The 144,179-nt window shown below is 42.9% G+C and overlaps 1 protein-coding gene, 1 long non-coding RNA gene and 1 pseudogene across 3 annotated transcripts; 1 reads left to right on the top strand and 2 right to left on the bottom strand.

Moving 5' to 3' along the window:
- Positions 1-12,916: 12,916 nt before the first annotated feature.
- On the bottom strand, positions 12,917-20,469 carry LOC311105528 (ankyrin repeat and protein kinase domain-containing protein 1-like; the record flags this gene model as incomplete). Its single annotated transcript, XM_084147706.1, has 8 exons — positions 12,917-14,187; positions 14,627-14,657; positions 15,225-15,337; positions 17,354-17,509; positions 17,692-17,750; positions 19,392-19,543; positions 19,730-20,012; positions 20,285-20,469. 8 exons carry the CDS (start codon positions 20,467-20,469, stop codon positions 12,917-12,919), a joined length of 2,250 nt encoding a protein of 749 aa, XP_084003832.1.
- A 17,804-nt stretch (positions 20,470-38,273) lies between these two features.
- Positions 38,274-101,697, bottom strand: LOC311105723 (tetratricopeptide repeat protein 12-like; annotated as a pseudogene). The gene is made up of 18 exons: positions 101,646-101,697; positions 88,773-88,939; positions 88,487-88,517; positions 72,063-72,140; positions 71,818-71,939; positions 71,656-71,715; positions 71,149-71,199; positions 70,712-70,772; positions 68,026-68,214; positions 66,341-66,410; positions 65,820-65,908; positions 61,786-61,790; positions 61,329-61,397; positions 60,626-60,727; positions 43,746-43,811; positions 40,920-41,116; positions 38,983-39,198; positions 38,274-38,454 (listed from the first exon to the last, which is right to left on the bottom strand). The product of its transcript is annotated as a tetratricopeptide repeat protein 12-like (transcript).
- A 17,237-nt stretch (positions 101,698-118,934) lies between these two features.
- LOC311105510 lies at positions 118,935-119,694 on the top strand. The gene is made up of 2 exons (XR_014610271.1): positions 118,935-119,090; positions 119,261-119,694. It is a non-coding gene; the product is annotated as an uncharacterized lncRNA (long non-coding RNA).
- Positions 119,695-144,179: the final 24,485 nt, after the last annotated feature.

Here is a 144,179-nt window from a genome sequence, read left to right as displayed (position 1 = left end):
CCAGAAGAGGATTGGGAGAATGTCATATGGTCAGATGAAACCAAAATAGAACTTTTTTGGTAAAAACTCAACTCGTCGTGTTTGGAGGACAAAGAATGCTGAGTTGCATCCAAAGAACACCATACCTACTGTGAAGCATGGGGGTGGAAACATCATGCTTTGGGGCTGTTTTTCTGCAAAGGGACCAGGACGACTGATCCGTGTAAAGGAAAGAATGAATGGGGCCATGTATTGTGAGATTTTGAGTGAAAACCTCCTTCCATCAGCAAGGGCATTGAAGATGAAACGTGGCTGGGTCTTTCAGCATGACAATGATCCCAAACACACCGCCCGGGCAACGAAGGAGTGGCTTCGTAAGAAGCATTTCAAGGTCCTGGAGTGGCCTAGCCAGTCTCCAGATCTCAACCCCATAGAAAATCTTTGGAGGGAGTTGAAAGTCTGTGTTGCCCAGCGACAGCCCCAAAACATCACTGCTCTAGAGGAGATCTGCATGGAGGAATGGGCCAAAATACCAGCAACAGTGTGTGAAAACCTTGTGAAGACTTATAGAAAACTTTTGACCTGTGTCATTGCCAACAAAGGGTATATAACAAAGTATTGAGAAACTTTTGTTATTGACCAAATACTTATTTTCCACCATAATTTGCAAATAAATTCATTAAAAATCCTACAATGTGATTTTCTGGATTTCTTTCCCTCATTTTGTCTGTCATAGTTGACATGTACCTATGATGAAAATTACAGGCCTCTCTCATCTTTTTAAGTGGGAAAACTTGCACAATTGGTGGCTGACTAAATACTTTTTTTCCCCACTGTACTTAAAAGGAAACATTTTCTTCAATCCACACAATTATTTTCACCTGGCACTTCTCGCTCTTTCCATTTCACTAATGGCTGTGGAGTCAGGACGGAGTCGTTTGTAATCAGTTATCCCTACCAGGCACTGTATCAATCTAAAGCTTGGTACAATTTATCGCATTTGAGGCTGGGGATTGCAAGAGGAGCTGTGGAGCCTGTTGTCAATTGTGTTTGGAGTGTGGTGGAAGATTGGAGAGCTCTGAGAGCTCCCACGGCGTCGCGGCCATAATCACATGCTTGAAACAAGCCGAAAACCATCTCCTCCCTCCTCCGGGGTTAGGGTGATGGCGAGAATAAGGCTGCCACAGCTGAGCCACTGGCAGATGTTGTGTTTGTTTTTCTAATGTGTTAATAAGACTTCTAGCCGGGCCCCAGCCAGACACTATGCCCTCTGCCTATTCACTAGAGCCGGCTGGTTGATTCCCTTTATGCATTCATTTTTCACACATATAAATCAATACTGTCAAGTACCTGGTCTGGGCTGTGTACGAGGTGCAGCCTCTGTTGTTTACTGAGGCTGGGGATAAAAGCTCTGCCACAGTCTGCCATCCCCTGGAAATAGCTATATTTAAGTGGCACCAGCTGCGACAAGTGTGTCATCTCCATCCCAGATTTTCGCTCTTATTCCAATAATTTCCCTAGAGATCTGATCATGTTTGCGGAATCTTATTACAATTCTACATCATCAGTGACTGTGAGATAAATAAAAAGGTGGAAACATTCCAAATATCTGATGAATATTTCAAATTTTAATCCACTTCAGACATTCAATTATTCACTGCAACGGGAATTGTCTTTTGGACTGATCACAATTGATTAATTAACATATAGTTCATTATCATGTCTTGCTCAGTCACAATCACAAATGTGTTTCTGAGAAAGAATTGATGGTTTCACTTTCACATGAGGAAATCTTTTGAAGTCACTTTTTTGTTCCTTGAAAGGCCTCAAAACCGCTATTCCATCTTCCACATCAATCAAAACAATTTTGAGGACAATCAATGGTAGCTAACTAATATTGAGGACGATCAATCATATCTAAGGGGATGTCTGAGTATGTCTGAAAGTTTCAGGCTGCTCCAGCATCCAAAAGCCTTCCATAACCCATAATTTGCACTTATAGGCCTATAGCTATCTAGTTATCTATGTATTGATTCATTTTACAGTTACATTACACTATAGGCCTACAGTAAAATAGCTGGGCAAAGCAATCCGGCAAGTTCATCGGATCTTATCGTAAAAATTTTCCATTCCTCCTGCAAAATACTATTTTGTAACTTGCTGAATGATTTCTGGGAATTACATGACAATTTCTAAAAAAAAGCTATTGTTGGAGAAGTAGAATGGAAGGTCTTTGGGGTTAATATGAAGTGAGGGAAAAAAGTATTTGATCTCCTGCTGATTTTGTACGTTTGCCCACTGACAAAGAAATGATCAGTCTATAATTTTAATGGTAGGTTTATTTGAACAGTGAGAGACAGAATAACAACAAAAAAATCCAGAAAAACGCATGTTAAAAATGTATAAATGTATTTGCATTTTAATGAGGGAAATAAGTATTTGACCCCCTCTCAATCAGAAAGATTTCTGGCTCCCAGGTGTCTTTTATAGAAGTAACGAGCTGAGATTAGGAGCACACTCTTAAAGGGAGTGCTCCTAATCTCAGCTTGTTACCTGTATAACAGACACCTGTCCACAGAAGCAATCAATCAATCAGATTCCAAACTCTCCACCATGGCCAAGAACAAAGAGCTCTCCAAGGATGTCAGGGACAAGATTGTAGACCTACACAAGGCTGGAATGGGCTACAAGACCATCGCCAAGCAGCTTGGTGAGAATGTGACAACAGTTGGTGCGATTATTCGCAAATGGAAGAAACACAAAATAACTGTCAATCTCCCTCGGCCTGGGGCTCCATGCAAGATCTCACCTCGTGGAGTTGCAATGATAATGAGAACGGTGAGGAATCAGCCAAGAACTACACGGGAGGATCTTGTCAATGATTTCAAGGCAGCTGGGACCATAGTCACCAAGAAAACAATTGGTAACACACTACGTCGCGAAGGACTGAAATGGACGCAATGCAATGGACGCAATGCAATACAACATTAATCTTAGTTCAGTTGTAATTTAGTCCCCCAACAAACAGACCTACATACTTACAGTGAGGGGAAAAAGTATTTGATCCCCTGCTGATTTTGTACGTTTGCCCACTGACAAATAAATGATCAGTCTATAATTTTAATGGTAGGTTTATTTGAACAGTGAGAGACAGAATATCAACAAAAAAATCCAGAAAAACGCACGTCAAAAATGTTATAAATTGATTTGCATTTTAATGAGGGAAATAAGTATTTGACCCCTCTGCAAAACATGACTTAGTACTTGGTGGCAAAACCCTTGTTAGCAATCACAGAGGTCAGACGTTTCTTGTAGTTGGCCACCAGGTTTGCACACATCTCAGGAGGGATTTTGTCCCACTCCTCTTTGCAGATCTTCTCAAAGTCATTAAGGTTTCGAGGCTGACGTTTGGCAACTCGAACCTTCAGCTCCCTCCACAGATTTTCTATGGGATTAAGGTCTGGAGACTGGCTAGGCCACTCCAGGACCTTAATGTGCTTCTTCTTGAGCCACTCCTTTGTTGCCTTGGCCGTGTGTTTTGGGTCATTGTCATGCTGGAATACCCATCCATGACCCATTTTCAATGCCCTGGCTGAGGGAAGGAGGTTCTCACCCAAGATTTGACGGTACATGGCCCCGTCCATCGTCCCTTTGATGCGGTGAAGTTGTCCTGTCCCCTTAGCAGAAAAACACCCCCAAAGCATAATGTTTCCACCTCCATGTTTGACGGTGGGGATGGTGTTCTTGGGGTCATAGGCAGCATTCCTCCTCCTCCAAACACGGCGAGTTGAGTTGATGCCAAAGAGCTCGATTTTGGTCTCATCTGACCACAACACTTTCACCCAGTTCTCCTCTGAATCATTCAGATGTTCATTGGCAAACATCAGACGGGCCTGTATATGTGCTTTCTTTAGCAGGGGGACCATGTGGGCACTGCAGGATTTCAGTCCTTCACGGCATAGTGTGTTACCAATAGTTTTCTTGGTGACTATGGTCCCAGCTGCCTTGAGATCATTGACAAGATCCTCCCGTGTAGTTCTGGGCTGATTCACCGTTCTCATGATCATTGCAACTCCACGAGGTGAGATCTTGCATGGAGCCCCAGGCCGAGGAAGATTGACAGTTATTTTGTGTTTCTTCCATTTACGAATAATCGCACCAACTGTTGTCACCTTCTCACCAAGCTGCTTGGTGATGGTCTTATAGCCCATTCCAGCCTTGTGTAGTTCTACAATCTTGTCCCTGACATCCTTGGAGAGCTCTTTGGTCTTGGCCATGGTGGAGAGTTTGGAATCTGATTGATTGATTGCTTCTGTGGACATGTGTCTTTTATACAGGTAATAAACTGAGATTAGGAGCACTCCCTTTAAGAGTGTGCTCCTAATCTCAGCTCGTTACCTGTATAAAAGACACCTGGGAACCAGAAATCTTTCTGTTTGAGAGGGGGTCAAATACTTATTTCCCTCATTAAAATGCAAATCAATTTATAACATTGCTGACATTTTGACATTTTCGTCTGTGGATCTATAGGGGCGATAACCAAATTGAAGTGGGTCTAGGGTGACAGATAAAGTAGAGGTGATATGATCCTTGACTAGTCTCTCAAAGCACTTCATGATGACAGAGGTGAGTGCTACGGGGCGATAGTCATTTAGTTCAGTTACCTTTGCTTTCTTGGGTACAGGAACAATGGTAGACATCTTGAACCATGTGGGGACAGCAGACTGGGATAGGGAGAGATTGAATATGTCCGTAAACACACCAGCCAGCTGGTCTGCGCATGCTCTGAGGACGCGGCTAGGGTTGCCGTCTGGGCCGGCAGCCTTGTGGGGGTTAACATGCTTAAATGTCTTACACACGTCAGCCACGGAGAAGGAGAGCCCACAGTCCTTGGTAGTGGGCCGCGTTGGTGGCACTGTTTTATTCTCAAAGCGGGCAAAGAAGGTGTTTAGCTTGTCCGGAAGCAATACGTCGGTGTCGGCGACGTGGCTGGTTTTCCTTTCGTAGTCCGTGATTGTCTGTAAACCCTGCCACATACGTCTCATGTCTGAGCCGTTGAATTGCGACTCCACTTTGTCTCTATACTGATGTTTTGCCTGTTTAATTGCCTTGCGGAGTGAGTAGCTACACTGTTTGTATTCTGCCATATTCCCAGTCACCTTGCCATGGTTAAATGCGGTGGATCGCGCTTTCAGTTTTGCGTGAATGCTGCCATCTTTCCACGGTTTCTGGATAGGGTAGGTTTTAATAGTCACAACATCTCCTATACACTTCCTGATAAAATCACAGTTTCAGTGTATTCATCTAAATTATTTTCGCAAGCTACCCGGAACAAATCCCAGTCCGCGTGATCAAAACAATTGAAGCATGGATTCCGATTGGTCAGACCAGTGTTGAATAGTCCTTAGCACGGGTACTTCCTGTTTGAGTTTCTGCCTATAGGAAGGGAGGATCAAAATGGAGTCGTGGTCAGATTAACCGAAAGGAGGGCGGGGGAGGGCCTTATAACCATCCCGGAAGTTTGAATAGCAATGGCCGAGAATTTTAGCAGCCCGTGTACAACAGTTGATATGTTGATAGAACTTAGGCAGCCTAGTCCTCAATTTTGCTTTGTTAAAATCCCCGGCTACAATAAATGCAGCCTCAGGATATGTGGTTTCGAGTTTGCATAAAGTCCAGTGAAGTTCTTTGAGGGCCATCGTGGTATCGGCTTGAGGGGGGATATACACGGCCGTGACTATAACCAAAGAAAATTATCTTGGGAGATAATACGGTCAGCATTTGATTGTGAGATATTCTAGGTCGGGTGAACAAAAGGACTTGAGTTCCTGTATGTTATTACAATTACACCATGAGTTGTTAATCATGAAACACACACCTCCACCCTTCTGCTTCCCGGAGAGATTTATTTCTGTCTGCGCGATGAACTGAGTACCCATCTGGCTGGACCGATTTCGACAGAATATCCCAAGAGAGCCATGTTTCCATGAAACAAACGATGTTACAGGCCCTGATGTCTCTCTGGAAAGAAATCCTTGCCCTGAGCTCTTCGACCTTGTTATCCAAAGACCTTGTTATCCATACTTGGAAGTGGTGGGTGGTGTGTCCAAAGTCGAACCAGCAGGCCGCTCCGAGTGCCTCTCCTCCACCGGCGGGTCAGCTGCTGGAATCAGTTCAATTGCCCTGGGGTGAGCAAACACTGTATATACTGAGGCTATATACAGGGGGTACTGGTACCGAGGTTAGTCGAGGTAATTTGTACATGTAGGTAGGGGTAAAGTGACTATCGCGCCTTCTTCATGGCTGTGCGCTTGTGTGTGGGTATTATATGTACTCTGTGGTGTATTTGTGGGATTAGAAGGTTCAGGTTGTCATAACAGGTAAAGTACACATTAATTATGTTATTTTCTTTATTATAATCTGGGATGGCACCCCTATGGTAAACCCCAGTCAGTGAGCTTGACCTACACTGAGTGTACAAAACATCAGGAACACCTGCTCTTTCCATGACATAGACAGACCAGGTGAATACAGGTGAACGCTATGATCCCTTATTGATGTCACCTGTTAAATCCACTTCAACCAGTGTAGATGAAGGGAAGGAGACAGGTTACATTTTTAAGCCTTGAGACAATTGAGACATGGATTGTGTATGTGTGCCATTCAGAGGGTGAATGGGAAAGACAAAATATTTAAGTCCCTTTGAACAGGGTATGGTAGTAGGTGCCAGGAGCACCGGTTTGAGTGTGTCAAGAACTGCAACGCTGCTGGGTTTTTCACACTCAACAGTTTCCCGTGTGTATCAAGAATGGTTAACCACCCAAAGGATATCCAACCAACTTGACACAACTGTGGGAAACATTGGAGTCAACATGGGCCAGCATCCTTTCGACACCTTGTAGACCATGCCCCAACATATTGAGGCTGTTTTGAGGGCAAAAGGGAGTGAAACTCAATATTAGGAAGGAGTTCCTAATGTTTTGTACACTCAGTGTATAGCTGATCTGTTTTTGTAAACTCAACCAAGTTAACCCAGATGGTACACTTTTTGGCGGAAAGTGCCAGCAGCAACACTGAATGGAGAATTATTTGTAACACGCATTTGTTGTTACATCTCTGTAATGACAGACTGCAATTACTACCAGTTACGTGTTGTTATTACAGTGTAACTATGAGTTATTACAATTAACTACAATACTAATTACACATGTAATTACACTGTAATAAGGAGACCTTAAAATTAAGTGTTACCGGATTTTTCTATTCCGTTTAGATTTTCTAGTTGAAATGAACTAGCCCAAATCTTTGCTGCTGCAAACCTCACAACTGTAATGATATTACCTACTGCTGACAATTAGGTTTACAATTGACAACTGATTGTTAAAAGGCAGCCCAACCTAATTTTTTCCCATCCTAATTGATTTGCCATTGATTTCTGGAGCCTCTAATCTTCAGCTTCCTATTCTCCATTCCTAATGCTTCTCACATGTGCAAGTAAGAATTAAAACACATTCATATTTGAGTTGGTTACAAACATTTCCACATGACAGTCAGCAGAAAAACTCCCCTTCAACTAGTTACCAGGATGTATTGCCTCTACTATAAACATGTCTTAAGTTGTCATGCCATCTTCCCATATAGTACTCTAGTGTGACATCAAAGAGCTCCAAGTTCTATACAGTCCTGTGAAATCCACAAGCCTTCCAGATCCAGACTACAAGGAATGTCTGATTGCCATCGCGCGAGGACCCACTCAATGTGTGTGAATTGTGACGGGACTGTGAGAGGAAGATTTGTAGAAGGGTTGTGGATGTGATTTTTAAAGGGAATTGGCCGGCCGTGAGGACAACCATCCCATTCATCTCCCATTATGGTGCTATCTGCGCTGAAGCCTGAAGGACAAAGAGGAGAGACAGAGGAAATGAAACAGATACACATCTGTGTGTTGTTTAAATGTTCAGAAGAGACTTGACAGAGACAGAGAAAGGAGTTTCACTTCAATATAGCCTATGTACTTCACTGTACAACAAACATGTAATTATAGGCCATTTGCTGGATAAAATGTTGACCAATGTCAGTGGGAAAACATAAAGAGTCACGCGTTGCCTTGTACAGTATGTGCATGTGTGCATGCGTTACGTCCATATGTGTGCACACGTGTGAGTGTGCGTGCATGTCTGACATGTTACGTTCCCCAATAAGAAACCAAAAATCATCACTCAACAGAAAAAGGGAACTAACAAATGAGCCACTGACAACCAGAACGAAACAGGTGATGTTTTCAAATGGGTTCTGAAAGGCATCCATGGGGGACCTACTGAGTGCTGGCCAAGCAACTCCAGCTGGGTCTTAAAATATCTTCTTCCAATTGAAGCACTGGGCCAGCAGCCCTTAAATATCAGCTGTGTTAGCACAGGGGAAACACCTTCTGACTAAAGAGGACAACAGGTGTAACACATCCTGGTCAATGAGGATGATTCCAACAGGTGGCAGTGTTTCCGTTTTTTTTGGGGGGGGCTTACCAAGCGAGGAGTTTTTGTATAGAGGTCAATGAGAGAGTGTCGAATTTGGTTAACAAAAAATGTAATGGCTTTTTTGCTACGTCTGACTTATTCAATCGAATAGAAGTTTCGTAATGATTAGGTTTTAAAGAGTGTACTGATATAAGTTGGACACGTGACATCTTTGAGAAAAAAAACACTAGTTACCACAGTCACAAAGGTAGAAACCCAGTCTATTTCTATAATGTATCTTCTTAAAATGTGATTTTAAACATAATCTTAACCTTAACCACACTTCTAACCCCTAACCTTAAATTAAAACCAAAAAGCTCATGTTTGTTTTCATGAATTTTTTATAGACAACTTTGTGGCTGTGGCAACTAGTGGAAACAGTTGACTGTCACACGTGTATCTGCCCTCTCATTGGTTAGAATGGTCCCACCTGCTCTTGCCTCCTCCCCACTGCCTTCCATTTTTTAAGACATTTATTTTCATTGTTAGAGCGGCCACGAGGGTATCTGGTCAATATAATGGCTAATCTGTGGCCACACCCAAAGAGAACCGACCTCGAAATTGAGAGAAAAACCCAAGTCTGTAATACACTTATCAGAGGAGATGATGGTAAACCCATGTGTTGGCTCTACTTTTACTGTACAGTAAGATGTCAAACGTATGCCAGAATGGACAGTAAAACAAACAACAGAAGAAAATAGAAACCGGAATGATAATGGAAACGTTGCCAATAGGCCTATTGTTTAGTAAGTTTCTATATGTTGGATCCATTTAAATGGCTTTCATATAATACATCCTAATGTCATGTTATGACTTGTATTATCTCTATCATAAATAGACATGGAAATAAAACTTCGGAATATAAGAGTGCAACATTTTTTTAAAAGAGTTTTTTTAACCTTTATTTTACCAGGTAAATTGACTGAGAACACGTTGTCATTTACAGCAACGACCTGGGGTATAGTTACAGGGGAGAGGAGGGGGGATGAATGAGCCAATTGGAAGCTATCCATGCGTGCACTTGTAAATACACCATTTAGCAATCAACTTACTGAAATGTAACAGTGCATAATAGCCTAATTGTCTTGGGCTGTAAAGCAATTCTATGTGAGGTATAAAAAAATAATTAAAAAATAAGCTTAATATAATATGAGAAAATAATGTTTGTTTCCCAGTGTTGAAAATTCAACTAGCATAGTTGCTAACTAAAATGCTATTTGATACCTAAAATTCGATTTGAATGTTTGTGGCTATTGAGCCTATGCTGAGAGAGCCAGTGAACCAAAGTGTCCCCTCCATCCACCTGCAAGTGGAAAGCAAATTCATATTTTATTAAGGTCCAAATTTTCACTTGTGTAGAAAGTCAGGGTAGGGATTCGTCAAAGGATCCAATTCTGGGGAGCTCTCCCCGCTATCACCACTGAATTTGAGTTTAATTGTTGCTATTCCACTAACATATCGTATAAGAGGAAATGGTCCTCAGTGCATGGTAGCCACTGCAGCTTTAGCTCATACAGTACATACACGTCTCTCGTCGCACAAAACAGGCCGACCTACTCAGAAAATGCCAGGAAATAGTAAATATCATGACTTTAGATTGATAAGGGGTATAATTGGATGGGTAAAACCATCACAAATATATAGTAGAGAGAGAGAGGAAGAGAAAGAGAGAGAAAGTAGGGGGCTGTGCACTGTGTTGAGGAGATAGCAGTAAGCTGAAATGTTAATCATCTTAAAGGGACATTTATGATGACAAGAAGACTAAGGGAAAGAAGAAGGCAATACGATACTGTATATGGAAAAGTAGCTTTGAGTAATGTGAGAATTAGGGGCTTGCTTGGTAGAATAATGAAGTTATGCAGTATCTATGCAAGTGGATGTCTTGTGAAAGTATTTCAAACTCAACAGCCTATAACATAGTTGTGGCTTTAACATGTGTCTATACTGACTGGTTTGAAGTCTGCTAGAAGACAGACTGAATGATAATTGCCCAAATAGTAACGTTAGCGGCAAAGGGATTAAACTCAGGGGTGTTTTTTTAGTACAGGTATACTGAGAGGCCGAGTGGTGGCTAACATGGCATGGAAAGACGTTTTCCATATCATCACCCTGGAGACTTGAGAGATCACTCACCGTCAATTACCTGGGCAAGACCAGAAGTGCCCTGGCAGAGGAGACTTTCTTGGGGGGCTGCTGAGGCGGCACACCTGGGTCAGGAGCTGGATCGGGGCTGCATTAGTCATGTTTGCAGTTGCTAAGCACCACAGGCCTCTGTGGATCATTTAACCTTAAGACAGGCTGTCTAAACTCAAAGATATCCCTCTAGCCCGCTGGGGAGTTAAATACACCACCGCTTAGATCTTTAGCTCTCGCAGCGTATGTTAATGTCTATGGTTTATTTATGTAAAAAAATAAATAAACATGCTCCTTTTTTTAGCATTTTGTTTTAGAGAATGGTTCATCATTTTGGTATCACAGAATTGTGCATGCATTCTCCACCATAGGTGACGATTCGTTAGCATAATGCCATTGTAATTGCAGTTTGGTCTACAATTAATATCCATAGACTGTGTAAACATATTGTATTCATAAATAATGCAATATTTTGTCTGAAAGTAGTAGACCTACAAGGAATGTCCCATGGAAATAGGATGACAGCAAGCATTCCTTCTTCTATCTAAACTCCTGTTGTTGACTAGCATCCCTTGCTGTGACGCAATGCCCTTAGCGGCTTGCACAATCGAACTGGCATTAGCTGCTGTTCCACGTCATCTCCTGACCTTCCTCAGAAATTGCGTTAGGCATTTGCAAACTGAATTATAGCATGATGGAAACCGTCAAATGTGTCACTGTGGGTGTAAAAGGTTGTGCCGGAGCCATTGATTCAGGCTAACTTTGATTAGATGGTTAAGATGAGTTCACATTTTCAGGGGGTCTGCTGTCAACATATGTAGATGGGAGTAGCACGCACTCTTTTATGAATGAGGAGTGTTTATCAAATCCTGCAGATCAGGGAGAATTGCACTGGTGTCAGAAAGAGATCATCATGCTGTTTGGGGAGAGAGAAATGCTGTCAAACCAGTTATCTTCTCAGGAAGAGGGTGGTAGTGAGAGTGATTAGAATGCTTCACATTGATGTCATTCCTCTCTGGTGAGATAAACATTGTGGGAAGGTTTAATAACATAGCACACAGGTTTCGCTTCACTTCCAGCTGTCAGTGAAGCATTAAGTACAGTACCAGTCAAAGGTTTGGACACACCTACTCATTCAAGGGTTTTTCTTTATTTTTACTATTTTCTACATTGTAGAATAATAGTGAAGACATCAAAACCATGAACTAACAGGTGTGCCTTCTTAAAAGTTCATTTGTGGAATTATTTTCCTTCTTAATGCGTTTGAGCCAATCAGTTGTGTTGTGACAAGGTAGAAGATTGCCCTATTTGGTAAAAGTCCATATTATGGCAAGAAAGCTCAAATAAGCAAAGAGAAACGACAGTACCTTCATTACTTTAAGACATGAAGGTCAGTCAATCTGGATTTTTTGGGGGGTTACTACATGATTCCATATGTGTTATTTCATGGTTTTGATGTCTTCACTATTATTCTACAATGTAGAAAATAGTAAAAATAAAGAAAAACCCTTGAATGAGTAGGTGTGTCCAAACTTTTGACAGGTACTGTAGGTCAAACAGATCTGAAATGGTATGAGTACTAGCTGACTGCGTTTGTTTTTCTGTGATAACGACTCATGGGTTATGTCACAGTACAGCCATGGCTACTATGCTAGAGTATTTCTAAAGGGAGTTAGTTTAGTCACCTGTGCCATGGCCATGAGAACAGAAGTATGTGTACATATAGTCCTCTTGGTTGGTCACCACAGTGCGGAGAATGATAAACCACTTTTTGCCAGCTAATGAAAAATGATTTCATAATCCACTCATGGTCAGAGTCATAATTACATATTTATAGATGTCGACAACATACAGTAAGGTCATCCTTGAGCACTGGAACAATAACTGAACCATTTAAATTAACATAACAATATAACTTTGAGCATTCAGAATAACATTCCGAACTACAGCATTGACACCGTAGAGACATAAATCAGTAGAGAGAATCAATCCACTCTTCCCAACAGTGATTGACTGTACTTCTTAGTCACTACGCCTGACATCAGTGTTACCCTGTCCAGAGTTATATTTCAACATAGCTTTCTAGTACCCTTTTTACACTATCTTGCCAACCCGAACAAAATTGTACTGACTCGGATAGTTTCTTCTCACATCATTATTTTTAGCACGGTTCCAGCAACAATGGTGGATATGTAACCAGGCCAGCTCAGTACATCTTTGTTTGACTCGGTTAAGATCAGTACAACTTGGTAGGGCTCGGCTCGGTTTGGCTCAGTAGTGTGAAAGGCTCACTAACTGTCCTCCAGTAGCTGCACTACCTCCTCTTTCTGACACTTCCTGGCCAGGGATTGGGCTGTGCAACCTGTCGAATCCTTCCTACTACTCTCTGCCCCATTCAATAACAGGGCATTGATAATGGGAATGCTGCCATTCTGGGCAGCCAGGTGTAACGGGGTGGCCTGGCTCTTGTTCTGAGCATTGACGTTGGCCCGATGCGAGATGAGCTGGAGCACACTGACGAAAAACCCGCCGTTACACGCCAAGTGGAGCGCCGTCCAGCCGCTATCCTCTGCCACGTTGGGATCGGCCTTGGCCTCCAGTAGCTTGGACACCACTTCCTCCTGCCCGTGGTGGCAGGCCAAGTGGAGGGGCGTCCAGCCGCCCTTCCCTGGCGGGTCCACAGAGCCCTGGTGGGCTTCCAGTTCCAGCAGGGTGGCCACGTGGCCCTTCAGCGCAGCCAAGTGCATGGGCGTCCAACCCTGGAGGGTCGTGGGGTCAGGATTCGCCCCGTTGCCCAACAGCAGCCTGCAGATGCCCGTATGTCCCTTGAGGGCGGCGAAGTGTAAAGGGGTGTAGTGCCGGCTGTCCAGGGAGTTGACATCAGCGCCAGCTGTTACCAGCTGCCTGGCCACCCTGTTGTGGCCCTCCTCGGCTGCCAGGTGTAGAGCGGTGGTCAGGGAGTGGTCCGTCCCGTTGGGGTCAACTCCCTTACTTAGCAGGAGCTTGGCGATGGCGAGGTGGCCGTATGCACTTGCCACGTGGAGCGCCGTCCTCCCAAGGAGCTCCTCGCGCTCGTCGGCGCTCCCCAGCCGCGTCAGGAAGAGACGCACAACGTCCTCGTGGCCGTTCTGAGCAGCCAGGTGAAGCGGCGTCCACCCGGCTTTCTCCTTAGCGCTAGGCTGGGCGCCACTGTCCAGTAGCAGACGGACCAATCTGTTGTCGCCGCTTTGAGCAGCGAAGTGCAGAGGAGTCCACTGGTCCCCATCTCCGAGTTTAACATCCGCCTCGTGCTCCATCAGTAAGGAGCATATCTCGTGGAACTTGTGGAGCGCAGCCACGATGAGAGGGGTGTATCCTCTGACGCTCTGTGAGTTTACCTCCGCACCAAGGCTCAAGACATGCTTCACACTCTCCGTGTCACCACTAACCACTGTGTAGTGGAGGAGAGTGTTGTTGTCTTTGAAGAGCATAGACACATGCTCCTTCCTAAGCGCCTGTCTGAAATTTTCAAAGTCTTTCCTTGATAGAAGATTGAGAATGTCATCGCTGGTGTTGCTCATGTCTGTGAATGTAGAAATGCAACATAAACCAGATAAGACACAGAGGCAGAGGTACTGACATTGCAAAAAAGTTGCAAATCATCTGATACAGTATAGCAATATGTCTGCTGCCACATTTGAGTATGGCGGTAGCCATGGTTTATTGAAGTGTGCATGAATTTGCATACAAGTACTTTATCTAAAGAGACAAGGCTTTCCTCCTATGCATTATTCATTTTGTACAGTTGTTGTTTCGTCCCACGTCTAAGAGCCAGAGCTAAATAAGCATTTTGTCACATGATCCATAGGGACAGCTTTTTGTCCATTTCTCTAATTAGTACCGCATTTCCTTCTCCAGTTCCATATGTGAAAAACACTTGGTAGAATTGCATTTTAAATGTCAGCCCTAGTGGCACTGCGACACATTGAACATGAGTTAACATGTTTTCCCTATGTACTCACCTGGAGGGTTGGCGAGTGAGCACGTGGATTTCTTAATGGAGATATAATGAAAATGAAGTGTTAATAGTAGTCATCATAAGAGCAGCACATCAACAAGTTAATGTTGTTATTAATGGAGTTGTTATTTATCACCTTGATATGTAACAGTTAGCTATTGATATTCAGCAAAATATTTACTGTCCCATATATTGGAGATGCATCAGATGAACATGTAATCGGCGCTAAGGAGAACTGTTTATAAGATGCATACATTATACAACCATACAGTTGGCATTATCAAGGTTTTCTTTTACATTCACATGGGAGAGCAAACCATGAGAGACAGGGAGAGAGAGAGAGAGAGAGAGAGAGAGAGAGAGAGAGAGAGAGAGAGAGAGAGAGAGAGAGAGAGAGAGAGAGAGAGAGAGAGAGAGAGAGAGAGAGAGAGAGAGAGAGAGAGAGAGAGAGAGAGAGAGAGAGAGAGAGAGAGAGAGAGAGAGAGAGAGAGAGAGAGAGAGAGAGAGAGAGAGAGAGCTTTGAATCTGTTATCTCAACATTGATGGTGGATTCTGGATCTGTTATCTCAACATTGATGGAGGATGCAGCACTGAGCACTTACTCTTCTGCAGCTGGGCGACAGCATGGTATAATCAGGTTTGTGTGTATTAACCCCGTTGCTACATCCACCTATTCCCAGGATGTCGCTCAGAGCTTCTGTTTTTCGAACAGTGTCTGGAAGTAAACAAACAGACAAAGAGGTTTGGTCATTGATAACATCATCTCAAATTCAGAGGGATTTGATTTATGCACTACATGCATCCGTCATACTCAAAATGTTAACTAGATGTGTACAAGTGTGAAGTTATTCATTTAGAATTCTGTTCAAACATTAGTGTTTTTGATCTTGGGAAAAACAGATTGTAAAAACCATGAGGACTAGTTTTATGAAAACTTTTCATAATGTACAATAACTGCTGTAGCCAACACAATATTCAAGGGAACTGAAGATGAAGAAAAATCCAACTGAAACAAACGCACCCTTTTGTTCATACAGATTTAAGGTGTCCATTTTATGACGTGAAGTAGAAGGCAAATAACCTATTCTTATGCTTAATAATGCTGTAATATGGAAAATATAGGCCTACTGGCTCAATAGAGGAGGGGATGATAATGCAGCTAATCAAATTGTGGTTGAAACAAAGTTTGATGCATAAATCAAATCCCACCGATATGCTTACACGACTGGACAATTGCTTAGTGATGTTGCTAATTTCGATGTGGTAGTGTATGCATACATATGGTGTTTATTAGTGTTCATTAACATGGCACTTTAATCCTTTGCCTTAATTGCTTGCCTAACTAAGTGACCTGCAGCTCCTGTAAATGATCCAATTGTATCCGAGTTTATTTTAGAATATTACAATAAGGCATCTCACATCAGTAAGCATTACACTGAGCAGAGCATGTGTTCTCTGAGTCTCTCTGAGTCTCCTCAAAGTCTAAGATCAGAAAGCTGACAGTCTACAAGCCCTGGACGGGATAATTATGATCTTTAACACAGATGCAGAGGTACTGATTGCTGTGCAATTCAGGTCAAAGTGATGTCTGAGTACTTGGTAAATAAACTACCGGTAATTTACCAAAGTTACCATATTTTTCTGTAATTTTGGTAATTAACAGGTAATCTATGGCAATCTATGGTAATTTTGGTCATTTATACTTGATTAACTTTTTAAAAAACGTATTCATATAAAGTATTCATTTTTCTAATATCTGTGTCCATATTGTCCATGAGTTTTTAGGGAATAGACCATATGGTTAAAGAGAAAATAGCCTAATTAATGAAAAAAGCATCTAATCAACAATGGCATTATTTTCAATTAACTCTGCAACTCTTCCAACTATTGACTTTTTTCACAACAACCAGTTTGGCCCCAAAACATTTACAACAAAGACATATTGACATAGTCAAATAAATAAAAGTGTGTAAAAATATAAAGGATATTTAATACTGAAACACACCAATGGTATTTACTAAGTTGATGGGTTAAATTTAGGCTAATGTTTTACAGCTTTGTCGTTCCATTTTCTACCTTAAAATCATCTTATTTAATTTTGTTTTATATTTCATATATATGAAAATGTAGATAAATAGGCAGAATCTACCGCACACCCAAAACCGAATAGTGAAGGTGCTGGAGGCAAAATACATAACTGAAGAAACAGGAAAAAGTATCCGCAAACTTCCAGTCACAAATTCATTTTAATAGAGACTAAGCTTTCGGTCAATCGACCTTCATCAGAGCATATCTCCACAAACAATGGTGGGACAGGTAAGGCCACACAGTGGGCCAGAGATAATTACAGACACCTGTGATAATCTGAAGTACCCAAAAAGCCTGATCCCAGATCTTTGCGTATGTCTGGCATTGATGACAATGACAATAGGAGTTGGTTGGAGGTAGGTAGCCCAGAAGCCGGGCGATGGAAAAGTGTGGACTGAATTGGCTACTGGAGGGCTGCTGGTGTCAGATTATTACCATTGTGCCATTGAGTAAACCCCCAAAATATCTCTCCATCTTGCACTGCACCGTGGCTGACCCTGTGCCTCTCAACGTGTGGGTGTGTCTGGGGTTGGGAAAAAGGCAGAAGACTAATTTCCTTTCTAACCAAATGAACAATAACCTATCTATTCTATTCTACAGTATTTTACAGCACAAACAGATCTGGAATCAGGTGAAGTGTTACCTGAGAAGTCCGGCCTCTCTCTGGGATCCTGATCCCAGCACTGTTGCATTATTGTGATCATCTGCTCACATTCGTGTGGCTTGTCATCAGGGATCTTTTCCACGCCTGGCCTTCTACCTGATGACACCTTCATCAGCACTGTTGTTGTACTGCTTCCTGTGTCACAGGAAGTTATATGTTCATTCAGATGAGAAATTATTTAAAAAATGAACTCAATGTAAAAGGTGATTATTAGCTTGTATAGTTTAACTACCTGAACTTTGTCAAACACTACTGTGTCTGTGATTCATTTAAAAATAAATCAGATTCACGAATCAGATTGCATTACCGCTACTCACGTTTCCCACCTTGATAAGGTTTCTTCTGGGTCAGGATTTCCCACATCACAATAGAGAAGCTATATTAAAACAAGGAACACGTAAGACCACTAATCGGACAGGATAATTTTTATGTGGTTCATTCCCCATGTGTCTAATGACACTGAAGAAAAATATAAACGCAACATGCAACAATTTCAAAGATTTTACTCAGTTACAGTTCACATAAGGAAATCAGTCAATTGAAATACATTCATTAGGCCCTAATCTACGGATTTCACATGACTGGGAATACAGATATGCATCTGTTGATCACAGATAACATTTTTTTGAAGGTATTGGCGTGGATCTGAAAACCAGTCAGTATCAGGTGTGACCACCATTTGCCTAATGCAGCGAAACACATCTCCTTTGCATAGTTGATCAGGATGTTGATTGTAGCCTGTGGAATGTTGTCCCACTCCTCTTCGATGGCTGTGCGAAGTTGCTGGATATTGGTGGAACTGGAACACGCTGTCGTACACGTCGATCAAGAGTATCCCAAACATGCTCAATGGGTGGCATGTCTGGTGAGCATGCAGGCCATGGAAGAACTGGGACATTTTCAGCTTCCAGGAATTGTGTACAGGTCTTTGCGACATGGGTGATGGCGGCGGATGAATGACATGACAATGGGCCTCAGGATCTAGTCACGGTATCTCTGTGCATTCAAATTCCCATCGATAAAATGCAACTGTGTTTGTTGTCCGTAGCTTATGCCTGCCCATACCATAACTTCACCGCCATCAGCAAACCACTCACCACACGACGCCATACACACTGTCTACCATCTGCCCGGTACAGTTGAAATCAAGATTAATCTGTGAAAAGCCCACTTCTCCAGCGTGCCAGTGGCCATCAAAGGTGAGCATTTGCCCATAGTTTCATCAGATGTCCGGGTGGCTCAGACGATCCTGCAGGTGAAGAAGCCGGATGTGGAGGTCCTGGACTGGCGTGGTTACACGGGGTCTGTGGTTGTGATGTCAGTTGGACGTACTGCCAATTTCTCTAAAATGATGTTGGAGGTGGCTTATGGTAGAGAAATAAACATTCAATTATCTGGCAACAGCTCTGGTGGACATTCCTGCAGTCAATATGCAAATTGCACGATCCCTCAACACTTGAGACATATGTGGCATTGTGTTGTGTGACAAAACTGCACATTTTAGAGTGGCCTTTTATTGTCCCCAGCACAAGGTGCACCTGTGTAATGATCATGCAGTTTAATCAGCTTCTTGATATGCCACACCTGCAGGTGGATGGATTATCTTGGCAAAGAAGAAATGCTCACTAACAGGGATGTAAACAAATTTGTGCACAAAATTTGAGAGAAATAAGCTTTTTGTGCGTATGGACATTTTCTGGGATCTTTTATTTCAGCGCATGAAACATGGGACCAACACTTTACATGTTGTGTTTATATTTTTGTTCAGTGTACATTAAATCTAAATTATATGATCAAAGATTATACCTCAATAGAAACGATATTGAAAAAATCTATGACTTTAGGAACGAAGACTGAATAAATTATTGATATATCTAGTTAGTAACTCATAATGTTTGTATTACTTCATACACTATGGAATCTGTCTGCAGAGAGAGGGAAAACTAGCCTATTGACACAGTTCTATAGTGGGCCTATGTATGAGTTTGTAGGAATTTGCCCTTGGCAACTACCTCACCTGTAAACATCGAACTTGGTTCCCGGATGCTCAGGGCACAGGGTGAAAGTCTCTGGAGGTATGTAGCAAATGTTTCCTCTCGCCGTCAAATTCTCAATGAATTCCTTCTTGCTCCCAGCCTCCTCCCACTTAATTAAGCCAAAATCTGAAATCTTTGGAGGGACATTTTCTTCAGACAGATAATCATTAGCATGTACCACTGAAATCTTATTGAAATATAACCCTACACTTTTTAATGTTTGCATGCCTAATTAAAAAGAATCAAGAGATCATTAAATGTTTTAAACAGTAATAGCTGCTTTAACAGCATATCAGTGTCTCTGAGGAGCTATCCTCACCTTGATGTGGAGGTGATCGTCTAGAAGGATGTTTGAAGGCTTGAGGTTCAGGTGGAGAAGAGGAGGGTTCATGCTGTGAAGGAAGTTCATGCCCATGGTGGCCTCGTGAATCATCTGGAACTTCTTGGGCCACATCAACACGTGGCTGGTGAGGAGACGATCCAGGGAGCCATTACTCATGTACTCCATCACCACAGCGGGAGGGTCATTACACACCCCGTAGATGGATACAATGTACTTGAATTGAACTTTCTCCATCTTGGATGCCTCCTCTATCATTCTCCTACAAAGAAAGAAAATACAAGTGTAAGGGGGAGTTGACAAATTTTTTCCACACCTGAGCAGCCTCAGCAAAAAGGTTTCTGTTGTCAGTTTCAACCTTTCTAATCGAACACATTTATTTCCCCAGTATTTCGACCACTACTGCAAACTGCTACTTATCCAAACACCCAAATGTGCTCTCTTTTAGTAATTGTTATTCTATTCAAAACGGACAATTAAATTATGTTCTAGAGTATATCTTCTAGGCCTGTAAAAAAGCCACATTAACCATACCTGTAGAAACTGGTGGCAGTGAGGGTGGTATCGAAGCTTTTTAGGGCACACTTTTCCCTCCAAAGCTTGAGTTTCACTCTGTAGACCTGGCCAAAGCTGCGTTCCGTCAACTTAATCCAGTCAGCCTCAAAGTCATCCTTCTTGAAGATCCTGAACTTCTCCAGGCCCTCGTCAACACGATCCATGGGGGCAGATCACCTCCTGTGTGTCTCTAATCTCACACAAACCCAGATGAATTTCTCCGTGGGGTCTCCTTTGTTCATGAAGTGTGTAGACAACTACTGAGGAGGCGAGGCAGCAAACAAGTGTCTAAGACTCCAATGTGGTGAACTGTGGGTCGTAGGAGGAGCCATTTCACTACTTGTTTGCATAGCAATGTAACATGACCGGTTTCCACTGCACTGCCTGCCAAGAAAATTGCGTAGGTTCCCATCAGAGAGCAGGAAGGAAACCTGAAAAACCAGGTAGCTCTGATACCTGGAATGCTGTAGTGTTTATACTCACTCAAGTGCTATGATGAGCTTTTGTGCATGAGTGTTTGACATCAGAGTATCAATCAATCACGATAGAGACATCCATAATGATATGTACCCATAAATGGATAATCATAGCCATTTCTTGGAGGGTATCCAAAGCAATCCATCCAAACAGATATTACTGTGTGATAAATGTATTGTCCAGTACTGTAGGTTTGGGGACTACAATCAGGCCGGATGACAAAAAATAAACTGTCTGAATTAAAACCCATAAGAGTCTAAGCTTTGTCTAAGCCAGGGGAGGGGGGGGGATACTACTAAGCTACAGTACATTCGGAAAGTATTAAGACCCCTTGACTTTTTCAACATTTTGTTACGTTACAGTCTTATTCTTAAATGGATTCAATAGTTATTTTCCCCTCATCAATCTACACACAATACCCCATAATGACAAAGCAAAAACTGTTTTTTGAATTGTTTGCAAATGTATTAAAAATTTAAAACGGAATACACATTTACATAAATATTCAGACCCTGTACTCAGTACATTGTTGAAGCACCTTTGGCAGCGATTACAGCCTCAAGTCTTCTTGGGTATGACGCTACAAGCTTGGTACACCTGTATTTGGGGAGTTTCACCCATTCTTCTCTGCAGATCCACTGAAGCTCTGTCAGGTTGGATGGGGAGCGTCGCTGCACAGCTATTTTCAGGTCTCTCCAGAGATGTTCGATCAGGTTCAAGTCCAGGCTCTGGCTGGGCCACTCAAGGACATTCAGAAACTTGTCCCGAAGCCACTCCTGCGTTGTCTTGGCTGTGTGCTTAGGGTCGTTGTCCTGTTGGACTGTGAACCTTTGCCCCAGTCTGAGGTCCTGAGTGCTCTGGATCAGGTTTTCATCAAGGATATCTCTGTACTTTGCTCCGTTCATCTTTCTCTCGATCCTGACTAGTCTCCCAGCCCCTGCCACTGAAAAACATCCCCACAGCATGATGCTGCCACCACCATGCTTCACCGTAAGGATGGTGCCAGGTTTCCTCCAGACGTGACGCTTGTCATTCAGGGCAAAGAGTTCAATCTTGGTTTCATCATTTACTGAGGAGGTGCTTCCGTCTGACCACTCTACCATAAAGGCCTGATAGGTGGAGTGCTCCAGAGATGGTTGTCCTTCTGAAAGGTTCTCCCATATCCACAGAGGAACTGGAGTTCTGTCAGAGTGACCATCAGGTTTTTGGTCACCTCCCTGACCAAGGCCCTTCTCCTCCGATTGCTCAGTTTGGCTGGGCGGCCAGCTCTAGGAAGAGTCTTGGTGGTTCCAAAATTCTTCCATTTAAGAATGATGGAGGCCACTGTGTTCTTGGGGAACTTCAATGCTGCAGAAATTTGTTGGTACCCTTCCCCAGATCTGTGCCTTGACACAATCGTGTCTCGGAGCTCTACGGACAATTCCTTCGACCTCATGGCTTGGTTTTTGCTCTGACATGCACTGTAAACTGTGTTTCAAAAAATAATAATCAAAACACTTGTTTTGTCATTATGGGGTATTGTGTGTACATTGAAGATACTTTTTTATTTATTTATTTAAGGCTGTAACGTAACAAAATGTGGAACAAGGGAAGGGGTCTGAATACTTTCCGAATGCACTGTATTTAACCCCTTATTTTTGTCACTAAACAGTCTCCATAAATACTTCCATAAAATGTTTTGACTGGTACCGGTGGGGACCTTCAGACGAGTCTTGTGAGACCTGTGGGCGTGCTAGAGCAAAACCGACATGTACGTGTTTGTGAGAGTCTCATCTTTCCATAGATGGGTCATAATAGTTTGTAGGCCAAACAATTCGGACAGAAGATTTTGTGAGAAGACAGATTTTCGGGATGTCTAATGGTCTGACAAACATCGCTCTAGCTCTGTCACCTTTCACTGCAGATGTGGAAGTGTTACTACATAGGCAGATGCGGTGGATTGAAAAAAAAATACAGATATAGTATCTCTATCTTAAATTGACAGATTTTTATGGGGATTTTTTTATTATGATAAAACATTTCCACGGGGGCGCGGACATCGACCTTAGGGAGATTATTAAGGGAAATTGAGTGCACAGATGAAAAAATGTACCTGACTTGACACTTGATTGCCAGCAATACTCTACTTTATGATTATGGAAATTGAATAATTTTTAATGTTCTGCATGTTGACACAGCATTAAAGGGACATTACACTCCAAAATCATCTGTTTCACCTGAAAAGTGGTCCAATGTTAAGATTAATTCACATCATCCTCCATTAGTTGTGTAGATCCAGCAATGGAAAAGATCTGGAAATTATATGGCGATTATCTTTTCCACCAATTTTGGATTGTGTTATATAGCTGGATCTACAAAACAGATAGCCTCAGACGTAATTTCATCAGAAGAACAGGTTTGAAGTCTGAAAACATTTGATCAAACTTTGATTTTTTATTGTAATGTCACATTAACTACTTCCTGAAGAGTCAGCTTCTTGGATAAACTGAAAACAACTTTCAAAAACCTGCTCATTATAATTTTTTTAGACCCTGCGGGACACCGAAACATTATCTCATATTATCCTCTAATTTCTCTTCAGACTTAACATGCATAGTCATCCTTGATAGCAGGGGCCTCTTCTGCACAATGTAAAAAACAATGTCTCATTGTGTAACTTCTCCCGTCTGGAATCCTCCTAGAGAGAAGCATTTCATTTGTATGACACTTGTCTTCTCTGTGCTCAGAGGAACTGCACTCAGAGTCAAAAGAAAAGTCCCCACGCAAGCTGTATGCACACGCCTTGTAAATAATTAGACGACAGCAGACACAGTGCTGGGCAAATCGATTAGCTTTGTGCTTTGCAGATTCAGACTCTTGGGTGATGCAGCAGTGGCTGTCACAGGAGGATTGCACCGGCGCCAGTCTCCTATCATATCAATGCCTCCTTGGCTGATACTAATTATAAATATCTGTGTGCGTCCCAAATGGCACCCTATTCCCTAGATAGAGCACAACTTTTGACCAGGGCTCAAAAGTATTGCACTAAATAGGGAATAGAGTGACATTTGGCACAAACCACCTGTCTTCACTTTTCTGCTCCATTAGTGTAGTGGTAGACTATCTTTCAGGAAAGGTGTGAAGCAATTTCCTTTATGAGCGGCCTTGCGGCATGTGAAGTCAATTCAGGAAGATTAGAAAAAAAGATATCCTCCTCGAGCTATCCTTTTATCACCCCTGTTGTTCTGCTTATGGCTTGCGGATTTATATCATACTTACACTCTTGTAACCTTTAACAACCTATATTTGTCTGAGACAGAGTGGGCCTAGGTGAACAATTTAGAAATGTAACATTGATAGGCCTATCTTATGAATCTTTTATGTGTATGGGGGAGAGGTTTGCTTAGAGGCCTTTACATTGTGGTACTGTACACCATGACCTCCTGTGCTTTTTATTCACACGTTGTTAACAAAAAATATATATAATTAGTTAAGCTTCAGGATATTTCAGAACTACTGAAAGAGCATTCCAAATCTCTGCCACTCAAATTCTTCTCAGCTTCCCTTCCGTCTCTCTTTGGCATCTGTCTCCTTCCCTGCAGTGCAGTTTTGAGGAGCTTTCGTATTAACGGCTCACTGATTAATTTGGACTCGGGCCCATGAGTCTCATAATGCCTGGAGGTTGGGATTCTGAGACTATTCTCCTTTTATGCTTCCAGCTGCGCACGCTTTGTTCACACTTTCAACTACACAGATTTTTTTTATTAACAAATCCTCTTCAACACAATTTCCCCTTGCCTCATAAATCTGCTCAGTCTCTTCTCCCTCTGGGATGTCTGCGCTGGTCTCCCTGCATGTGCGTGTGTGCGTGCATGCGCTGTGTGTGATCTGTGATTTACATATGGAGTTATCTTAAAGGCGACGTTTGCCTGTTGGCTGATTTTCATTTATACATTTGCCTGTGTCCAGGGAGGGAGTAAACACATCATAGTGGTGCTTTACGTAATTCTGGCTCAATACTTTATCTCACAACGGGACGCTATAGATCATGGCAGACAGGCTGAGCTGTTCATTTGAAAGGGGTGTATGCATGAGAGACAGATACAATGTGATCCATCTTTATTAATAGACAAAATAATGAAGAGTGATAGGCCTATCATTAAACAACTCAATGAGAAAACGCATAGCTTTTCTGTGGGATATGTACTGCTACTTCCGGGCCTTTTTGTCTATTGGTAGGTAATACAAGTCCAAACTCAAAACTCCTATATATCTTTTATTACATTTTGCCAATACTCCACAAATGAACTCTCCAGCCTTATATCTATTCCCAAGGTTAATCGAGACACACATTTAGCTCAAATTGGCAACTACAGTAAGCAACATTTCCTTTCATAGGATAGCCTGAGGCAAAGTTGTTATTATCCTTCAGGTGATTGGTTGAGCCCTCTTGGGTGCGTGACATCACTACGATCCCTTACCAAACAATGGTGGACAATTTCTCTCCCCTCGGATCTAGAATCAGTAGTGAACACGAACTTCAAGAACAGTTATCTTAAATTTAAAAGACATATCTAATATTCCAGTAACCCAATAACATTGTCGTAGAGGAGGGCTTGTTAGCTAGCTAAATGGTTTGAGTCACCTCAGCCGTTTTCTTATAAAACAACTCAGTTAGCAACGCTAGCTAGTTAACGTTAGCTAGACTGCGTCTAGACCCGGGAGCTCATGGGCACATAGACATGTCACATAGGCTTCAGGAGCCAGCTGGTTAGATACAGTAGTTCGTTTTCACCAAAATATGTTCAACTCATAGCTATTTTATCTAGTGAACACCGCATGTAGAAAGATAGATATGGACTGAAATGTCCTGTTCCTCTAATAAAGTAAAATAGAGCACTAGAAACCACTTCCCTCCCATTTTCTCCCCACACTACACCACCCAAACCCCAACCCCGTCAAGCCTTTCACACAATCTCTCCTTATCTACATCATACAGTTCACAAAATATCAACACATTCTCCACCGTTTCCTCCACTAAACACTCATCACATAGACCTGTAGTCATAGTCTACTCCACACAACTTCTTCTCTCCTACATCCCATAGTCCCCACCTCTTCCTTAACTGACCAGTCGGTGCATGCGATAAAATTGCCTCCCCTTAATATACTAGCATCCCACTCCCTTTGCGAAAGATTGAGCCCTTTTTCCAGGATCAAGAACTTAACCTTCCTGCAGCCCAATGGGACCTGAATATCTACCCCCTCTCTCCTCACCGCACTCTTAACCACCACATCAGCCTTCTCATTACCCTCCACACCCATATGGGCTGGAACCCAGCAAAAGCTTACCACCACTCCCATCCTCTCCAATCCCATTAACAGCACCATCGTCTCCACAAACAAGTCTCCCCTATCCGACCTGGCAGTCTTCACACTACTCAACACTGCAGCCGAATCAGAGTAGTTCACCACTCAGAGTGGTTTCACCTCATCCACCCATCTCAAACCTATAATCATGGCCATCAACTCGGCCGCATACACTGACACATAATCAGTTAACCGCTTACATACTCTAACATTAAAATCTGGGAAATACACCCCTGCCCCCTCCCTACAACTGACTGGATCCTTTGAACCATCTGTATATATCCTTAAAAACTAATAAAACCGATTATATCTCTCCGCACACCGTCTCACCCCATTCTCTCCTACCCTCAATCATATCCACATCTACACTTGGTTTCGGAAACAGCCACAGAGGAACATTCCTCAATGCAATTGCCGTTCCTATCTCTCTCTTCCCCAGCCCATATTACATTTACATTTACATCATTTAGCAGACGCTCTTATCCAGAGCGACTTACAAATTGGTGCATTCAACTTATGATAGACAGTGGGACAACCACTTTTTTTTAATTCATGTATTTATGGGGGGTGGGGGAAGAAGGATTAGTTTTATACTATTCCAGGTATTCCTTAAAGAGGTAGGGTTTCAAGTGTCTCCGGAAGGGGGTCAGTGACTCCGCTGTCCTGGCGTCGTGGGGGAGCTTGTTCCACCATTGGGGTGCCAGAGCAGCTTTGACTGGGCTGAGCGGGAACTGTGCATCCGTAGAGGTAGGGGAGCTAGCAGGCCAGAGGTGGATGAACGTAGTGCCCTCGTTTGGGTGTAGGGTCTGATCAGAGCCTGAAGGTAAGGAGGTGCCATTCCCCTCACAGCTCCGTAGGCAAGCACTATGGTCTTGTAGTAGATGCAAGCCTCAACTGGAAGCCAGTGGAGTGTGCGGAGGAGCAGAGTGACATGAGAGAACTTGGGAAGGTTGAACACTAGACGGGCTGCAGCGTTCTGGATAAGTTGTAGGGGTTTAATGGCACAGGCAGGGAGCCCAGCCAACAGCGAGTTGCAGTAATCCAGATGGGAGATGACAAGTGCCTGGATTAGGACCTGTGAAGCTTTCTGTGTAAGGCAGGATCGGGTCACCGCTTTGATGTTAGCGGAGAACGACAGGGTGTTGTCCAGGGTCACGCCAAGGTTCTTTGCACTCTGGGAGGAGGACACAATGGAGTTGTCAACCATGATGGCGAGATCATGGAGCGGGCAGTCCTTCCCCGGGAGGAAGAGCAGCTCCGTCTGGCCGAGGTTCAGCTTGAGGTGGTGATCCGACATCCACGCTGATATCTCTGCCAGACATGCAGAGATGCGATTCACCACCTGGTTATCAGAAGGGGGAAAGGAGAAAATGAATTGTGTGTCATCTGCGTGTATAGAGAGAATAGGAGAGGGCCTAGAACTGAGCCCTGGGGGACACCAGTGGTGAGAGCACGTGGTGCGGAGACAGATTCTCGCCACGCCACCTGGTAGGAGCGACCTGTCAGGTAGGACGCAATACAAGAGTGAGCAGCGCCGGAGATGCCCAACTCGGAGAGTTTGGAGAGGAGGATCTGATGGTTCACAGTATCAAAGGCAGCAGATAGGTCTAGAAGGATAAGAGCAGAGGAGAGAGAGTTAGCTTTAGCAGTGCGGAGAGCCTCCGTGACACAGAGAAGAGCAGTCTCAGGTTGTTGGGCGGCCGGCCGTCACAAGTCGCAAGATTTCATCTGGAGAAAGAGGGGAGAAAGAAGTCAAAGCATAGGTTAGGGCAGTGTGAGCAGGACCAGCGGTGTCATTTGACTTAATAAATGAGGATCGGATGTGGTCAACCTTCTTTTCAAAATGGTTGACGAAGTCATCCACAGAGAGGGAGGGAGGGGGAGGAGGACGAGGATTCAGCAGGGAGGAGAAGGTGGCAAAGAGCTTCCTAGGGTTAGGAAGTGGTAGAGTGGTATAAAGTGGCTTTATCAGCAGAAACAGAGGAAGATAATGTAGAGAGGAGAGAGTGAAAAGATGACAGGTCTGCAGGGAGTCTAGTTTTCCTCCATTTCCGCTCGGCTGCCTCTTCTGTGAGCTCGCAATGAGTCGTTAAGCCACGGAGCAGGAGGGGAGGACCGAGCCGGCCCGGAGGATTGGGGACATAGAGAGTCAAAAGATGCAGAAAGGGAGGAGAGGAGGGTTGAGGAGGCAGAATCAGGTGATCGGAGGGAGAAGGATTTAGCAGAGGGAAGAGATGATAGGATGGAAGAGGAAAGAGTAGCGGGAGAGAGAGAGCGAAGGTTGCAATGGCACATTACCATCTGAGTAGGGGCAGAGTGAGTAGTGTTGGAGGAGAGCGCAAGAGAAAAGGATACAAAGTAGTGGTCGGAGACTTGGAGGGGAGTTGCAGTGAGATTAGTAGAAGAACAGCATCTAGTAAAAATGAGGTCAAGCGTATTGCCTGCCTTGTGAGTAGTGGGGGACGGTGAGAGGGCGAGGTCAAAAGAGGAAAGGAGTGGAAAGAAGGAGGCAGAGAGAAATGAGTCAAAGGCAGACGTAGGGAGGTTAAAGTCACCCAGAACTGTGAGGGGTGAGCCATCCTCAGGAAAGGAACTTATCAAGGCGTCAAGCTCATTGATGAACTCTCCAAGGGAACCTGGAGGGCGATAAATGACAAGGATGATAAGCTTGAATGGGCTAGTGACTGTGACAGCATGGAATTCAAATGAGGAGATAGACTGATAAGGGGAAAAAGAGAGAATGTCCACTTGGGAGAGATGAGGATTCCTGTGCCACCGCCGCGCTGACCAGATGCTCTTGGGGTATGCGAGAACACATGGTCAGATGAGGAAAGAGCAGTAGGAGTAGCAGTGTTTTCTGTGGTAATCCATGTTTCCGTCAGCGCCAAGAAGTCGAGGGACTGGAGGGTAGCATAGGCTGAGATTAACTCTGCCTTGTTGGCCGCAGAATGGCAGTTCCAGGGGCTGCCGGAGACCTGGAACTCCACGTGGGTCGTGCGCGCAAGGACCACCAGATTAGAGTGGCAGCAGCCATGCGGTGTGAAGCGTTTGTATGGCCTGTGCAGAGAGGAGAGAACAGGGATAGACAGACACACAATTGACAGGCTATCGAAAAAGGCTACAATAATGCAAAGGAGATCGGAATGAAATGAACTAAACATCTGGGAAAGCGAGAGAGCGTGGCCTCCCTCACGTTTCACTGAAACACTCAAATATAACTCTCTCAACTTACACTTTAGAAATTATAATTGTTGTAAACTACAGCGGATCAATGTTTTCTAGGAATAGACTCTAACTTAGTTTATTCAGCTAGCTAACTTGGTACAGTATTCTTCCGTGAAAACCGCCCAGGGCACCGTATCCTATGACGCCATAGCTAACTAGCATGCTAGCTTCCAATAACATGGTTTAGTACCAATACTCGGTTACAACAAACTACCAATAGTGTGTTAACACGCTAAACAGATCATTTGTGTCTAACGTTGTGTAAAGTTTTGGGATTAGTTTTGACAGTTTGAGTGAGTACGTCGTCAACTTATTCAGCCAGTTAGTTAGCTAGCTAGAATAGTTCGCATATTAGCTAGCCATTGCTCTCTGTCAACGAACCAACCCCTCCTCCCACGGTATGAAACACACAGAGAGAGCCAAGCTAACGTTAACTAGTCACCCATGTCTTGAATTCCTTTTGAATGACTCTGGTTACCAGTATGTAAAAATAAAATAAATGTAGGTTATAACTTACCCTTAGTAGCTACTGTTAGCTAGTTAAGTGTAAAGCTAGCTACTGAATCGATTTAACCAGTTCACATCTGTCCCAACGGAGAGAAAGCGTCTCCAAACATTACAGCTAGGTCGTTCCAGCTATTGTTTATTCTACCACTTTCTGCCCAACTGTCGGCCCGTACGCCCTCTGCTTACCCACTCCTCGCTCCCAGCATTCCCCAGTTGCCGTGACTGCAGGATGTCCTTCTGAACTCCCTTTTAACCTTGTTCAGTACGCTAATGCAAGTTTGTCCCGCCTTACCCTCAGTGGCAGTTCCCCACTATCCACCTGCAATGCCTCAACAGGTGTCGTCCTGAAGGCACCCACACACAATCTCAGGGCCCTTGACTGTATCCTATCCAGGTGCTGTACTACCGTTTTGGCTGCCGATCCATATACAAAGCACCCATAATCAAAAAATGACCTGATCAATGCCTGATGCATACACAACAGTGTTTGTCTATCCGACCCCAATCATATCCTGCCACTGTCCTCATGAGGTTCAGCACCTTCCTACACTTATTTTCATTATACTCAACATGTCTCTTCCATGTAAGCCTCTCATCAAACCACATACCTAAATACTTAAACTCAGACACCCTACCTATATCCTGACCGTATATTTGCAGCCTAACATCTTTAACCTTCCTCCTAGAAAACACCATAAAGCCGGACTTGGCCACAGACATCCTAAATCCCCATGTTAGAGACCAATCTTCCACAACTCTCACAGCTTCTTGAATTCTCCTCATCACATATTTCACATTCCAACCTCTCTTCCATACAGACCCATCATCAGCATACAAGGCCACACCCACTCCCTGTCCCACATCCTTAAATATGTAATCTATCATCAGGGTGAACAACCTTTCCTGAGGAGTACCATTGTCCACTTCAAACCACATTGACAATTCTGACCCCACCATCACCCGTATGACACGATCGAACAAGACATCCATGATCTAGTTATACAGTCGTCCCCCAATGCCCAATTCACTCAACTTGATCAACAACCCTTCCCTCCAACTGGTTTCGTAAGCTTTCTCAATGTCAAAATACACAACACTCATCACCTATTTTATTGTCAGGGCCTTGGCTATCTCTATACTAACTGTCACCAGGGCATCCATGGCAGACCTCCCTCTGACCACCAACTTTGCCTCCGGCTATCCTACAAAAGGTCATTTCGGCTACAGTACAGCTTGCTAACACACTATTGGGATATACTTCTGAATAGATCCACCAATGGGATCTGCCAATGATGATTCCAATCTCTGCAGAAAGCAGAGTCGTAAGAGGCATACCTGAGGGGTGTATCCATAGATACAAACCTCAGTCAATCACTAAAACAAGCTCTTTCATGCAGGTAGATTTGATTGGGTAAGGCCTCTGGCTTCTATTACTCCTTTGCACTGTTTTATTTTATTTTTTTTGTCATTTAGCAGCACTCTAATTTGTTTGTTGAGAGTTGGGTACCTGTATCTCATCTACATGGTGTGCACAGGGACAACTCCGTTTACATTCCCAAACACAATTAAGGAGTGATGAATTATGTACCAACACGTTTTATATTCTGTTGGCAATGCTACAGTAAACACTGTATATGAGCTTTACATACAAGGACATTCATTAGCATTCATTAATTCATGTGTATGAAAGGACCAGTCATCCATACATCTATCTGAGCATTGTGGAAGTTGTTTAATCAGTTATTTTTGTTGCAAATCAGGAACAAATTATTGTAGCATTTTAGGTAAAATGGTGCATGATGAAGTAATGCAGACAGAGATGTTAATGAAACGTCAGTGTCATTTGTGTCTTAGTTAGAGTAGCCAGTGATCTGTATTGTTGTTAAGAGCAATTTGTCAGAATTGGTCTGATGATATGGGTCATGCTTGAGATGATGATTGAGAATCATTGAGAGGAGAAGAAACTTTTTAACAAACAATTATTTCCAGATTTGCTATTATACAAACGTGTACAGTAAAAGGTTTAGAGGACTTAGTAAAAGAGACTAGCAATACTAATATGGTGTTTACACAATACGCACATCATGTTTAAATTCACATGATCATAAAACATCCTTTATCATCAATTCATCTTAAATCATTGTGCACAGTGGTTTGGTGTATTAAGTATTGTTGCCATGCAAAAAAAAAAGAATCAACCATCAGGTAATCTATTCTGTACACATGTTTCTGTGTCATATTACTTCAGTGTAAAGGTAAAACATTCACTGCATCAGTGAAGGGAGTGATAAATTGGACTCCAGAAGCTGTGACCGGGTGTCACGTATGAGAGGAGTGAATTGGATTGATTCTGGTCAGGGTCTGGTCTGCTGGCTGACGTTATTGACCATTGTCTCCTACTTGTTCATGGTAGGATCAGGTCTCCTCTACGCAGGCAGCCGCAACACGCTCTGGACTCTGGGTAAACCATCCAAATCGGCCCTACGCCGTCTATAGGCCATCCAGAGAAGCAGCAGCGTCCCCGACTGCTCTTCTCTGTGTCAAGGAGGCTCTCCGCATGGCTAAAGCTAACTCTCTCTCCTCAGCTCTTGTCCTTCTAGACCTGTCTGCTGCCTTTGATACTGTGAACCATCAGATCCTCCTCTCCAACCTCTCCGAGTTGGGCATCTCCGGCGCGGCTCACTCTTGGATTGCGTCCTACCTGACCGGTCGCTCCAACCAAGTGGCGTGGCGAGAATCTGTCTCCGCACCATGTGCTCTCACCACTGGTGTCCCCCAGGGCTCAGTTCTAGGCCCTCTCCTATTCTCGCTATACACCAAGTCACTTGGCTCTGTCATATCCTCACATGGCCTCTCCTATCATTGCTACGCAGACGACACACAACTCATCTTCTCCTTTCTCCCTTCTGATAACCAGGTGGCAAATCGCATCTCTGCATGTCTGGCAGACATATCAGTGTGGATGACGGATCACCACCTCAAGCTGAACCTCGGCAAGACGGAGCTGCTCTTCCTCCCGGGGAAGGACTGCCCGTTCCATGATCTCGCCATCACGGTTGACAACTCCGTTGTGTCCTCCTGCCAGAGTGTGAAGAGCCTTGGCGTGACTCTGGACAACACCCTGTCGTTCTCCGCTAACATCAAGGCGGTGACCCGATCCTGTAGGTTCATGCTCTACAACATTCGGAGAGTACGACCCTGCCTTACACAGGAAGCGGCACAGGTCCTAATCCAGGCACTTGTCATCTCTCGTCTGGATTACTGCAACTCGCTGTTGGCTGGGCTCCCTGCCTGTGCCATTAAACCCCTACAACTCATCCAGAATGCCGCAGCCCGTCTGGTGTTCAACCTTCCCAAGTTCTCTCACGTCCCCCCGCTCCTCCGAACACTCCACTGGCTTCCAGTTGAAGCTCGCATCTGCTACAAGACCATGGTGCTTGCCTACGGAGCTGTGAGGGGAACGGCACCTCCGTACCTTCAGGCTCTGATCAGTCCCTACACCCAAACGAGGGCATTGCGTTCATCCACCTCTGGCCTGCTGGCCCCCCTACCTCTGCGGAAGCACAGTTCCCGCTCAGCCCAGTCAAAACTGTTCGCTGCTCTGGCACCCCAATGGTGGAACAAGCTCCCTCACGACACCAGGACAGCGGAGTCACTCACCACCTTCCGGAGACACTTGAAACCCCACCTCTTTAAGGAATACCTGGGATATGATAAAGTAATCCTTCTACCCCCCCTTACCCCACCCCAAAGAAAAAAAAAAAAACATATTGTAAAGTGGTTATCCCACTGGCTATAAGGTGAATGCACCAATTTGTAAGTCGCTCTGGATAAGAGCGTCTGCTAAATGACGTAAATGTAATGTAATTGTCATCAGCGAACGCCCCACCACCATGCCCAGTATGACAAGCATCATCTCCATCTCAGCTGCTGTATCTGAAATTCATAGAGTAAGACAAGGTGCGTCCCAAATGACACCCTATTCCCTATATAGTGCACTACTTTTGACCAGGGCCCATAGGGAATAGGGTGCCATTTGGGATGCAACCCACAGTCTACAAACATCAGGCACTAATTTCCTCTCAGATAAGGATCTTTTGAGCGTATTATCAAAGACTGATCACATTTTGTTATTTAGTCACGCTAATAATTACCCATCTCCCCTGGGAGAGAAGAATTCTCTGCTCCTTTCAACATGGGACCAAAGGATATGTGGTTCCTCAGATTGGTGGAGATAGCCTCTTGACCCTCCTCGGAGAAGATATCTCTGTGCTGAAGACACTGCTGCAGTTAGAAAAGAGAAAAACATGGCTTGTGTGTACCGGAGATAACCGTTACAGTGTGTATTGTACATCATCCCTCTGTTATTAATACGCGTCAAACATGTTGCCTCAGTTGTTGTTGTTTGATATCAAAGTCACTGGAAGGAAATAATTTTATACAACACATACAGTGCATTCAGAAAGTATTCAGACCCCTTGACTTTTTCCACATTCTGTTACATTACAGCCTTATTCTAAAATTGATTCTAAAAAAATTACAAAATCCCTCATCAATCTACAGACAATACACCATAATGACAAAGCAAAAACAGGTTTTTAGAATTTATTGCTAAAAGAAATAAAAAATAAACTGAAATATCACATTTACATAAATATTCAGACCCTTAGCATTCAGACTCAGTACTTTGTTGAAGCACCTTTGGCAGCGATTATAGCCTTGAGTCTTCTTGGGTATGACGCTACAAGCTTGGCACACCTGTATTAGGGGAGTTTCTCCCATTCTTCTCTGCAGATCCTCTCAAGCTCTGTCAGGTTGGATGGGGAGCGTCGCTGCACAGCTATTTTCAGGTCTCTCTCCAGAGATGTTTGATCAGGTTCAAGTCCGGGCTCTGGTTGGGCCACTCAAGGACATTCAGAGACTTGTCCCGAAGCTACTCCTGCGTTGTCTTGGCTGTGTGCTTAGGGTCATTGTCCTGTTGGAAGGTGAACCTTCGCCCCAGTCTGAGGTCCTGAGCGCTCTGGAGCAGGTTTTCATTAAGGATCTCTCTGTACTTTGCTCCGTTCATCTTTCCCTCTGCCCTGACTAGTTTCCCAGTAACTGCCGCTGAAAACAAATCCCACAGCATAATGCTGCCACCACCATGCCTCACCGTAGGGATGGTGCCAGGTTTCTACCAGATGTGACGCTTGGCATTGAGGCCAAAGAGTTCAATATTGGTTTCATCAGACCAGAGAATTTCGTTTCTCATGGTCTGAGACTCTTTAGGTGCCTTTTGGCAAACTCCAAGCGGCCTGTCATTTGCCTTTTACTGAGGAGTGGCTTCCGGCTGGCCAATTTACCACAAAGGCCTGATTGGTGGAGTGCTGCAGAGATGGTTGTCCTTCTGGAAGGTTCTCCCATCTCCACAGAGGAACTCTGGAGCTCTGTCAGAGTGACCATCGGGTTCTTGGTGACCTCCCTGACCAAGGCCCTTCTCCCCCGATTGCTCAGTTTGGCCGGGCGGCCAGCTCTAGGAAGAGTCTTGGTGGTTCCAAACTTCTTCCATTTAAGAGTGATGGAGGCCACTGTGTTCTTGGGGACATTCAATGCTGCAGAAATGTTTTGGTGCCCTTGCCCAGATCTGTGCCTCGACACAATCCTGTCTCGGAGCTCTACGGACAATTCCTTTGACCTCATGGCTTGGTTTATGCTGACATGCACTGTCAACTGTGAGACCTTATATAGGCAGGTATGTGCCTTTCCAAAATCATGTCCAATCAATTGAATTTACCACAGGTGGACTCCAAGTTGTAGAAACATTGAGGATGATCAATGGAAACAGGATGCACCTGAGCTCAATTTCGAGTCTCATAGCAAAGGGTCTGAATACTTATGTAAATAAGGTATTTCTGTTTTTTGTTTTTAATACTTTTGCAAACATTTCTAAAAACCTGTTTTCGCTTTGTCATTATGGGGTATTGATGAGGATACATTTTTATTTAATACATTTTAGAATAAGGCTGTAATGTAGGAAAATGTGGAAAAGTCAAGGGGTCTGAATGCTTTCCGAATGCACTGTAATTCATCTTCTAACAATAGTGAGATTTCAGCTTGAAGGCTACATGCAAGGATATATACCCTAAACAAAACATAGCCCTATTTTCAGCTTGAAGGCAGCACGCTAGGCTTAAAATCAAATCAAATTTTATTTTCCACATGCGCTGAATACAACAGGTGTAGACATTACTGTGAAATGCTTACTTACAGCCCTTAACCAACAATGCATTTATTTTTTTTATAAAAAAGTAAAATAAAACAACATCAACAGAAGTGTTGAGAAAAAAGAGCAGAAGTAAAATAAAATAACAGTAGGGAGTCTATATACAGGGGGGTACCGGTGCAGAGTCAATGTGCGGGGGCACCGGCTAGTTGAGGTAGTTGAGGTAATATGTACATGTGGGTAGAGTTAAAGTGACTATGCATAAATAATTAACAGAGTAGCAGCAGCGTAAAAAGATGGGGTGGGGGTGGGGGGCAGTGCAAATAGTCTGGGTAGCCATGATTAGCTGTTCAGGAGTCTTATGGCTTGGGGGTAGAAGCTGTTGAGAAGCCTTTTGGACCTAGACTTGGCGCTCCGGTACCGCTTGCCGTGCGGTAGCAAAGAGAACAGTCTATGATTAGGGGGGTTGCTGGAGTCTTTGACAATTTTGAGGGCCTTTCTCTGACACCGCCTGGTATAGAGGTCCTGGATGGTAGGAAGCTTGGCCCCAGTGATGTACTGGGCCGTACGCACTACACTCTGTAGTGCCTTGCGGTCGGAGGCCGAGCAGTTGCCATACCAGGCGGTGATGCAACCAGTCAGGATGCTCTCGATGGTGCAGCTGTAGAACCTTTTGAGGATCTGAGGACCCATGCCAAATCTTTTCAGTCTCCTGAGGGGGAATAGGCTTTGTCGTGCCCTCTTCACACTGTCTTGGGGTGTTTGGACCATGATAGTTCGTTGGTGATGTGGACACCAAGGAACTTGAAGCTCTCAACCTGTTCCACTACAGCTCCGTCAATGAGAATGGGGGCGTGCTCAGTCCTATTTTTTTTCCTGTAGTCCACAATCATCTCCATTGTCTTGGTCACGCTGAGGGAGAGGTTGTTATCCTGACACCACACGGCCAGGTCTCTGACCTCCTCCCTATAGGCTGTCTCATCGTTGTCGGTGATCAGGCCTACCACTGTTGTGTCGTCGGCAAACTTAATGATGGTGTTGGAGTCGTGCCTGGCCATGCAGTCATGGGTGAACAGGGACTACAGGAGGGGACTGAGCACGCACCCCTGAGGGACCCCCGTGTTGAGGATCAGCGTGGCAGATGTGTTGTTACCTACCCTTACCACCTGGGGGCGGCCCGTCAGGAAGTCCAGGATCCAGTTGCAGAGGGAGGTGTTTAGTCCCAGGATCCTTAGCTTAGTGATGAGCTTTGAGGGCACTATGGTGTTGAACGCTGAGCTGTAGTCAATGAATAGCATTCTCACGTAGGTGTTCCTCTTGTCCAGGTGGGAAAGGACAGTGTGGAGTGCAATAGAGATTGCATCATCTGTGGATCTGTTGGGGTGGTATGCAAATTGGAGTGGGTCTAGGGTTTCTGGGATAATGGTGTTGATGTGAGAAATGACCAGCCTTTCAAAGCACTTCATGGCTACAGACGTCAGTGCTACGGGTCGGTAGTCATTTAGGCAGGTTATCTTAGTGTCCTTGGGCACGGGGACTATGGTGGTCTGCTTGAAACATGTTGGTATTACAGACTCAGTCAGGGACATGTTGAAAATGTCAGTGAAGACACTTGCCAGCTGGTCAGCACATGCTCGGAGTACATGTCCTGGTAATCCGTCTGGCCCTGCGGCCTTGTGAATGTTGACCTGCTTAAAAGTCTTACTCACATCGGCTACGCAGAGCGTGATCACATAGTCATCCGGAACAGCTGGTGCTCTCATGCATGCTTCAGTGTTGCTTGCCTTGAAGCGAGCATAGAAGTGGTTTAGCTCGTCTGGTAGGCTTGTGTCACTGGGCTGCTCGCGGCTGTGCTTCCCTTTGTAGTCTGTAATAGATTTCAAGCCCTGCCACATCCGACGAGCGCCAGAGCCGGTGTAGTACGATTCAATCTTAGTCCTGGCTACATGCTAGGCTACATGCTAAACAACACATATTTAAAGGCCTGTTTTCAGCTTGAAGGCAGCACACTAGGCCACATGCTAGGCTACATGCTAAACAACACATAAAGGCCTATTTTCAGCTTGAAGGCGGCACGCTAGGCTAGGCTGCACGCTAAACAACAGAAATTGAGAGAAATGTAGCATCATGAGCTTGTTCCATCTCCAGCTATTCCACTGGCTGGGATGTCTCCATCTCAGTATCTCAGTAAGAGTTTCCTTGTGTCCCTCAATGGCTCAGTCCCAGTCGCACCCTCTCACACTCGATATGGTTCCTGAGGCAGATGCTCAGATCGCAGTGAAGGTAAGCCATGGAGTAATTCATCATCTGGAAGAGACTGATGGTGAAGCTGACACGTTTTGACAGGATGCTGGGTAACAGCCTAATTCCTTGTGGGTTCAGCGGTAACCTGGAAGTTACCACAACTAATCACAACAACTGTGGGACTGAGAGGGGGGTTGAGGATCGGTTGGCAGCAGCAGCAGCAAAAACATTCACAGGACATGTGATAGGAACAACACAACTTTGTTTTGAAGTAAATTTGATAGTTAGATCATTCAAATAGCAGGGGTCACAAATGTTTCCATTTAAAGAAGACATGACATGTCAACACTTTTCCCTGTAAATAGAACTTCCCTGTTCAGATATAGGCAGAAGTGGTAGTCGACAGCTAAAGAGCTTATTCACTGTTGGCAGATATTAGGGTTTGTGCTTTTTCTCTTTTTTTTTTTTTTACTATGTGCTGTCTAAGTGTTTAAGTGTTGCCTGATAACCTGGATCAAGTGGGATTGATTTGATTCCAGGACAGAGAGAAGCACATTATTTACTTGATTGGCACATGTGCCAACATTGACGGTTTAGTCCCATTCTGAAGCTGTAGGTAGTAGGGCTGTTGGAGATATTTCATGTATGAAACAAAAACAATTTGAACACTTACCTGAAAAACACACAACAGGTTGTGTTGAATTCATCAACCTGAACAGTTGGCGAGAGACAGCAGGACTTTATCTCCAGGTTCACCTGACTGTTGTTGGTTTTCAGGTTCATGACCACATGGAGGATCCCCAGAGACCGGACAAAGTCTCCGGGCAGAACGTTCATCTCGGCCGTGTAATTGCAAGTGCCACAAATATCATTGGAAAATAGTGCTAATCTGAAAAGAGATCAGAACAAACATGAAACCTATAATTACAAAGCAGTTGTAATGTGTCATGACTGGCCACGAGAATCCAAATAGGTCAGATAAGGTTTGCGATTAATAACTTCAATCAGACCCCCTTTCACCCGTAGAGGGGGGTTAACAGCTCACACCTTGTTGTAAATCAACAAAGAACCATATTACGCTACCCTCATCACCCCACTGGGGACCCATCGATACGGCTGGCTAGCCTCTCTTCAAAGAAGCATCTTCAAGAGCGAATGGAATGAAAATCAACTCTGTAGTTTTGTTCAGGACTACACGACAAGTCATCGGAGACCGGACAACTACGAAGAAGAGAACAATAGTAGAAGAGTTGTTGGAACCTTTTTAGACAATCAGAGCCTTTCAAGCGTACCGCGAGAAGACCCAACTCCGAGAAGGCCCAACACCGAGAGAGATGCACGGCGAACCAGGCATTTCACGTAAATACATTCATGATTTCTTACTCAAAGCAGGCGGTGGTTCGTGTGCCAAGTATGTAATTACTGTAGGTGAGAGTAGTTTCTGAATGTGTCAAGGTTAAGTGTCTCTGTCCCTCTCTTTCTTCCTCTCCATCTCTTCTTTTAAAAAATCAGCCATGTTGTTGTCATTCCGCTAGGGACCTGTTTTCTCTAATCAATAACCGGTGTATAGTGTGTATGTTTATACTGTTTTCCCATTTAATTAGCTAGTAAATAAATCATTAAACCAATTTCTGTAGTATTGAATCATAAGTAAGGCTCGGGTTTTTGCAGATTAAGGAGGTTACGACTGTTCAGAATGATGATATGATATGAGGTTATGATTAATAAGTTGATTGTTTATAGATGTGATAGGTAAAGACCTTTTAGAGTTTAATTCAGGAGATGGTGACTCTTTAAAGAACTGCTCTCGTGGTGCCCCAGATCCTAATGAGTTAAGTGTTACATTATTAATTTAATCGGGTAACAATTAAACATAGTTAGTTAATTAGATAATAACAGTCTTCAGATTAATGTTAGTCACGTCACGACAAATGCAACTACATGTTAATAAAATATTGTTAGTACAGTTATTACTGTGTAGTTACATAGGTATAGGGGCAACTTAAGGTAAAGTGTTACCACCTTCCAATTCAATTAACTTGATTTTAACTAAATGTTGAATGTTAATATTAGAATGCACTTTTTAATTTCCCTATCATAATACATTATTTTGTTAATTAGACCAAATATCCTATGATAATTACCTAGTGAGGAGATCAGGCGATGATAACCCCATCCTCTGGTGCAAGGCCAATGGCTCTGAGTCACTCCCAGACCCCAGCAGCTTTCTACCAGACTCCTGCGCTGGACTTACTCCAGACAAAGCATGGTCATTCTCAACCCCATTAGTGGTCTGCTGTAGTAATGCATTTGGCAGGGGTGTTTCCCTGGTCCTCAATCCCATGGTCTCATCAGGTCGTGATTGAGTTAAGTTAATGTGGCTGGTGCCAGCTGAGCTATCGGCTGCGAATGGCGCCGGCCGTGTGCTAAGCCCAGATTGCTCACTTTTCACTTCACTCACTACTGGAGCATCTGAAGGGCTTATTTGCTCATAATTGCCAGAAGCATGTGAGGCATTTGAATGCTGTTCCTCTTTCTCCTCTGAGTCTGTAAACGAGTCCCATTGGCCTCGAGACAGAGCGTCGAAAGGCATTATCTCATGAAGATTGCCCTTGGCGATGATGCGAAGCCAGGTTGGCGGTAAGAGGCCCTGTGGGCGAGTAATCGTCGGTGGGTGGGCTAGTCGATGTGTCATCATACAGACGCGGCGGTAGAAGGGGAATGAGGTGACTCCCCTTCAATGCCTCAGTGATGTCAGAGGTCATGATGTCCTCTGCAGCAATGTCAAAGAGAGGTGGTCGTACACACTGCACGTTTCCAACAGTCATGGACTGAGAGACTGAGTTTCCTGATGTTGTTGATGTCGAAGTGCTTATGTGATGCTTTTGATCTGAAACATGTTGAATTATTGATGTGTGGGAAGTAGATGTCCTTATTGCAAAATTAGGCTGAACAGTTGACTGCCCAAATGTGATTACTGATTTTGCAGCGGTAAGCGAAAACAGATTTATAACACTGTTAGGTGCAGAAAATGTTGATTTCACAATCTCTGGAGAGACGTGAAATGTTATATTCACATTTCTGATTTGATTTGGATGGCCTGGGACTGTGCTTCGCGAGAAAGTTGTCATAAAAACTTGTTTTCTACCTTTTGTTGGGTGTCTTTGCTGATTGCTTTGCTTTTGTGTTGTTGATGCATTGGCATATTTTGTGTTTTCTTGTTAAAATATACAATTCGTGATAGTGTCTGGCTTGGAGTTATCATAGTCTGCACTGGCATTTTATGACTTAGCGGTTGGCTGGAGAATGACCTATTTTCTTCTTCCAGAGATTCAGAGAGCTTTTCAGCCCGATGAATGTCTCTGTGTGCTGTTTAATTAAAAGATGGGAGAAAGACATGTTTGCAGAAGTGCATTTTTCCTCTCTAGCCAGTCTTTCTGTGGTTTTCATTATTCCATGGTGAACAGTACTGCTCTCTTCCATTGTCATTTCTGTCACCTCCTCAAGAGAACCTTGAGGCTGAGAGAACTCCTGTCCTTTGTTGTTTTTCAGCTACAGGATGTTCACATTTTTCGATTCATCCACATTCTGATTTATGTGAGGTGGAGATGGTGTTTCAAGTTTCCCAGCACTGTCTGCAAAGATTCGAGAGGTGTCACCACTCGACTTGATGTCAACCCGACCTACTGCAAGTCTTTTTTTTTTGTTGGGGGGGGGGGGGGGGGGGTAGATCAGCTTTAATATTGCAGATAGATTGTAACTTCCATCAATGTAATTGTCTGCATCACTTCCAATCCCCCATTTGGGTTTTTTTCTCACAAATATATATATATATATATATACACACACTCTACCGTTCAAAAGTTTGGGGTCACTTAGAAATGTCCTTGTTTTCTAAAGAAAAGCCATTTCTGTCCTTTAAAATAACATCAAATTGATCAGAAATACAGTGTAGACATTGTAAATGGCTATTGTAGCTGGAAACGGCTGATTTTTTATGGAATATCTACATAGGCGTACAGAGGCCCATTATCAGCAACCATCAGTCCTGTGTTCCAACGGCACGTTGTGTTTGCTAATCCAAGTTTATCATTTTAAAAGGCTAATTGATCATTAGAAAACCCTTTTGTAATTAGGTTAGCACAGCTGAAAACTGTTGGCGGACACATGAATGTTTAACTTGCTTGTGGTTTCTGAAATAAGTGTAGTGGAAAACGTAACTCCTTTCTCTGTTATTGTTGGCAACTGAGCATTTACTTTAGCACTTGGCTTCACTGTCTATGACAAAACAACAGGAGGCGCAGTCCGTTTATCGATACTGTTTACATTGTCGGCAATCTTAGAATCTTGCTTTTTTTGACAGTGTTGTCATCGTAGTTACAGATGCATGCTGTGTGTGAGAAACTTCTGGCAGGGGGCTCATAGGCTGCTGCTCTTTGGACAGAACACCGGGCTGTGCTGGCCGGTGGCCAGTGGTACTCAACACAGACATCAAAGATGTCACACTCTCTGTCAGAGCCTGAGAGGCAGGAGGAACTTTGACAGCAGGTGTGGTCCTCCTCGTGGAGCAGAAGGATGTTGTTGCACTTTGGCTTTGGATTGATGGCATTCTCATAGGCAAGGGTGATTCGTCAACGTGGTCAGTGACGTGGCTTTTTGATGTGATTGTTTCATGAACTTGGTTAAAGAGAAAATTAAATCTTGCATACCACTTATTATTGATCCATTGTCGGGGTCATCAACCCCACTGTTGGGGTCATTAACCCCACTGCTTTCAATGTTCTGTTCAGAGAGACCATGGGCAGAAGCAAATGGAGCATTGGTGAGAGGAATTGCCATAACTTGCCCAACAGCATGCTCCCGCTCTTCCCCTCCCCCATCTTCAAAACAAAACTCTATGTCCTTTTTTGTCATTTCAACACCCGCCAATGTGTGACTGTTAAGAAAACTATAGGGTAAGCTGGATGATATGCTTTGGAGTTTTACAGATGAATTTTCTTGGATTTTTGTATCATTTGTCTTGCCCTCGGTGAGAAATACCAATTCTAACTGGTTTCTGAGATTCACAGTCTTCCCAGATATATTTTCTTCTTTATCTCTCAATGGTAATAATAAATTCATTGGTTCAAATCCGGCTTCAGTGAAAGAGGAAAATGGCCTCTTCATAATTAGAGATCAATGTGAGATTTGTCTCAGTGGGAGACCTCATGCTTGATGTATTGTCCATAGGCATGGGTCAAATCGGATCCATCTTTCCAAACAAAGCAGCAATTGCATCTTCAGCAGTTGAGGCGTTCGTGAAATTGCGCCTTTCATGTGTCTTATGGAACAAATCTGTCCCCGGGGATGCACTTACAGCCACAGAGATGGCTATTCTCTGTGGGCATTGTTACTGCTCCACCATGACCTTTGTCGTTTTGTTCTTTAGACACTGACTCTATTCTGCTGCTGCTGGCGGTGACGGATAGGGATAATCTTGCAGGTCTCCATTTTCAGCTTGCACTACACAGAGATAAATCTGAGTAAATCGTATTTTCGCTGTCATGACTTGGAAATCATTTACTATGAAAATGGTTAATATCAATTAACATAATGCAGAACACAAAAAGCAAATACGTACCTGTGAGATTGAAAACAAATAGCATTAAATAGAAATGACTGCTCATCCTGTTTATACCAAAACAGGTGAATATTCTTCCCAATAAAGTGTTGCTTGCAAACCCTGCTTGCTATTAATCCAACACAGGTGGGAGCTGGAATTTATGTAGATATACAGCCAGTGTGTTCACATAATGAGAGCTTTGTCCTCAAAGATTTCGGTAACTGTACTGTAACAAGCTCCAGGTCTCCTCTCTCTTCAGTCATCGTGGGGCTGATATGTTAATACTGTAGGTATCCCTTTTCCTACTGTTGCTCCATTTCTAAGATGGCATTATTAAAGAGAGAGAGTGAGACACAACCAACCAGACACGCACGCATACACACATTGCCCTTCTAATTAAACTCATGCTTGTAATCTTTACATGATTGGCAGTGATGCAGAGCTGTTAACAAGTATGCAGCATAATGATCCATTTAGAGCAGGGGGTCTTCCATGCCATAGATAGATGATATATCCTCAAGCTGTGTACCCAGTGCCAGGGCTTATACTCACACAAACAGCCCTAAACCACAGGAATATAGACTATCATCCTAATCCATTTTCCCCAAACACATCCTGTATGTTAACGCTCTTTCAAATCAATGTCAAGCTTGAGCATTTCAGCCATTTCCCCACATACACTATATATACACACAAAAGTATGTGGACAACCCTTCATATTAGTGATTCTGCTATTTCAGCAACACCTGTTGCTGACAGGTGCATAAAATCGAGCACACAGCCATATAATCTCCATAGACAAACATTGACAGTAGAATGGCCTTACTAAAGAGCTAAATTAATTTAAACGTGGCACCGTCATAGGATGCCACCTTTCCAACAAGTCAGTTCGTCAAATTTGAGTGTAAAAATCGTCTGTCCTCGGTTGCGACACTCACTACCGAGTTCCAAACTGCCTCTGGAAGCAACGTCAGCACAATAAATGTTAGTCGGGAGCTTCATGGAATGGGTTTCCATTGTCGAGCAGCTGCACACAAGCCTAAGATCACCATGCGCAATGCCAAGCGTCGGCTGGAGTGGTGTAAAGCTCGTCGCCATTGAACTCTGGAGCAGTGGAAACGCGTTCTCTGGAGTAATGAATCACGCTTCACCATCGGGCAGTCTGACGGATTAATCTGTGTTTGGCAGATGCCAGGAGAACGCTACCTTCCCCAATGCATGGTGCTAACTGTAAAGTTTGGTGGAGGAGGAATAATGGTCTGGGGCTGTTTTTCATGGTTCAGGCTCCTAAGTTCCAGTGAAGGGAAATCTTAACGCTACAGCATACAATGACATTGTAGATGATTCTGTGCTTCTGACTTTGTGGCAACAGTTTGGGGAAGGCCCTTTCCTGTTTCAGCATGACAATGCCCCCGTGAACAAAGCGAGGTCCATACAGAAATGGTTTGTCGAGATCGTGTGTGGAAGAACTTGACTGGCCTGCAGAGTGGCCTGAACTTAACCCCATCGAACAACTTTGGGATGAATTGCCAGGCCTAATCGCCCAACATCAGTGCCCGACCTCACTAATGCTTGTGGCTGAATGGAAGCAAGTCCCCACAGCAATGTTCCAACATCTAGTGGAAAGCCTTCCCAGAAGAGTGGAGGCTGTTATAGCAGCAAAGAGGGGACCAACTCCATATTAATGCCCATGATTTTGGAATGAGATGTTCAACGAGCAGGTGTCCACATACTTTTGGTCATGTAGTGTACGATTCATATACAGTCGCCTTTCAAATTATTGGTACCCTTGACAAATGATGAGCAAAAAAGACTAAAATAAATAATACAAATACTGAACTATATTGTATGCAAAAAAAAAAAAGACCAATTCTATTATTTTACACTAATACAATTGCTCAGAGAAATAGATATTTTTTTTATCAAAAGGATAGGGGTCAAAATAATTGACACCCCTGTTGTCCAAGTAGTCAAAAGTTTAGTATTTGGTCCAATATTTCTAGCAAGCAATGACTACATCAAGCTTGAGACTCTATAAACTTGTTGGATGCATTTGCAAATTATTTTGTGCACAATAGAAATGAATGGTAAATAATGTATTGTGTCATTGCTGAGTGAGAAAGTTAGAGGCACAAAGATCATACCCCCAAGACATGCTAACCTCCCGGTAATGGTGAGAGGTTAGCATCTCTTGGGCAATGTTCCCTCTAAACGCGGGCGCGCAGTATCCCGAGACTGCCTCACAGCTCTCCCAGACCGCTGCGCAGAAGAAATACAGTATCAGCCCAGGGAGAGAAGCATGAAATTGAACTTCACTCAACTTTCTAGAGTTTTCCTTGTCAGTTAAAACTATCAACGTTTCCCTTTACCGTGCCAATTGTGATCGAATCAACACATTATTAGCCACTTTCAATGCAACATACCAAAACAAAATGAACTATGCAAGACATAGTATGCAAAACTAACTATGCATGAGATTTTGTTGTAGGCACAACACATCGGAGTAGGATTCTATCACATTAACACGCAAGACTCAGCCCCATTTCTATACAGACCGGTGCGGCATAACCAATCAGAGCTGCAGTAAGCCTATATGCAAATAGACCATTGTCATTTATGGTTCTGTGCCATTTACTTTGAACTGGAATGTTTACAGCAGGTCGTGAGCAGATGTGCTTGTTTTGAGATTAAAGCGAGATGCATGCAGCCACATGTGCACATTTTGTCAAAATATTTTGCTAGTTAGTGAGTTATTAGTCCAGTTATAGATCATTTGTAGTCAGCAATAGGGGAGTGATTGCTTCATACAAGAGCACAAAATGTGTACATTTCAGGTAAAGAGCTTTTTTGTGTCTTAAAGAGGCAGTGTTGTATTTGAGGCTTGAATAATCTAAGTAGCCAATAGGCAGACGGTAGCATAATTTGTCTGATTCTCTGTAATAATGGTATGGGAATAATAATGCATAAAAAAAAAAAAAGTTTACAGAATTAGAGTTGCGGACATTATATCTTTGATTTATTCTGGGGTTGTTCTGTCCAGCATCTGATTATTGGATGTATTTATCCTTTTTCCTCTGAAAACCTACACAACCGGTCAAAAGTTTTAGAACACCTACTCATTCAAGGGTTTTTCTTTATTTGTACTATTTTCTACATTGTAGAATAATATTGAAGACATCAGAACTATGAAATAACACATATGGAATCATGTAAACTCAGCAAAAAAAATTACGTCCTATCACTGTCAACTGTGTTTATTTTCAGCAAACTTAAAATAAAATATTTGTATGAACAGAACAAGATTCAACAACTGAGACATAAACTGAACAAGTTCCACAGACATGTGACTAACAGAAATCGAATAATGTGTCCCTGAACAAAGGGGGGGGGGGGGGGGGGGTCAAAATCAAAAGTAACAGTCAGTATCTGGTGTGGCCACCAGCTGCATTATGTACTGCAGTGCATCTCCTCCTCGTGGACTGCACCAGATTTGCCAGTTCTTGCTGTGAGATGTTACCCCGCTCTTCCACCAAGGCACCTGCACGGTCCCGGATATTTCTGAGGGGAATGGCCCTAGCCCTCACCCTCCGATCCAACAGGTCCCAGACGTGCTCAATGGGATTGAGATCCAGGCTCTTCGCTGGCCATGGCAGAACACTGACATTCCTGTCTTGCAGGAAATCACGCACAGAACGAGCAGTATGGCTGGTGGCATTGTCATGCTGGAGGGTCATGTCAGGATGAGCCTGCAGGAAGGGTACCACATGAGGGAGGAGGATGTCTTCCCAGTCCTGTCTGGTCCAGCGACGGTGTGTTTGTGCCCATAGGCGACGTTGATGCCGGTGATGTCTGGTAAGCCCTCAGTCCAGCCTCTCTCAGCCTATTGCGGACAGTCTGAGCACTGATGGAGGGATTGTGCATTCCTGGTGTAACTCGGGCAGTTGTTGTTGCCATCCTGTACCTGTCCCACAGGTGTGATGTTTGGATGTACCGATCCTGTGCAGGTGTTGTTACATGTAGTCTGTCACTGCGAGGACGATCAGCTGTCCGTCCTGTCTCCCTGTAGCGCTGTCGTAGGCGTCTCACAGTACAGACATTGCAATTTATTTCCCTGGCCACATCTGCAGTCCTCATGCCTCCTTGCAGCATGCCTAAGGCACGTTCACGCAGATGAGCAGGGACCCTGGGCATCTTTCTTTTGGTGTTTTTAAGAGTCAGTAGAAAGGTCTCTTTAGTGTCCTAAGTTTTCATAACTGTGACCTTAATTGCCTACCGTCTGTAAGCTGTTAGTGTCTTAAAGACCGTTCCACAGGTGCATGTTCATTAATTGTTTATGGTTCATTGAACAAGCATGGGAAACAGGGTTTAAACCCTTTACAATGAAGATCTATGAAGTTATTTGGATTTTTACAAATTATCTTTGAAAGACAGGGTCCTGAAAAAGGGACGTTTCATTTTTGGTTGAGTTTAGTAACCAAAAAAGTGTTAAACAAATCAAAATATATTTTATATTTGAGATTCTTCAAATAGCCACCCTTTGCCTTGATGACAGCTTTGCACACTCTTGCCAGCTTTGCACACCCGGATTGTACAATATTTGCACATTATTCTTGAAAAAATTCTTCATGCTCTGTCAAGTTGGTTGTTGATCATTGCTAGACAGCCATTTTCAAGTCTTGCCATAGATTTTCAAGCCGATTTAAGTAAAAAAAAATGTACGCTTTGTATTCAGTACATAAAGTTAATTTCTTTGCAATTCTTTTTGCAGTTTTAGTTTAGTGCCTTATTGCAAACAGGATGCATGTTTTGGAATATTTTTATTCTGTACAGGCTTCCTTCTTTTCACTCTGTCATTTAGGTTAGTATTGTAGAGTAACTACAATGTTGTTGATCCATCCTCACTTTTCTCCTATCACAGTCATTGAACTCTGTAACTGTTTTAAAGGCACCATTGGCCTCATGGTGAAATTCCTGAGCGGTTTCCTTTCTCTGGCAACTGAGTTAGGAAGGACGCCTGTATCTTTGTAGTGACTGGGTGTATTGATACACCATCCAAAGTGTAATTGATAACTTCACCATGCTCAAAGAGATATTCAATGTCTGCTTTTTTTTTTACCCATCTACCAATAGGTGCCCTTCGGGGCGGCAGGTAGCTTAGTGGTTAAGAGTGTTGTACCAGTAACCGAAAGGTCGCTGGTTCTAATCCCCAAGCCGACTAGGTGAAAAATCTGTCGATGTGCCCTTGAGCACTTAACCCTAGTCGCTCTGGATAAGAGCGTCTGCTAAATGACCTATTTATTATTTGCGAGGCATTGGAAAACCTCCCTGGTCTTTTGGTTGAATCTGTGTTTGAAGTTCACCGCTCGACTGAGGGACCTTACTGATAATTGTATGTGTGGGGTACAGAGAGGAGGTAGTCATTAAAAAGTAATGTTAAACACTATTATTGCATACAGTGTGAGTCCGTGCAACTTATTATGTGACTTGTTAAGCACATTTCTGCTCCTGAACTTATTTAAGCTTGCCTTAACAAATACTTATTGACTCAAGACATTTCAGCTTTGCATTTTTAATGAATGTTGTAAAAATGTCTAAAAACATCATTAATTCCACTTTGACATTATGAAGTATTGTGTGTAGGCCAGTGACACAAAATCTCAATTTAATCAAATTTAGAAAAAGTCAAGGGGTGTGAATACTTTCTGAATTCACTGTAGTTATTCAGCCCTTTGGCAAGATAATGTATTTATCTGTGTTAAGTTCTGTTGTTTAAATTGTGTATAAAAGAGTTTTGTATAAAATGTTATCCTGAATAACTTGCATTTATTACAAATAACTTTTAAGGGATACTTACTCGCTTATTTCCACTCAGTATCTGCTATGGCAAACGAGAACAGAACAGCATAAAGAATGAGCCAGAGGTGGACATTACCTGTACGAAGAGTATTAGGGCAAAGTGAAGAGTACACGGATAGTACTTTAAAAACTTGAAATGCTTTGAGAATAAAGTCAATATAAAACTTTGTGAATAAAGTAGCAATATTTCGAGAATAAACCCAACATTTTATTTAGTAGGGGATTTGTTTAACTGCATGTCTTACTGGCTCCCTGTTGCTGTGTGCGCCACTGTTGAAATGCCTGAATTAAATGACCTGGTGAAACTATACCTTAGAATTGGCTTTAGTAACAATCAAATCCTTGCTATTTTAGCACATAATAACCATATTATAGTAAGTATTAGGACCTGCAAGAGGTTGTGTAACAGATTGGGTTCTTTCAGAAGGAGGAACAACACAGACTTGGATTAGGTATTTCATCCAAGTCCGTGTGGGTACATACATAGGTAGAGAAGGGTGGGCTGTGTGTGTATGCAGGTGTGTGTGTGTGTGTGTGGGGGGGGGTCGTCTACACGTTCAAACAGGCGTCACTGTGCTGCGCTGCGCAGCCCTTCGAATTCGCTACAATGTTATTCTTAATCCCATACGTATGCCAACACCTTGCATATCTTAGAGAGCAACAGTTAGGCCAGTAGCCTATATGTCGAAACGAAGGTTAATTTACAAATTTGTGCGTAATGGCATGGTGTTTTATGTACACTTCCAATGAAGTAGCCTCATAGGCCTAGGCTTCTCCGCAGAAGCGACAGTTACTGGGATGGTAAAAACAGCTTGATTGCCATAGCAACATCAGGGAAACTGGGCAGAAGGGAATGGTGCTTCAAATACAGCAGTTATGCAACATCTTTAATTGAGCCTCTCATAATTGCCGGCCTCAACGCATTACAGAAAGAGATTAACTGTATAGGATGCTCTGGGGACAAGTCGTCTGGATACTTGACAGCCAATAAATTGGCAGATGCAAACAGATGATCATCTTTAGCTAACTCTTCTTGAGGGCTTGAACAAAAAAAGCAGTTTGCGATTTCGTTCATTCTGTGAACTGGCATTTGAGTTGTGTGATTACAATATCAACAGTCCATTATCTCTGGTGTATCTTGGCATGCATCATTCAAGACTTAAGTTTAAAATGTGTGCAGCGCAATAGACATATAATGCACAATGTCGCAGTAAAGACTGTCTTGGATGGCAATACTCAGTATAGAAAACAGTCGGGCCCGCAACCTGGACCTACAGGTCGTGGTGAAAACATTTGCACACAAAAATGCAAGGCGACGCAGTTGCATTCTGTAGGTCCTATAGGCCTCTACACAGAAAAAAAATAGAGAGACCAGCACAGACACAGAAAGAGAAAACGAAACAGACACAGAGAAAAGCAGCAAGGATGACTTCAGGAGACCAGGGGAGTCTCTCAAGTTGGATTTAATTTACCTTGAATATTGCAGCCCATTTGTGTAAGCTATTAGCCAGACAAAACCTGTTGAGTTCAACAATAAATAGTGGTTTAATTTATCCTCAAGCCGGCTACTCATTGTTAGGCTATTTGATGTGTAATGTTAATAAAGGTTTATAAATAGCAGCCAATTAGGTGCTACATACAGTATATAGCCTAGCTGTAGATAGTAAGATAAACTGCATAATGAAACAATCCCTAGTAAGCTAGTGTTTTAAGGGTGAACTGACTGTATAATTTGGCATTAATAGACTGGTTTTACGCACAACAACTTTCTATCCTAGCTGGGAGAGAGCGTGAGGATGGCTCATGTCATACAGGGTCAGGTAGGCTATACAGGACAGTTGAAATTCAAAAAAATCTATTGGTAGCTGATTAGTATGCTGTTGCATCAAACATTTATTTTATAACTGGCAATGTTTGAATTTCCAACTTTAATTACAAGTAATGACATTATTGTTGCCAGGCAGCGCTCTAAATGGCAGCATTGCGACACTGTGTATAGCTTTGTGAAATGTTAGGCTTAACAAGAGAAAATGATGACCAAATAGGCCTCCCAATTAACATTTATCCATTAGCTAAAGCAAAGCTATAGGCTACATGCCCTGGCACCACAGAAAGCCGCTCATCGATTTTTATAGGCAGCCGCATAGACGTCGCAATTTCAGCACCATGGATTAATAAAGGAAATCTGAGGAAAATCTTACCGAAATTCTATCAACACATCTACTGTGCTACACACGCATCGGGGAATCTGGATCATTGCTACTCTCCCTTCCGGGACAACTACAAGGCCCTCCCCTGCCCTCCCTTCGGCAAATCAGATCACACCTCCTTTCTGCTCTTCCCCAACTATAGTTAGAAACTTAAGCAGGAAACACCAATGGTAAGGATTGTTCAACGTTGGTCTGACCAATCGGAATATATGCTTCAAGATTGTTTTGATTACACGGACTGGGAAATGTTCCGGGTCGCCTCTGAGAATAGTATCGACATACACACGGACTCTGTGACTGGGTTCGATTAGAACTTATCCAAACCAAAATCCGTGGAGAGAAGGCAACATTCGTGCAAAACTGAAAGTGCAAACCACCGCATTTAACCACGGCAAGGCGACTAAGAACATGGACGTGTACAAACAGACCAGCTATGACCTCCGTAAGGCAATCAAAGAGGCAAAACTACAGTACAGGGACAAAGTGGAGCGGCAATTCAATGGCTCAGACACGAGACATTTGAAGCTGGGAAGGACTCCAGAATAGGGCTGACCCCATTTAGTCGACTGGTCGATTGTTTGGTCAATAGGCTGTTGGTCAACAGATAATGTTTTAGTCGAGCAGTTGCAAAAAAATATAAATATTTATGGCACGTCTTGATTGACGCCTGTCTCAGTGGACTAATCCATTGCGGAGGCCGTGGGAATGGCACACCAGTATCACCAGTAGTACATTTACCGTTAATTCCCAAAATGTCTAATATACAATGTTTGTTTGGTTACCGTAATTTCTGTTAATGCATTCAATATATTATTATTACAGCCTTTTACATTTCTCATTGTCGGAGCGGACACGTTGTTTGCACAACCTAGGCTACACTTGTGAGAAACAAGTTTTGGTTTATTTCATTCCATTTACAAGTTGTCACTCTTCATTGTGTTTTGTTTGGAGTGCTCCTGTCAATGTTGAGTAAGGACGCGCACCTGATTACGCATAGAAGTAGGCCTAGGCTACCTGGCCTGCGTGCAAATGTAGGCTTATAAATGTGCCCATTTGGGGATCTGATGGTATTTCTGATTGTCTTAACTCACCACCACTAATGAGCTGTGGAGCATCTCAAAGTAATTTTTATTTACCTCAAACAGCAAGTAAACATCCATTGAGAATTACAATAGTTCCTCAATGTAGCCTATTTGAAAAATCTTTCAATGATAACCACTATGTTAAAAGGGAAAAAAATGTCATGCTCTGATCCGGTAATAACTGGCACGCAGATCGTTCTAAATTGTAAGATAAATTGGCACTCCAAATGGAAAGGTTTGCCAACCCCTGGTGTAGCCTATTATCGGCAACTTAACGGCAGAATCTTCTAAGGCCAGCAGCAGCGGGAGGTGGTGGTTCGGGAATAGTATTTTTTTCTTCTGGTTAGGCTATCTTGATCTTTGGCTCCCTCGAGTCATTTGTGTGTCTTAATTATTTAATCACAGTGTGCTTAAAGCATCAGACAAACTCAGTAGCCTACATATAGTTGATTTTATTAAAACACATAGGGTGTGTCTATATATGAAAAAAATACACATTTTAAAATTTCAGAAGAACAGACGACTCTTGGTCGACCAAGATTTTTTTTAGTCGGGGAGAGCCCTACTGCAGACAATCACAGATTATAAAGGGAAAGCCAGCCACGTCGCGGACACTGACGCCTCGCTCCCAGACAAGCGAAACACCTTCTTTGCCCGCTTAGAGGAAAATGTCGAACCGCAGAGGCTGGCCCCCACCACCCACGTGAACTGTGTGCTTTCATTCTCCGTGGCCGACGTAAGTCATTTAAGCGTGTTAACCCTCTCAAGGCTGCCGGCCCAGATGGCATCCCAACCCGTGTCCTCTGAGTATGTGCAGACCAGCTGGCTGGAGTGTTCACGGACATATTCAACCTCTCCATATCCCAGTCTGTTGTCCCCACTTGCTTCAGGATGTCCACCCTTGTTCCTGTACCCAAGAAAGCAAAAGGTAACTGAACTAACTGACTATCGCCCCATAGCACTTACTTCTGTCATCGTGAAGTCCTTTGAGAGGCTAGTTAAGGATCATATCACCTCCACTTTACCCGGCATCCTAGACCAACTTCAATTCGCATACCGCCCCAACAGACCCACGGATGACGCAATCGCCATTCCACTGCACACTGACCTATCCCACCTGGACAAGAAAAATACCTATGTAAGAATGCTGTTCATCGACTACAGCTCAGCATTCAACACCATAAGTGCCCTCCAAAGCGCATCAGTAAGCTCAGGACATTGGGTCTGAATCCTGCCCTGTGCAACTGGGTCCTAGACTTCCTTACGGGCCAACCCCAGGTGGTGAAGGTAGGCAACAGCACCTCCGCCACGCTGATCCTCAACACGGGGGCCCCACAGCGGTACGTGCTCAGCCCCCTCCTGTACTCCCTGTTCACCCATGACTGCGTGGCCATGCATGTCTCCAACTAAATCATAAAGTTGGCTGACGACACAAAAGTTGTAGGCCTGATTACCAACAATGACTAGACAGCCTACAGGGAGGAGGTGAGAGCCCTGGCGGAGTGATGCCAGGAAAATAACCTCTCCCTCAACAAAACGAAGGAGCTGATCGTGGACTACAGGAGACAGCAGAGAGAGCACACCCCCAGTGGAGAGGGTAAAAACCTTCAAGTTCCTCGGCGTTCACATCACTGAGGATCTGAAATGGTCCCTCCACACCGACAGCATGGTGAAGAAGGCGCAATAGCGCCTCTTCAACCTCAGGAGGCTGAAGAAATTCAGCTGGGCTCCTAAGACCCTCACAAACTTCTAGATCCATTATAGAGAGCATTCTGTCGGGCTGTATCACCGCCTGGTACGGCAACTGCACCGCCCTCAACCGCAATGCTCTTCAGAGGGTGCTACGGTCAGCCCAATGCATCACCGGCGGCACACTGCCTGACCTTCAAGAGATCTACAGCTCCCGGTGTCACAGGAAGGCCAAGAAGATCATCAGACCTCAGCCACCCGAGACACGGCCTGTTCACCCCGCTACCATCTAGAAGGCGGAGACAGTACAGGTGCATCAAATCTGGGAAAGAGAGACACTGATAAACAGCTTCTATCTCCAAGCCATCAGACTGTTCAACAGTCACCACTAGCTGGCCTCCCCCCAATACCCTGCCCTGAACCTTAGAGACAGCTGCCCTATGTACATAGAGTCATTGAACACTGGTCACTTTAATATTTACATACTGTTTTACCAACCTCATATGTACACGGAGTCAGAGTGTAAAATAAATTAGGAACACCTTCCTAATATTGAGTTGCACCCCCTTCTGCCCTCAGAACAGCCTCAATTTGTCGGGGCATGGACTCTACAAGCTGTCAAAAGAGTTCCACAGGGATGCTGGCTCATGTTGACTCCAATGCTTCCCACAGTTGTGTCAAGTTGGCTGGATGTCCTTGGGTGGTGGACCATTCTTGATACACACAGGAAACTGTTGAGCGTGAAAAACCCCGCAGCGTTACAGTTCTTGACACACTTAAACTGGTGTGCCTGGCACCTATTACCATACCCCGTTGAAAGGCACTTAAATGTTTTGTCTTGCCCATGTTTTTTTAGAAACTTTTACAAAATAATAAAAAATGCAAAGAAATTGTTTCAAGTATTCAACCTCTTTGTTATGGCAAGCCTAAATAAATTCAGGAGTAAAACATGTGCATACAAACTCACATAATAAGTTGCATGGACTCACTTTGTGATCAATAATAGATTTAACATGATTTTTTTATGACTACCTCATCTCTCTACCCCACACATACAATTATCTGTAAGGTCCCTCAGTCGAGCAGTGCATTTCAAACATGGATTCAACCACAAAGACCAGGGAGTTTTTCCAATGCCTTGCAATGAAGGGCACCTATTGGTAGACATTGAATATATCCCCTTGAGCAAGTTAATAATTACACTTTGGATGGTGTATAAACACACCCAGTCACTACAAAGATACAGACATCCTTCCTAACTCAGTTGCCGGAGAGGAAGGAAACCACTCAGGGATTTTACCATGAGACCAATGGTGACTTTAAAAACAGTTTTAATGGCTGTGATAGGAGAAAACTGTGGATGGATCAACAACATTGTAGTTACTCCACAATACTAACCTAAATGAAAGAGTGAAAAGAAGGAAGTCTGTACAGAATAAAAATAAAACAGCATGCTTCCTGTTTGCAATAAGGCACTAAAGTAAAACTGCACAGAATGTGGCTAAGAAATTAACTTTATGTCCTGAATACAAAGCGTTATGTTTGGGGCAAATCCAACAACACATCACTGAGTGCCACTCTTCATATTTTCAAGCATGGTGGTGGCTGAATCATGTTATGGGTATGCTTGTCATCGACAAGGACTAGGGAGTTTTTTAGGATGAAAAGAAACGGAATAGAGATAAGCACAGGCAAAATCCTAGAGGAAAACCTGGTTCAGTCTTTTTTCCCAACAGACAGTGGGAGACAAATTCACCTTTCAGCAGGACAATAACCTAAAAACACAAGGCCAAATATACACTGGAGTTGTTTACCAAGACGACATTGAATGTTCCTGACTGGCCTAGTTACAGTTTGACTTAAATCAGCTTGAAAATCTATGGCAAGACTTGAAATTGTCTGTCTAGCAATGATCAACAACCAACTTGACAGAGCTTGCAGAATTTAACAAAGAATAATGGGCAAATATTGCACAATCCAGGTGTGCAAACCTCTTAGAGACTTACCCAAAAAAACACACAGCTGTAATCGCCACCAAAGGTGCTTCTACAACAAAGGATTGACTCAGGAGTGTGAATACTTATGTAAATTAGATATTTCTGTATTTCATTTTCAATACAACGCAAACATTTCTAAAAACACGTTTTCACTGTCATTACGGGGTAACTGTGTGTAAATGAGTGAGAAATTAATTCAGGCTGTAACACAACTTCAGCCGTGTAATTTTACATACAGTGCCTTCGGAAAGTATTCAGACCCCTTGACTTTTTCCACATATTGTTACGTTACAGCCTTATTCTAAAAATTGTTTAAATAGTAATTTTTCCTCATCAATCTATACACAATATTCCATAATGACAAAGCAAAACAGGTTTTTAGAAATGTTTGCAAATATATGAAAAAAAAGAAGGAAATATCACATTTACATAAGTATTCAGACCCTTTATTCAGTACTTGTTGAAGCACCTTTAGCTGTAATTACAGCCTAGCGTCTTCTTGGATATGACGCTACAAGCATGGCACACCTGTATTTGGGGAGATTCTCCCATACTACTCCGCAGATCCTCTCAAGCTCTGTCAGGTTGGATGGGGAGTGTCGCTGCACAGCTATTTTCAGGTCTCTCCAGAGATGGTCTATCGGGTTCAAATCCGGACTCTGGCTGGGCCACTCAAGGATATTCAGAGACTTGTCCCGAAGCCACTCCTGCGTTGTCTTGGCTGTGTGCTTAGGGTTGTTGTCCGGTTGGAAGGTGAACCTTCGCCCCAGTCTGAGGTCCTGAGCGCTCGGGGGAAGGTTTTCATCAAGGATCTCTCTGTACTTTGCTCCGTTCATCTTTCCCTCGATCCTGACTAGTCTCCCAGTCCCTGCCGCTGAAAAACAACCCCACAGCATGATGATGCCACCACCATGATTCACCGTAGGGATGGTGCCAGGTTTCCACCAGATGTGACGCTTGGCATTCAGGCCAAAGAGTTCAATCTTGGTTTCATCAGACCAGAGAATCTCGTTTCTCATGGTCTGAGAGTCTTTAGGTGCCTTTTGGCAAACTCCAAGCGGGCTGTCATGTGCCTTTTACTGAGGAGTGGCTTCCGGCTGGCCACTTTACCACAAAGGCCTGATTGGTGGAGTGCTGCAGAGATGGTTGTCCTTCTGGAAGGTTCTCTCATCTCCACAGAGGAACTCTGGAGCTCTGTCAGAGTGACCATCGGGTCCTTGGTCACCTCCCTGAACAGGGCCCGTCTCCCCCGATTGGTCAGTTTGGCCAGGCTGCCAGCTCTAGGAAGAGTCTTGGTGGTTCCAAACTTCTTCCGTTTAAGAATGATAGAGGCCACTGTTTTCTTGGGGAACTTCAATGCTGCAGAATATTTTGGGTACCCTTCCCCATATCTGTGCCTCGACAAAATCCTGTCTCGGAGGTCTACGGACAATTCCTTCAACCCAAATTGAATTTACCTCAGGTGGAATCCATTCAAGGTGTAGAAACATCTCAAGGATGATCAATGGAAACAGGATGCACCTGAGCTCAAATTCAAGTCTCATTGCAAAGGGTCTGAACACTTTTGTAAATAAGGTATTTCTGTTTTTAATTTTTAATAAATGCTTTGTGATTATGGGGTATTATGTGTAGATTGCTGAGGAAAAAATTTATGTAATACATTTTAGAATAAGGCTGTAACGTAACAAAATGTGGAAAAAGGGGGAGGGGCTGAATACTTTCCAAATGCACTGTATATACAGTTGAAGTCGGAAGTCTACATACACCTTAGCCAAATACATTTAAACTCAGTTTTTCACAATTCCTGACATTTAATCCTAGTAAAAATTCCCTGTCTTAGGTCAGTTAGGATCACCACTTTATTTTAAGAATGTGAAATGTCAGAATAATAGTAGAGAGAATGATTTATTTCAGCTTTTATTTCTTTCATCACATTCCCAGTGGGTCAGAAGTTTACATACACTCAATTAGTATTTGGTAGCATTGCCTTTAAATTGTTTAACTTGGGTCAAACGTTTCGGGTAGCCTTCGACAAGCTTCCCACAATAAGTTGGGTGAATTTTGGCCCATTCCTCCTGACAGAGCTGGTGTAACTGAGTCAGGTTTGTAGGCCTCCTTGCTCGCACACGCATTTTAAGTTCTGCCCACAACTTTTCTATAGGATTGAGGTCAGGGCTTTGTGATGGCCACTCCAATACCTTGACTTTGTTGTCCTTACGCCATTTTGCCACAACTGTGGAAGTATGCTTGGGGTCATTGTCAATTTGGAAGACCCATTTGCGACCAAGCTTTTAACTTCCTGACTGATGTCTTGAGATGTTGCTTCAATATATCCACATAATTTTCCTTCCTCATGATGCCATCTATTTTGTGAAGTGCACCAGCCCCTCCTGCAGCAAAGCACCCCCACAGCATGAGGCTGCCACCCCTGTGATTCACGGTTGGGATGGTGTTCTTCAGCTTGCAAGCTGCCCCCTTTTTCCTCCAAACATAACGATGGTCATTATGGCCAAACAGTTCTATTTTTGTTTCATCAGACCAGAGGACATTTCTCCAAAAAGTAAGATCTTTGTCCCCATGTGCAGTTGCAAACCGTAGTCTGGCTTTTTTATGGCAGTTTTGGAGCAGTGGCTTCTTCCTTGCTGAGCGGCCTTTCAGGTTATGTCGATATAGGACTTGTTTTACTGTGGATATAGATACTTTTGTACCTGTTTCCTCCAGCATCTTCACAAGGTCCTTTGCTGTTGTTCTGGGATTGATTTGCACTTTTCGCACCAAAGTTTGTTCATCTCTAGGAGACAGAACGCGTCTCCTTCCTGAGCCGTATGATGGCTGCGTGGTTCCATGGTGTTTATACTTGCGTACTATTGTTTGTACAGATGAACGTGGTACCTTCAGGCGTTTGGAAATTGCTCCCAAGGATGAACCAGACTTGTGGAGGTCTAAAAAAAAAATTCTGAGGTCTTGGCTGATTTATTTTTATTTTCCCATGATGTCAAGCAAAGAGGCACTGAGTTTGAAGGTAGGCCTTGAAATACATCCACAGGTACACCTCCAATTGACTCAAATGATGTCAATTAGCCTATCAGAAGCTTCTAAAGCCATGACATCATTTTCTGGAATTTTCCAAACTGTTTAAAGGCACAGTCAACTTAGTGTATGTAAACTTCTGACCCACTGGAATTGTGATACAGTGAATTATAAGTGAAATAATCTGTCTGTAAACAATTGTTGGAAAAATGACTTGTGTCATGCACAAAGTAGATGTCCTAACCGACTTGCCAAAACTATAGTTTGATAACAAGAAATTTGTGGAGTGGTTGAAAAATGAGTTTTAATGACTCCAACCTAAGTGTATGTAAACTTCCGACTTCAACTGTATATATATTTATATTCCGGACTCTGACATTGCTCGTTCTGATATTTCTTAATTTCTTTATTTTTCACTTTTTGGATTATGTGTGTATTATTTTGTATTGCTAGGTATTACTGCAATCAGAGAAACAGCGTTATGCCAGTGTAAGGGCTGAGAGGTTGAGGAGGGTGTGTGAGTGCGTGTGCCTGCATACGTGTATCTTACTTTTATCACATTTCAATGACTCCTCCTGAGCCGTTTGACTGATAGCCTTTCACACTGTGAGGGTCTTCATCAAATATTTAGTGGTGGTCATCCCTGATCCCTGCATGGCAAGATAAAAATATTTCTCTCACATCATATACAGTATACTTTATATCAGTCCATACAACACATTATTATTATTTTATCAAGAAGCTGTGGGTTGCCGTAGACAGGGAAGAAGGCCTTGTGAATCGGGCAGTGATCATCCAAAAGAAAGAAAGATAAAGAAAAAGAAAGACAATAAATGATGCTTGGCATTACTTTCAGTAGCCTCTGCATTGTCCCCACGACTCCTCTCTGCACGGTGTCTTCAGTAGCAGCGGGGGACCGTGGGAGCACTGTACTCAGCAAACCTGTGGCTCTCTGAGGCCAAGAGAAATAACAATATGCAGTCAGTGGGAAAATAAACAAAGTGAGTGGGGAAAGAAACAGAGCAGTCATCTGCTAAATGGCATATTATTATTATTATTATTATTATTATTATTATCAACACCCGCTGTTGATATTCTGTCACATTTAATGACCCAGAGAGTGAGATCCTTATTGTCACACTGAATTTCAGAGAGAGAGAGAGAGCATCTCGTGAATGTATGTCGAGAGAAGTTTTGAATAGTTTTTAGCCCCTTGAGAGAGACTGCTCAGACCAAAATGTGGTGTTCTTTTACGTGTTCTAATCATAACTTTTCAATGCCTCAGAAAACATGCTGACGACGAAGCAGGAATTGGGTATATCTCTAAAACTAGTAGCTACACATAAAAAAGGTATTGTTTCGTTTTGTTTCTCTCCAAATACCCATCTCTTCCATCTTAGTTTGCATATGAAAAATGCTTGCGATATGGATAGAGCATGGTAGGCCAGAAGGACAATAGAGAAGTGTCAGTGAGAGATGCAGTGGTATTGGTCTCATCAGTAGAACTGCGTCGGGGCCCTGTGGTGCTAGGTGGTGAGATTCATACCACTCACTGTGATGATGCCCCCGTCGGGATCACTCAGGAAGCCCAAGCATACGCCACTGATGGAAACAGCATGCTCCTGCAAGATAAGCGAGAAAGGTTACTCAAATTTTCACTCTACATTTCACTTTTTCATAGGGGTGCTTATGATTATACCAAAGGGGCTGAAACAAAAGCTCTCAGTGCTCTCTTTGTTCTTGTTCTTCCACTCACCTCCCTCCCTCACTCTTCCCATCGAATTGATGTGTTACCCTTATATGTGGGCCAAGGACTAGTTAATCACAGCCCAACTCCAAATGGCACCCCTGGTCAAAAGCAGTGCACTATTTAGGAAATATGGTGCTATTTGGGAAACGCACAGCCTAACAGCCTATCGTACCTGGATGGCTGTGGAGGAATTACCGGAGAGGTTGATCATCAGTCCCAGGAGGGGATAAAGGATCTCTCTGTCTTCACAGTGAGTTTACCACTCCTGTAATAGAGAACCACAATAGAGAAGATATGCTACAAATCACTTGCCTATGCTGTATGTGATGTAGCCAACTCTGTACAATAAGCTCCTACATGACAAGGAACAATGGGCTACACAGTGTATATAGTATGGGACACGGCCAATAAATCACAGGAGGCTACAAACACAAATCAGTATTATATAATTTTGCATGAGTCATGACATGCGGTACCATATACGTCCCGTATTATCGGCATACGATCCCCAGTTATTGGCCACCTTACTATTTTGTTCAATTACAAGTTTAATTTAGTTCAAAAAAGAGACACCAACCACGTACCCGAAGTGTTTACTAGATAGTTGACTAGTTGGCTAGCCTTCCGGTAAAAAAAACGTAACTTACAAAAATTGCAATGAAAATCGGTGGTCAGCTAGCTAGAACGGTGTCTTTAGTCACAAAACTTTCCGTTATTTTCCAGTCCATTTAAATGTTGACCTCGAGGTGACTTAGTCCACCAACCGCTAGAGAGTGTCCGAAGTTAGGGGAAAATTAGCAACATTCTTATGAAGTCCAAGATTAACTCCTTTCTCTCAGCTGTGGAGGGGGTATTTGCCAGACAGGCCTGGGTCTGTGTTCTTGTTTGGACTGAAAAAAATGTAGAAAATAAAGAACAATGGTTACATTTTGTAAATTAAGATTACTCAGGTTGAGCGCAATAGCAGGCCTATAGTGGATCGCAAGCTTTGAAGCTAAGCACACTCTCTCCTGAAGCGACACATACACAGACACACACAGTTCATAAACCTGACAGCAGTATGTCTCACACACAACGACATTTTCAAACAATGATAGTTAACAAAAAATAGTGGGAAAAAAGTCACAAAAAATATGTCTGTGACTTGCTGCTTTTGTAATTCCTAACTTGTCACTTGTTGTGATAGCTCCATCACGTCACTTTGGCTAACTTGTTAACGTTAGCTAGCTAACATTACCTCAACTAAGTTAGCTAAATGACGTGATGGAGCTGGAGTGACAACATGGGAAGCTTGCCAGTACAGTCCTCGTACAGTTCAGCTGGAAACTCCCTGGCCTGTTCCTGGCTGTTATTCTGGTCGCCAAGTGTTTACTCCTCAGCTCCTCTGCTGTAAATCTGGGCATTTTTTTTGTTAGATACTTCTCTCCTCGGACATCTGTCATTACTTCACGGCGCTGTCTGCACCCTGCACCTCTCACTCACACAGGGGAAGGGCTACAATGGGTAGAGTGGGCTAGGCCTCTGGCTTTTTCTTCTTCTGTGGGTTTTATGGTGGACTACATCCAAAAGTTGCATTGCCGCCACCAACTGGACGGTCTGAAACCACAAACTATATAAAATAAAAAATTAAACCATACTTCATAGTGATACTAACTTACTCCACCGTAATAAAAATAGTACATTGCCAAAACAAACAAAACTATTTTAGTTCTCTATATCTACCTTCTCAGGCTATAGGACCTGATAGACTGGTACGGCTTTTGACAATATTCCATGTAACTCTTTTGCTGAGAAATCTTTCAGCCCCAGGAACCGTTCCGCTGCAACCACAATGATTTCTATCTTCCTAGATCTTTTCTCCACCTTGGCAGTGCCATTAATCACCATTGCTATAAAGGCCACAAAGTCCACCTTTTTAACCTTTAAAATGTCAGGATCATCTTGGTGAAAGGCAACCCCTGCAGCTTGCATTGAAGGCCTATCCACCACCATGGACTCTTCAGGAGCACCATTCAAACTCTCAACCCTTTTAACCACTGCTGCATAGGAAATGCTCTGTACAACCCTAACTTTGGCCAATTCATTTTATTTCACCCTTGTTGGGCATTCAAAAGACGTGGCTTCATGGTTCCCACCACAATTGCAACATTTTACTTTTTCATCACTTTTATAACACATTAAATGATATTTTCCACAACTTGGACATCTCGGTTTCTCCCTTCTGCAAACCCTTGACACATGACCAAAAGCTTTACAGTGATCACACTGCATTGGTCTTGGGATAAATGCTCTGACTTTATAGTTTATATACCCCAACTGCACTTGACTAGGGAGAGACTCCATATCAAAAAACAAAAGAACAGATAAACTCGTCACTTTTTCATCATTCAATTTTTTTTAGATTTGCTATCAGCTGGCAGCTTATTCTTAGCTTTAGAATCCTATTCATTAGATTTGAAATTCATCGGATTTTCATCGGAATTGTAGCGGGTGATTTGGACGGAGTCAGGCGCAGGAGGTGTAAATCACAGAATAATAGTTTATTCGGCCAATACATCGGATCGCAGCAATGCGTAAAACAACTACAGTGCGACTTAACGGGGCACTGGGAAAAACAAAACACACGGGTGAATATCCCGGCGATAAAGTACATAATGCTCCACCGAGCTATCGACACCTCCACATGGAAACAATCACACACAGACATGGGGTGCAGAGGGAATACTTATACAGGGACTGATGAGGAGATATGAACCATGTGTGTGTAAAAAGCAAGACAAAACAAATGGAATGATGAGAAGAGGAGCGGCAGTGGTTAGAAATAAATAAATAAATAAATTCATTAAAAATCCTACAGTGTGATTTTCTGGATTTTTTTTTCTCATTTTGTCTGTCATAGTTGACGTGTACCTATGATGAAAATTACAGGCCTCTCATCTTTTTAAGTGGGAGAACTTGCACAATTGGTGGCTGACTAAATACTTTTTTCCCCACTGTATAATAATAATTATGTCCCTCCCAACTTCTAAAACCAAAGTTGCGCCACTGAGAATTTGTATGGATTTTTTCCTTTGAAGTGATAGCATTGTGATAGCATTGTTCTCCAAACACTGTCGAAGGCTGCCGCCGAAACATATCCATTTGTTCTGACATCTGCTCCTAAAAAAATACATTAAAACATAAAGAATATTTCAGTGAGTGCGGGTTTTTCCCTCCAAATAATAACATCCACCATTTTGTTACGAAAAGCTATTTATTGCATTAGCTACAGTGTACATATTTGTTTTCTGTGGCAAAGTTCTCCAAAATAGCTAACGCTGTGGTTTCCAGCTGGCTCTGTGTGGATATGCACACCATCAAGTTTCCCACCAACCTGCAGAGTGGTGTGAGAAAGACGAACATTTTCATTAGCACTTTTCTTTAAGCCAAGACAATTATCCAACTTGCTATGTCATTGTTTTAATGATTACATATGATGGATGACACAATATTCTGAATAGCAGGCACCGGTAAGTGCAAATGCAGCAAGAGAGCTGATGTGAGACTAAATACCTTCAGCAACAGGGACAGTTCCAGTGACAGTTGTAGCAAAGATTGACTGTAATCATATGTTGCATGCAGTTTGAATCGATTTGAATGCTATTTGTCAGGGGATGATAGTAGGCCTACCTTAAATGCAATAGCAACAATATAATTGCACTTGCCTCCTTAATTGAGAGATTTTCTACATCAAATGCATTTCCCCTATTTTGACATTGGCACAACAGGTTTTGGATAGCTGTATAATTGAATGGATAGCTGTATCATATTTTATCTTGGTAACAAGTTTTCATGAATTTTGGTGTGGTAAAAGGGGCAGTCTGGGATTCAAACAACAAAGAAGTGGTCACCCCAAATGGTAGTTTTAATCATGTTTTGAAGCTACAAAGTGTGAGTTTACAATTACATTGTTTACAAACAATGGAGTAAAACAAGCTTATATTTTGTGGGTTCTGCAAAACATGAGGTATGTATAAATTATATTCTTCAAGAATCAATGTCTATATCATTCATAAAAAATGGATGTACCAATCCCAGATTGCCCCTTAAGCACATATTGCTTGTGTAACTACAGAACAAGTGGGCACTTAATAAGGAGTTGGCAAAAACAGATGACAGGCAGAATAACGACAAAACAATGGGATACTGGAAGTCATTTGGCATTTGATGAATTTTTTTCTCACCATTTCTCTTGACAAAAAAATCTATGTGCAAAAAAGACGAGAAAATATCACTCTAATGTCTGTCTACAAACCATTTCCATCGCAAATCACCCTCCACAATTTCAGTATGGACTTGCATAGCTCCTCTGCGCATGGCGCTGTCGATTTCTGCAACAAGCAACTGAAAATAAAGAAACCCAATTGCATATTTTTCTCATTACTTTGTGCTGAAAACTTGAACCACTTTCCTGACAATCTGTGCTGGTCTGAAATATGACCACAAGTCCACAATGCTACACAAGAACAATTGTGGTCGACTTTAGGTTAATAATAACCTATCTAATTTGACATGAGGGAGTCGTGATTAGTGTCTCACCCCACATAACACCTACTATATATAGTACATTGCGTGGGGCACAGCACATTACAGGTTCATCCAAATCTCTAAAGGAGCTCATTCTATTGTGGCTATATTTAACTAGCAACTAACAGAAAGAGAGTGACTTTGAAAGACAGCATCTCTTTGGTTTGAAAAACTTTTTGGGTCCATGGTTTGCTCTGACTGTCCCTAACTCCAGTCAGTCAGTCAGGGGCATCTCTCGAGTCTCTTTACCCTCTTACGGTGTCATTGGTTTGGATGATACTGAAGCCATTGTTTAATCGGAACAGCGTCTGGCCAGTGCCTGGTAGGAAGAGCAGATAACATCAGGACTGGGAGGCCTTTCCCTACCTCAGTGAGCCCAATACATCATCACAGTGTGCCCGTGGCCAGGCTTCAGAAACACATTGCCTGGCGGTCAAGGGCAGGAGAGAGTGGAAAAAATTAAACTAATCCAGAGCCAAAGGTCCTCCTCTATTTCCCTCATAAAGACGATGAGACCGGGCCTGTGTGCAGAGAACATGTAGGAGAAGAGGGAAAAAAAGATCTGCCAAGGTGATTTGGTGGCGAGAGAGCTGGTAATGCTAAGCAGGTCGTTTCTACACTCTCCTTGGAGATGTTCAACTGTGAATTATGTAACGTTTGCCCTTTCATTGAATGACATTGTAAGACAGTCAGTATTACAATCAGTAGATCATCTGACGGGTTGTATCCATCCATATGAAGAGGGAAGTGAAAACCCAGACTGGAAATGTTAGGTAGTAGTCTACCATTGACATCATTGATTATTGTCACTGATGGTCAAGTAGTTTGTTCTAATTGATACTGGTAGTTCACACATATTATGTAAATGTAACATTATAGTGGGAACATGTGTGCATCTTAAAGGCTCAGTGCAGTCAAAATTCAGTTTTTCCTGTGTTTTGTATCATATTGTATAACAGCTGATGAAACTAACACTGTAAAAGTGTGAAAAAATGTGATCAGTGTTATTTCCTGTTGGTTGAAAATACAATTTACACAGGACCTTTAAGTTTTGGCTTGCCTGGAGACATCACCAAGTGGTAAATTGGTTATAGACCAATTACAAAGAGAGTTCCATACCTCTCTGCCACTCCCAGACAGTCCTAGCAAAATTTTTGCTTGAGAAATAGTTTTTTGCTAAAATATTTTAATGGAAAACATTTACAGTAAGGTACTTAATTGTTACCCAGAAATTATTTGATATTGATATAAAAACAGCTGCATTGGGCCTTTAAATTATGTCAAATGTGATAAATCTGTGACACCTAAAATGTCAAATGATTCAACATAAAGGCTTGTATACACTAGCTACTGTGCAGCACTACACCATTTTTGCACAAGTCATCCAGTACTGTACCTCTGCATTCTACACAATCTGAGATGTTGGTAATAGAACAGCTCCCAAATGGATGCTTGGATTGTAAACACATATTTATTATTCCACTTCCGTGTGTCCTTTCCTTACCTAGTGCCTCGGCAGGGCAATATTGGGGAGTTTGCTGAACTGTGACAAACAAAATTAACCATGAAGAGAAATCAATACTGCAGAGGGGTCAGGTCAGGTCTTCCCTTCTGGATTTTATTTTCAGAGGATTACAAATTGACCATAACCAACACAACAAACATTAGGTCTGTGCAGTGATTTGAGCTCCACACAGTTTCACATTTCTTCAGTAACTGTAGATTAACTGCATTTTTCAGAGTCGACTACAAGAACCATGAATAAGAGAAACCCACCTGTCAACGCTGTCCTCCCTTGACCTGAAGGAGCATCCATTGACATCCATTTGGCCTACAAGATAGGATGAGGGTTGGGGAAGCGAAGCGAGAAATAACATTCACCTACACTCACACAGGATTTGGAGGGAGGGTGAAGCTCCCAACAGAGTACTCACAGTCTGTAATGGCGTGTGACAGAAGATTGAGCCCTCCGCAGTAGTATAACGGGAACTGATCGGGTCTGTCCAGCTTTTTCAACAGTTGGAGCACTGTCGTGGCCTTTTCTTCTCCCTTATCAAACTCCTCCCAAGCTTTGCTTTCCTGGCATTCTCTTTCTTCCTCCAAATCCACTTGGGTCAGATACTCTTGAAGAAGAAAGGAGAGAACATGGGCTCAGAGACAGATGGCTTCTGAGGAGCCTAGCATGGGGTAACCTCATTGCGGTGGATCAAAGGAGTGTAGGACAGTATGACAACCGTTTCATAATATGCATTCCTATGTTGTAAATAGCATCATATATTGTAAACAGCTAGTAGGGCCACAGATTAGAAAGGATACAACTTTCAAGGAGGCAACACAAATGTTCCCTAACCCTACTGAATTAAAGGTACAGTGAGGGAAAAAAGTATTTGATCCCCTGCTGATTTTGTATGTTTGCCCAGTGACAAAGACATGATCAGTCTATAATTTTAATGGTAGGTTTATTTGAACATTGAGAGACAGAATAACAACAAAAAAATCCAGAAAAACGCATGTCAAAAATTTTATAAATTGATTTGCATTTTAATGAGGGAAATAAGTATTTGACCCCTCTGCAAAAAATGACTTAGTACTTGGTGGCAAAATCCTTGTTGGCAATCACAGAGGTCAGACGTTTCTTGTAGTTGGCCACCAGGTTTGCACACATCTCAGGAGGGATTTTGTTCCACTCATCTTTGCAGATCTTCTCCAAGTCATTAAGGTTTCGAGGCTGACGTTTGGCAACTCGAACCTTCAGCTCCCTCCACAGATTTTCTATGGGATTAAGGTCTGGAGACTGGCTAGGCCACTCCAGGACCTTAATGAGCTTCTTCTTGAGCCACTCCTTTGTTGCCTTGGCCGTGTGTTTTGGGTCATTGTCATGCTGGAATACCCATCCACGACCCATTTTCAATGCCCTGGCTGAGGGAAGGAGTTTCTCACCCAGGATTTGACAGTACATGGCCCCGTCCATCGTCCCTTTGATGCGGTGAAGTTGTCCTGTCCCCTTAGCAGAAAAACACCCCAAAAGCATAATGTTTCCACCTCCATGTTTGACGGTGGGGATGGTGTTCTTGGGGTCATAGGCAGCATTCCTCCTCCTCCAAACACGGCGAGTTGAGTTGATGCCAAAGAGCTCGATTTTGGTCTCACCTGACCACAACACTTTCACCCAGTTCTCCTCTGAAACATTCAGATGTTCATTGGCAAACTTCAGACGGCCCTGTATATGTGCTTTCTTGAGCAGGGGGACCTTGCGGGCGCTGCAGGATTTCAGTCCTTCACGGCGTAGTGTGTTACCAATTGTTTTCTTGGTGACTATGGTCCCAGCTGCCTTGAGACCATTGACAAGATCCTCCCGTGTAGTTCTGGGCTTATTCCTCACCGTTCTCATGATCATTGCAACTCCACGAGGTGAGATATTGCATGGAGCCCCAGGCCGAGGGAGATTGACAGTTCTTTTGTGTTTCTTCCATTTGCGAATAATCGCACCAACTGTTGTCACCTTCTCAACAAGCTGCTTGGCGATGGTCTTGTAGCCCATTCCAGCCTTGTGTAGGTCTACAATCTTGTCCCTGACATCCTTGGAGAGCTCTTTGGTCTTGGCCATGGTGGAGAGTTTGGAATCTGATTGATTGATTGCTTCTGTGGACAGGTGTCTTTTATACAGGTAACAAACTGAGATTAGGAGCACTCCCTTTAAGAGTGTGCTCCTAATCTCAGCTCGTTAACTGTATAAAAGACACCTGGGAGCCAGAAATCTTTCTGATTGAGAGGGGGTCAAATACTTATTTCCCTCATTAAAATGCAAATCAATTTATAACATTTTTGACATGCGTTTTCTGAATTTTGTTTGTTGTTATTCTGTCTCTCACTGTTCAAATAAACCTACCATTAAAATTATAGACTGATCATTTCGTTGTCAGTGGGCAAACGTACAAAATCAGCAGGGGATCAAATACTTTCTTCCCTCACTGTATATGAATAGAGGGTACATACATTTCTGATTAATCAGGAATAATCACATCCCTGAAGATGGTGGGTTAGCCTAGGCCCTAGGGTTCCCCTACTGGCGGTGATTTTATTTGGCCCTCCAAGTTTTATGAGCCCCAAAAAATAATATATATATATTTATTTATTTATTTAGGAACATAAAAAACACCAGCAAATCAGCTCCAATTGATTTTAATTTAGAAAATCTGTTCCAAAGTATTTCCACGCATAATAGAGATATTTGTGATCGTATACAAATGTAAGCAAGGTTTGAAATTATTATGTTTTAGTCAAATGTTATATCTGTTTGAGCTTCTTGCAGTCAATTTGCAGCCTACAAATGATTTGTAATTATGTTCCGGCCCTCTGAGCATCCGCTCAACAAAAAATAATCTAGTTGATGATCCTTGCCCTATGGTTACATGGGTCATATATAACCCCTTACATAGGATGACTTTGCTGAGTTTGCTCATAAATTATTTGTGAGGCATCTATGTAGTGTTTATGGAGATGTTATGAATGCTCAATAAAGCCTTTATAAATTGTAGTTTGTTTAAGTGGGACCATGAGCGAATCTGATTAATAGACTTCAGTAGCCAACAAAACCTTTCAGCGTGTTATCTGCCTTACCTTTGACAATCTTTTCCCATCCTGGCTCAATTTCCAGTATCTTTTGATAGCACATTTGCGACTGTAAAAGAGAGATATGTAAATTACGTTTCCTACACCTCCCTTTGGTCATGTGATCAGCTGATGCACTCTACCCAGAGCCATAGATCAATATATGTGACTCTGGTCTCACTAATACACACAGACAGAGAGTAAGCAGAAATGTCGAGACCATTAAATAAATAAATGCATTTTAAATATTGTATTAAGCAGAATGCTTGCAGAAATATATTTGCTGAAGGAAGGATAAGCTTAAAAGGTTTCAAAATATGCATTTTAGGAGATCAATATAAAGTTTGAAGAGGCAGATAGGCATCCAGAATGACTGAATACAGTTGTAGGCTGTTTTCTCTGCAATGCAGTTAGATATGATTCAAATGAAATGTAATGATGCCCACCTCATTATAATTCTTGAGTGCCAGGTGTGCTTTAACACACTTCTCATTACACTGTAAATAAATAATATGAGCAAGAGAATCATACGTCACATGTCAACTGAACATATAATCTGCAATATGGACATCATTACAAAGAAAATGTGCCAAAACATTTTCAATTGCAAATGTACTAAAGCATCAATGTGTCCAAATATGGTATTCACTTGAATTAGGCCAAACCCATTGTCCAGTTAGTTTGTATGTTTTTCTAAATAGATTGTCCTCAAAGGTGAGCACTGACTGTTTTTGTACTGCTTTTATTACCGACTCTAAGGGGATATGCAGGACTCCAACCCACATTCCTCCCCTCTCCACACCACTTGTACAGTTCATTGCTGGCTGATCACTGTACTGCATGGTCTGTTCTGTGCTCCCAGGACAGTACAGGATCACAAGTGCACTGCCTGGAATGAAGTTATGAAGAATGAGGGAGCAAGTGATTGACCCAAAGTTCCTAGTCAACCTTACCTTTAGAGCCAACTCACAGTCACGTATAGCCTCTTCATAATTATCCAGTTTGATATTCGACTGCAGACGAAAAAGTGGGGGAAAAGTGGACAGATGGTATTCAACATACTGTTTTTAAAAGGGCAAAGTTAAGTAAAGTGAGGCGAATCTGAAATTAAGTACTTGTGCTCTGTTGGTATACAGCGGTTGCATGTCTCGTTGCTTGTCTAAACTGTCGCTATGAAGCTTCACAGCTCCCTAGTGTTCTCCCTGGGCGTATGCTTCGTTCCCCTTTTCTTTGAGGGCTGAGGGAATAAAGACATAAACAAATACAGTGTCAGGTTAAAATGAGCTGACTTAAGAGAGACCCTAATTAGGAAATTGCAATGAAGAGCTAATCCATGCTAGAGAAATGTCTTCATACACACCATTTGCCTTTTCCTGTCTCATTTGTCTCCTTTTATGTCTGTCCTCTGCATCTGTTTCCATGACTTTCATGAAATTATCTTGAGAATTAAGGAGAATATAAAACAATATTCTTAAACAAGTGTTTTACATGGAATGTAAACTCTAAATTTATAAACATTCGTGGGTCATTAGTGGTCAGCTGGTCATGTAGTAGTTCATTCATGGAGTTGAATTTTGCCCTCCCTAAATGATGTGAAATGTGACGGGAATCCAATGGGGTTTACTCTATTCCACTCTTTGTAACAAAGTACCTGTACAGAGATTCAATTTTACACTAGACACAGAAGAGGACCATGTCAGAACCAATTAAAATGAATTGCAATTGAAATGGGACTACATTACATACTTTTCAGGGGGGGATTTAAAGAGCACTAATTGGATTGTGAAAGATAAATTATTTGGAAACATAAAAACAGGCACAGAATAAGTTAGTGGAAAAACAAAAAGAACTGGTGAAATGTATTCAAGAAAGATCAAGTGTAATATATTATAATAATAAAGCAAACTGGATGGAATATGGGGCAAATTATTTTGTAATCCTCAGCATACTACCAAAACAATTTACAGAAACTTGTTACAAATTACGAAGTCATCCATGATTCACCAAACAATATTCTGAACGAGGAATCAAAGTACTTTAAGCATATGTTTTCGTTTCAGTCTCCTCCATCTCCACTAACTGAAGTTAATTGTAAGGATTATTTTCTATTAATAGTGTAAAATTAACAGCTGTACAGAAAGACTCATGTGAAGGCCAAATTACAGAGGAGGAACTTCTTGATGCAATTAAAGCCGTTATGTCCGGGAAAACTCCAGGGCTGGATGTACTCAGAGGTCCGTTATTAACATGTTTTAACCACTCCTATAAAAATGGTAGACTATCAGATACTCAGCAAGAAGGTCTGATTTCACTATTACTGAAACATGACCCAGATGGTAAATATAAAGATTCAGTCCACCTAAAAAACTGGAGGCCCCTTACACTTCAGTGTTGTGATGCAAAGGTATTGTCTGATATTATTCATCCTAATCAGGATGGACGATACATTGGAGATAATATAAGACAAGTACTGGAAACAATAGAACACTATGAAAAATCTGGGAAACCGGGCCTGGTATTCATAGCTGATTTTGAAAAGGCCTTTGATAAAGTACAACTAGAATTTATATATAAATGCCTGGACTATTTTAATTTAGGAGAATCTCTTATACAATGGGTTAAAGTTATGTATAGTAACTCAAGGTGTAAAATAGTAAATAATGGCTACTTCTCAGAAAGTATTAAACTGTCAAGAGGAGTGAAACAAGGTTGTCCACTATTATGGCCATCGAAATGTTAGCTATTAAAATTAGATCCAACAATAATATCAAGGGGCTAGAAATCCAGGGCTTAAAAACAAAGGAGCCATTTACTTATTGCCCTGCCTACACCAAACGACTTGTTTTTAAAATGATATGAGCAAAAGATATTCCACTTTATTTGGAATGGCAAGCCAGACAAAATTTTATTGGGCCTATTTATATAATGAATATGAATTCGTAGAGCTGAAATTATTAAATATTAAAGAATTAAACCTCTCACTAAAGGCTTCAGTCATACAAAAATTGTATTTAAATCCGAACTGGTTTTCCAGCAGATTAGTAAGAATGGCTCACCTCGTGCCTTTTTCCTTTTATTCAGATTACAACCTCTCACTTTCGGTTATTTGAAAATGAAATAATCTGCAGAATATCACTATTTTTAAAACAAGCCACAGAAAGCTGGTTGCAATTTTAGTTTAATCCACCAAATAAGACAGAACAAATATTACAACAAATATTATGGTTAAACTCAAATATACTAATTAAAAATATATATATATATATACACTACCGTTCAAAAGTTTGGGGTGACTTAGAAATGTCCTTGTTTCCGAAAGAAAAGCTATTTTTCTGTCCATTCAAATAACATCAAATTGATCAAAAATACAGTGTAGACATTGTTAATGTTATAAATGGCTATTGCAGCTGGAAACGGCAAATTTTAATGGAATATCTACATAGGCGTACAGAGGCCCATTATCAGCAACCATCAGTCCTGTGTTCCAACGGCACGTTGTGTTTGCTAATCCAAGTTTATCATTTTAAAAGGCTAATTGATCATTAAAAAACTATTATGTTAACTATTATGTTAGCACAGCTGAAAACTGTTGTGCTGATTAAAGAAGCAATAAAACTGGCCTTCTTGAGACTAGTTGAGTATCTGGAGCATCAGCAATTGTGGGTTCAATTACAGGCTCAAAATGGCCAGAAACAAATAACTTTCTTCTGAAAGTCGGTAGTCTATTCTTGTTCTGAGAAATGAAGGCTATTCCATGCGAGAAATTGCCAAGAAACTGAAGATCTCGTACAACGCTGTGTACTACTCCCTTCACAGAACAGCGCAAACTGGCTCTAACCAGAATAAAACAGTCAGTGTTGATTTCGGGATGTAAGACGGGGATGTAGTAGTTTGCGGGGTTCGAATTGAACGACTCACTTATTCAACAAGAATAGTGGGGGGAGTAAAATAATTACTTTTGTGTTGCCGAATGAGTTGATAGTTTAAGAACTACTGAGAATAGAGCTGTAATGTGGACTATTGAATTGAAATACATGGAGTCTAAGGATAACCTCCATTATGGAACTTGGTGGAGGGAGAGGTATGGGTTTGAGGGGCGTCTAGACGCAGACAAACTTGAATCCATAATAAAACAGATGCACAAGGTGTGTAGAGATAGAGTAGAGAGACAGCGAGTAGAGGGGCTAGACACTGCTAGGGTGTGGCTCTCTGAAGCTCGGAAGAGAGAGGTAGGTCAGAGAAGGAAAAAGGAGGTTATGCAAAAGGAGGAAGAAAGAGAAGTAAAGGAGAGTGCCTCCCCCAAAGCAGAGGGCAGAAAGGTTAGATCCAGTCCTGACAGAACAGGCTTGGAAAGAGAACCCAGATGATGAGGTTGTTGTGTGTAGAAAAGATTAGGACAGGTCCCCTCACCTCCCCCGCCATATGACGGCCAAGCCGGAATGTTGGAGGAGGAAGGAGCAGTGGGGGGAGGGGTGAGACCAGTAAAGTGTGTGTAGAGGGGAAGAGGGGGAGAGCAAGATAGAGAGAGAAAGCGAGAGACAGAGAGAGAGAGAGAAAGGAGCTGGAATGTGGTAGGAAAGGATTGGGCAGCTGAGGAAGGAGACTGGACCTCAGGAAGGGAGGACAGGGTTATTTTACAGTGGGATCAGACGATAGAAAGTGTTTTAATTGTGACAAAACAGGACACATGGCAAGGGAGTGTAAAGCTCCTTCCAGGAATGACAGACAAAGACATTACCGCGACAGACAGAAAAGACAGAACAAAAATAGAAAGAGAGTGGAAGGTAACAGGAATAGAGGGGAAGTAAGTGAAGGGAACTGAATATTTGATGGCCACATTGGGAAAGTTTGAACCTCAGGAAGGAAGCCACATTTGTATTTATGTAGATGATATTCTATTAACTAATCCCACTCAAGAGGGATGTAAGAAAGATACACTCCAATTGTTATCCTTTATGGCAGAACAAGGACACTAAGTTAGCAAAAGGAAACTTCAACTCTGGCAGAGCGAGGTGATTTACGTAGGACATACCATAACTCAGGAGGGGCGAACATTAAACTCATCCAGGAAAACTGCTATACTTGAAGCACCAAAACCGTTAAACAAGAAAAATAATGATGAGCTTTTTGGGAATGATAAACTACTGTAGAGCTTGGGTACCCCATTATGCACTGCATACTGGTAAATAAAGTTATCTTATCTATGGGAAAGTAATGCAGGCCATGATAAAATCATTTGGAACTCAGAGGCGGAGGAACAATTTATAGAGATAAAAAGGTTGCTCACTTCCCAAACAGTCTTAGCTTTTCCTAGATATGACAGGCCTTTCACCCAAACGGTAGACTGTAGGGAGGGATATATGACATTGGTCTTGACTTAGAAACATGGTGATGAGGGAGATTTTTTAGTGGACTATGGAATAAAACTGGGTTAATCACGAACATAGAGTTAGAATTCTTTGTTGCTAGGCAAATAACTTAATTGGGTAATTTCACTGTGTGTGTGTGTGTGTGTGTGTGTGTGTGGGTGAAGTGGGAATCTGACCTAGGGTCAAATTGCTTGCTCTTACTTAAAATCCATGGCTGTCCTACCTTATCAGAGACTGAAACCAGACTGTGGCCTTTTGCCTCTCTCCTCAAACAAAGTGGAAAGAGCGGCCAGGGTTGAGCAGAGTTCAGGCTAAACCTTTGTCTCTCCATGGCTATCTTCTTGATTGATTACAGCAGGATGGGGTGGGGTTTTTGTATGTTTGAAAGATTTAAGTATGGACCTGTCATGTCCAACATATTATAACATAGTGGTCAGAGAGGGGCAGGATGTGGGTTTCAAAATAACTATTGCCAAACTCTCCAGTGGTTGGGGAGCATGCAATCGAAGGAAAGGTGTTCAGACTTATGCGCTGTACCTCTGTACGGGACCCACCTCTAGTTGCCCTTGGGCTAAAGTGTTTAAACATATTTGGGGAAAACATTATGAAAATGGACAGGACAGGTCATCTCGATGGGGCCTGAAACTAAATCTAGAAATACCAAAGTGTGTGGTAGAAATGGTAATAACGATAAAAACAGTAAACAAAGAGGACATTGCAAAAATGTATTGGGCCTGTGTAGGTGACTATGGTGCAGACCCCTGTATACAGTTTCAATTACAAACCGGGAATAACACCAAATTGGTAGGTCCTGTTGTGGACCCTTTGTTGGCACCAGAAAAAGTTGATTATACAAGAGATCCAACCGTTAATACTACCTCACCTCCCACAATTAAAGATTTTCTCTTACAGGAAATGAACCAAGGGGAGGTGGGGGGGAATCTCCAATGAAAATGTCTGGGTAAAATGGATGAATTATACAGCCAGGGCTTTGGGACAAACTAATTGTTATGCATGTTCCACTGGGCGACCAACCATGTTGACTGCTCCAATGCCATAGGCAATGTTTTCTTGTGTGTTGGATTTGGGATCTAACCAAAAAGAGGTTAACTGTACAGGGACAGGGTTGGCGAGATTGAAAAATGCTGCTAACCCACCTCAATTCACTCTAACTCCTGGGGAGTACCAGTGTTATAGACACAAGAATGGCACCAGGAATTTGGGTGATTTTAATGGAGGTAAGTCAGAAGTGAATGTTACTGATCTAAGTTCAGTGGCACAGGAGAAACTACTAAACCTCACAGCCCCTGTAACTGATGTATGGTGGGCGTGTTCCAGTAAATGCCGTATAAGGCAGACAATGCCAAAAGGGTGGGTAGGTACGTGCGCCCCGGTTCTACTGGTTCAGCCAGTTAGAATTAGTCACCAGAAACCAAGGAAAGGGTAGGAGGAGTTTTGACCAGAAGGAGAATAGCCCTATTTGGATGGATGCGATTGGGATACCAAGGGGGGTACCAGATGAATACAAAGCTATGAATCAAGTAGGGGAAGGATTTACTACCACGCTCTTTTGGTGGGTAACAATCGATACAAATGTGGATTGGATGAATTATATATATTACAACCAACAACGATTCGTGAACCACACTAGAGATGCAGTAATGGGGAACTCAGATCAATTATCCGCCACCTCACTCATGACTTGGCAAAATAGGTTGGCTCTCGATATGTTGCTGGCAGAGAAGGGCGGTGTCTGTAGAATGGTGGGGGGCCATTGTTGCACATTTATCCCCAATAACACAGCACCAGACGGTACTGTGGCAAGAGCTCTGATGGGGTTAACAGCTTAAAGCGAAGAGTGGGCTGAGAATTCTGGAATCAATACCTCTGTGAACAGATGGTTTGATGAAATGTTTGGGAAATGGAAAAGCATAGTAGCCTCAATTTTTGGGGCAGTTATTGCCTGTATGGGTATGCTTGTATTATGTGGTTGTTGTCTTGTTCCCTGTGTCCGAGGGTTGGTGAATAAGGCGTTGGAGAATGCAGTGGCCCAGCAGATGGTGAGATATGGGCCGATTGCAGATTCTGATCAGTGGAATGACGAATGCGATCCTCCAGGACTGGAGGACCCTGATAACCTGCAATTGATTTGCACCAAAGTACGTTCATCTCTAGGAGACAGAACGCATCTCCTTCCTGAGCGGTATGACGGCTGCGTGGTCCCATGGTGTTAATACTTGCGTACTATTGTTTGTAGAGATGCACGTGGTACCTTCAGGCATTTGGAAATTGCTCCCGTGGATGAACCAGACTTGTGGAGGTCTACAATTTTTTTGCTGAGGTCTTGGCTGATTTCTTTTGATTTTACCATGATGTCAAGCAAAGAGGCACTGAGTTTGAAGGTAGGCCTTGAAATACATCCACAGTTACACCTCCAATTGACTCAAATGATGTCAATTAGCCTATCAGAAGCTTCTAGCCATGACATCATTTTCTGGAATTTCCCAAGCTGTTTAAAGGCACAGTCAACTTAGTATGTAAACTTCTGACCCACTGGAATTGTGATACAGTGAATTATAAGTGAAATAATCTGTCTGTAAACAATTGTTGGAAAAATTGCTTGTGTCATGCACAAAGTAGATGTCCTAACCGACTTGCCAAAACTATAGTTTGTTAACAGGAAATTTGTGGAGTGGTTGAAAAACAAGTTTTAATGACTCCAACCTAAGTGTATGTAAACTTCCGACTTCAACTGTAAATAGTAAACAACATATGGGGGATTGGAAATGCTGCAGACAATTACATTGATAGAACCCACAATGTATCTGCAATATTTAAGCTGATCTACCTCCTAAGAAAAAATGAAATACAATTAAAAAAATAAAAACACAGGGATAGACTGTTAACGGAGCTTGATAGGCCGATCTTGGTAATCCAGTTAAGGGTATTGACATTCATAGACTATTGAATTGGGATCAAATTAGTGGAATTTACTGTGTGGTTGTCACTAAACCGATGTGGATGTGGTGGAGGAGTCAAGCGCAGGAAACAGAGGTTTAGTCCAACAATACTTTAATAGTCTAAGTAACACGAGTGAAAACCCCGACCTCGAAAATACACGAAGTGGCGAGGGAAAATACGCACACGCGTAAAACACTAAACATGAAAACAAAACGGAATACAAACACGTAGGATAGGCAAAGTGGCAACAAAATAACAACACACGATTACCCTAGAGCAAAACAAGGAACTTATAAGACACGTAATCAACACCCAAACAGACACAGGTGTGACAGACAGACAAAAGCAATCAAATACAGAAACATAGAGCGGTGGCAGCTAGTACTCCGGGGACGGCGAACGCCGAAGCCTGCCCGAACCAGGAGGAGGAGCAGCCTCGGCCGAAACCGTGACAGTACCCCCCCCCTTGACGCGCGGCCCCAGCCGCGCGCCGACCCCGGCCTCGGGGACGGCCAGGAGGACGCGGACCCGGGCGCGTGGGATGCCCACGGTGAAACTCAGTCAGGAGGGATGGATCGAGTATGTCCCTCCTGGGCACCCAGCACCGTTCCTCCGGGCCGTACCCCTCCCACTCCACGAGATACTGGAGACCACTCCTCCGGCGCCTCGAGTCCAAGATGGTCCGGACCCTGTACGCCGGGGCCCCCTCGATGTCCAAAGGGGGCGGAGGGGTCTCTCCTATCTCATCTTCTTGGAGTGGGCCAGCTACCACCGGCCTGAGAAGAGACACATGGAACGAGGGGTTAATATTTTTATACTCAATTGGCAGTTGTAACCTGTAACACACCTCGTTCAATCTTCTCAGGACTTTGAAGGGCCCCACAAACCGCCGACCCAGCTTCCGGCAGGGCAGGCGGAGGGGCAGGTTTCGAGTCGAGAGCCAGACTCGATCTCCCGGTGCGTACACCGGTCCCTCACTGCGGTGGCGATCGGCGCTCGCCTTTTGTTGACGGATGGCACGCTGCAGATGGACATGGGCAGCGTCCCACGTCTCCTCCGAGCGCCGAATCCACTCGTCCACCACAGGGGCCTCGATCTGGCTCTCGTGCCACGGTGCCAGGACCGGCTGATAACCTAAAACACACTGGAAAGGTGTTAAGTTGGTGGAGGAGTGGCGGAGAGAGTTCTGGGCCATCTCTGCCCAGGGGATGAACCTCGACCACTCCTCCGGCCGGTCCCGGCAATAGGACCTCAAAAACCTACCCACATCCTGGTTGACACGTTCCACCTGCCCATTACTCTCTGGGTGGTACCCAGAGGTAAGGCTTACCGAGACCCCCAACCGTTCCATGAACGCTCCCCAAACTCTGGAAGTGAACTGGGGACCTCGGTCAGACACAATATCCTCGGGGACCCCATAGTGCCGGAACACATGGGTAAATAGGGCCTCAGCGGTTTGTAGGGCAGTAGGGAGACCCGGCATGGGAAGGAGACGACAGGCCTTGGAAAACCGATCCACAACGACCAATATGGTGGTATTCCCCTGGGAGGGGGGTAGGTCTGTTACGAAATCCACCGATAGGTGGGACCATGGTCGTTGTGGAACGGGCAGGGGATGTAGCTTACCCCTGGGCAAATGTCTAGGCGCCTTACACTGGGCACACACCGAGCAGGAGGAGACATAAACCCTCACATCCCTAGCTAACGTTGGCCACCAGTATTTCATGCTAAGACAGTGCACGGTCCGGCCAATACCTGGATGTCCAGAGGAGGGTGATGTATGAGCCCAATAAATAAGACGATCACGGACCTCGAGCGGAACGTACGTCCGCCCCACAGGACACTCGGGGGGAGTAGGGTCGGTACGCAGTGCCCGCTCGATTTCCGCATCGACCTCCCATACCACTGGAGCCACCAAACAAGACTCCGGCAATATGGAAGTAGGCTCGTTGGACCTCTCCTCCGTGTCATACCGCCGGGACAGGGCGTCTGCCTTACCATTCTGGGACCCTGGGATGTATGTGATCTTAAAAACAAACCGGGTTAGGAACATATTCCACCTAGCCTGACGAGGGTTCAATCTCCTAGCTGCCCGGATGTACTCCAGGTTACGGTGATCAGTCAGAATGAGGAAAGGGTGTTGAGCCCCCTCAAGCCAATGCCTCCACACCTTTAGGGCTTGGACTACGGCTAACAGCTCCCTGTCCCTAACATCATAGTTGCGCTCCGCCGATCTGAGCTTCTTAGAGTACAAAGCACAGGGGCGGAGTTTAGGTGGCGCGCCGGACCGTTGTGACAGGACTGCCCCAATACCGGTCTCGGACGCATCTACCTCAACCTGGAATGGTAAAGAGGGATCCGGATGCGCCAGCACCGGAGCCGAGGTGAACAGGTTCTTCAGTTTGACAAATGCCCTGTCCGCCTCAGCCGACCACTGCAAACGAACCGGACCCCCCTTTAGCAGGGACGTAATGGGAGCTGCAACCTGTCCAAAACCCCGAATAAACCTCCGGTAGTAATTAGCAAAACCCAAGAACTGCTGCACCTCTTTTACAGTGGTAGGAGTTTGCCAATTACGCACGGCCGATACCCGGTCTACCTCTATCTCCACACCAGACGCGGACAACCGATAACCCAAAAAGGAGACGGACTCCTGGAAGAACAGGCATTTCTCTGCCTTGACATACAAGTCATGCTCCAACAGTCTTCTCAACACTCGGCGCACCTGGGCTACATGCTCGGCTCGAGTAGCAGAGTACACTAGGATGTCGTCGATGTAAACTACTACCCCCTGCCCATGCATGTCCCGGAAAATCTCGTCAACAAAGGATTGGAAGACTGAAGGAGCATTCATTAATAAATAAAATAATATAATTGGTTATTTAGCAGACGCTCTTATCCAGAGCGACTTACAGGAGCAATTAGGGTTAAGTGCCTTGCTCAAGGGCACATCGACAGATTTTTCACCTAGTCGGCTTGGGGATTAGAACCAGCGACCTTTCGGTTACTGGCACAACGCTCTTAACCACTAAGCTACCTGCCGCCCTATGGCATGACGAGATACTCGTAATGACCCGAGGTGGTGCTAAATGCTGTCTTCCATTCATCCCCCTCCCTAATGCGCACCAGATTGTACGTGCTCCTAAGATCCAACTTTGTGAAGAACCGCGCTCCGCGTAATGATTCCGTCATCGTTGCAATCAGTGGAAGTGGGTAGCTGTATTTAACTGTGATCTGATTGAGACTACGATAATCAATACACGGGCGCAATCCCCCGTCCTTCTTCTTCACAAAGAAGAAACTTGAGGAGACTGGGGAAGTAGAGGACCGTATGTATCCCTGTGCCAAGGACTCGGTTATGTATGTCTCCATAGCCGCTGTTTCCTCTTGAGACAGGGGATACACACGACTCCGTGGAAGAGCCGCTCCTATTTGGAGATTTATCGCACAGTCCCCCTGTCTATGAGGAGGTAGCCGTGTTGCCCTTGATTTGCTAAACACGAGTGCTAAATCCTCATACTCAGGGGGAATGCGCAGTGCGGGCACTTGGTTCGGACTCTCTACCGAGGTCGCCCCTACGGAAACACCTAGACATCTCCCTACACACTGTGCAGACCACTCCATAAGAGCCCTCTGTTGCCACGCTATGGTAGGATCATGGGTGCTTAACCAGGGAAGGCCCAACACCACGGGGTACGCAGGAGAGTCAATCAGATAAAACTGAATGCTCTCCTCATGACCCCCCTGCGTCGTCATCGTCAGTGGTGCTGTGACCTCCCTGATCAGGCCCGACCCCAACGGCCGGCTGTCTAAGGCGTGGACAGGAAATGGAGCTTCTACCGGCCGAAGGGGAATTCCTAACCTACTACAAAATGCCCGATCAATAAAGTTCCCAGCTGCGCCTGAATCTACTAGCGCCTTATGCTGGGAATGAGGTGCCACCTGTGGAAACCTTACAGGAATACTCATGTGACCAACAGAGAGCTCTTGGTAAGTGGGGCGCCTACTCACCTGAAATGACTCCCCAGTGCGTGGCCTGTTGTCACCTCTCCCAGGAGACCCTCCCCAGCACCTGGCCGCAGTGTGTCCTCCACGACCGCAGGTGGTGCAGGAGATGGCCCCCCTCGGGTTCCCTCTCCTCCTCTCTCTAGCGCCAGCACCCCCGAGCTCCATGGGAATCGGCTCGGGGGTGCTGGAGGGTGGACTGGACGACCCCCACTCGGGACGTCCGCGGGTAGCCAGCAGGGTGTCCAGACGGATGGAAATGTCCACCAACTGGTCAAACGACAAGTTGGTGTCCCTGCAGGCCAGCTCCCGACGAACGTCCTCTCGTAGACTACACCGGTACTGGTCGATGAGGGCCCTCTCATTCCACCCCGCATCCGCCGCTAGTGTCCGGAACTCCAGTGCGAACTCCTGTGCGCTCCTCTTCCCCTGTCGGAGGTGGAATAGACGCTCTCCCGCCGCTTTCCCCTCAGGTGGATGATCGAAGACAGCCCTGAAGCGGCGGGAGAACTCCGCGTAGGTGATGGTTGCGGCGTCTATTCCCCTCCATTCGGCGTTGGCCCACTCCAACGCCTTGCCGGAGAGACAGGAGATGAGTGCGGAGACGCTCTCGTATCCCGAGGGCGCCGGGTGTATGGTGGCAAGGTAAAGTTCCACCTGCAGGAGGAATCCCTGACACCCGGCTGCAGAACCGCCATATGCCCTCGGGAGCGAGAGCCGAATGCCACTGGGTTCCGGTGCTGAGAGAGGAGGACTGGCCGTTGGTGATGAGTTGTTGTAAGGGTCCTTGGCCACCTCTTGATTCACCAATCGGCACAGAGTGTTGGACACCTCGTCCATGGCGGTCCCGAGTTGCCGGATCATGGCGTCCTGGAAGTTGATCCGGTCCAGCAGGGATTCGGGTGCCGCCGCTGTTCCTGCTGACTCCATGATGGTGTGTTGTTCTGTCACTAAACCGATGTGGATGTGGTGGAGGAGTCAAGCGCAGGAAACAGAGGTTTAGTCCAACAAGATTTTAATAGTCTAAGTAACACGAGTGAAAACCCCGACCTCGAAAATACACGAAGTGGCGAGGGAAAATACGCACACGCGTAAAACACTAAACATGAAAACAAAACGGAATACAAACACGTAGCATAGGCAAAGTGGCAACAAAATAACAACACACAATTACCCTAGAGCAAAACAAGGAACTTATAAGACACGTAATCAACACCCAAACAGACACAGGTGTGACAGACAGACAAAAGCAATCAAATACAGAAACATAGAGCGGTGGCAGCTAGTACTCCGGGGACGGCGAACGCCGAAGCCTGCCCGAACCAGGAGGAGGAGCAGCCTCGGCCGAAACCGTGACAGTGGTTCAATTTACTACAGTGCCTTGCAAAAGTATTCATCCCCCTTGGCGTTTTTCCTATTTTGTTGCATTACAACCTGTAATTTAAATTGATTTTTATTTGGATTTCATGTAATGGACAGACACAAAATAGTCCATATTGGTGAAGTGAAATGAAAAAAATTACTTGTTTCAAAAAATTCTAATAAATAAATAACGGAAAAGTGGTGCGTGGCCTTTGCTATGAAGCCCCTAAATAAGATCTGGTGCAACCAATTACTTTCAGAAGTCACATAATTAGTTAAATAAAGTCCACCTGTGTGCAATCTAAGTGTCACATGATCTCAGTATATATATACACCTGTTCTGAAAGGCCCCAGAGTCTGAAACACCACTAAGCAAGGGGCACCACCAAGCAAGCGGCACCATGAAGACCAAGCAGCTCTCCAAACAAGTCAGGGACAAAGTTGTGGAGAAGTACAGATCAATGTTGGGTTATAAAAAAATATCACAAACTTTGAACATCCCATGGAGCACCATTAAATCCATTATTAAAAAATTGAAAGAAATGGCACCACAACAAACCTGCCAAGAGAGGGCCACCCACCAAAATTCACGGACCAGGCAAAGAGGGCATTAATCAGAGAGGCAACAAAGAGAACAAAGATAACCCTGAAGGAGTTGCAAAGCTCCACAGCGGAGATTGGAGTATTTGTCCATAGGACCACTTTAAGCCGTACACGCCACAGAGCTGGGCTTTACGGAAGAGTGGCCAGAAAAAAGCCATTGCTTAAAGAAAAAAACAAGCAAACACGTTTGGTCTTCGCCAAAAAGGCATGTGGTAGACTCCCCAAACATATGGAAGAAGGTACTCTGGTCAGATGAGACTAAAATTGAGCTTTTTGGCCATCAAGGAAAACGCTATGTCTGGCGCAAACCCAACACCTCTCATCACCCCGAGAACACCGTCCCCACAGTGAAGCATGGTGGTGGCAGCATCATGCTGTGGGGATGTTTTCATCGGCAGGGTCTGGGAAACTGTTCAGAATTGAAGGAATGATGGATGGCGCTAAATACAGGGAAATTCTTGAGGGAAACCTGTTTCAGTCTTCCAGAGATTTGAGACTGGGACGGAGGTTCACCTTCCAGCAGGACAATGACGATAAGCATACTGCTAAAGCAACACTTGAGTGGTTTAAGGGGAAACATTTAAATGTCTTGGAATGGCCTAGTCAAAGCCCAGACCTCAGTCCAATTGAGAATCTGTGGTATGACTTAAAGATTGCTGTACACCAGCGGAACCCATACAACTTGAAGGAGCTGAAGCAGTTTTGCCTTGAAGAATGGGCAAAAATCACAGTTGCTAGATGGGGGGGGGGGTGAATAGATATGCACGCTCAAGTTTTCTGTTTTTTTGTCTTATTTCTTGTTTGTTTCACAATCCATTTTAATTCCAGGTTGTAAGGCAACAAAATAGGAAAAATGCCAAGGGGGGTGAATACTTTCGCAAGCCACTGTATATTTGAATCCTATTTATTCTGAGTGAAGCTGATTGATGTTTAGGGATAGTGCAATTAAAGGTGGAGTTGTAGATTAAATAGACCCAGTGCTCTGGGCAGTATGAAGTAGTACCATGTAAGCACAACAAAGCGGTCATCCCGCCAGTGTTTTGGTAAATAGATGAGGGATGGGGCTGGAGAAATGTAAACACTCTCAAATTCATTGACAGAGCTACGAATTCAAGGACTGACCATCCATGAGATCAAAATGATAGTTTTAACCATGTTTTGAGGCTATACAGTGTTTGTTTACAATTACATTGTTTATAAAATGCAGATGGCCCCTTTAAAGGGACGATTCCTAACTTGAGATACATGTACTGTATACAGAGGCAGACGCTACCCAAACTTTTTTGCGTCACGCTGCTTACTTAGCGAGTACCGCTTCCTCCTGATTCGGCTCATACAAAGGCTCGGACCCATGACCTCTGACTCGCAAACACGCGCCACCGCCCTCCTGAAGCGTCTTACCCAGTCGCGCTACCGAAAAGCTAGCTATTCGTCATCGAACTGGAGACACTTCAGGCTGATAAGTGAGTTTCACAGATCCCGATCTGCTACACATCTTGAGTACCTTGCTCAAATGAAGGAGTTGTTCCTAAATTATTACTTATATGGTTGTCCCAAACCAGTGGCGGCTCCTGAAAAAATTCTCAGGAGGGGCAATTTTTCTGATGATTTAGGTGACCTACACACATTTTTAAAAAGATATGTCCAGCAACAACATGAAGACAGGGGCAGCATATAAGTCAATACCAGAAGCATTTATTGACTGATCTCAAAAGTGTTGGCTTACAAAAGCAAAATAAGTTATCACAGTAAAAATAATCAAGGGTGTTCTTTCACATTCCTCAACACTGCATAAACAATATGTATGGCTTTGTAAAAATGAACAACCATATTCTGGCCAATTGTATAGATTTGTAAATATGAACAACCATATTCTGGCCAATTGTATAGATTTGTAAAAATGAACATGAACAGATTTTTTTATTTTTTTGAATGGCAGTACCTTTCAAACATGTCTGCTTGCAGTAAGGTAGCACTCACAAGGTGGCCAGAGAAAGAGAACCTTTCTTTGGTGTGATCCAGGATGGTGTTGCAGAGCTCTTCAGACAGCCTCTGCTTCTCCTCTTCTCTCAAAGCTGTTCTGGGTCTTTTGGCTCCTGTTGCTTCTTGCAGCTGCTGTTGAGAGGAGTCCCTGAAGGCAAACAGACCAATGTGTTTGTTGGCTTTGTACAGTATTGTTGTCTATGTGATGCACAGGTATATGCAATGTATCCATGTATAGTACAAATACTTCAGTTCCACTTAAAATGGGCAGGGATGCATAAAGTCTTTAGTGTTTAAGTTAGCCTTTGTGTCTCACATAGCCTGGATGTTCAGCACAGTATACAGTGGTGCTCATAAGCTTATGATCCCATGCTAAAGTTGACTAAAAAGAGGAATAAAAAAGAAAAGAAAATTGGTGTCCTTAAAGGTTGGATTTTCCAACTTTTTTAATTAAGTCATTAAGATCAATTTCCAAAAGATGATTTTTTTATTTTTTTATTCCTCTTTTTAGTCAGCTTTAGAATGTGTTCATACACTTATGAGCACCACTGTACAGTACACATAGTATATAAAATAAGATAGATTACACCACTGGCCATATATAATGACAATAATGTAATTTCAAACACAAATGCAGTCTCCTTTCATGCATACATTTTCAAATAAAGCTCTGCTTTGAGAAAGATCGAATGATATTGTTTAATCTTTATCTTACCTTATGGCCTGCACACTGCTTGCGAAGATGTCGAGGGCACGTTTGATAAAGACAGCATCGATGTCCTTATTCTGTAGCTTCTGGTACGGTGGGCTGGTCAAATGAACCCAATGAACCCGTCCGGATGGCTTCAAAACATTCTATGAGGTCGTCTCGATTCTCGTAGACAGTGTTCACGACTCTGCTGTTGCTAACCTCATCGTTGTGGCGGCGGACAGCTAGCCTGTATCCCTCATCCAGTTGAGTGGCAATATTCACTCTCACCAAAGCAGACAATCTCAAACAGCTATCAATGTGGGTCTTTGACAGCTCATTTTTCTTAATCTTTTCTGAAAGATGGTGCATGTCGGTTACACCAGTCGCTGTCCAAGCGTTGCTGTCTGCCGTTCATGGTTACGTTACGTTACGTATGACGAAAGCGCGTAAGTGCAAGCCCTCAGACACCCATAGAGAATGTATTGAAAGCTCAGAAATTTGAAAAAAAAATATTTTACATTAGAGGCTATGAGAGACTTCTGGGCGATTTTCAACCTGACTGAAATCGCCCCAAAACGGGCGGGGACATTTGAAGCACGACTTTAGCCTGATTGGACATTTAGTGGCTGGCAGATCAGACGTGAACACTGAACTACTGTTGCCATGATATAATTGATTAGAAAAAAAATCCCTTCCTTTTCCCGTTTGGCAGTGCGTCGCCCATATCGCCCTATTGAACACACCGCCCATGTCCCAAACCTTATAATCTCATCATAAAGCAAAAGAGAGACCCATTTCAGCGTCACGCACCTGCAATTGAACTGGGATAATTTTGTGAACCCTGAAAGAAAAGAATAGGAGAAAAATATTCAAAAACATTTTTTTCTGCAGCGTGACATCAAATTACTCAAAATTACAAAAACAGAATAAGCTAAATACTGTTTAAGGATGCATTGTTTAACCTGCCGTTATACAACGAACACATAACCAACCTATTACAGACCACAGGAAAGATTGGTAGTAGATTGGGATTCGATCTGAAAAATCAATATGTGCTTGCTTTGTGCAGAGAGAGACATGAGTATTGAGCTGTTACCGTCGGTGCAGGCGCCCGTTGTGAGGGATTGGTGTTTATCACTGTCCTGTTGAGGATTGTTTTGCATGGTTCCTCCTCCTCCTTCAAGGCAGCTATGTAGCAATCAGCCTTTTCTACAGTACTCTGCTGAGACGTTACATCAGAGGAGTTCAGTTCCTTGACCAGGACTATATAAGAACATCACAGATTACATAGAGTAATTAAAGAGATTAAATCAAATCACATTTTATTTGTCACATGCGCCAAATAAAACGGGTGTGAAATGCTTGCATACGAGCTCTTCCCAATGATGCAGAGTTTAAAAAATACATAATACAAATGAAAATGATAACACAAGAGGAATAAAATAAACAAGAATTAAGCTATATAGAGGGAGTACCGGTACCAGATCATTGTGCAGGGAGGGGTACGAAGTAATTGAGGTAGATATTTACATGAAGACAGGGTAAAGTGACTAGGCATCTGGATAGATAATAATAAGAGTAAAATAAAGAACAGAGTAGCAGCAACATATGAGTGTAAAGTGTGTGTGTGTCAGTATGCTTGTGTGTGTGTGTTTATGTTGTCGTTGTGCGTGTGTGTGTTATGTACATGTACTGTATGTGTGTGTGTGTACAGTGCATTCGTAAAGTATTCAGAATCCTTGACTTTTTCCACATTTTGTTACGTTACAGCCTTTTTCTAAAATGGATTTTCCTTATCAATCTACACACAATACCCCATAATGACAAAGCAAAAACAGGTTCTTAGAAAAATTTAAAATATAAATATCACACTTACAGTATTATTATTAAAATATTCAGACCCTTTACTCAGTACTTTGTTGAAGCACCTTTGGCAGTGATTACAGACTTGAGTCTTCTTGGGTATGACACTACAAGCTTGGCACACCTGTATTTAGGGAGTTTCTCCCATTCTTCTCTGCAGATCCTCTCAAGCTCTGTCAGGTTGGGTGGGGAGCGTCGCTGCACAGCTATTTTCACGTCTCTCCAGAGAGGTTCAATCGGGTTCAAGTCCGGGCTCTGGCTGGGCCCCACAAGGACATTCAGAAACTTGTCGCGAAGCCAATCCTGCGTTGTCTTGGCTGTGTGCCTAGGGTCATTGTCCTGTTGGAAGGTGAACCTTCGCCCCAGTCTGAGGTCCTGAGTGCTCTGAAGCAGGTTTTCATCAAGGATCTCTGTACTTTGATCCGTTCATCTTTCCCTCGATCCTGACTAGTCTCCCAGTCCCTGCTGCTGAAAAACATCCCCACAGCATTATGCTGCCACCAACATGCTTCACTGTAGGGATGGTGCCAGGTTTCCTCCAGACATGACACTTGGCATTCAGGCCAAAGAGTTCAATCTTGGTTTCATCAGACCAGAGAATCTTGTTTCTCATGGTCTGAGAGTCCTTTAGCTGCCTATTGGCAAACTCCAAGCGGGCTGTCATGTGCCTTTTACTGAGGAGTGGCTTCCGTCTGCCACTCTACCATAAAGGCCTGATTGGTGGAGTGCTGCAGAGATGGTTGAACTCTGGAGCTCTGTCAGAGTGACCATCGGGTTCTTGGTCACCTCCCTGACTAAGGCCCTTCTCCCCTGATTGCTCAGTTTGGGCGGGCGGCCAGCTCTAGGAAGAGTCTTGGTTCTTCCATTTAAGAATGATGGAGGCCACTGTGTTCTTGGGGACTTTCAATATGCAGACATTTTTTGGTACCCTTCCCCAGATCTGTGCCTCGACACAATCCTGTCTCGGAGCTCTATGGACAATTCCTTCGACCTCATGGCTTGTTTTTTGCTCTGACATGCACTGTCAACTGTGGGGCCTTATACAGACAGGTGTGTGCCTTTCCAAATCATGTCCAATCAATTGAATTTACCACAAGTGGACTCCCAATCAAGTTGTAGAAAAATCTCAAGGATTATCAATGTAAACAGGATGCACCTGAGCTCAATTTCAAGTCTCATAGCAAAGGGTCTGAATACTTATGTAAATACGTTTTATATATATATATACAGTACCTGTCAAACGTTTGGACGCAGCAACTCATTCAAGGGTTTTTCTTTATTTTTACTATTTTCTACATTGTAGAACAATAGTGAACACATCAAAACTATTAAATAACACATATGGAATCATGTAGTAAGCAAAAAAGTGTTAAACAAATGAAAATATATTTTAGATTTTAGATTCTTCAAATAGCCACCCTTTGCCTTGATGACAGCTTTGCACACTCTTGGCATTCTCTCAACCAGCTTCACCTGGAATACTTTTCCAACAGTCTTGAAGGAGTTCCCATATATGCTGATCACTTGTTGGCTTCTTTTCTTTCACTCTGCGGTCCAACTCATCCCAAACCATCTCAATTGGGTTGAGGTCAGGTGATTGTGGAGGTCAGGTCATTGATGCAGCACTCCATCACTCTCCTTCTTGGTCAAATAGCCCTTACACAGCCTGGAGGTGTGTTGGGTCATTGTCCTGTTGAAAAACAAATGATAGTCCCATTAAGCGCAAACCAGATGGCATGGCATATCACTGCAGAATTCTAAATAAATCACAGACAGTGTCACCAGCAAAGCGCTATCACACCTCCTCCTCCATGCTTCACGGTGGAAACTACACATGCAGAGATCAACCGTTCACCTACTTTGCGTCTCACAAAGACGGCCGTTGGAACCAAAAATCTCAAATTTGGGCTCATCAGACCAAAGGACAGATTTCCACCGGTCTAATGTCCATTGCTCATGTTTCTTGGCCCAAGCAAGTCTCTTCTTCTTATTGATGTCCTTTAGTAGTGGTTTATTTTCTTTGCAGCAATTCGACCATGAAGGCCTGATTCACGCAGTCTCCTCTGTTGATGTGTCTGTTACTTAAACTCTGTGAAGCATTTATTTGGGCTGCAATTTCTGAGGCTGGTAACTCTAATGAACTTATCCTCTGCAGCAGAGGTAACTCTGGGTCTTTCTTTCCTGTGGCGGTCCTTATGAAAGCCAGTTTCATCATAGCGCTTGATGGTTTTTGCGACTACACTTGAAGAAATTTTCAAAGTTCTTGACATTTTTTGGATTGACTGACCTTCATGTCTTAAAGTAATGATGGACTGTCGTTTCTCTTTGCTTATTTGAGCTGTTCTTGCCATAATATGGACTTGGTCTTTTACCAAATAGGGCTATCTTCTGTATACCACCCCTACCTTGTCACAACACAATTGATTGCCTCAAACACATTAAGAAGGAAAGAAATTCCACAAATTAACAAGGCACATCTGTTAATTGAAATGCATTCCAGGTGACTACCTCATGAAGCTGGTTGAGAAAACGCCAATAGTGTGCAAAGCTGTCATCGAGGCAAAGGGTGGCTACTTCGAAGAATCTCAAATATAAAATAAACGTTGATTTGTTTAACACTTTTTTGGTTACTACATGATTCCATATGTGTTAGTTCACAGTTTTGATGTCTTCACTATTATTCTACAATGTAGAAAATAGTAAAAATAAAGAAAACCCTGTGAAGTGAGTAGGTTTGTCCAAACTGTTGACTGTACTGTATGTGAATGTGTGTAGGTTTTCTGTGAGACTGTCAGTGTCATGTTGTTAGATTAATTTGTATTTTAAGAATAATGACTAAAGGATTTCACCCCAAATACAGTATAAATGTGCGAACAGTGTTAAGAGTTATAATGTAGTTTCAACCCACTAACAGAGGGGGAGGAGTTAGAAACTGCTGAGAAAGCATTCCAGGGTGAAGGGGACTGAGAAGCTGTGAAAAGGGATATAAAAGCTGTATGTATGTTTTTTGGCGCCAGAGCTCTCCATGAATAAAAATACAGATCATTCTTGCTGGTTGTGGACCTTGAATCATTTATGATTAAAACCAGAGCCTTACAACCCCTGGTAATGATTCAAGCTTAGGTTGATTTAGAGATAGAAATTCTCATGACACATGTGAGTGTGCAGTGTGTATGTTTAGTTTTGTGAGTGTGCATAGACTCAGTGCAAGATAGGGTCAGCGCAGATAGACCGGGTAACCATTTAATTAACTATTTAAGGAAATTATTATTATTATAAAGGAAGGAAGGGGGGTCCGAAATTGACACTAGGTGAATAGCTATTACCAAAATAATCTAGTTAATATTGAGATTGTACGAGATACAGTCTTTACAATATAAACAGGAAGGGGGATAATTATCGTCGTGTGAGATAGATATATTAAACAAGTCGAAAGTCGCATTAACAACTGGGGATTTGCTCTAACTCTGTCTATTTCATGAAACTGGAGCAGTTACGACCTCTAGGTTACGGATAGTGTTAGCAAAAAATCGTATAAGGTTGTTTACGTGTGAGACTTAATGATCCATCGAAATACGTGATAATTGTTTCAAGGAAGGAACTAAAATAGGTCGCGTGAGAAAAAATGGTTGTTCGATCCCTTTCATGAAACTGGGGTTTAAAAAAAAAAACTCTGGGTTACGGGTTGGATAATTTAAATGGTCCATTACAAAAGCAGATCATAAACATTGGCTCAAGAGTCGCACCTAATAATAAGTCCCAGGAAAATAATTCTGGATTGAATTATTACTAAATGAGGGGATTTCTTATTTTTCCACCATGGGAAATAAATATTCTAAAGAGGTCCGAGAATTAACGGGGGATGAAAGATATATGTTAGGAAGAGATCAAAGAAATATGTTTTATAGATCCATTTGGGAGAAGAGGTATGGATTTATTGGGCATCTCGATGTGGAGGTACCTATACATTTCTAACGATATATACGTATGAACTTTCTCACCCAAACGTAGACGTATGTCATGGGTGAGAAAGTAGAGAATATTTACATTTGCATTTTTGGTCATTTGGCAGACGCTCTGGTCCGGAGCGACTTGCAGGAGCAATTGGGGTTGGGTGCCTTGCTCGGGGGCACATCGGCAGATTTTTCGCCTGGTCGGCTCGGGGATTGGAACCGGTGACCTCTCGGTTGCTGACACGGTGCTCTTGGTTACTGGGCTACCAGCCGGCCGATATGAGTTTAAGGTTGTGCCGTTGTTTGATTATGTGATAAGGTTATGTGATAAGGTTTAATGGGTAATCGGACCATAACTAATGTGGTTATAGAAGTAATGTATAAATAGTAGAGAGCCAATAGAGGGTTCCATTGAACTATTATGTTTTATTGGGCATTTGAATGGCATAAGGTGAAATCTGTGTGTATGAGGGAATTCAACGGCTGGTATGAATGGTAACCGGATACTGAGGATTTGGTTTGTTGATGTTGAATGGAAGATTTGAAGCGTGGTTGGGGGGTGAGAGACAGTACATAGTTCAGATGATAGAAATATCATTAAATGTATGCTTATCAACGATATCAAGTATTTGTTTTATTAATTAGGGCCGAATCAGAGAGAACAGTTAAAGAAATTGAATAGCGAACTGAAATGGCGATAGAGCTGTGAAAATTGAGTTGAGGACAAAGGAGAATAATTTATGGCTCTGGTTAGCGGGAAAAAATAGACAGTCCAGCGAGTTAGATTGAGCTGGAAAATTTCAAGTAGAGGTCTAAAGACTTTACTGGAAGGAAGTGCTTTGATGAATTCAAATGGTTATTACTTTATTGTATAGGTTGGGTAACACCAGTGGTGTATGAAAATAAATGGTGGATTCTAAAAAAATAATTTCGTTTCGTTATGTGAACAATGGGATATCGTTTTTACTACTAGGATGATGGATTGAATAAACATTGGTTATAAGTATGAAGTTATTAAACAATAGGTTTACATTTTAAGAACATCAATGCAACAGGTTTTTAAGAATAATGACTAAAGGATTTCACCCCAAATACAGTATAAATGTGTGTTAAGAGTTATAATGTAGTGTCAACCCACTAACAGAGGGGGAGGAGTTAGAAACTGCTGAGAAAGCATTCCAGGGTGAAGGGGACTGAGAAGCTGTGAAAAGGTGGGCGGAGCAAAGAGCCTTTGTGTGTCAAGGGATATAAAAGCTGTATGTATGTTTTTTGGCGCCAGAGCTCTCCATGAATAAAAATACAGATCATTCTTGCTGGTTGTGGACCTTGAATCATTTATGATTAAAACCAGAGCCTTACAACCCCTGGTAATGATTCAAGCTTAGGTTGAATTAGAGATAGAAATTCTCATGACACATGTGAGTGTGCAGTGTGTATGTATAGTTTTGTGAGTGTTCATAGACTCAGTGCAAGATAGGGTCAGTGCAGATAGACCGGGTAACCATTTAATTAACTATTTAGCAGTCTTATGGCTATTTAGCAGTCTTATGGCTTGGGGGTGAAGCTGTCTCTAAGCCTGTTGGTCCGCGAGCCAATGCTGCGGTACCGTTTGCCAGACGGTAGCAGAGTGAACAGTTTATGGCTTGGGTGGCTGGAGTCTTTGGTAATTTTTCAGGTCTTCCTCTCTATTAGGACACCGCCTGATAGAGAGGTCCTGGATGGCAGGGAGCTCTGCCCCAGTGATGTACTGGGCTGTCCGCACCACCCTCTGTTGCGCTTTGTGGTCGAGGGAGATGCATTTGCCATACTAAGCGGTGATGCAGCCAGTCAAGATGCTCTCGACAGAGCAGCTGTAGAACTTCTTGAGGATCCGACGGCCCATGCCAAATCTTTTCAGCCTCCTGAGGGGGAAGAGGCACTGTCGTGCCATCTGGCAGCCTTGCGAGTGTTGGCTTGTTTAAAAATAAAAAAATCTGGTCTTCCTCTCTATCAGGACACCGCCTGATAGAGAGGTCCTGGATGGCAGGGAGATCTGCCCCAGTGATGTACTGGGCTGTCCGCACCACCCTCTGTTGCGCTTTGTGGTCGAGGGAGATGCATTTGCCATACTAAGCGGTGATGCAGCCAGTCAAGATGCTCTCAACAGAGCAGCTGTAGAACTTCTTGAGGATCCGATGGCCCATGCCAAATCTTTTCAGCCTCCTGAGGGGGAAGACATCTGGCAGCCTTGCGAGTGTTGGCTTGTTTTTTAAAAAATGGTTTCCTTACCCTGTAAGCAGTCAGACAAGGTAAGTTATACTGCATATACTGCTTACAGGGTAAGGAAACCAATTACATTTTGTAATTTGGGTGAACTATCCCTTTAAAGATGTATTGACTTTGTCACTCCTCTGGAAATGGTTGTGACCTGCTTCATTCAGTTAGTACTACTCCATAGTCACTGTTATTTTCTGGATTTATACAGGAACACCTTGGGTCTTTCTTGGGAATGTTCAAGGTTGGAGCCTGCCTTCAGCAGTAGACTATTCTCTATTGTTGCATTACCCTGAAATGACTGTGCACCTCACTCATCTAAAGTAGATACCTAGCTACTGTAGTCTAATCCTGATGTGGCAAATTTCGTCCTTATACTAATCAAAGAACCATGGGTCCCCTCTTTACCGCTCCGCCCATTTCCTTATTTTATAATGGCAGCACAATCTGACTTCCTTTCCTTCTACTCAATCTGTTTCCTGAAACAATGGTGGCGGGACCAAGCCATTTCCTGGCTCTGTTAACCCTTTAAGTGTTTTTTGCTCCATAGGCATATACTGAGCCATTTCCTGGATTTGTCCTTGTGTGAGACAGAATACTGAGCCATTTCCTTTTCTGGCTCTGTTCTACAGTTCTAACCCTTTAATTGATTCTTAAACATAACAGGTCAATTTTCTGAAATAACAATTAGTCCTCAAAAATCCCTGAGCCATTTCCTGGCTCTGTTTCACAATTCCCTGAGCCATTTCCTGGCTCTGTTTCACAATTCCCTGAGCCATTTCCTGGCTCTGTTTCACAATTCCCTGAACCATTTCCTGGCTCTGTTTCAGGCCTCTTATTGTCATGTTGTGATTAACTATTTAACCATAAAGTGTTAGCTTGTCATGGTGATTTAACCATACATTGTTAGCTTGTCATGATGTGATTTTTAATTTTTTTATTTAACCTTTATTTAACCAGGTAAGCCAGTTGAGAACAAGTTCTCATTTACAACTGCGACCTGGCCAAGATAAAGCAAAGCAGTGCGATAAAAACAACAACACAGAGTTACACATGGGATAAAACAAAACATACAGTCAATAGCACAATATAACATATATATACAGTGTGTGCAAATGTAGTAAGTTATGGAGGTAAGTCAATAAATAGGCCATAGTGCAAAATAATTACAATTTAGTTTCAACACTGGAGTGATAGATGTGCAGAAGATGTGCAAATAGAGTTACTGGGGTGCAAATGAGCAAAATAAATAACAATATGGGGATGAGGTAGTTGGGTGGGCTAATTACAGATGGGCTGTGTACAGGTGCAGTGATCGGTAAGCTGCTCTGACAACTGATGCTTAAAGTTAGTGAGGGAGATAAGAGTCTCCAGCTTCAGAGATTTTTGCAGTTCGTTCCAGTCATTAGCAGCAGAGAACTGGAAGGAATGGCGGCCAAAGGAGGTGTTGGCTTTGGGGATGACCAGTGAGATATACCTGCTGGAGCGCATACTACGGGTGGGTGTTGCTATGGTGACCAATGAGCTAAGATAAGGCGGGGATTTGCCTAGCAGTGATTTATAGATGACCTGGAGCCAGTGGGTTTGGCGACGAATATGTAGTGAAGGCCAGCCAACGAGTGCGTACAGGTCACAATGGTGGGTAGTATATGAGGCTTTGGTGACAAAATGGATGGCACTGTGATAGACTACATCCAATTTGCTGAGTAGAGTGTTGGAGGCTATTTTGTAAATGACATCGCCGAAGTCAAGGATCGGTAGGATAGTCAGTTTTACGAGGGCATGTTTAGCAGTATGAGTGAAGGAGGCTTTGTTGCGAAATAGGAAGCCAATTCTAGATTTAACTTTGGATTGGATATGCTTAATGTGAGTCTGGAAGGAGAGTTTACGGTCTAACCAGACACCTAGGTATTTGTAGTTGTCCACATATTCTAAGTCAGACCCGCCGAGAGTAGTGATTCTAGTCGGGCAGGCGGGTACAAGCAGCGTTCGATTGAAGAGCATGCATTTAGTTTTACTAGCGTTTAAGAGCAGTTGGAGGCTACGGAAGGAGTGTTGTATGGCATTGAAGCTCGTTTGGAGGTTTGTTAACACAGTGTCCAATGAAGGGCCAGATGTATACAAAATGGTGTCGTCTGCGTAGAGGTGGATCTGAGAGTCACCAGCAGCAAGAGCGACATCATTGATATACACAGAGATTAGAGTCGGCCCGAGAATTGAACCCTGTGGCACCCCCATAGAGACTGCCAGAGGTCCAGACAACAGGCCCTCCGATTTGACACATTGAACTCTATCTGAGAAGTAGTTGGTGAACCAGGCGAGGCAGTCATTTGAGAAACCAAGGCTATTTAGTCTGCCAATAAGAATGTGGTGATTGACAGAGTCGAAAGCCTTTGCCAGGTCGATGAAGACGGCTGCAAAGTACTGTATTTTATCGATCGCGGTTATAATATCGTTTAGGACCTTTAGCGTGGCTGAGGTGCACCCATGACCAGCTCGGAAACCAGATTGCATAGCGGAGAAGGTACGGTGGGATTCGAAATGGACGGTGATCTGTTTGTTAACTTGGCTTTCAAATACTTTCGAAAGGCAGGGCAGGATGGATATAGGTCTGTAACAGTTTGGATCTAGAGTGTCACCCCCTTTGAAGAGGGGGATGACCGCGGCAGCTTTCCAATCTCTGGGGATCTCAGATGATACGAAAGAGAGGTTGAACAGGCTAGTAATAGGGGTTGCTACAATTTCGGCGGCTAATTTTAGAAAGAAAGGGTCCAGATTGTCTAGCCCAGCTGATTTGTAGGGGTCCAGATTTTGCAGCTCTTTCAGAACATCAGCTAGCTGATTTTGGGTGAAGGAGAAGCGGGGGGGGGGGGGGGGGGGGGTGCCGAGCTTGTGGCCGGGGTAGGGATAGCCACAGGTGGAAAGCATGGCCAGCCGTAGCAAAATGCTTATTGAAATGTCCGATTATCGTAGATTTATCGGTAGTGACAGTGTTTCCTAGCCTCAGTGCAGTGGGCAGATGGGAGGAGGTGCTCTTATTCTACATGGACTTTACAGTGTCTGTTGGAGAAATTGTACATAAGTTATTCTACTCATTTACTATATTTCATTATGCCATTTCAGTACTGAATTGTTGTTTTCATAATGTGTGCTTGTGTGAGTATGATTACAGGACGAGTGAATGTGAGGAAGATTAGCAGTCAAGGTCGCGTCCAGCGAGGAGGAACCAGCTGCATGAGTTAGAAAAACAACTAATCTCAGAATGTGGGCACGCTCGGACAGTGTGCCAAGATAGAAGAAGTCACACTCAGATAATGGAATATGTGAACTGGTTTCAACTGGATCTGTTTATGCACCCTTCCCCATTAGCAGTTGAAACCTTCTGTAACTAGGGCGTTCCTAACTTAATAAAATGCAAGAGGAGCGGAGACTGATTCAGAGTGGTTTTGGAGGATTGTAACTGAGCAGTCTCCGAGCACTCTCCTTGCAAGTAAAATATACTAAATTCTCTGTGTCTTTTCTTGTGCAGGTTATTCTTATAAATGTTGGGGGTTTAAACCTAACAGTGTCCCAAAACATTTAGGAGTTAGTGCTACAGGATGCAAATTTCTGTTTTAAAAAGCTAGCCTTTGCTTTCCTAACTGATTGTGTATAATGGTTCCTGACTTCCCTGAAACTGAAGTTGCATATCGCGGGGGCTGTTCGATGCTAATGCAGTACGCCACAGGATGTTTTTGTGCTGGTCAAGGGCAGTCAAGTCTGGGGTGAACGAGGGGCTATATCTGTTCTTAGTTCTGAATTTTTTGAATGGGGCATGCTTATTTAAGATGGAGAGGAAAGCACTTTTAAAGAACAACCAGGCATCCTCTACTGACGGAATGAGGTCAATATCCATCCAGGATACCCGTGCCAGGTCAATTAGAAAGGCCTGCTCACTGAAGTGTTTTAGGGAGCATTTGACAGTGATGAGGGGTGGTCGTTTGACTGCGGACCCATTACGGACGCAGGCAATGAGGCGGTGATTGCTGAGCTCCTGGTTGAAGACAGCGGAGGTGTATTTAGAGGGTAAATTAGTCAGGATGATATCTATGAGGGTGCCCATGTTTACGGATTTAGGGTTGTACCTGGTAGGTTCCTTGATAATTTGTGTGAGATTGAGGGCATCTAGTTTAGATTGTAGGACGGCCGGGGTGTTAAGCATATCCCAGTTTAGGTCACCAAGCAGTACGAACTCTGAGGATAGATGGGGGGCAATCAATTCACATATGGTGTCCAGGGCACAGCTGGGGGCTGAGGGGGGTCTGTAGCAAGCGGCAACAGTGATAGACTTATTTCTGGAGAGGTGGATTTTTAGAAGTAGAAGCTCAAACTGTTTGGGCACAGACCTGGATAGTATGATAGAGATCTCTACAGTAGATTGCAACTCCGCCCCCTTTGGCAGTTCTATCTAGACGGAAAATGTTGTAGTTGGGGATGGAAATGTCAGAGTTTTTGGTAGTCTTCCTAAGCCAGGATTCAGACACTGCTAGAACATCAGGGTTGGCGGAGTGTGCTAACGCAGTGAGTAACTCAAACTTAGGTAGGAGGCTTCTGATGTTAACATGCAAAAAACCAAGGCTTTTACTGTTACAGAAGTCAACAAATGATAGCGCCTGGGGAGTAGGAGTGATACCGGGGGCTACAGGGCCTGGGTTAACCTCTACATCACCAGAGGAACAGAGGAGGAGTAGAATAAGGATACGGCTAAAGGCTTTAAGAACTGGTCTTCTAGTGCGTTGGGTACAGAGAATAAAAGGGGCAGATTTCTGGGCGTTGTACAATAGATTCAGGGCATTATGTACAGACAAGGATATGGAAGTACAGTGGAGGTATACCTAAGCGTTGGGTAACGATGAAAGAGATATCACTGGAGCACCGATTGAGCCAGTCTCCGCGTGTATGGGGGGTGGGACAAAGGAGCTCTCTGAGGCAGGTTGAGCGGGACTGGGGGCTCTACAGTGAAATTGTATAATAAGAACTAACCGGAACAGCAATAGGCAAGGCATTTTGACATGGGAGAGAGGCATAAAGCAATCACAGCTGATATTCGAGAGAGCTAATACAACAACTGGTAATGGCGACGAAAGTTTGGGCTGAGGCTAAACAGATAAACAGAACAGATAAACAGGATGGGGGTACCGTGTAAAGGAACAGTCCAGCAGGTATCAGCTGTGCAGCTGAGTGATCATAAGGTCCAGTGAACAGCAATAGGTGAGACCGGGAGCAGTTCGAATGGCTGCTACAGCACAGGCGAGCAGGAAGCACGGCTGTTGATTGCGTGTGCTAGCGGGCCGGGGCTAGCATATGGATCTTCGTGGTCGTCGCAACGGGAAGCCTGTTGAAACCACATCCGACGATTACGTCGGCAGACCAGTCGTGATGGATCGGCAGGGCTCCGTGTCGACACTAGGAGGTCCCGTCCGGTTGACAGAGAGGTATGGGGAGAGTGACGTGCGTAATGGTGCCTGATCCAAGGGGTTTATTGTCCAGTGAGGTGACGTGTAGCGGAGATGGCAGTGGCACGGTGGACAACCCCCATTCAGAGACCAGCTCCCTATCTATAAGGTTCCCCGCTGATCCGGAATCTATCATTGCGGTAGAAATGGGCGAGAAGGAATAACCAGTCACCGTTATGGGAACTAAAAACAATGGTTTTGTGATAGGAGCTGATGTAACACTCACGGAGCGGCGACGGGAGTCATACCGCCAAGATAGGGAGCCGCCACGAGATCTGTGGTCCGTGGTGGTGTAGGTGGTGCTGCCCACCTCCATGGGTGAGGACTCGGAAGCAGGGCGGCTTTCATAGCTCAGATGGGGTGAGCGTCGAGGCTCCGGTAGGTGTTGGGAACCCCGTCTCTCACTCAACATGTCGTCAAGATGGATGGATGTGGTGATGAGGGTATCAAGGTCCATCTCGACATCCCGACATTCGAGTTCCGTCTTGATGTCCTCCCGTAAGCCCCTCCTGAAGGCCGTGCGCAGAGCACGCTCATTCCAGCCGGAAGACGCCACCACCGTGCGGAAGCTCAGAGTGAACTCGGACGCGGGCCCCTCTCTCTGTTGTAGATGGAGGAGATGCTCACCCCCGTCATTTCTCTCCGTGGGATGATCAAACACCACCCTGAACCTAGCGAGGAAGGTGGGGTAGGGAAGTGCCACTGCCTCCTCTCCGTCCCAGACTGCCGTGGCCCAATCCAGCGCCTTTCCTTTAAGAAGTGAAATCACCAACGCTATCCTGGCTTGGTCAGATGGATATGCCCCAGGCTGACGCGCCAGATAAAGGGAAACCTGTAGCAGGAAGCCGCTACATTTAGTAGTTTTACCGTCATAGTGCTCCGGTAGGGTGCGGGTTCCCACAGGAGTGGATGATAGCACGGGAACAGGTGGATCGGGGGCACTCGCCGCTCCCTGAGGTGGAACTGGAGTGCTGGGCAGATTATGCAGAGTTTGGAGCACTTCCTGCATGGCGGCGTTCAACTGGGCAGGCTGCTGCTGGTGCTGGTCGATGCACTGGGAAACTCCTGCTGCATCCATTTTTGTTTGGTGTGTATTCTGTGACGCGTACTGAGTATACGAAGAGGAAGGACGCAGACGCAGGAATTAACAAGGTCAAGGTTTACTTACCAATGAGCAACAGAAATAACAAAGATAGAGTAAATGACATGAAGCTAAACAATCACACACAACATCATCCAGAACAGTCCATGGCTAAATAGGGGTGGTGATGAGATGATGAGGTGCAGGTGCGCTGGAGGTGATTAGGGTGCGTTGGGTTTCCATTCCGGTGTTGCCGAGGTGGTGCACTCAGACCGGTGGCTCAGTAGACCAGCGAATCAGAGCGCCAGAGGGGAGCAACGGGAGGAGACGTGACACTGTCTCAACCGATGGTGGGCACAACACATACACTTCAGATGATGTAAATTAGGGTCTAAACAACAATATATGCGAAAATTGAGAGAAGAAATCTGAGTTGACGTGGTTAAAAACAGACCATTTAAGCCCCCCCCAAAAAAAACATTTTACATTTCCTGAATAAATGGTGACATTTTACAATATCAGACACAGTATGTTTGACATGAATCTACAAGGACTAGTAGTGTGCCACAAACTTAATTGATATAGAAAAATGACACAATACATTCATTAAAATACCTGTGAATTGATTCCGGTGTGCCCAGGGCTGGGATATTGAGATAGAGAGCTGACTGCAAGGATCCAAGGCCTTGTGGTAATTGCAGGAATCTGTCTGGTATGGCTAAGCCTCTCTCTTTGAACCTCTCTAGATGGGGGTCCATTTACCAGAGTGCTTTTGATAATCGTGTAACAAATGTCCAGGCTATATGGACATGAAATATAGGATAATTATTACATTTCAGCCTGATTATCAGATTATTATTATTAATACACAAATTAACATGAATGAACATTATTCACATAGGATGTATAATAGAATGCAATATTCTATCATATTCAAAAATTATTGGGAAAAAAATAATGTATGACTGTATTATCAGTTCATTAATCTACTTAATTGTATAGCCTAACAAGGCTTTAACAAATTACGACAATACAAATATAAAGGCCTATCATAGACTACCCTTTCTAGGAAAAATATGATATTGTTAATAAACGGCAATCATTCGAATTAGGTCAAATGAATGTAACACTGGTAAAAGTGCAATCCAATTTCGTAATTGAATGTGATGTATAGGGTAATAGAGTAGACTATTTAACATTTTTTTCTAATTCAGGAATCATTGACAATAAATAATTGTAATCAAATTAAAATGTTGATGTATAATAATGAGTTAATTACCTGAATGCATCTCTATAGCCTATAGGCGTTAACAAAATATTAATACAATTATGATTAGGCCTCTCATAGACTAAGCCTTCAAATTAGGTCTGCCAAATTAATGTAGCATTGGAAAAAATACATGAATCCAGCCATAGGCTATACTCGATCATCATCAAAATAAAAAATGTCGAACATGCACAATTAGAAGCATCAATCTATATTGAGAAACTTGACTAAATTCGAGCCCAGTAACGTTGCTCACCTCATCCTCCTTCGATTGTCTCGTCTGGCTGCTACGAAAAGCCCCCACTTTGGAGACAGACAGTCGATCACATCATTGTGGAGCTGCTGATCTGCACGAAGTGGGTGTGTGCCACTGGCGATGTACTTTGCTGGACATGCTAGCTGTTTTCGACGGCGCATCATTACTTCAAACGCATTTCGTCTTGGTGTTATCCATTGGCGTAGTACCGGTAAAATGTAAGTTATGAATCGCAAATCACCATACAGCTAACACACTTCGATTTCATCAATCATTTTTACTTCAATTTGTTTGTCCAAAATACTATTAGCTTGCACTGCGTCTTTGCTGATGAATGCCCTGATCTCTGGCCAGTCAATTGGTTCAATGACATTGTTGTTTCGTCTATTAATCGCTTCTAATAGATCTGAAAATGATGCATTAATAATGATTTTAACCGACTGTTATTTATAATGAAGGACGTCCCACGTTTAACCTGGACACATAAATAGTAGTAATTTGCGCTGGCTCCAGCCATGACCGCATGACAGAGAAATTAAACATGTGCACGTCGCCTGCAGATGCGAGCGTGTGTGTTTCACTGTCCAATCCTAGGCTCGGACATGATCTAAGCGCGTGATCTGCGGCTGATTGGTCTCTTACCTATCAACTTGGGAAAGCCTCAAGGGAGAGCAGACAGTGCATTATAAATAAAGCGGCGCATATATTTGGCAAAAAATAACACATCTGATTTTTTTTGCGGGGTGTGGAGAAAAGTAAGGCGGGGCATCCGTTAAACAGTAATTCAACTTTGTCCAGCCTTAGGCCTAATTAAACTGATGCATTTGGGGATGAACAACTTCACTTCACTCACACTATGAATAATAGCTTTGCCATACTCATTGATAGTATAATGTATACTTTAATATACTTTTGGTGAATTTACAAGCCATTGCTAGATATAGATGACCAAACTGGTTGATACACTGAATCAGGTTAGTTACAACTGGGGTTGAAGCGAAAACCTACAGGAAGATAGCTCGAGCTCCAGGAACAGGGTTGGAGAGCCCTGACCTAGGACATCAACAGCTTGCCAGGGTTTCATTTAATAAGCTATAGGCAATACTTGTTATTGCACATAGCAACATCAGTTAAACAGTAATTCAACTTTGTCCAGCCTTAGGCCTAATTAAACGGATGCATTTGGCTATGCTCAACTTAATTTCACTGGCACTATGAAGACTAGCTTTGCCATACTCATTGATAGCCTAATATATACTTTAAAATACTTTTAGTGAATTTACAAGGCATTGCTAGATACAGATTACCAAGATACAGCCTATGCGCACGGTTCCTATGCACCCCTAATTTAGTGAACTTGACCGAGACATTGCAAGCCAATAATAAGTGGAATCGAAGCTTGACACCCAGAAATGGTAGTCGACACCGGGAGTTGACTGGCAAGAAGTCCCCACCACTAAGTCTGCTTACCTAACGTCAGCTAGCTACTGAGGATGAATGACTCATGGTGATGCTGGTACTTACTTACTTCATCAACATTCTTCAAGAAACGCTTTTGTTGTGATGTTGCTTTGTTTATCAGTAATCTGCTAAATGAAGATCATGCAATACCCATGAAATGAGCTGTTTATTTTTTTAGCTAGCTAGCCAGCCTAAACAAAAGGTGAGCCGTGCTCTTCAGCGGGGTGGAAGTGGCAAGCACTCTCTGCTATAAGACTGGAGCTGTTATCACAGGCCTAATATATCAAGCCTTTATCAATGTTTTGGTAGAAACTGTAGATAAGGTACTGCACAGGTAAAGGACGCACTATGGGTGTTGAATGCTTTGAAACCACATGCCCCTACTTAGAGCACGTGACATTTAGAAATCCAATCCCCACTTGGAGGAAAAAAAAGGTTGACCTTTACCATAGTTACGAGCACATTACACACTCAAGTCAAGAGGAAGAGGAGACTGTCTGTGTTCTAAGTAGGGGCATGTGGTTTCAAAGCATTCAACACCTGTAGTGCGTCCTTTACCTGTGCAGTACCTTATCTACATTTTCTACCAAAACATTGATAAAGGCCTGTGATAACAGCTCCAGTCTTATAGCAGAGAGTGCTTGCCACTTCCACCCCGCTGAAGAGCACGGCTCACCTTTTGTCAGTCCACTCTTCGGTTCATAATAGACAGTTTACAGCATTATCTGAACACAAAAATACTAAGAGTGCCGACATGAGATATTCAGGGGTATTGAAAATGTGCACAGTTTACAAAAACTTCCTCAAATAGAGTGATGTCCACCTATTGTACCCTGAATTGTACTATTGCAAGCATGCATTTTTTATCATTGTAGCATAAATGAACCATGGTTCTGGGTCATTTTATCATTTTAAATTAATAATAACTACTGGAACTGGATATTATGCATCACAGCAAAGGAATCACTATGTTTTAAAGACAGATTATCAGTTTACTGAATAGTCCCCCATTTTGAATCTGAGTTACAACCAAAGTAGCAGCAAATTACAACCAACTTGTCCATCATCAGTAAACATAGTTTCTATAAAGATGCATAGAGTAGCCTACTGTATAATTCAAATACTGAAACAATAGCACTGTATCATGATGTGGTCTTCTCATGTGTTCTTTCGGCAAATTCCTTTTCCCTTATTGGTCAGCTCCTGTTATCTTATCTTCTGTTGGTGGTTTACAGCTCCTGTATTAGAGGGTTGATTTCAGGTAAACAAATTTTCATTGGATATCCTGTGAGGATAAATATTTTGATTGGACTACTTTGATTGAATGTGTAATGCATTATGAATAGAGTATTCATGGGACGTGTTATGAAATTATTTGTTTATTTTTAGTCATAATTATAAGCAGTTTATAAGAACACCTTATACCTTGTTGCCAAACCAACACTACAAGCTAAATTCAAAGTTCTTATTAATAACCTTTATTTCATGGCTTAATTACTATTTTATTTTAGTACCAATCCCAAAAAAATATGTCTATTATTAAAAGTACCTCAAATGTTACTTGGAAACCACTTTCACTAGCTAGTATCTTGTAATTGGAGGCTGCCACTTGTTAGTCTGTCCTCCCACTCATAACTCCAGCAAGCTTCTGTCCAGCCCCTGGACACATGATGCCCACTAGTCCCAGGGTCGTCCCCTGTTGCAAGGAAATTAGCATAATTACATTCCCCAAAATGCCACATAATCTTTCTTAGTCCACACCACCGCTGAATAAAAGCCTATTGATCCCCAATGCCCACCACTTATTTGGGACATACACTGACCAGCTCCAACTTGGTTCCCTTTAGTACATCCAACTACAGAAAAACAAACAATGGATGGAACTCAAGCCAGCACCAATGTGCCATCCTACCTAACACTTTATGCTGCTGTCTCCCACTTCAAATCAATCAAATTTGATTTGTCACATGCTTTGTAAAAAACAGGTGTAGACTAACAGTGAAATGCTTACTTACGGGCCCTTCCCAACAATGCAGAGAATTTTTTTTAAAAATGATAGAAAATTTATAACAGGAGGAATATACACAATGAGTAACGATAACGTGGCTATATACATGGGGTACCATTTCCCGAGTCAATGTGCAGGGGTACAAGGTAATTGAGGTAGATATGTACATATAGGTAGGGGTAAAGTGACTAGGAAACAGGATACTGTAGATAATAAACACTAGCAGCAGCTTTTGTGATGAGTCAAAAGACTTAGTGCAAAAAGGGTCAATGCAGATAGTCCAAGTAGCTATTTGGTTAACAATTTAGCAGTCTTATGGCTTGGAGGTAGAAGCTGTTCAGGGTCCTGTTGGTTCCAGACTTGGTGCGTCGGTACCGCTTGCCGTGCGGTAGCAGAGAGAACAGTCTATGACTTGGGTGGCTGGAGTCTTTGACAATTTTTCTTACACCGCCTGGTATACAGGTCCTGGATGGCAGGGAGGTCCTGGATGGCAGTTGCCTAACCCTAACCCTAACCCCCGTGTTGAGGGTCAGCGTGGCGGATGTGTTAATAATAATAATAATATGCCATTTAGCAGACGCTTTTATCCAAAGCGACTTACAGTCATGCGTGCATACATTTTTTTTTGTGTATGGGTGGTCCCGGGGATCGAACCCACTACCTTGGCGTTACAAGCGCCGTGCTCTACCAGCTGAGCTACAGAGGACCACATGTGTTGTTGCCTACCCTCACCACCTGGGGGCAGACTGTCAGGAAGTCCAGGATCCAGTTGCAGAGGGAGATGTTCAGTCCCAGGGTCCTGAGCTTTAGTGATGAGCTTGGTGAGCTGTGGTCAATTAACAGCATTCTCACATAGGTGTCCCTCTTGCTCAGGTGGGAGAGAGCAGTGTGGAGTGCAATAGAGATCCAGGGTGTCTGGGCTGATGGTGTTGATGTGAGCCATGACCAGCTTTTCAAAGCATTTCATGGCTACAGATATGAGTGCTATGAGTCAATAGTCATTTACACAGTTTACCTTGGCGTTCTTGGGCAAAGGCACTATGGTATTACAGACTGGGTCAGGGAGAGATTGAAAATGTCAGTGAAGACACATGCTCTGAATATGCATCCTGGTAATCCATCTGGCCATGCAGCCTTGTGAATGTTAACCTGTTTAAAGGTTTTAATCACATTGGCTACGTAGAGCGAGAGCACAGTCGTCCGGAACAGCTGGTGCTCTCATGCATCGTTCAGTGTTGCTGGCCTTAAAGCGAGCATAGACGGCATTTAGCTCGTCTGGTAGGCTTGCGTCACTGGGCAGCTTGCGGCTGGGTTTCCATTTGTAATCCGGGATAGTTTGCAAGCCCCGCCACATCCGACGAGTGTCAGAGCCGGCGTAGTAGGATTCAATCTTAGTCCTGTATTGACGCTTTGACTGTTTGATAGCTCGTCAGAGGTCGTAGTGGGATTTCTTTTAAGCATCCGGATTAGTGTCCCGCTCCTTGAAAGCGGCAGCTCTAGCCTTTAGCTCAGTGCGGATGTTGCCTGTAATCCATTACTTTTGATTAGACATGGCAATTGATTGGACATGATTTGGAAAGGCACAAACCTGTCTATATTAGGGCCCACAGTTGACAGTGCATGTCAGAGCAAAAACCAAACCATGAGGTCGAAGGAATTGTCTGTAGAGCTCCGAGACAGGATTGTGTCAAGGCACAGATCTGGGGAAGGGTACCAAGAAATGTATGCAGCATTGAAGGTCCCCAAGAACACAGTGGCCTCCATCATTCTTAAATGGAAGAAGTTTGGAACCACCAAGACACTTCCTAGAGCTGGCCGCCCGGCCAAACTGAGTAATCGGGGGAGAAGGGCCTTGGTCAGGGAGGTGACCAAGACCCGATGGTCACCCTGATAGAGCTCTAGAGTTCCTCTGTGGAGATGGGAGAACCTTCCAGAAGGACAACCATCTCTGCAGCACTCCACCTATCAGGCCTTTATGGTAGAGTGGCCAGACGGAAGACACTCCTCAGTAAAAGGCACATGACAGCCCGCTTGGAGTTTGCCAAAAGGCACCTAAAGACTCTCAGACCATGAGAAACAAGATTCTCTGGTCTGAAGAAACCAAGATTGAACTCTTTGGCCTGAATGCCAAGCGTCACTTCTGGAGGAAACCTGGCACCATCCCTACGGTGAAGCATGGTGGTGGCAGCATCATGCTGTGGGGATGTTTTTCAGCAGCAGCGACTGGGAGACTAGTAAAGATGAACGGAGCAAAGTACAGAGAGATCCTTGATGAAAACCTGCTCAAGAGTGGTCAGAACCTCAGATTGGGGCGAAGGTTCAATCAATCAAATGTATTTATAAAGCCCTTTTTACATCAGCAGATGTCACAAAGTGCTATACAGAAACCCAGCCTAAAACCCCAAACAGCAAGCCATGCAGATATAGAAGCTCTGTGGCTAGAAAGGCAGACATCTAGGAAGAAACCTAGAGAGGAACCAGGCTCTGAGGGGTGGCCAGTCCCTTTTTAGCTGTGCCGGGTGGAGATTATAACAGTACATGGCCATTAAGGCCAGATTGTTCTCCAAGATGTTCAAACATTCATAGATGACCAGCAGGGTCAAATAATAATCACAGTGGTAGTAGAGGTTGCAACAGGTCAGTACATCAGGAGTAAATGCCACTTGGCTTTTCATAGCCAGGCATTTAGAGGTTGAAATAGCAGGTGCGGTAGAGAGAGAGAGTTAAAAACAGCAGGTCTGGGACAAGGTAGCACGTTCGATGAACAGGTCAGGGTTCCATAGCCACAGGCAGAAGAGTTGAAACTGGATTAGCAGCACAACCAGGTGGACTGAAAACAGCAAGGAGTCATCAGGCCAGGTAGTCCTGAGGCATGGTCCTAGGGCTCAGGTCCTCCGGGAGGGGAGGGAGAGAGGGAGAGAGAGAGAATTAGAGGGAGCATACTTAAATTCACACAGGACACCAGATAAGACAGGAGAATAACACCAGATATAACAGACTTGACCCTAGGCCCCCGGCACATATACTATTCACCTTCCAACAGGACAACGACCCTAAGTGCACAGCCAAGACAACGGAGGAGTGGCTTCGGGATAAGTCCCTGAATGTCCTTGAGTGGCACAGCCAGAGCCCGGACTTGAACCTGATCAAACATCTCTGGAAAGACCTGAAAATAGCTGTGCAGCAATGCTCCCCATCCAACCTGACAGAGCTTGAGAGGATCTGCAGAAAATAATGGGAGAAACTCCTCAAATACAGGTGTGCCAAGCTTGTAGCGTCATACCCAAGAAGACTTGAGGCTGTAATCACTGCCAAAGGTGCTTCAACAAGGTACTGAGTCTGAATATTTATGTAAATATGATATTTCAGTTGTTTATTTTTTATAAATTAGCAAAAATGTCTAAAATCCTGTTTTTGCTTTGTCATTATGGGGTATTTTGTGCAGATTGATGAGGGGGGGAAAAGCAATTTAATCAATTTTAGAATATGGCTGTAAAGTAACAAAATGTGGAAAAAGTCTATACTTTCCGTAGGCACTGTATTCTAGTCTGTACTAGCGAAACAGTCCTGTAGCTTAGCATCCGCTTCATCAGACCACTTCCATATTGAGCGTGTCACTGGTACGCCCTGTTTGAGTTTTTGTTTGTAAGCATAAATCAGGAGGATATAGTTGTGGTCCGATTTGCCAAAGGGAGGGCGAGGGAGAGCCTTGTATGCATTTCTGTGTGTGGGGTAAAGGTGGTCTAGAGTTTTGTCGCCTCTAGATGCACAGGTGACAGGCTAGTAAAAATTTGGTACATTTCGATTTCAGTTTCCCTGCATTAAAATCCCCACCCACGAAAAGCAACACCTCTGGATGTGCATTTTCTTGTTTGCTTATGGCCCTATCAAATCAAATCAAACTTGTATTTGTCACATGCACCGAATACAACAGGTACCTTACCGTGAAATGCTTACTTATACAGCTCATTGAGTGCTGCCCAAGTGCCAGCATCAGTTTGTGGTGGTAAATAGACAGCTTCCTTAACAGACTTCCTTAACATTAGAGATCGTGCAGCAGCTGTTGTTAACAGAGACACTTACTTGGAATTGCCGCAATAGTTTGCTCATGCAGGGTAAGAGATCCGCAATTCAAGCATAATGTATGCTGATTAACTTTGGAATGGCTTGTGTGATTTTTTAAAAGTAGATTCTGTGGTTATCTAAGTGAAAGTTGATTATCCCCCATTGTATGTTTGAAGGCGGATAATGCAAACAGAGTTGGAGAGGCAACAGCGGCAGCAGAGGAGTCCAGGATAGCCAAGATCCTCAACATCGTTGGACTTGTCGTTGGGATTGTGTTGGGCATCATTATTATTGCACTAAAACTCACCGCAGCATGAAAAAGGAGGATATGTTTTTGTACCATCTTTTGCCCTTTACATTCCTGGGGCTGCAAATTTTAACTTTTTACAACTTCATACAACACACCAGCCCAGACCAGCCCTGATGAGGACCAGCTGTGCCCCTAACCGAGCCCCAGTTTAAACAAATGCCATACAAGCAATTAACAGACCAACGCTTGTGCTCCAAACTCAGGGTGTGTTCTTATCATGATATGTTCTTTTGGCAAGACCCAATTGTCATCCCTCGCGGGGCGGGTGAGTTTAGGGTCATGAGATATTGTGTTGATGAAGGGCAGATGGGTGGGAGGCTGGTTGAATAAAGAGAAAGCAATACATTTAAAAAATCTATAAATCATGTATAATTCTTGTGCAATTCATATTTATAGGCTACATTGAGGTTTTTATTTTATTATTTTAATCTGGTATTAGTGCTTAAGCCTAAGCTTTAGGGCCTAACTGTACGCACCAAATAAATGAATAAATGTTGAAGAAAAACGTCATTGTTCAATAAATGTTCAAGAGAAAAAAAGGAAACTGTACAGCACATTTTCTATATTTGCGGGTTAGGGTCGGGTGCAGGCCTGAGATTTTCTCTTTATCACATATAGTTGGGCGGTTGCAGGGCTTATTAGCAATTTCAGGTGGGTGCGGGTGAACAAACAGCTGACCCACCATCACTAGTACTCAGGCTACATTATGCAAAAACATTAATTATCTTCTGTTTTCTCATTATTACTCCATGATAAAGGTACTTGTCTACACCATTTTAGTCTCTTCCTAAAGCCGCTGTGCCTCAGCAGTGTCTTCAGCAAACACTAGAGGGTGACATTTACTCATTGGCCCAAACCATGTTTGCAATCATCTAACAATGCACTGGATTTTGAATCGGAGTCATTGCTGCACACACAAAAAAAACTTTTGCTTGGTTATATAACCCACGTTTTGGTTTGAATTGAATTCGACAATGTCTCTGAAAATGTTTGTTTGAAAGTGTAATATCATCTTTCCTGAGTTGTTCTTTATCCACGCTGGGGATTATTTAAGATGAATAGATTAATGTAACACAAAACACATACATATTTTTTAATAATTTTGTCAGTTCATCTGCAGTACCTGCTTGTGCAGCGGTTCTTCTTGCATCTCTTGCTAGGGTGGAGTGAGTAGAGTGACTTAAAACAGCCTGAAGGCATTCCTGTAACACAGTTCGAATGTTAACCAGATGCCCAAAAGGAAGCATATGTGGGTTGTTTACAGTCCACATCAATTATTCCGTCTGATGAGAGCCAGACCTGGGTCCAACTAGTATTTGGTTTCTTTCAAACACTTTAGCTGCGCTTAATTGAGCTTGCCTGGTGCAATGGGACCAATGGAATAGGGCCAAAACTGCACACCCCATCTTTGTGGCACTTCAGGCAGGCTCAATCAAACGTTCAAAGTATTTGAAAGATTTGAAATACTATTTGAACCCGGGTCTAATGAGCGCCAAAAGAGAAAATTATTATATTTACACATTTTCCGGCAAGACTCACAAACACACACAAACTCTACTGATCTCATTTGACTCCATTCTGGGATTTCATACAAGCTTCCTTTGTGGCAGCGCATTAATGATCCTTTATTAGATTTGTGTGGTTTCCTTTTGTGTGTGTGTTTGCGTGGTGCATTTGTGTGTGCCAACGTATGCATGTGTGTGTAGTTTCCTTGACTTCCAAATTACATCTCAATTTATCTAAAACAGCAGCTGTACAACAATGGATGTGCTGCAGACACTTTCAGTTACTTGAATTCCAAGTACAATGTCTTAAAAGGAAATGGGAAAACATGAACCCATTAGCTGAAGGTTACAGTGTTTTCCCCCTAGCAGAGCCCCCCAAAAAGATAAAGAGACAGAGACACAGAGCCCTGGAGACCATGGAATTTGAACTTTGCGTAAACAAGACAAAGGAAATAGTATGAATTAATAATTTTTCCGTAGCCTACAGTGTTAGGAAGTTAGAGAAAATACTTCTCACTATCGTACGGCCGCGACCGGGAGACCCATGGGGCGGCGCACAATTGGCCCAGCGTCGTCCAGGGTAGGGGAGGGAATGGCCGGCAGGGATGTAGCTCAGTTGGTAGAGCATGGCGTTTGCAACGCAAGGGTTGTGGGTTTGATTCCCAAGGGGGGCCAGTATGAAAAATAAACTAACTGTAAGTCGCTCTGGATAAGAGCGTCTGCTAAATGACTAAAATGTAAATGTAAATGTACGCTTTAAGCATGTAGAAATAGCATTAGACAATAACGACTTAACATAGAAATGAAACTTGACGCATGTAAATACCTCTGTCAAGTACAGACAAGAAGATCATCTGACACGTTCCTGCCATTGACATGTATAGAATGTCTTCAAAAGCAAGTTGGATGTCATCCTGGACTCCAAAGCTGCATAGCAACCAAAGCAAAGCAAGACAGCCTTTATAGGTAACAACATATAATTAAAATTATGACAGACTATAAAAAGTGACTGCACGCTGTAACAAGTTCATAACTGCTAATGGGTCTGTATGGCAGTATAGCCATATCATAGTAAATGTGGGACAATGGTAGCCATTGGTAAAAGAGTATGGCTTATGTTTGAAATACAGATTCTCTGGGTTCCAGGGTGCCCCTGATGGAAAATCTGACATGGTGTCAGTTCAATGAATACTCCATAGCTGCTCATGACTTCCTGTATATGCAATGATCCCACTCATTTAGTATGACTGGGGTTCATTAAAATGTAATCACTGTGAAATAAATTCGACATCACACATCTGTATCCAAATGGATGAGTTGATGTCTAATTTCTGCTGCTTGTTCATGCTTGATGTGTTTGAGACATACAGTGATTGCAATCCCAGCAAACTTGGAACATACCCAGAACATTAGCTAAGATTCCCATTAAGTTCTAGATAGGGTTTTAGCTGAAATGTGGATGATAACACCCCCCCCCCCCCCCATAAAATAAAATAAAATAACAGTAATAATATCATTAGAATGTTCTCCTAACATTCACTAAAATGTTGTGCACAACATCTAGAACAACCAACATTCCCCAAAAGTTCTCATTAGGTTTCCAGGTAATGTAATAACAAAATGTACCAAAATTGGTCCTGTTCCCAGAACATTTGTTGTGGTGGTGTTGTTGTCCTCAGTGATATGTTCCCAAAACACAAAAACTGTCCAGTTGTGAGGATGATTCCATAATGTTTCTTTTAGGGTGCAAAAAACATTCACCTGATGTTGAAAGAAGGTTCACAGAACACATTTTGTCTGTTCTTTAAAGGTTCCCATAATGTTTCATTAGGTTGTGTGAACAGTCTGGTGAGAATATTGTGGGAACATCACAAAATATATATTCCCAAAACACAGAAACTGTCCAGTCCGGCTGATTCTACAATGTTTATTTTAGGGTGCAAAAAACATTCACCTAATGTTTCAAGAACCTTCCTAGAACACATTTAATCTGTTCTTTAAAGATTCCCAGAATGTTGTATTAGGTTGTGGGAACAGTGTGGGTACGTTAAAAGAGAGAGGTTCCCAAAACACAAAATATTCGCAGTGGTGTTGACATTCATACAATGTTTACATTCCCCTTAATGTTTCAAGAATATTCTTGTGATATTCACTAAGGTTGCACAGAACATTCCCACAATGTTGCATAATGTTCCACAATTTCCAAATAAGTCAGTTTTTATGACATTCATAGCATATTTGTTTTAGGTTTAACATAATATTCTATTGTTGTTCACACAATATACATTTTACCTTGTCTTGGAGGTCCTCATAGCATTTCAATAACATTTAGAATATGTTATATTTAAGTTTTACCTAATATTAATATAACATTCTCAGCATGCAAATGTGTAGCTCCTTAAAGCATAAGCAAGCAGATTGGAATATATATCCATTATGTTTCTCTCCAGATTTCTGACTGGATTTATAAATCTGGACAAAATAAAGACATCCTCTCTTTTAGTATTTCACAAAATAAATTATCCAAAAGAAACATGGTTAAAAATTGTGGGATTGAACCTACAATCTTTGGGTATGCAACCAGATCAATAACCCTCTGTGCCACCATATGGTCAATCAGGATACAGAACACATTTTCTGAGTTATTAAAATGTTCCCATCCTCTTCATATGCTGTGAACTTTTATGATTTAGCTCCTTGCTATTGAGCTTTTTTGTTGTTGTTGACAATTTTAATTTAAAACAATAAAAGTAAGGTATTTAATTGTTACCCAGAAATGATTTGATATTGAGATAAAAACGGCTGCATTAAATCAATAAAAGATTATTGCATTGAACCTCAATTTGTTTTTGAATATTTATTTTTCAGAATGGGTATTAAGTGCATTTGTATCTGTTTTGATTGAAATTAAGAAAAGGTCAAATTGTTTTCTTATTTAGTTTGAAGGTTCATTTAAGAAGCATATGAATACACAAGAATACAAGTTATTTAAAGGAAGCTCTATCCAACATTTCATAAGAAGGCAAAGAAATAAAATAAAATATAGTGTTACAAGTACACAGCATAATAACTCATAAATTGTGTTCTGTGTCCAGATTAGACTGAAAAAAATACTCACTATCACAGTTATACTCTGGTGGTGGAGTGGCCACGGGCGTGCAGCGTTAATGATGAGACAAAGATTGCAGGTTCAAGACAAACAAACAGTGAAATTGAGGCTCAGATTTAATCTACTAAAAGAGAGGATGTCTTTATTTCGTACAGGTTTACAAATCCAGTCAGAAAAACTGAATTTAGACTAAAAACGCACCCGATATAATTCCTACTTTGAGATGCTTGATATGGTACCTATTGTCTTATTTTTCATGATCTGAAAAGCAAAAGGGATCCTAGATCAGCTCTCTTAGTCTTGGAAAACTGTATATGGACCCAGAAGTACGTAGCATATTGTCACGGTTTCGGCCGAGGCTGCTCCTCCTCCTTGCTCGGGCAGGCTTCGGCAGTCGTCGTCCCCGGAGTACTAGCTGCCACCGTTGTATGTTATCGATGTTTGTTTGGTTTTGTCTTCCTTGTTCACCTGTTTCCTGTTAGTGTTAATTATGTTCCCTATATGTGTCTCGTTTTGTTTGTAGTGAGTTGTGTGTAATTGTTCCGCCTGTCCGTAGGTGCTGGTATTTTTCTCTATTGTGTTTTAGAGTCCAGACGCACTTTTGCGTATTGCTTATGCATTGGAGTGTTTTTGCGCACTGTTGCGTAATCGCTCGCCTCCTTGTTTTGTTGAGGCCCTTTTCTTTGTAATTTCGTGTCCTCTGTTGGAAGTAGCTTCTGTGTCCTGCGCCTGACTCCTACACCACATCCACATCAGCCACTGACACATATGAAGAGGATGGGTGAAGTGATGGTGAATAACCCAGTTACCAGTATTTCTCTGGGTTAGTTATGTCTAAGAAGGCTAAAAAGGGTGCATGGAATTTCTGATTGACAATATTGCCATGGCTATATACTGAAAAAAGTTGCAAGAGAACTTCCCTGGTGGTGCAGAGGATAAAAGACCTGGTTTCAGCCAAACATTGCAGGTTCAAACCCCACATATGCAAATTGTCAGCATGTGAAGTGTAAAACATATGGTTGTGTCTGTAAGATTAAATGCTTTTCAAATGTCCTCCAAGACAAGGTATAATGTATATTGCGTGAACATCAATGGAATATTATTTTAAACCTAAAGCAAATATGCTATGAACGTCATAAAAACGGACTTATTTGGAAATTGTGGAATATTGTGCAACATTGTGGGAATGTTCTGTGCAACGTATGTGATTATCACCAGAATATTCTTGCAACATCCCAGAAAAGTCCCATGAATTAATTAGGTGTTCTGTCAACATTCTTACAACATTATAGGAATGTCCTCTGCAACCTAACTTAAACGTATGAATGTCATCACAACTGAGCACATTTTGTGTTTTGGGAACCTATATCTTGTAATGTACCCACGCTGTTTCCACAACCTAATTAAATGTTCTGGGAACCTTCAAAGAACTCAGAAAGGCTGTTCTGTCAACGTTCTTGCAACATCAAAGGAATGTTTTGCGCACCCTGTTACTAACATTATCTGAATGTTAGCACAACTGGATCGTTTTAGTGTTTTGGGATCCTATCTCTTGTCATATCCCCACAATACCCCCACAACCTAAAGAAACATTATGGTAACCTTTAAAGAACACACTAAATGTGTTCTGGGAACGTTCTTGTAACATCAGGTGAATGTTTTTTGCACCCTAAAAGAAACATTATGGAATCATCCAAACAACTGGACAGTTTTTGTGTTTTGGGAACATATCACTGAGGACAACAACACCACCAATCTTGTCAAGAGGGTTCAACAGCATCTCTACTTCCTACGGTGGCTGAAAAATTTGACATGCCACCCCGGGTCTTCTCCAAATACTACCGCTGCACCATCGAGAGCGTTCTTCCGGTTGCCTCACGGCCTGGTACGGGAATTGCTCCGTGCATGACAGCAAGGCCCTGGTGGTGAAGACGGTCCAGTACATCACTTCCACCTGCTCTGTACATTCCCCCCCAGCTCCTCTAATTTTATCTCCTGTTGGTGATTTACGTCTCCTGTTTTAGAGGGTTGATTTCAGGGAAACTAATTTTCATTGGCTATCCTGTGAGGAAAAATACAGTATTTTGAATGGACTACTCAGGATGTTATACATTATGAAGAGAATATTCATAGGAAGTGTTATCAAGTGAATTTTTTTAGTTTTAGTAATGATTATAATTACTTTATAAGAAGAAAAACATTGTTACCAAACCAACACTACAAACTAAAATAAAAGTTTTCAATAATAACCTTTCCATTTTATTTTAGTACCAATCATAAAAAAGAAGTGTTATGCCTAGTATAAAAAGTACCTGAAATATTACTTGGAAACCACTTTAACTTGCTAGGATCTTGTAACTGGAGGCTGCCACTTCCTACTAGTCTCTCCTCCCACTCATAAGGCCGCAAAGCTTATGTCCAACCCCCAGATACATTATGGCCATTAGTCCCTTGGTCCTTCCCGGTTGCAAAGGAAATTAGCGTAAATGCTTTGCCTCTTCTTTTTCCATACATTCCCCGAAATGACACACCTATTTCTTAGTCCACACCCCCACAGTCCACACCCCCTCAATAAATCCTGTTGCACCCCAACCTCTTCACTTATTTGGGACAGGCACCGACCAGCTCCAACTTGGTTCACTATAGTACATCCAACTACAGAAAAACAGAGACAATGGAAGGAACCCAAGCCCACACCAAAGTGCCATCCTACCTGGGATGGTCCATTTTCAACACTTTATGCTGCTGTCTCCCAATTGGAATTGTTGCAATAATTTGCTCATGCAGGGTAAGATATCAAAAATTCTGACAATCAATTATTCAGCAGTTATAAAGGTATTTACAAAAGCTTGTGCTGACTAACTATTGAATAGCTTGTGTGATTTTTGAAGTGGATTCTATGGTTATCTAAGTGAAAGTGGGATAATGCATTGATTATCCCCCATTGTGTGTTTGAAGGCGGATAAAGCAAACGCAGTTGGAGAGGCAACAGCGGCAGCAGAGGCGTCCAGGATAGCTAAGATCCTCAACATCGTTGGATTGGTCATTGGGATTGTGTTGCTCATCATTATTGTTGCAGTGAAACTCACTGGTGGCGCGTGAAAAGGGAGGATATGTTTTTGTACCATCTTTTGCCCTTTGTATTCCTTTTTGCGACTTCATACAACACACCAGCCCAGACCTGCCCTGATGAGGACCAGCTGTGCCCCTAACCGAGCCCCAATGAAAACAAACGCCCTGCAAGCAATTAACAGACCAGCGCTTGTGCTCCATTCTCGGAGACAAATAGGTAGAACTTTTTTTTTTAACTGAGGATGTTGCAGTTGCAGCTTTGAGAAAAATATTAAGCTTCCTGACTGTCAAATGTAATAATAAACACATGAATCCGCCAACATTCATGGTCTTTATTTATTTCCAAGCACATTTGAGACATAGAAATGTTGATACAAGCAACACTGATCATTGTAAAAAGTTTATAAATCAGTCTTTGATTTTTTAAAAAGGTTTTAAGACTTATCTGTCCTCCTACAGTGTCCTGTGTCAATACTGTGAGACCAATTTTCTAAAACTTAAAACATCTACTACTATCTAGCTTTTAACGCCACAATATGGAGTCTGTGTTTCAGCCCAACAGCAGCCCCTGCCATTTAGGCTGGAGGGTGGAGCTGAAGAAATTCAACCACTCTCAAATTCATACACTCAGCTATGGATGCAAGGATTATCAAAAAGATTGATATGATAGTTTTAAACATGTGTATTTCTTTAAGTTATACAATTACTATTAACAAAAACTAAGATGACATAAAAAACAAACATGGAGCAATGCAATCTATATTTTGGATTATGATAGAGTAATGCAGTTGCACTAAGTTCATAAGGCATTTATAAGTTATATTCCTCAAGAACCAATGGGTATTCATTGATATGGCCATTGAACAGCAGGAAATGCCTGTAGCAGACAACAGCAACTGATGATCCTAAAAATAGATTCTGAAGAAGGCACAGTGATGCCGAAACGTTGGTGTTTTAGCCAATAAATTACTGGGAGTTAATATAGAGTGTGCGACTCTATTTTTATAGCTTACAGTTTATTCGCCATTAGTCAGCACCTCTACACTAAATAATTTTCTCTGGGTGTGCGCCAGCTCATGCTTTTTATTAGCCAAAAAATTGTCTCAACACAAATAGGCCTACACACATAGGGTTGAGGGACACGTCCTGTGCCGCCCTCCCAGCATTCTGGTCCCAGTGCCAAACCTGGTTGCAGTCTTTTGTGTTTTGTGATGTCATGGTCAGGTGATATACAGATTGTAAAAGGATGTGTGTGCGCATGAAGAACCTCTCGATCACATTTCCAAGGGGAAGGTTTTGGTCTTTCGTCAGTTGCCAGTCCATACACAACTGTTCTTTCCAAGGAGAGCAGCCATAATGAATTGTACTCAGTACTGTATGTGAGGGGCTATCAACCTTTTCCGTTCCGACGTTTACTAACACACATTTCAAAAAAACGGGGACCCCTACATCATGTCATAGGATACATCATCACCCCTACATCATTGTGACGCACGTCCATGGTTCGGAGCCCCGAGCTCATCTCTCTCAACAACCTTTCAACATGGAGGAACACCGACCACTCCCTGTGCTTCTGCAAGTGTCCCTCCACCTCCTGCTCATGGAAAAGACATGAAACAGACATGGAACATTGTAATTGCCAAAGATTCACTGACTGAGGCTAATGCATGCGTGACAGATGTTTTCCATCACCATCTAGAAATAAACTCGGTATCACTTTATTTGGAAAGGCAACATTAGATGATTTATTGATCGTTTCTAGCTATCATAATCATTGAGATAAAATGCCAGCAAGACATTGCGCTAACGTCGATCCCCCGGAGAGAAAGTACTTACTTCCTGTGAAAGGAGCCCCCGACTGGGCCTCTGAAGCCTCTCCAGCAGGGAGGTGGGGTTAGAGGAGGTGGAGTGGGAGTCCCATGGCATGGAGCTCTGTGGAGCAGCACCCTCCCTACCCATTGAGGACCTCCCTAGTCTGGCCTGGAATAGCTCACCCAGACATGCTTGCAATACCTAAGAAAGAAACACAGTAACATATTACTGAAGTCTGCCGTTATAATGCTTTATAACCTATTGTATGAGCTGTCACGTTGTCTAATGATTAGAAGACAGGTGCAGGAACACGTATTAGGGTTTTTATTACTCCACCCAACACAAACACGTATATATACAGTGAGGGAAACAAGTATTTGATCCCCTGCTGATTTTGTATGTTTGCCCATTGACAAAGAGATGATCCGTCTATAATTTTAATGGTAGGTTTATTTGAACAGTGAGAGACAGAATAACAACACAAAAATCCAGAAAAACGCATGTCAAAAATGTTATAAATTGATTTGCATTTTAATGAGGGAAATAAGTATTTGACCCCTCTGCAAAACATGACTTAGTACTTGGTGGCAAAACCCTTGTTGGCAATCACAGAGGTCAGACGTTTCTTGTAGTTGGCCACCAGGTTTGCACACATCTCAGGAGGGATTTTCTCCCACTCCTCTTTGCAGATCTTCTCCAAGTCATTAAGGTTTCGAGGCTGACGTTTAGCAACTCGAACCTTCAGCTCCCTCCACAGATTTTCTATGGGATTAAGGTCTGGAGACTGGCTAGGCCACTCCAGGACCTTAATGTACTTCTTCTTGAGCCACTCCTTTGTTGCCTTGGCCGTGTGTTTTGGGCCATTGTCATGCTGGAATACCCATCCATGACCCATTTTCAATGCCCTGGCTGAGGGAAGGAGGTTCTCACCCAAGATTTGACGTCCCTTTGATGAGGTGAAGTTGTCCTGTCCCCTTAGCAGAAAAACACCCCCAAAGCATAATGTTTCCTCCTCCTCCAAACACGGCAAGTTGAGTTGATGCCAAAGAGCTCGATTTTGGTCTCATCTGACCACAACACTTTCACCCAGTTCTCCTCTGAATCATTCAGATGTTCTTCAGACGGGCATGTATATGTGCTTTCTTGAGCAGGGGGACCTTGCGGGCGCTGCAGGATTTCAGTCCTTCACGGCATAGTGTGTTACCAATTGTTTTCTTGGTGACTATGGTCCCAGCTGCCTTGAGATCATTGACAAGATCCTCCCGTGTAGTTCTGGGCTGATTCCTCATCGTTCTCATGATCATTACAACTCCACGAGGTGAGATATTGCATGGAGCCCCAGGCCGAGGGAGATTGACAGTTATTTTGTTTCTTCCATTTGCGAATAATCGCACCAACTGTTGTCACCTTCTCACCATGCTGCTTGGCGATGGTCTTGTAGCCCATTCCAGCCTTGTGTAGGTCTACAATCTTGTCCCTGACATCCTTGGAGAGCTCTTTGGTGTTGGCCATGGTGGAGAGTTTGGAATCTGATTGATTGATTGCTTCTGTGGACAGGTGTCTTTTATACAGGTAACAAGCTGAGATTAGGAGCACTCCCTTTAAGAGTGTGCTCCTAATCTCAGCTCGTTACCTGTATAAAAGACACCTGGGAGCCAGAAATCTTTCTGATTGAGAGGGGGTCAAATACTTATTTCCCTCATTAAAATGCAAATCAATTTATAACATTTTTGACATGTGTTTTTCTGGATTTGTTTTACACAAAAGGGATGTAACCCAAACAAAGAGTGAGGTGTAACCTTTACACAACACACGGGACGAGACCCATAATAACAAGCGCATAATACACGTTACTCACGAGACCAACGGACATGGGACAATAATCGACAAGGACAATGGGGAACAGAGGGCACATATATACACATACTAATCAGGGGGAATGGGAACCAGGTGTGCGTAATGAGAAAAGACAGTCCCGGGTTGGTGGTAATGATCCATGTCAGTGACGCCTAGAAAGCCAGTGACGTAGACCTCTGGGAACTGGTGAACGGAATGAGCAGCAGTACCGGCGGGATCTGTGACATGAGCCTTTAAAAAATTTGTTATTATTATAACTTGTGGTATCACTTTACTTGACGAACCTTCTCATGAAGACTTATATCGCCTCATCAACATATTCATACTGTAGGACCTTATAGATGCAGTCATAGAGCATTATGAAACTATAATAAATATAAATTGTCTTGAGTGTGTATGATCCCTTTATAATGTCTTATCACAATCTCCTAATGATCATAACATATTATAAGCCTTGTTATAATAGAAGGAGAAATTGACGTGCTCCAATGGCGGTTGGTGCCGTTTAAGATGAGGAAGGACAATTTTTTTTAATGAGCATGGCCTTATTTCTATTACAGCATCTTGGATGACTGTCATTCATATTCCATTCACCCAGCTCAATGTAACATCGATAGGTTTAGGCTACTACATGATACTCACATTTTACCTTTACCCATCATGAGGCTGCTACAACCTAGCCTATGAATTAAAGTTTACAACATAGGTGCACAGGTCGAGAAAAATGTGACTAATCAAGGTGACAGACATTGGCACATTCACTACCGCCTTGCACACTCTTGCCTGCATCTAGCTGATCTAGAGTGTAATAATTTGTCCAACAGTTGCAAACAAGAATTTCTATTGGACAAATTCAGGTATGTTACGTTCCATTTGCTTCAGTTTAAGAAAAGTTTTAACAGAATCGACCAAATGAATGCACCCCTGATCACACGCAAACACAGTTCACTTTCATAGCAGCCACATACAAACAGCATGATCCCTTTGATCGTTGTTTTCCTTCTCGCATCTACATTCTCTCCTCCTTTCACCTTTTCCCTTTGCTTGTGGACTTCAGTGCACATCTCTCTCTCGCATCTCCTTCATTTTTGAATAAATTACTTTGTTCAAAACTGTTCAGAAACTATTGTCTTTCTCTCTCTTTGATTCAACTGCTCACCACATTTTATGCACTGCAGTGCTAGCTAGCTGTAGCTTATGCTTTCAGTACTAGATTCATTCTCTGATCCTTGGATTGGGTGGACAAAGCATTATACCACTCACTTATTTTCAAGCATGGTGGTGGCTGCATCATGTAATGGGTGTGCTTGTCATCTGCAAGGTCTAGGGAGTAGAGCTAAGCACAGGCAAATTGTTAGAGGAGAACTTGGTTCAGTCTGCTTTCAACAGATGCTGGGAGACAAATTCACCTTTCAGCAGGACAATAACCTAAAACACAAGGCCAAGAGATTGAATGCGATTGAATGCTCCTGAGTGGCCTAGTTAAAGTTTTGAATTAAATCAGCTTGAAAATCTACAGTATAGCAAGACTTGAAAATGTCTGTCTAGCAATGATCAACAACCAACTTGACAGAGCTTGAAGAATTTAAAAAAGAATAATGTACAAATATTGTACAATCCAGGTGTGCAAAGCTCTTAGAGACTTACACAGAAAGACTCAAAGCTATAATCACTGCCAAAGGTGATTCTAACATGTATTGACTCAGGGGTGTGAATATTTATTTAAATGAGATATTTCTGTATTCCATTTTCAATAAATTAGAAACAATTTCTAAAAACACGTTTTCACTTTGTCATTATGGGGTATTGTGTGTAGATGGGTGAGAAAAATATATATTTAATCCATTTTGAATTCAGGCTGTAACACAATCAAATATGGAATAAGTCAAGGAGTATGAATACTTTCTGAAGGCAATATAGATTACATCAATGTAGTAATGCTTCTTTCTTTTTTCGCAATCATTATTTACACAAATTATTGATATACTGTTTTATACCTTGTTTTACTAGCTTCACAACAACAACAATTTTTTTTACAAAACAAAGAAAAACAACTGTTGCTCACAGGAAGCAACCTAACATACATTTTTCATTCAGCCCTCTAGGGCTCTCTGTTTGTAGGGCACGGATATAATATGCCTCTCTGCAACAGCAATTACTCTCCATCACCTTCTGTCTTAGGTGGCTGTACAACTTGTATGCCCTAAAACCTCAGTCCCACCGCATTAACACTAGAACCGCCATAGGCCAACGGCCACTAAGGAGTACAGAGTTTTCACCCTCACCCGCCCGTCCCGCTGGAAACTTCTTTCTCAAATCTAAGGATTCCGAATCACGTTCTGCGGATGTGTTATTTTACACACACATTCACATTTTTCTCTTTACTCACCCTCTTCTGAACCCTCAACCAATTTGATCGATATGATGATGTAGCCTATGTCTGTGCCTCATATTTCTGAACAGCTGCGATTTGGACAAACGTTCCAAAAATATATATGAAGGCTGTCTGTGGTAACGGATATTGCCATAGCACAAGCAAGACGCAGTCTACACGTTGCATTGGGGCAAAACAATTAGCATTTTGTGTGATGATTATGCTGCGATATAGCCAGCAGTCTGCCTCCCGCTTAGCCAATGTCTATCACTATTGACGGCCTGTCTGTGTCTTGCTTGTTTGATATGCTGTGTAGGCTACATAGCTGCATGCAAATAGCTGCATGTAACTCCCCTCCTGAAAAAAAATAACATACAATTGCTAGACAACCTGTTTGTGTCATGCTTATGTTTGCAATAGCCTACGTTTACAACAGACAAATAACTAAGTTTGTTCAAACTGTTTTGTGTACAAGCAGCAGCGGAGTCACAGAGTGTATGAGCACTGAGCAGCAACTGAAAGGAGGTAGGCTAGTGTATCCCACATGCGCAGAAATCTCAGTATTTTCTGGGTTCCAGAAAATCCAAAACTGCAGCCACCGTTAAACCATCTGCCAAAAAGAATTCTGCTTCTTGCTCCTTGAATGACTTTTCCTAAATATTTATATTTTACATTGCTCAGTTCTCAGAACTGTACAATCACAAACAGAAAAGTATTTAGAGGCTGTTTACCAGTTTCTTTTTTTCTTTCTTTCTTAATTTTTTTGCTATTGCTACCTTAAGGGGCCAAGGCAAACGTACTGAAGGGTGTTGGTACCCAGGCGCTAATGCGTCTCTCCTCTCACTGAATGAATGACATCAATGGATGAATTGGTGATAGAAACCAGATAGAAACTGATAATTGTGCTTGTGACTTCACAATTGAATTTGAGGGGAGGACGGCTCATAATAATGGCTGGAACTGAGCAAATGGAATGGCATCAAACACATGGAAACCATTCCACAAATTCCGCTCCAGCCATTACCACAAGCCTCCTGTGAGGAGAACAATAGTGCTGTTTGAACTGTCAGATTGTGCAGTACATGTAACTGTCGTTGTGGACTTCGTTTTTGGCCAATTTCCTCTGTCCTGGCACCCCAAATGGTGGAACAAGCTTCCCCCTAAAGTCAGGACAGCGGAGTACCTACCCATCTTTCAAAACGTCTGAAACCCTACCTCTTTGATTAGAAACTTAAATAACCCCCGACACTGAGTATAACATAAAACATGTGTAGTTTACAATGGTAATCCGAAACAAACAAATGGACGCACTGACAGCATTGAAAATGCCTGACTGCAGAATTTAGATGAGCTGGAGTCGAATGGAGGATCGGATTTTGAGCTTGTAATCAGAGTTGCCGATGAAGAGTCTTCATCTGATTCTGATGTTGACTTCGAGCCTCCGCCTCCGGTGCCTGAGCCTCGTCGCAGAAAAACCAGAACAGGGCCAACTGAGACGGTTATCCCAACTGTCATGGTGATACAGAAGTCTCTGACGGATGGCACGATTTGGGTAGAAACGAGTGACGAGAGCGCAACAGGAAGATGGCCTTTCCAGAATATTCTCACAGAGAGAGCAGGCCCTATACGTCACGCAAAGAGACAAACTGCCAGCGCACTCTACAGTTTTCTTTGCTTATGTGACATGCAGATGTTAAAGCACATCAGAGATTGTATTATCGCTCATGCGCACAGAAAAGTAAACAGTACGTGGGTGGGACATGTATATGGATGAACTCAAAGCATTTATTGCACTCTTGTACTCTATATCTGCGGGGCACACAGCAGAAAGAGCAGGGATGTGGAGTCATTTTGTTCTGATAGATATACAACTGCTTCAGAAGCCCTGTTTATACCTGGTCCTAACATGCGTCCTTTGTCCTGATCTTGTCCACATTCTGATTGTGCCCACAAGTGTAGGCGATTAAAAGACACATCGTGATCTGATTGTGATTAGAACTTCCTGACCACCTCCAGAGGTAGTCAGGGATGCATTGTGTCTGGATATATTAGTAGTGTAGATGGATCTGGACAGTGAAACCATATAAATCATAATGAATCACAGGTGGCACCATTGACTTATGACATTAATATTTGTCTTAAAATAAATTAATAAATTTTATTTTGAAAAACAATATCTGTCAAATTATTTGCATACAGGGAAATCTGGTCACAATGTGGACACAGTGGATGGGTAAGAGACACATCTTAATACCATGTGTAGCTGCAACAGATAATATGTGGGCACAATCAGAATGTGGACAAGATCAAGACAAAGGACGCATTCTTGTACCAGGTATAAACATGGCTAGAGAGATTATGCTACACCTGAGTTTTGATGACAAGGAGACAAGACCGCAGACAGACAGGTTTGCCGCTCTCAGACACCTGGAAAAGTTTTGTGAAGAATTACATTGCTTGTTACAAGCCAGGAGAGAACATAACTGTTGATGAGCAACTGTTCCCAACCAAAGCTCAGTGCCGTTTTACCCAATACATGGCCAACAAACCAGACAAATGTTTATTAAAGTTTTGGTAATGCCGAAACCAAGTACTTGCTCAATGGCTTTCCATATCTGGGGAAAGATTAAACAAGGCCAGCGGTGAGCAATAGTCTGAGACTGTGGTTTTGAGACTCATTGAGCAGTACATGGGAGAAGGCAGAATGAGTGGTAAAGCAAAACGTTTCTGTGGAAAGCAACTAAGCCGTTTTGGAGGTTTGAAAATAGATTGATTAAAACAGACCGGAACAGCTTCCATTCCCACTGAAAGGTCACTTCTGAGCAGTGTGGCTCAGCACAGCTTTCAAAGATCTGTCATTTCCATGTGTTTGAGGCAAACACTTGCAGCTCACATCTTGACATTAGAAGTCATGCAAAATGTAATCAGCTGTTTTTAAGAATGTAACTGTAAGTCGCTCTGGATAAGAGCGTCTGCTAAATGACTAAAATGTAAATGTAAAAATGTAATGTAAACTGTACATTTCATCTGGGTTGATTACAGTTACTTAATTTTTGTAATGTAATTACCTAATCCCTGTTACAGGTTATCCGTTACTACCCAACCTCCCGAGTGGCGCAGTGCTAGCTGTGCCACTAGAGATCCTGGTTCGAATCCAGGCTATGTCGTAGCCGGCTGCGACCGGGAGACCCATGGGGCGGCGCACAATTGGCCCAGCGTCGTCCAGGGTAGGGGAGGGAATGGCCGGCAGGGATGTAGCTCAGTTGGTAGAGCATGGCATTTGCAACGCCAGGGTTGTGGGTTCGATTCCCACGGGGGCCAGTATGAAAAAATATATATATAATAATGTATGCACTAACTGTAAGTTGCTCTGGATAAGAGCGTCTGCTAAATGACTAAAATGTAATGATACAGTCACACTTGTCACACACATAAACACAAACAAACACATTATGTCATCTCCAGACAGTATTTCGGGATAAGACAGAGGCTACGTCTCAAATCACACCCTATTTCCTAATATAGTGCACTTCCTTTGAGTAGTGCACTATGTAGAAAAAAGGTTGCTATCTGGGACGCAGGTGGAGTTTGGCAGCACCTTGAAGAACACCCGTTGGAAGGCGGGACTGGAGTCAACGCTCATGTCCCCAACAGCGACGTGTGACAGAGAAGAGGAGCAGAAAGAATCCTCGGGCTGACTGCAGTCTCTGGTGACGCACAAACACTGTCTGCTCAGCCTCCTACCAACACACGACATCAGTTAGCAGCAAACAGATGTGGCACAGATGTTAACATCACAAACATCAGACGCTAAACTGCAAGATTCAGAGCTGTTGTTCAATCCTAAAGGGAAATATTTTAGTGATGTTGATTATCATGTTTCTGTACAACATGCACACTGTTCCCCAATGCATATTTTATTCCAAAATATAAATGTCACCTCTCTTTCTCTTTTGCTCTCTCTCATTTATTCATACAAACACACACACACTCACACTCACACATCCATGCATGCACGTACACACACACATACACACAGCGGAAATTGGGACATCACCTGATAGAAGAAGGAATTTTGGAAGGGGCTGTATTTGTAGTTATTGGATGAAGACTAGTTGCTATCTGGAGTAACACTGCTGGAGTCTATGAGAGGAAAAGTATTGGCAATTGGTGCTAAAATCATTCACACTGACAGTAAAGACCACGTATAAATGATTCATTCATCTCCTTTTGACCGGAAAGATGAGGTGAACAATGCTTTGAACTATGACCCATCACTAACCTCTCTCAGTATGTGGGAAAGAAAGTGAATGACTAACCAGTTTGAGAGTATGTGGTGTTTGCAGTAGAAATAGTCCATGCTGGTAGACCAGGAACTTTCTGGGATTAAGAGTATTTGGGTCGAGAAGGAGCAGCTCTCCTTCACACTCCCACTGTGCATTCAGATAGTCAATAAAATAGCTTCCTCTGCCTGAAATACAGAAACAATCCATAAATCCAGTTGCCCATTTCTGTTTGCTGGGTTATCTATTCACACTTCATGTAGCACAAGTAGTCTAGGAACTCTCAAAGGTTGTGTATTACCACAATTGAAACTAAAGATTTTAGGTCACAGACTTAAAAGTAAGTAAAGTTCTATTGAGTGTTGTGGTAATCATTACCAAAGCGCTAAAGCAGTCGTTAACAGGGGATTGTCTTTTTGGCAACGGCTAATTTGTCCTCTCTACTTTTGTCTTTTGCTTGTTTTCACTTTGATTAAGAAATTTTTCTAGTTCCTTCACAACCACAGCTGGTTGAGATTTTCCCTGAACAAGTGGTCCGGTTTGGCCTTTTGGTTGCATTTTTGTTGTGCAATTTCATCACTCATTTCATAGTCCGACTGACAAAATAATATTTTTATTATTCTATGGATTTTCTATGGTTTTCTCAGCTTGTCTCATCTAGCTACCTTAAGATGAATGCACTAACTGTAAGTCGCTCTGGATAAGAGCGTCTGCTAAATGACTCAAATGTAAATGTAAACAAAGACCGCCAAAGGGAGGGGGATAATGACTCACGGTGTTGAGAAACCTCGAAGGATAAGAAGTTATATGTCGCTATGTCAGACACTTTAGCTGCTTTTTTCCAATGGTGGTGGGGTGATTTGATTATGATGGATGGTCAGTGTTGAGGAAGCTACTCTAAAAATCTAGTTTACCAAGGTGCCAATTACTTCACACTGGAAGAAGTTAAGCTACACTAAAGCTACCCTTAAGAAAAATATAGTTTACTTAACTAAAGTTACTTTGAAATCTAAACTATTTAGTGAAAAATTGAAATGTAAATTGAAAATGTCAGACTACAAGTTGCAAGAACAGATCACTTTGGGGTCATATGGTAACATACTGTAATGTGTAATTTAGCCTATTAAACACGAAAACAATGATTCAAGTGAGAATTACGCAGGCCTGATGGCGAAAAAGAAAGAAAATGATTACGTAGTTCCAGTAGTTAGCTACACCGCTACATGCCAAAAAGTCATTAACTACTAAAAACACTACCTATATTTGAATTTAGTTCAACTACTACCAAGATACTGCAAAATGTAGTTAAATTACTAGTTGAAATACATGTAGTTCACTACTTCCCAACACTGTGGATGGTAATCCTTATCTAAGAATTATGTTATTTTTTATAGTGCATACCATGAGTTTGTTTCAAAGTGCTTCACACAAAAATGATATCTAATCTCACCTCGATTAATAAAACATCTTGCCTATCAGTCCCATGATGAAGCTTCCCATCTGTCTTCCTTCCTGTCCCATTTCTCTGTTTAGACTTTTACTGTTTCTGAAATATTATTCTTCTTATTGATTCCTTATTGAACGCCAGAGTTGGTCTCAAATATGAACTGCTACCGTGTCAAATTACATTTGTGTTGAACAAGGACTGACTGAAAGTGTCCCTCACAAAGCCTTTTAGTTTAATGAGGTGGTACAGTATGTTCTTAGTCAGAACACAGGTTTTTCTGACCACCCAGACTGCGCTCCCCCTCTAAGGTCTTGTTCTCTTAAAGTGTTTTCCTCCAAAGGGACTTTCTCATGCCAGTGTCATCCTTGCCTTTGTCTTTTGGTTATTGGTTTTGGAACAAACTATTTGGTGACTAAAAGTATTCAACAAGAGAAGTACATTGTTTGTTATAGTGCATTGTTTGGGTATTATAAATTGTGGTATGTGGTGGAGCAATCGTATGTGTGCGGTCCTGTTTAATTTCTACAATTCTTCAGTCCAAATACATCATAGGACATTCCTGATGTGTGTTTGACTATACAGACTATTGTGTAACCCACCGTCGAGCTCCCCCCTCAGAAGTCCTGCATTTCGCGCCGGGCCCCTCAACTTCCTCTCCACACCCTTTAGCAGCTGGAAGAGTGGGGAGAGCTCCAGCAGTTTATCCCACTCTTCCTCTGTATGGGAAACATCATTACAGACAGATAGTGTCCACACATAACAGGTCACACATAAACATTTACATGCCATTATGAGACACTCATAACTTATCTCAGGGCTACATTTACAACAAGTCATCCTTGTGATCTTGTCTGGGAACTTCTGGTATTCATGTCCAAATACTATATGCAGTTATTGTGTTGCCCATAAGGTGGAGACATTGTCAAAGCACATGAGTAGAATTGAAACGAGATTACAATTTCTCTGCACACAGTCATTGTGGAAACAAAATACTAGTCATATTTGTAATAAACACCACATTTCAATATTGTTCTTTACCTGACAGTGTTGGGACACAGACATGACGTCTGAACAGAGTCTTTCATAGGCTGGCCCTCTGAAGGAATGGGATATCATTAGGACTCTTCATAAATATGATCAGCAGAGCCTCTGATGAAGTAAAGGTAATTAATTAATAAATGAATCAATTCATCTTACGTTGTGAGTGTATGTCAGAGATTTCAGTCTTTCTGTGAGTTGTCTGTGTGAGGAGGACTGGGCTGGGGGGACACTGGGGCCCTTAGAATCCTGGTCCTGAGGCTGAGCCTTCATTGGGTCTCTCAGAGAATGGGTGGAGATTCCTGCATAGATATCTCTCACTGTTAATGAACTCATCAAAAATAGATCCCTTTTTACTAGACAAGGCAGTGTTATGAACAACGAGCAACCGCAGTTGAATGATCATTTAGCAGACATTTTTTAAGTCTATCTGTGACATCCCACAACACCAGTGTTGCCAGTAACATGCTCCAACCAACTGAGCCATCTGAACCACTAGGGCCACCGTCTATTGTGCCTACCTTTTAAACAACGGCACTGACTTGGTCCATGCACGAGAACATATCTCCAATCCAAACGTCTGTTTCATTGACAAACCTACAAACACACATTTGACAAAAAAGCTAAGACAAATATATTCTTATCATCCGGAAAAGAAACAGACTGAGAAATGCAACTTCACGCATGCTGAGGTACCAGAGATGCGCTGGCAGTAGGTGCTCGGGGAGAGACTTGGCTGTTTGCTCTCCTCCAGTAGCTGAACGAGTCGCTCCAGGAGAGGCACGGCTTTCTGCTGGGTCAACGACACCACCTTCAGAGGGTTACTGGGGACCGTCGGCCCGGCCAGCCCAAACTCCTTGTACTAGAAGGAACCTGATAAAACAGACTGGATAGAAAGATATGCTCAATAGCAACACTAGTCAACTATATTAAAGGGATAGTTCATTCAATAACAAATATAGAGTAAGCTCCAAAAGTATTGGGACAGTGATCAATGTTTTGTGAAATGATACAATGACTATGAGGTTAAAGTTCATCCATATCAGGTAAACCGTTTAGAAATTAGAGAACACTTTTTGTACATAGTCCCTCCGTTTTAGGGGACCAAAAGCCTTAGGACAAATTCACTTATATGTCTATTAAAATAGTAAAAAGTTAAGTATTTGTTCCCATATTGATAGCACGCAATGACTACATGAAGCTTGTGATTCTACAAATTGGTTGGATGCATTTGTTTTGGTTGTGTTTCAGATTATTTTGTACCTAATAGAAATTAATGGTAAATAATGCATTATTGTGTCATTTTGGAGTCGCTTTCATTGTAAATAAGAGTAGAATATGTTTCTAAACACTTCTACTGTACATTAATGTGGTTGCTACCATGATTACGGATAATCCTGAATGAATCGTGAATAATGATGAGTGAGAAAGTTAGATGCACAAATATCATACCCCCAAGACATGCTAACCTCTCACCATTACAATAACAGGAAAGGATAGCATTTTTTTTGGAGGGGGGCGGATACAGTGAGGGAAACAAGTATTTGATCCCCTGCTGATTTTGTACGTTTGCCCACTGACAAAGAAATGATCAGTCTATAATTTTAATGGTAGGTTTATTTGAACAGTGAGAGACAGAATAACAACAAACAAATCCAGAAAAACGCATGTCAAAAATGTTATAAATTGATTTGCATTTTAATGAGGGAAATAAGTACTTGACCCCCTCTCAATCAGAAAGATTTCTGGCTCCCAGGTGTCTTTTATACAGGTAATGAGCTGAGATTAGGAGCACACTCTTAAAGGGAGTGCTCCTAATCTCAGCTTGTTACCTGTATAAAAGACACCTGTCCACAGAAGCAATCAATCAATCAGATTCCAAACTCTCCACCATGGCAAGACCAAAGAGCTCTCCAAGGATGTCAGGGACAAGATTGTAGACCTACACAAGGCTGGAATGGGATACAAGACCATCGCCAAGCAGCTTGGTGAGAAGGTGACAACAGTTGGTGCGATTATTCGCAAATGGAAGAAACACAAAATAACTGTCAATCTCCCTCGGCCTGGGGCTCCATGCAATATCTCACCTCGTGGATTTGCAATGATCATGAGAACGGTGAGGAATCAGCCCAGAACTACACGGGAGGATCTTGTCAATGATCTCAAGGCAGCTGGGACCATAGTCACCAAGAAAACAATTGGTAACACACTACGCCGTGAAGGACTGAAATCCTGCAGCGCCAACAAGGTCCCCCTGCTCAAGAAAGCACATATACAGGGCCGTCTGAAGTTTGCCAATGAACATCTGAATGATTCAGAGGAGAACTGGGTGAAAGTGTTGTGGTCAGATGAGACCAAAATCGAGCTCTTTGGCATCAACTCAACTCGCTGTGTTTGGAGGAGGAGGAATGCTGCCTATGACCCCAAGAACACCATCCCCACCGTCAAACATGGAGGTGGAAACATTATGCTTTGGGGGTGATTTTCTGCTAAGGGGACAGGACAACTTTACCGCATCAAAGGGACGATGGACGGGGCATTGTACCATCAAATCTTGGGTGAGAACCTCCTTCCCTCAGCCAGGGCATAGAAAATGGGTCGTGGATGGGTATTCCAGCATGACAATGACCCAAAACATACGGCCAAGGCAACAAAGGAGTGGCTCAAGAAGAAGCACATTAAGGTCCTGGAGTGGCCTAGCCAGTCTCCAGACCTTAATACCATAGAAAATCTGTGAAGGGAGCTGAAGGTTCGAGTTGCCAAACGTTAGCTTCGAAACCTTAATGACTTTGAGAAGATCTGCAAAGAGGAGTGGAACAAAATCCCTCCTGAGATGTGTGCAAACCTGGTGGCCAACTACAAGAAACGTCTGACCTCTGTGATTGCCAACAAGGTTTTTGCCACCAAGTACTAAGTCATGTTTTGCAGAGGGGTCAAATACTTATTTCCCTCATTAAAATGCAAATCAATTTATAACATTTTTGACATGCGTCTTTCTGGATTTTTTTGTTGTTATTCTGTCTCTCACTGTTCAAATAAACCTACCATTAAAATTATAGACTGATCATGTCTTTGTCAGTGGGGCAAACGTACAAAATCAGCAGGGGATCAACTACTTATTTCCCTCACTTTATTTGTGCTTCTGTAACTTTCTCACTCATCATCTCACAAAGACACAGCGGTTGGAACCAAAAATCTCAAATTTGGACTCATCAGACCAAAGGACAGATTTCCACCGGTCTAATGTCCATTGCTCGTGTTTCTTGGCCCAAGGAAGTCCCTTCTTCTTATTGGTGTCCTTTAGTAGTGGTTTCTTTGCAGCAATTCGACCATGAAGGCCTGATTCACGCAGTCTCCTCTGAACAGTTGATGTTGAGATGTGTCAGTTACTTGAACTCTGTGAAGCATTTATTTGGGCTGCAATTTCTGAGGCTGGTGACTCTAATGAACTTATCCTCTGCAGCAGAGGTAACTCTGGGTCTTCCTTTCCTGTGGCGGTCCTCATGAGAGCCATGTTCATCATAGCGCTTGATGGCTTTTGCGACTGCACTTGAAGAAACTTTCAACGTTTTTAAAATGTTCCGTATTGACTGACCTTCATGTCTTAAAGTAATGATGGACTGTCATTTCTCTTTGCTTATTTGAGCTGTTCTTGCCATAATATGGACTTGGTCTTTTACCAAATAGGGCTATCTTCTGTATACCACCCCGATCTTGTCACAACACAACTGATTGGCTCAAACGCATTAAGGAGGAAAGAAATTCCACAAATTAACATTTAACAAGGCACACATGTTAATTGAAATGCATTCCAGGTGACTACCTCATGAAGCTGGTTGAGAGAATGCAAAGAGTGTGCAAAGCTGTCGTCAAGGCAAAGGGTGGCTACTTTGAAGAATCTCAAATATAAAATATATTTTGATTTGTTTAACACTTTTTTGGTTACTAAATGATTCCATATGTGTTATGTCATAGTTTTGATGTCTTCACTGTTATTCTACAATGTAGAAAATAGTAAAAATAAAGAAAAACCTTGGAATGAGGAGGTGTGTCCAAACTTTTGACTGGTACTGTACATATAAGTGAATTTGTCCCAATACTTTTGGTCTCCTAAAATGGGAAATTCCCTCAAATTAAAGCTGACAGTCTGCATTTTAACGTCATAGTCTTTGTATCATTTCAAATCCAAAGTGCTGGAGCCAAAACAACAAAATATTCGTCACTGTCCCAATACTTTTGGAGCTCACTGTACATGTTTTCTCCACTGATATCACAAATAAACACTTTTAAATGGTCTGGTTAAGTGGAAAATATTTATCTTTGTCTCACTTTCCCATTCTGGGAGACATCCAAGAGAGCCTCAAAACAATACACCCTCATTTGTGAGTCATTGTGACACATTCATTTCTTGTGCATTACCATGCATTTATCTGCAGAAAACGATCTTACTCCCCTTAATAAATAACACAATCCATCTTCACCGTTAGCGTAAAGGGATAAACATTCTAGGGCCGGTTTCCATAACACATATTAAGAATAGTCCTAGACAAAAAATTCTTTTTCGTTTTTCTAATGAGCAAGCTTTTTTTGGCTAGGACTAGGATTAATCTTTCTCCGAGAGACCGGCCCCTTATGTTAAATTAAGCTACATCTCTGCGTAATCGGATTGAACTATGACCATGACATGGATTGATGCAGTCTGCTCTATGTGCAAATGTATTTGTGGCCGGAGACAAAGTACAAAGGGGGCCTGTCTCTGAAACTAGTGGACTGCAGCAGGCTGCAAGAATGTGCATTTCCTAATCTCAAGGCTTCTCCTGACTGATAAGACATGATACAGTAGCATACTGTGTCTCACGTAACAATGTTCTTAAGACTCTCTTCCCACGGGTGAAGGCTTCTCTGCCCAACCTAGCAGGAGAATCTGAGCATTGTCTGCACCCTGGAGACTTTGTGGCGGTAAAAGACAACAGAAGAAAGAGCTGGAAAGACCCTAGGTGGAGAGGCCTGTACCAGGTGTTGCTGACTACCTCGATGGCGGTGAAAGTAGCAGAGAGAGATACCTGGATCCATGTGTCCCACTGTAGGAGAGTTCCAAACCCAGAAGAGAAAGATGGCCCCGCCACTGCGTAGCATTGTTTTCTTTTATGTCTGTCTGTGTCTGTGTGTCTTTGCAGCAGTGACTCTCGGCTTCCCTATTGGTACGCTGCCAGAAGGACACACTCCACAGATCGATGTTGATAAAATGAGAAAGACTCTGCCTGAGCTGTTAAGACGGACCACCAATTATCCCAACACTTCTACTCTACTGTCAGCGACTGAGGCTGGGCTGACAGCATTATATACAAGGAAATTCTCAAAGCTGCTAATGAGAACCTTGACGACCTTTTACCTAGCCGGTGGGGATTCCGGTGGGATACCCCCACCCAGGTAGTGGCAGTGCTGGCAACACTGGCTGCAGTAACCCATGGGGAGGGGGTCACACTCGGACAATCAGAGAGGGGGTTTATCATTGTGGCCCAGGTGGCACAAAGTAATCAAAGGTCTGACTGCACAGAGATGTTTGGGGAAAATGGTTACAACGGGGGACCAGAGTGTTTGTGTCTCAGGGAAGAGGGTGGATCTGATCTCCATCACCTAGGACTTGACATAGATTAAGTAGATTAATCAAATCTGACATTGTTATCAATTTCTGCTCAATCTTGCATGCTTTCTCAATCAGCTGTAACTGTGTGTGCACTCGTAAATCAGGTCCTTTCTTGAGTTGGGCTACGGGATGTACCACGGTAATTATTTGCTAGGATAATAATTGCTTGTCAATAAATTAAATGTAATACAATGGCAATTATATGTTATATGTTAAAATCCTACGTATGAACTGCCAACATTATTACGCATATTAATTGATAATGATAGAAAATAAGATATGCAAGATATTTGAATAGATATATATTTTTAAATAGTTATATATAGAGGTGACCGCATTGGAAATGCTTTTGGCGGTTAATCTGCTTCTGTTTTGTGCGTGGCATAGTGTGCTGTTTTCGATGGATGGGTCCTGGCCTCTCGGGGCCCTAGGGATCCGGAGGGATGTGGGTGGGATGCCGATCACTGGGATGACGGCTCAACTTGGGATGGAGAGGGGCTTTAGCGGGGGAATTAGTGGAGAACAATTGAAGGGATACTTAGTAGCAATGCAAATATCATGGTACAGCTATATGGACACTCAATCATTACAGGTTTTTTTATGGTAAATTTACAAACATATATAATGATAAATAGACTTGAAACTTGTATCTCATTATGGTGTATGGTGAAATAAGTATAGCCAGTTATAATTGTAATGGCTTAGCTGATAATAACAAAAGAAGAACAATATTTACATGGCTCAAAGAAAAGGAATATAATATCTATTGTTTACAGGAAACTCATTCAACAATTCTAGATGAAGTTGTGTGGAAAAAGGAATGGGGGGGCGAAATATACTTCTCCCATGGGCAAAGAAATTCAAAAGGGGTGATGATATTAATTAATAGTAATTTTGATCCAAATGTGCAAATTGTCCAAATAGATACGCAAGGTAGATGGATTATTTTAAATATGTTATTGGACAATAAACAGATATGGCTCATTAATATTTACGGACCAAATAATGATGATCCACACTTCTTTGACAATATATATAATAAATTATCAACCCTGCAAGCAATTCAAGACAATATTATTATGGTGGGGGATTATAATACTGTTTTAAATAGCTCAATGGACCGTAAAGGAAATCACACCACAAACAATCAACCACATGCTCTTAAGGAAATCGTGAATGTCATGGATACATTAGAACTAGTAGATGTATTGGAGGCTTAAATATCCTGATCTAGTGAGATATACATGGCGGAGACTCAATCAAGCTAGTCGTCTTGACTTCTTTCTTATCTCATTCTCGTTGGCGCCAAAAGTTTAAAAAAGTGTTGATAGGGGACAGAATGCGGTCAGACCATCATATAATTGGCATATACATTACTCTTACTGAATTTCCACGTGGGCGAGGATATTGGAAATTTAATTAAAGCCGATTGGATGATAATTTATTTTTAACTAGGATAAAGGAATTTATAACTTACTTTTTCCGACATAACTTAGGTACAGCAAATCCCCTTATTGTATGGGACACCTTTAAATGTGGTTTTAGAGGCCATGCAATTCAGTACTCATCTCGAAAACAAAAGCAATTTAGGTCAAAAGAGTTTATACTAACAAAGGAAATAGAAAGTAACAGAACAGATAGATGGCAATAAAAACTGTAACATAGAGGCTCAGAATAAATTAGAGGAAAAACAAAAAGAAATGGAGAAACGTATTCAAGAAAGATCAAGTGTAATATATCCCTATTTGTAAGTCGCTCTGGATAAGAGCGTCTGCTAAATGACGTAAATGTAAATGTAAATGTTATAAAAATTGTCACGATCGTTCATGAACGGGTCAGACCATGCAGATCCGATATGCATACATGTTTATTAGACTTATAAACACAACGACAAAACAAGAAACGAAACGTGAAGTCCAAGGTACACAAACAACATACCTAACACGGAACAAGATCCCACAACCCACTAGTGCCAATAGGCTGCCTAAGTATGGTCCCCAATCAGAGACAACGGGCTACAGCTGCCTCTGATTGGGAACCACACCGGCCAACATAGATCTAGACGTACTAGATCTAAACCTAGAAAATACAACATAGAACATCACGACATAGAAAGTCACACCCTGACTCAACAAATAAGAGTCCCCAGAGTCAGGGCGTGACAGTACCCCCCCCCCCCCCCCCAAAGGTGCGGACTCCGACCGCACAACATTTACTTAACATGGTAGGGGCCGGGTGGGCATTCCGCCACAGAGGCGGATCCGGCTCCGGGCGTGACCACCACCTATTCTCCGCCTTCCTGTTGCGCCCCTGGTCTGGTCTGGACCTCGGCGCGCTGCTTCCCCTCTCCTTCCTCCCACAATACTCCAAGCCCTGTCTGGACCCTGGTGTGGGAGACCCCGAACCTGGAGAGGGGCTGACGACTGGGTCTGGACTGGAGCCGCTGACCGGAGCTGGACCGGGCACTGGTGGAGCGGACTGCTCTGACTCTGGACTGGAGCTGCTGACTGGTGCCGGACCAGGCACCGGTGGAACGGGCACGGGTCGTGCCGGACTGGACACACTCACCACTGGTCTGGTGCGAGGAGCAGGCACGGGCCGAACCAGACTAGGAACATGCACCACTGGCTTGGTGCGAGGGGCAGGAACAGGCCGGGCCGGGCTGGCGACGTGCACTACTGGCTTGGTGCGAGGGGCAGGAACAGGCCGGGCCGGGCTGGCGATGCGCACCACTGGCTTGGTGCGAGGGGCAGGAACAGGCCGGGCCGGGCTGGCGACGCGCACCCGTGGCTTGGTGCGAGGGGCAGGAACAGGCCGGGCCGGGCTGGCGACGCGCACCACTAGCTTGGTGTGAGGGGGAGGAACAGGCCGGACCGGGCTGGCGACGCGCACCACTGGCTTGGTGCGAGGGGCAGGAACAGGCCGGGCCGGGCTGGCGACGCGCACCACTGGCTTGGTGCGAGGAGGAGGAACGGGCCGGGCCGGGCTGGCGACGCGCACCACTGGTTTGGTGTGAGGGGCAGGAACAGGCCGGGCCGGGCTGGCGACGCGCACCACTGGCTTGGTGCGAGGAGCAGGAACGGGCCGGGCCGGGCTCGTTCCACCAGTCCGCTCCACCGGTGCCTGATCCAGCTCCGGTCAGCGGCTCCACTCCGGAGCCAGAGCAGTCCGCTCCACCAGGGTCATGTCCAGATCCGGTCAGCGGCTCCACTCCGGAGCCAGAGCAGTCCAATCCACCGGTGCCAAGTCCAGCTCCGGTCAGCGGCTCCAGTCCGGAGCCTGAGCAGTCCGCTCCACCGGTGCCCGGTCCAGCTCCGGTCAGCGGCTCCAGTCCAGACCCAGACGTCAGCCCCTCTCCAGGTTCAGGGTCTCCCACACCAGGGTCCAGACAGGGCTTGGAGTATAGTGGGAGGAAGGAGAGGGGAAGCAACTCCCACCCGGCCCCTACCCTGTTATGTATATGTTGTGCGGTCGGAGTCCGCACCTTTGGGGGGGGGGGGTACTGTCACGCCCTGACTCAGGGGACGCTTATATGTTGAGTCAGGGTGTGTATATTCTATGTTGTGTAGTTCTATGTTTATATTCTAGTATGTGTATTTCTATGTTGGCCGGTGTGGTTCCCAATCAGAGGCAGCTGTCGCTCGTTGTCTCTGATTGGGGACCATACTTAGGCAGCCTATTGGCACTAGTGGGTAGTGGGATCTTGTTCCGTGTGAGGTATGTTGTTTGTGTACCTTGGACTTCACGTTGCGTTTCGTTTCTTGTTTTGTCATTGTGTTTATAAGTCAAATAAACATGAATGCATATCACGCTGCGGCTTGGTCTGACCCGTTCATCAATGAACGTGACAAAAATAAAGCAAACTGGCTGGAAAATGGGGAAAAATGCACCAAATTATTTTTTAATCTTCAACATAGGAATGCTACCAAAAATAATTTTATGAAATTGGTTACAATTGACGGAGTAACCCATGATTCATCAAATTATATTTTGAAGGAGGAAACAAGGTACTTTAAGCATATGTATTCGTTTCAGTCGCCTCCATCTGCTCTAACTGAAGCAAATTGTAGCGATTGTTTTTTCAAATTGGAGGCCCCTTATTTAGTGTTGTGATGCAAAAATTCTAGCAAAATGTATAGCGCATAGAATTAAAAAGGTATTGTCGGATATTATTCATTCTAATCAGACAGGTTTTTTACATGGAAGATACATTGGAGATAATATAAGGCAAGTATTGGAAACAATAGAACATTATGGAAAATCTGAGAAACCAGGCCTGCTATTCATAGCAGACTTCGAAAAGGCATTTGATAAAGTACGACTGGGGTTTATATATAAATGCCTGGAGCATTTCAATTTTGGTGAATCTCTTATAAAATGGGTCAAAATCATGTATAGTAACCCTAGGTGTAAAATAGTAAATAATGGCTATTTCTCAGAAAGTTTTCAACTGTCAAGAGGAGTGAAACAAGGTTGTCCACTATCGGCATATCTATTTATTGTGGCCATCGAGATGTTAGCTATTAAAATCAGATCCAACAATAATATCAGGGGATTAGAAATCCAGGGCTTAAAAACAAAGGTTTCATTGTACGCTGATGATTCATGTTTTCTTTTAAATCCACAACTAGAATCACTCCATAGCCTCATAGAGGATCTAGATAAATTTTCTAACCTCTCTGGATTACAACAAAATTATGACAAATGTACTATATTACTTATTGGATCAATAAAAAATGTAGTTTACCAATAAAATGGTCTGATGGTGATGTGGATATACTCGGAATACATATTTCAAAGGAAATAAATGATCTCACTTCAACAAATTATAACAGAAAGTTAGCAAAAATAGATAAGATCTTGCTACCATGGAAAGGTGGGTGCCTGTCAATTTGTGGAAAAATCACCCTGATTAACTCTTTAGTATTATCCCAGTTTACCTATTTGCTTATGGTCTTGCCTACGCCTAGCGAACAGTTTTTTAAATTATATGAGAAAAAAATATTCCATTTTATTTGGAACGGCAAGCCAGACAAAATTAAATGGGCCTATTTATATAATGAATATGAATTCAGAGGACAGAAATTATTAAATATTAAAGCATTAGACCTATCACTAAAAGCTTCAGTCATACAAAAGTTATACTTAAATCCGAACTGGTTCGCTAGCAAATTAGTAAGATTGTCTCACCCAATGTTCAAAAATGGCCTTTTTCCCTTTATTCAGATTACAACCACTCACTTTCAATTATTTGAAAAGGGAATCATATCCCAGATATCACTATTTCTAAAACAACCATAGAAAGTTGGTTGCAATTTCAATTTAATCCTCCAGAAATGACAGAACAAATAATGCAACAAATATTGTGGTTAAACTCAAATATACTAATTGACAAAAAACCTTTTTTGTGACAAAATGTTTAAAAAAAGTTATAATCTTTGTAAGTGATATCATCAGTAGGACTGGTGGAGTTATGCAGCTAACAAAAACATATGGAAATGTCTGCTCTACCCAAAATTACAACCAAATAATTGCAGCCTTACCGCAAAAATGGAAGACGAAAGTGGAAGGAGGAGAAAGTAAGAAACTTGTCTGTCGGCCTTGCATTAAAGAACATAATTGGTTAAGGAAAACTGTGATAAATAAAAAAGTATATCAGTTTCATTTAAGGACCAAAGGATTGACAGCCGTCCCATATAGATTGCAAAAGATTTTTGACGTACCGATCCCATGGCATAGTGTTTATGAACTGATACGCAAAACGACACCGGATTCAAAACTTAGAATCTTTCAATTTAAATTATTATATAAAATTCTTGCTACCAATAGAATGTTATTTATATGGGTGATACAATCTTCCCGGCTCTGCAGATTTTGCTGCGAAGAGACAGAATCATTAGATCATTTGTTTTGGTACTGTCCATTTGTAGCTTGTTTTTGGACACAGGTCCAGGAATGGCTAAAGGATTGCAATATTTACCTGGAGCTAACCCTGCAGATAGCACTACTGGGTGATCTGAAAAGTCATAGTCAATCGATCAATAACATAATAATACTTTTAGCAAAAATGTTTATTTTCAATTCACAATCTGTAGAAACAATGAGAATAGAAAGGTTCAGAACTTTTGTAAGACATCAAAGTACAGTTGAAATATATATGGCAAATAGAAATCCTATATGGATGGTGTGAAATGATAGATGGGAGGTGTTGAATGGAATTGAAGGATGGGACTAATAACAACTAACAACAAACAATAACAAGATACCTAATAATGTAGGCACGCTGTGTCCATTATAAGTGCATGGGTTGTAGGTTGGGAGCTTTTGTGAAGGAGCACAGTTAGAAA

The sequence above is a fragment of the Coregonus lavaretus genome (genome assembly GCF_964263955.1).
Source record: "Coregonus lavaretus genome assembly, chromosome: 30".
Lineage (NCBI taxonomy): Eukaryota > Metazoa > Chordata > Actinopteri > Salmoniformes > Salmonidae > Coregonus > Coregonus lavaretus.
The sequence above is the reverse complement of the archived record's forward strand: the minus strand, read 5'-3'. Positions and strand labels throughout refer to the sequence as shown.